The sequence below is a fragment of the Peromyscus californicus genome, unplaced genomic scaffold (assembly GCF_007827085.1).
Source record: "Peromyscus californicus insignis strain IS unplaced genomic scaffold, ASM782708v3 Scaffold_22__1_contigs__length_63687245, whole genome shotgun sequence".
NCBI classification, from domain to species: Eukaryota; Metazoa; Chordata; class Mammalia; order Rodentia; family Cricetidae; genus Peromyscus; species Peromyscus californicus.
The window spans coordinates 24,062,944-24,207,122 of NW_026294525.1; the positions used below are offsets into that span (position 1 = coordinate 24,062,944).

Consider the following 144,179-nt stretch of genomic DNA (forward strand, 5'->3'; position numbering starts at 1 on the left):
GTGATAGATTTTGTCAGTGTATATGGTCATCATCTACTCGATTCATGGACAGCCTTGAAGAAATATGCAGAAGACATGCAAACACGCTCCACATTTTTAACTGGACCACTTCTGCACTTGACCTAAGTATTCAAGGATCGGGAGTCTCAAACATAGATTTATGGCATTGTTCTACTCCAATGACCAGTGATGATACCCAGAGCTGAAGATTTGAACTAACATTTACACTATGGGCTCCTGTTATTCTCATGTTCTTTGAGTAAGACCAAATTATAACACTAACCTTGGTAGTTTTGCAATGTGTAGGTCAGCAGTTCTCAACCTGTGAGTTGCAACCCCTTTGGGGATTCAATGACTATTTCACAGGGGTCCCATATTGATATTCTGCTTATCACATTTATATTATGATTTAAAATAGTAGCACAATTATGGTTGTGAAATAGCAACAAAATAATTTTATTGTTGGGAGTCAATACGACATAAAGAACTGTATTAAAAGGTCACGGCATTAAGAAAGTTGAGAACAACTGGTGTAGGTGAATGATTATGTGATCCAATTCCTAATAAACCTACACAAATATATGTGTGTGTGCATATATACACTTACATCTCTCCATTAATGTATATATGTGTGTGTGTTTACAATACATATTCATCTCTTCATTAACACATTAGTGTATGTGTAAATATATACATATATATGTCCTACTATTTGTTCCTCCAGAGAGCACTGGCTAATACATGTGTGTAATAATTGATGTTAATAACTATGAAGTATATTTACAATATTGAAAACAAATGATTAGTGTGTAAATTAGGCAGGTGTCTCTCTGGTTCCACACCAATTATATTTTATTATGTATTGAAAAGTATTTATGATATAAATTTATAATCAGACTAGAAAAAAATTCCTTCTTAAATTGGATCACTTTAACAAGTCCAAGAATCAGATATTTTGCCTTTCATTATAGTCAGGAAGATATAATAAATGTCTAGCTAATCTCTTTTCACTTAGTATTGCCACATAATAGGGTTTTAATGCTGGGTCTAAGTAACTTAGCATCTATGATTTCTAATGATGTGAACTCTTCTTTTGAGAACTTCTGGTTTTCACATTATTTGTGAATAATCACTAAATTTAAAAAATGAAGCCATGTACATTTTTATTGCATAGACATTTTGTATCCTTGAATAAATTTCTTAATCTCCTTAACTATGTTTAATTTTTGACATAACACAGTGCACTAGGATTCATTTTGCACATTAATACTAAACTAGACACTATTTTTCTCCCATTCCATATTTCATTCTTTCATTCCTTGTAATTTTGACTCTATTGTTATAGATGTAGGCATCTCTTTTCTTGAGTAAAATTTAACTGAGACACAAAAGTCAAAAAAAAACAATCAGGTTCTCTTTGTAGTCTCTCACATGGAAAGCACACAAAACCTAGAGAAGGTCTCAGATCTTGCTTCACAAATAGATTACTGGGAGTTCTTTCTATCCAGGTATAAATCATAGCTAGAAAAGTGACAGTCTCCTTAATATTGATGGCTCTGAGTCCTTCATGGGCTGAAGCTCCCTAATCCAGAGGCTTTCAGACCTAAGACTCAAGAATCAGAGGCTTAGGGCTCCAAGCTCGTAAAGCCACATACTTGTTGCTTCAGATGCTCAGGGAAGAAGTTGATCGCTCATGATCAGAGCGCCAATGACCAGTGGCCAGAGTTAGGATTCCAGAGCGTTGAGTGTTGGGACTGTTAGGCTTATATTTCTAAAAGTCTCAGCTGCTACCTTCTGTTCTTCATTCTCTTTCTGTGTTCCATATTCTCAGCCTCTCTGTTTTCTTCCATCTTATTTACTCTCCCAATATCCTTAGTGGCTTCTTGTAGGTTCCATGCTTGTTCGTCTGGACTCCTCTGCCATCTCTTTGTAGTAGTACTTCATGTTTTCTGGTATTAGGACTCCTAGCCGATGATAACTTCTTTAACTCTTCTACTGAGTCCCTTTTGTTGCCAGCCTTACTTGCTTTTTGTGAAACTGGCATCGAGTGCTGTACCCGTGAGAAAGACTACAAGTAAGAAACTGGCCATTTTATAGAAGAAGCCTTTACTGATACCTGATGATATAACACAGGTGTGTGTGTGTGTGTGTGTGTGTGTGTGTGTGTGTGTGTGTGTGTGTGTGTGCAACTAGACAGAAAGGCAGTTTGCTTATGAACAAGGAAAAAGAGTATGGCATGTTTGTGTTCAGACTGTAATTCCATGTATCACCGCATAGATTCCAAATTTACACGTTGCAAGACTTGTATAAGGACCAATCTGAAGATTGATAGTGTCAATCACTGGCTTTTTACTGAGTCCCTGGGACTGAGTGATTCCTCTACCAATCCTGAATTAAGAGAGCTACAGGGCAAGCATGGCATATAAAGTCCACTAGTCCTTGTCTTGCCAGCAGTAGAGTCTTCCTAATCTGGTAAAATGTCCTGGAGCCATTTTGAATGAAGAAAGGCTCTCTGAAGCAGAACTTGGTGGTTTCAGCAACACTGTGGTTGCAGGGTTGCTTCAACCTGGCATGTTCTTCCTGAAAAACATCCCTGAAAGACTCAAAGTAGCAAGGTTGCCACATTTTCAGTCTGCTGGTTGCCAATCGAAAAATCTTAGGTTGACAGTACCCTGCCAAAGCAATAGGATACAAGGAGGTATCTGGCATCTGTCAATAAAAAGATCAAATTGACCAGATCCCCAACAGCTGTGCTTAATTAAAAGAAAACATAGTTTTAAAGTGAACTTGCAATAAAGACCTATAATTAGCATTAACATTCTCAACACAATTTAAAAGTTCTTAACTCACAGTCAAATATGCTTAAGGAGAGTTGGGTCCTCCTTATTTATTTTATTCACAGAATTTTTGCTCTAGTATTAGATGATCATTTGGAGCTTTTTTGATATTTACTACTTCTTTAATTTTAGTATGTATCATCTAGGTGTTCTACAGTTTAACATAAATCTGCAACTAATCACTGAAAGTTAGAACAGACCCCACAGCTTAACATCTCTATCTTATCAGATTGTCCAATAACTCCTTCAGGTACCAGTTATTTATTGGGCCTCCAGATGATTCACAAATTATGTCTAATTTAGCTGTGAAGCAGAGGCTTCCTACATCAAAACCTAGGGAAATGGTTGGTTCCTATTCTGGATACTTACTGTGGAACTTTTAAATATACAGATGAACAGCCACATATGGTCGTATTCTTAGTCACAAGTACGTGGATTTTTCTTCCTGTGCATATGGGTAAGTTACTTCATTCATTGTTCCTGTGTCTCTGGGACAGAATCCTTAATTAAAGCAGTACAGTGAGGGTAGGGTGTCCTTTGGCTTAAGTTAGAAGGAAAGGCCATGATGGCAGGAACCCATCACAGTAGGAGTATATGGCTTTAGGATGAGTTTTCTGACCTCACATACTCCAATCAAGACAATCATTAATACCCAGAAGCTAGTCTGATAGGTGATCTGAGGTTGAAGACTCAAGTCAATCACTGTACTGTGAGTTCCTACAAAAACAAACAAAAAACAAAAAAGTCACACCTTCCAATATACAATAGCACAGCGTAAACTTTCTCAACCAAAAGTAAAAATTGAGACATAAGAAGGAATACTTGTGTCAAAGAAAGAATGAAACTGAGCAGGGAAAACAAAATTCCATAGCATTATGACCAGCCTCTGGGACCCATTTTGGAATTGTCTGGGGTTCAAAGGACCTGGGTAGTTTCACCCTTGCAGCTCAGAGACCAGCAGTATACCTCACTTCTCTTTGGGAAGCTATATTCCATTCTTTAGCTTTCCTTGGTAGATGGATAGCCTATATTTTGGGCATCTCCAAAATCCCAGATATTCCCTTGCAACCTAAATTTCTCCCTCAGAGCTTCATGAAACAACCTCTCAAAGGCCTCTTTTCGGGAACTCTGACCCTGCTTCACATTGCCTGAACTCAGAACCTCTCTGAAACTACCAATGAAGATGCCAGGACTTTTAAATATTTTCTTTCTTTCATGTCTGTAAGCCTAATACCATGTACATGACAATGTGTAGTGATACATTGTGTCCCCCAATATATTGTGTACCCTAGTAAAACTTACCTGGGGTCAGAGAACAGAACATCCACTAGATTAGACATAGAGGCCAGACAGTGATGGCACACACCATAATCCTATCACTTGGGAGGCAGAGATCCATCAGGATCTCTGTGAGTTCAAGGCCACACTGGAAACAACCAGGCAGGGATGGCGCACACCTTTAATCTCAGCACTTAAGATCTCATGTCTTTGCTTGGGAAGGACAGATGCCTTTTATCCCAGGAAGTGATGGCAGGAAGTAGAAAGGTATACAAGGACCAGGAACTAGAGGCTTTTAAGTTTTTAGCAGCAGTTCAGCTGAGTTCCACTCGGGTGAGGACTCAGAAGCTTTCAGTCTGAAGATTCATGGAAACAGGATCAGATGAGGAGATGTCGAGGTGAGGTTGGCTGTGGCTTATTCTGCTTCTTGGATCTTCCAGCATTCACCTCAATACGTGGCTCCCAGGTTTATATTAATAAGACCATTTAGCAGTTCATCTTACAACTATGTCAAAGCCTGATGGCAGTTCCAGATACAGCCTTACTCTCTCAGACCAGGTTACATTAGCTTGTTTGTGTCTGTAATGACAGCCATGGAGAAACCCTTTCTGAGGTGGTTGTTTTAAATTAGGATACTTCTTAGTTCATGCTCTCCCCTTTCAAACCAACCTGCATTTTCACAAGTCGGAGCCTTTAAGGGACAGAGTCTTGCCATCAGGACACCTTTCCTACTGTTCCACTGCAGAGTGAGGGGTTTCTCACTAAGAATTCCAGCCATCCATCAGCACAAACCTTGGGTGCAACTTTAAACTTACATTTGCTCTTTTCCTCATTAAACTGCATTTTTTCAAAATTTGCTGTCTGTCCCAACCTTTGCTCATATTCACTGTATACCTGGATCTGTGCAGAAAGCAGTAGCTAGCTGTAGCCTGAATATTCTCCTCTCTTGAAATTTTTTTCATCAAACAAATTCATCCACTACCTGTGAATTTAATTTTACTCCACCTATCAGTACATGGGCAGAATGCAGCCATATTCTGAGCCAGAATATTACATAAAAGGGCCCCTCGTCCAGTTCTTGACAGAATCCTTATCCCCCTGTGAAAATTCTTGAACCAAGCCTTTGTTATCTTGGTGTCTCTCAGCTTTCTGTATGCCTGTCTTCTACCAAGGTGGCCAGTTAAACAGGCTTACACTATTAGAGGGTGTTTTTACGCCGAACTTGCAAATTCTTTCATATTCCTCCTTCAAATCAGCTCCTAAATCCTAAGAATAATATTGTCAGATTCATCATTTCTTGATACCATTTTTCCATATTAGTTATAGGATGCACTGCTAGGACAAACTGATCTGAACGGGGCAATTAAGAGAAGGAAGGCTTTGTCTGGGCTTACAGTTTGAAAGGAAGCTCTTCATAAAAGCAGGAATGAGAGTTTTCTGGTCAACTACATCTGCAATCATAAAGTAGGAGGACAGAAGCGCTAGTATTCATCTCATCTTCTCCTTAATGCAGACTAAGATACCAGCTGAGGGAAAGCTGCTGTTCATTTTTGCCACCATCCATTTTTTAGGGGCTGTCCTCCCATCTCTATTAACCTTTTCTAGATAATCCCTCATGGACATGTACCCAGGCTGATCTAATCTACAAAATACTTCATTAATATTTCAAGAAGCTTGCCTTCTACATGGTTCCATAATATACTGTCAGATTAGCAACCAATATTACCAATCACAGCTACCTCCCAGCATTCTTACCAACCCACCCAGAAGCTCCTCTCTAAAGCCAACTGTTTTGTATTTCCATGGAAGTTCACTTAATAGGCATTGTTGATTGACCAATTTGTGTTTGTGACTTTCAATTACATCTCTTCTCTTTTGAGGATCAGGATATTTGGATCAATATTTTGATCTTGTAATTGGGGCAACCAGCTCTCTTGGCTTTATCAAAGTCACCTTATTAATATTGCCTTTTGTAGTTGAAAAGGTATTGTTAAAACTAAAGACATTTGTTTGCTTCAATATTCCTAAGCTCATTCAGAAGCTTGGTGGGAAGACAATACCATTAAAAATTACATATTTGAAGGTTGAAGCCAGTCACAAGCCTGCCCAGTGCCCCACGGTTTGGGTGGGCAGGCACCACTGCTATGATCAGGTATGTGGTGGAAAAAATGGGAGATAAGAAGAGGAGTGGTTCCTTTCCTGCGGAGAGAAGTGGATCTGAAGATGCAGTGGTGGTGAGGAACAGGCTGTTATGGGTGGCATACTCTGTCACCTGGGGCCATGTGATGTCCAGGCCTGTGCTGCCGCTGAGGGCCATGTGTGGGTCCGTTTTGCAGCTAGGGTCTCCACTAATGTCCATGGCCCATGCTACTGCCTAAGGCCATACAGATGCCAGTGGTCTGTGTCACCACCTGGGGCCGCTTTGATGTCTTAAGGCCACACTGTCACTGGAGCCATACCAATCTGACTGTTCTGTGCTGCCACCCAGGGCCATGGTGATGTCTAAGTAAGGCTGAGGCCAAGGGCATTGTCTGGGTCTGTGGTCCACTGCAGGCAGGGTCTACATTGATGTCTGTGGCCCACTTCACCATCAGGGGCCATGGGAGGGCTGGCACTAGTGGTCTGGGCACCAGAAAGCTGGTCCTACCCCTTGCAGGCAGCCTCAGCAAGAGAACTGACTCCTAGACCAGGCAGAAGAACTGGCCCCAGTGGTGTATGCACAGAAGAGCTCCCCCATTCCTTGTTGGCCCAGGGAGAACTGGCCTTTCTCTGCTACGGGCCACTGCAGTGGGAGAGCTGATCCCACCCTCACCATGTGTTTAAGGGTGCCGGCCCTGACCCTCTCTTGAGGTCCCTGTGGAGGCCCAGACTGACCAACTCAACTACCACTCAGTCCCACATTTAGGGCTTTGAGTTGGCCCACCCCAACATCTACCCTATGTTAAACATACTGAAGCAGGTAAAGGGACTAGTCCTGGGGAACCATAGCCCCAGGATCTCCATAACTATGAGTCTCAGTGAGGGTCCAATATTGATGTTGTACCAGAAACCAGAGGCCTTGAACCAGACCAACAACTCATGACAATGAACATTTTCAAGTAAAGCTGTTTGAGCTAAAGGGTATACTGCGTGACACACTGCAGCTACCAAGGCCACTACACCAAACGAATATGTGATGGAGAGACGGGAAAGATGGAGGGGGTGAAGTGCTTTAAAAAATATTTTATTTTTATTCTTGTTTTATTTTGAGTGGGAGAGGCTACAAGTGTGGAATGAAAAGACAGAGAAGTGAGTGGGATCAGGGAGCATGATGTGAAATTCCCAAAGAATCAATAAAAATTACCTTAATAAAAATCCCATTCTCACCACCTCTGTCATTTAGGAAGCTGTACAGGTTTGGAAGGGGCTCTATCAAGCACTGGTGAAGATCAAATATAGATTTATTTTTTAGCCCTGAGGCTGAAAACTTTGTCCACTTCTGGTGGCACTACTAGGAAGTGGTGGAACCTTGAAGAACTGGGATGGAGTTGGAGAAAGTCACTGCAAGATAGTACTTTTGAAGGGTTATTTTGTTATTCTCTCTCTCTCTCTCTCTCTCTCTCTCTCTCTCTCTCTCTCTCTCTCTCTTCTCTCTTTCTTTCTTATTTTAGTAGTTTTTGAGTATTCCTTGGAAGGGATTTTCAAGATTTTACTTACAAAGCAAGTATTCAACACTCAACTAAGTGTCAGATAATATTTGCATTATAACACATTTCTTAAAAGGTTACCTGATTCAGCCAGAGAATGATTCCAAAATTAATCATAACACCTTAGAGTGTTATATAGGTAATGTGCACTCTTGTTCATAGGAATTGAGATAAATTGTAAGCCGTTTAGTTTGCAACAGTTTTACATTGAGGGACTGATAGTTAAAGAAAGCAATATATTCAAACTGAGAAGTCACAAATTCCTTACAATAATGTATTCAATCTACTTTTAGTCCTTTGATTCCATACAACTTACTTGTTCTGCAATAGTCTGGTTGGGAGAAGTCATGCATGGGTTTCATTAACTATGGAGTCCTCATAATGATCAAAGACTGATCAGTGGAAAATGTGAAAGACAGAAGACATTGGGTATTTGAGGAAGATGTGGCCTTAACCAGATACAAGAGAAACAGCTGTAATCTGAAGGAATTCCTCTGTGGTTCATAGGGACTAATAAGGGACATAGAAACTACTGCCAATTGTTGGTAAAAAATTTTCCAATAATTTGATAATGATTTTCTCACATACTTGGTAGAAAGATTGAAGGCAGAGAATAAAACCTGAGAGATAGTCCCTGGACAGTGAGATACAAAAAATTCTACTCACCTCCAATATCTTTTTAAATTGTTATTCAACTGTGGGGCTAGAGATGTAGCTGAGTTGCCATGAAGCTTCCCTCTTGTGAATGAAAGTCTGGGTTGGGTTCATTGGGATTATGAAAAATGGGCAGGATAGCACATGTCTATAATCCTATGGGGATACAGGAAAATCAGAAATATAAGGTCATCCTGAGACAGAGAGCAGAGAAAGGGAGAGAGACAGAGACAGAGACAGACAGGAATACAGAAAAACAGACATAAAGTGAGAGTGGGTGATTGGAGGGAAGAATGAGAACAGTAAGATACAGAGTGGAGATCAAGGAACAACCTGTCCCAAAACCCAGGCTTTGCAGCTTAGGGAAAGGTAAAAGAAACATTTTTGAAATGTTTTACATTTTAAAGATTTTAAAAATTATTTTAATTATCTATGTGTGGGTTTTTTACAAGAGTGCAGGGGCCCCTGGACCCAGGAGGCATTGGGTCATCAGAATCTGTTCTTATAGGCTTTTGAGGTAGATACTGAGAAATGAACTCGGGTTTTCTGCAAGAGCAGTATGCATTCTGAACCACTTAACCATCTTTCCAGACCCAAGAAGTTTTGAAAACGACAAAGGGAAAAGTGGACTGGCTGTGAGCCAAGATGTTATAATGAGACTAAGATATTGTCTTCTATGGCATTGGTAAACTGGTAATTTGTCTCATAACCATCAAAACTACAAGCATCAAACTGTTTGAAGAGTTTGAACAGAGTTTCCCTGAGTGAGTGGATAATGATGCTCCCAGGAGCCATGGGTTATTAGATGAAAATCTCAATGCTAAGTGTAGGATACCTCCCTATGAGTTTGTTGCTATGGAAGCGTAAGAGTGCCCCCCCCCCCCCCCCGGCCCCCGCATCTCCAATCATAGACATGACTACTATTGCGCTTGTTTGTCCACCAGAACTGCAAGGTAAGGTCTTATTTTTTTAAGTCATCACACACCAGCACCAGACATAGGTTATGCCTTTTCAAATTGTTAGTCAGTGGGGTCCCCCAGAATCACTTATCCTGGAACAATTCAAGCTGTTGTTATTGCTCATGGTTATCCTCCAGAATTTGATAGTAGGGTTCTACTGCTGAAAACACCAAATTCTTGAAGTAAAAGATATGGAAAACTCAAGCTGGTTCTAACCTGTAGTCTTCATCCTTATGGGATAGCTTTTACAGTGCCAGAAGGTTCTGTGTATACTACTAGGGGAGAATAGTCATCAAAGTTTTACTCAGTTGCATGTACTATGAGTTGCAATAATGAGTGCTCTGGAAAGTTATACACAAAAATACAATGGTTTTAGGAACTTAAGCAAATTGTTAAATATTCTCTGATTGCATTTAAACCCACTCTATAGTCTAGCATCAGTAACTGGTCAAGTAATAGAGGAGAACCTAGTATGCTGCTAAGTAGACATAGTAATAAACCATTCCCTAATACCTTATCTTTATACACATGGGTTAGTATGTCTCCCAATCCTCATGAGAGAAGCTTGTTTTAACAGTTGTTGGAAGTTTATACATAAACTCACAACTGGTTAGTATATAGAGAATTAAACACTAGAGTGTTCAGCTCTAAAGGGGATATCTATATAACACCTTTTCCAAGGCTCAGTGGTTATTGCAAAAGAAGAAAAACATATTGTAAGCACAGGTAGTGGAAGTCTGCAGCAAAATATTATTTGCAGAACATAACAGGGCCATTGAACACATGAATTCATAGCGGCTGTGACTGTATAGACAACACCTCCACTGAGTGAGATAAAATAAGCTAAAATTTCAGCATGAACTGAGGCTAATAATGCCCCATGCATAGCTGATGAGATATTGGCAACTGATTCCTACTCTCAAAGCCAAAGTCTATTTTCAGCAGGGATGTGAATCAGGAGAGGCTACACATGCTCCCGTAGAGGATCCTATAATCATGCACATACAGGCAGTGGACTCAGTGGGTTTAAGAACAAAACAAATTAATTTGGTAGGGAAAGGTACTCAGAGGCTAAGGAGGAATCAGAGAGGAGTGGCTGAGTGGGTCAGCTTTGATTAAAATTCATTCTATCCATGTACAAAATACCAAAACAATAAAAATGTAATAAAACACCTAGTTCAGAATATGAATATTATGTTGACCATTTAAGTTTCAGTATTCCCTGATGTGGATATCACTCTGTATAAATAAAATGCTAATTGGCCAGTAGCCAGACAGGAAGTATAGGCAGGACAAGCAGAGAGAGAATTCTGGGAACAGGAAGGCTGAGTCAGAAGAAGCTGCCAGCTGCTGCCATGAGAAGATGTTAAGATACCGGTAAGCCACGAGCCATGTGGCAACTTATAGATGAATAGAAATGGGTTAATTTAAGATATAAGAACAGCTAGCAAGAAGCCTGAGCCATTAGGCCAAACAGTTTAACTAATATAAGTGTGTTTACTTGGTTGGGTCTGAGCAGCTGAGGGACTGGCGGGTGAGAGAGATTTGTCCTGACAGTGGGCCACGCAGAACTGGAAAACTCTAGCAACAATTCTCTAGACACACCAGATAATTACTGAAACTGAATGATAATGAGTTTAGATAAACTGAGTGAGACATCTTAATAATTAACTCAATGTATTTATCCAATGAAATATGAGTATAGAAAACGGGTTTGCAATAAATAAATAAATAAATAAACTAGTCTTTAGTTTGCATAATATGTATTTAAGCTATTAGTAGGAGGAATAAAATGGAAACAATGTACAAGTTCACATTAGTACTTAGTTACTTGAAAATAAGCAATTCTCATATTATTGTGCATGGTAACTTAAATACTCCCGCTTTCAAATTCTAACTCAAGATTTGCACTATGTAAAACACTGAATAAAATTTATCTCAGGTGCTACATTTTTAGAGAAAGGTAGAAGACTTCGTACAGTATAACTATGAAAATGTGATAATTGGTATAAACAAAATAACCATTCAGATAGAAAGCCATATTTGAGTTGTAGATGAATTGGACATTTCCATTTCCCACATAATCTCCCATTATATCTCCATAATGTCATGGATGTTCTTACCCACAATTACTTAATTGACTCTTCATAATAACAGCTTGTAATGTAGTTCTATTATTAAAAGACTTTTTCTGCTTGAAATATTTAATCCAAAATGTTATGTGAAAACCTGTTTGGTTTCTACTCTAATGGACATTTTGTCTGCAACCAGCATTTCTATATAGTAAGTCCTGACACCTTCTCTCATTTGAATGATGTTCTTAGCTGTTTTAAATGAAGTAAATGTTCTTCAAAGCATTATAAATTACACTTAAGTATCTGGTGATGTGTTTAAATGGGCAACATACCAACAATGTCTTGGGGAATCAATAATGAAGCTTAATTCAATCTACTCCAGCTCTGCTTGCTGGTACAGCTTTAAAAATTTAAGAGTATTGAAACTGTTGAGAAATTCCCTGGCATTTTTAATAGGTGCTTTTACAGCTATCCTTTCGCTTCAGATGTAAGCATTTCAAAGGTCATCATGCTTTTCACTCTTTGTTTTGTTTTTCTCTTTGAGAACACCTACCTTAGCCCATCATTTATTACTGAAGGTCCAGGCAGAAGAGAATTAGGTTCACTCATCAGAGATAACTTCAGGGAACACTTTAGGTAGAATCGGGGCTCAGTCTTTATGATTCGAGAAATCAATCATATAAAAGAAGAGAAAACATTGTGTTCCAGGGTGTAAATAAATGACTGGAAACCACACAGTCAAGTAGTGAGGATATTGGTCTTGACTTCTTTCCTACTGACTGACAGACGGTTTCAGTTGACATTCTTTTCACTTTTGCCACTACATCAAATTAGAGCTGAAACAGCTAATTAGACTCCTAAAGTTCTATCAATTTACACTCATCCCTGCCATCGAGTTAACCACCAATTATACAAATGACAGCGTATAGGTTTTGTGAAAAATTGTAATAAAATAGGGTGCGCTGATGTTTTCAAGTGCTCAGACCATTTGAATTTCAGAATTAAATTTAGGTAGTGATTTTTGAGGGAAAAGGACATTTCTGCTGTGGGATGGTCTGTATGTCAAATGTGTTGCTGATTGGTCAATGAATAAATCACTGATTGTCCCGTGGCCAGGCAGGAAGTATAGGCGGGACAAGGAGGAGAAAAAGCTGGGAAGTGGAAGGCTGAGTCAGAGAGACACTGCCAGCCGCCATGATGACAAGCCGCATGTGAAGATGCTGGTAAGCCACGAGCCATGTGGCAAGGTATAGATTTATAGAAATGGATTAATTTAAGCTGTAAGAACAGTTAGCAAGAAGTCTGCCACGGCCATACAGTTTGTAACCAATATAAGTCTCTGTGTTTACTTGGTCGGGTCTGAGTGGCTGTGGGACTGGCGGGTGAGAGAGATTTGTCCTGACTGTGGGCCAGACAGGAAAACATTAGCTACACATTTCCATATTGAAAAATCTTTTCATACATACATGATATCCATGTTTTTGTCTGCCAACCTCTATCACCTATCAACTGTCTATTGCTGCCTATCAACTGCTTTTCATCTATCCTTCTTTCTAAAGTCTGTGGAGTTTCTTTTGTTTTTTTTTATTAATAATGTATTTTTAATAGATTCTCAACTTCCCCACCTACCCAAATCCATACCCTTTGTCTCTCTGTCTCTCTCTATCTCTGTATCTCTCTCTCTCACATTAGAATATGAACAGATATCTGAAATAATAATAAGATAAAATAAAAATGAATATCTATGTATTATTTAAATAAATCTAAATAGTACTATACTTACTGATAATTCCTGGAATGTTATTTTACTATCTTTCAAGTGTAAGTTTTGAGGTTGTCAATTTATCAGAAAATTCTCTGTGTAGAATTTACAGCAGCTACTTTCTTGCTGATTGTCACTAACAGAGGGAGGCCAGATTTCTGTCAACTCAAGCATGTTTGACAGCATGAAGTTTGTGATTTTTTATTTTTGTTATTTTTCTTATATATGAAAATCCAGGAAGTGATTTGAAATAAGTTAAAATAAAAAATATAACTGTTCATGTTCAATATATTGGGTATTTTACAATAAATTTTAGGAAGACTTGTAATTCAGTGAGAGAGAGAGTCAGAATGTAGCCTAAAAATACATAATTATTAATTGGTAAATAAAAACTTAAAACACTATCACTACAACCACCTTCTTCTAAGAGAAGATGTGTCAATCAGAAGAAATTACTACACAACATATAAAAATGTGTAATTTCATGAATAGTACAGATATGGAGTAACAGTGACATTACTTCTTTATTTATACTCCTATCTTAGTTATTATTTTATTACTGTGACAAAGTATCTTGAGCAAGGCAATACATGGAAGAAGGAAGATAGAGTTTATTGGGGCCTATAGTTCTAAAGAGTGATTTTATGCCCTCAGGACAGGAAGCATGGCAGCAGGCATGATGCTAAAGCAATAGCTGAGAGCTTAAATCTTGATCCACAAGCAGAAGGCAGAGAGGGAACTAAGGGAGAATGGCCTGGGCTTTTGAAACCTCTAAGTCCACCCTCAGTGACACACCTACTCCAACAAGGACACACCTCCCAATCCTTCCTAAACTGTTCCACCAACTGCAGACCAAGCATTCAAACATATGAACCTATGTGGGCCATTCTCATTCAAATCACCACATCTTGTGTTTTCACTCCCAATTACTAATATGCTATCAATTATATAATTCCTGGTTTCCTGGGTATTATAAACATATTGAATTCAGTGGACAAAGACGCACATACATGGTTATATGCATAGACAAATACATATGTGAAAGCAATAGTAAAATTACAGCATATAATAATTTCTTATTGCTTTGACTTTCCAGCTTAATAATATATTTTGTGGTCTGTTCACATTTTTACATTAGTCTTTTTTTAGCCATTTAAAAAGCTGTACAAGATGGTGCTATATGGATTGAGTATAGTTTGTTAAATATTTATTATCCAGCATGTTTACTTTATATATATATAATTTTATTTAAATTTTTTTCATTTTACATATCTACCACAATTCCCCTTCCCTCCCCTCCTCCTGCTCCCTCCACCTCCTCCCCCATTCACTCTTACAAAGGGTAAAGCCTCCCATGGGGAGTCAACAAGGTATGGCACATTAAGTTGAAACAGACCTAAACCCCTGTTCCTCTGCATCAAGGCTGAGCACAGAGAGTGGACTCCAAAAATCCAGTTCATGCACCAGGGATAAATCCAAATCCCACTGTCAGGAGCACCAGCAGACCAAGCCACACCATGCAACTCTACATTCTGAGGGCCTGGTTCTGCCCCCTGCAGATTCTCCAGCTGTTCATTCAGAGTCCGTGAGCTCCTCCCACTAGTTTGGGTCAGCTGTCTCTGTTGGTTTCCCCATCAAGATCTTGACCCTGTTGCTCTTATGATTCCTCCTCTCTCTCTTCAACTGGACTCCAGGAGTTCAGTTCAGTGCTTGGCTGTAGGTCTCTGCATCTGCTTCCATCAGTTACTGGATGTAGGTTCTATGATGACAATTAGGGTAGTCAACAATCTAATTAGAGGGAGAGGTCAGTTCAGGCACTCCCCTCTCCACTATTGCTAGGAGTCTTAGCTGGAGTCATCCTTGTGGATTTCTGGGAATTTCCCTAGCACCATGTTTCTCCCAAACCCCATAATGGCTCCTTCTATCAATCTATCTCTTTTATTGCCCTCCCTCTCTGTCCCTCCCCAACTATATCATCCCCATTCCCTTATGTTCTCATCCCCTATCCCCTTCTCACTTCCCCTCCCCCTCCCAGCTGACCCAGGGTATCTTATCTATTTCCCCCTCCCAGGGTGTGTTTCATGCTTGTCCTTCTTAGGGTCCTCCTTGTTACCTAGCTGCCCTGGGGTTGTGGAGTGTAGCCTGGTTATCCATTGATCACATCTAGTATCCACTTGTGAGTGAGTACATACCATGTTTGTCTTTCTGGGTCTGGGTTACCTCACTCAGAATGATTTTTTTTCTAGGTCCACCCATTTGAAATTACCTATGTTATTCCCAGGTATAATGGAAGAAAAATCTTGAGCTTGATTGATAATATTCATTTGTCTTTCAAAAGACAAACTGTAGAAAGAATCATTAGTCACTACACTTCCACATTAGAAACCACTGTCCACTCTTAAAATTTGGCATATAATTTCAATATCTCACCAAATTTTTTACATCATGTATTTATGCCCCCAATACATTTAACTGGAAAACTTCTGTACATGAATAACACCCTTTGTAAAAACAGGAATATAATAATCAGCAATGTATGTCAGATATTTTCATTCTAATAAAAGAAATGCTTAAACTATGTCCAAAAAATATACTTCTCAAACTTTTAGTAATTATTCCATAACTGCTTACTGTGATTTATAGATTCATGTATCATACACACTTTTCTGATGTAACTTCCTTACCAACACCTTAAATACATCTATTCTTTTGTGAAAACTTCATTAACATTTGCTTATTGTCAAACCAGAAGCTTAATAGCGCTATACCCCTTCTAATAAAGAGTATCTCCTATAAATGTTCTAAATTTCATTTATTAACTTAGATTTTATTTTTAAAATATTTTTAGTTGAAATAGAATTATATCACTTGATCCTTGGTGTCTCTCCCTTGTACTTTCAACTCAACCCTTCTATATCTTCCCAACTCTCAAGTTGACAGCCTGTTTTTCTTTGCTTACTATTCTTACACACACACACACACACACACACATACACACACACTAATATATATATATGTATGTGTATATATATATATATATATATATATATATATATATATGTGTGTGTGTGTGTGTGTGTGTGTGTGTGTGTGTGTGTGTGTGTGTGTGTGTGTTTGTGTGTATGTATGGGTATGCCCAAACATATTACTAAACACTGAACTGCTGAGTCCATTTTTGTTGTTGGTTTATATATGATTTTAGGCATGACCCCTCTAAATTGGATAACCAGTAAAGGGGCTCATCCCTTGGAGAGATTAATTAACCTTCTCCCAGCAATCATTAGTTGCCTGTAGTTCTTTGTCTAGGAGGGGGGTCCCATTAAATTTTCACCCATTTCATATCCATTTCCTGCCATTGTTCCAGTCTTGTTTAAATAGCCATTTCTAGGAGAATTAGTATTATTCTAGAATAATTCCTAGTATTCTATCCCTTAGAATCTCTCTACCTACCTCTTCTGAGATGTTCCCTGAGCCATAGATGCAGTAACAGTAAGGGAGATGTTCCAGTTTTAGCTGAGTGGCCCAAGGTCTCAACATTGTGTCTCCTGTGATTTCTGGGACAGTCTGCATTTGTTGTAAAGAGAAGCTTCCTTCATGAGAGGTAGTAGGTACACTTATCTGGGGTATAAAAATAAATCTTAGGATATAGATAATCAGGATATACAGATAACTCAATAAACAAAGAATCAAGAGAACAACCCAATTAAAAATGGGCTAGGAGACAATTGTTGTGGAGAAAGATGAGCCCTCATTTACTGTTGATGAGAATTCAAATTGATGGATCCATGATGGATATCATTATGGAGAAACCTAAAAATAAATATACATATGGCTCAGCTATACAGCTCCTTGGCATAAGCCCAAAGGACTTAACATTCTACTTCACAGATACCTGCTCAGCAGTGTTAATAGCTGGCCTATTCACTGTTGCCAGAAAATGAAAACAACCTAAGCATCCTTCAACAGATAAATTATGAGTGTATTTTACATATTCACAATGGAATACTATTCATATTTTGTTATTCATTTAAATACAAATGAAATCATGAACTTTACAGGTAAGTGGAAGGACCAAGAAAAGAATATATTGAGTGAGGTAACAATTGCCACATTTTTCTATTACCTGTTTTTATTTGAAAGTGAGTATACAACATGGAGTTACCACAGAAATCAGAAAGTATAAAGGTTCCATAGGCAGGAGGTAGGGGTGGGATTTAAGAAGGTCATAAGAGTATACAGAATATCAAGCAGATATTGGAAAAAGGGAAAAGATGTGCCGACTCTGGTGAAGGGAGAGACATCAGTACAGACTGATTAGGAGGGTCAAGGGACCCATAACACCAAGATTGTTTGATAAAGTCTCAAGGGATCACGTTATTTTATATTTACCCAAAGTTATACATAATAGATGTGAGCATGTTCCTGCATGGGTTGAGTATGTTGGCATGTAACTTAAAGGTAATTAAATCACTTGGACAACCCATATTCCCCACCAAAAACAATCTAGCAAAAAACCCAGAACAAGACAAGAGCAACCTCCTTCCAAATGGTTGATAAGAGTAGTTCAGGTGACTCCCCGAACAAATTATTGATGTAGCCTTTGTTTGTATCTCAGGGGTTGAGGCTTGGCTATATTGCTCAAAACACTACTCATTTAGAACATAAATCTCAGATGATTAAACATGGATGTGACCTATAAACCTCTTTCCTGTGGTTTAGCTTTCATAATGAGAGAAAGGAAGAACATTCAATATGCCAAAAGAAGGAAGAAGGTAGACAGTCCTAACCAGATGCAACACTTACAAACCATGGCAATTATTAACATGGCAAGATATGCATGAAAAGGTGCAATAAGTGGAACTCCCATGTCAGTGGCAGCTGTGTAATTAAACTTAAATCCCACCCAACAGGAGAGAAATCATACCTGGTACTGGAAACCTAACCAGCATTCTGGGACTAGTGAGTGCATGGATATTAGAAAAGAGTCTACCACCATTACTTTGCAAGATCAGAACAATTCATATCAATGTTTTTAGTGCATGGGACTCATATCTTTACTGATTTATAATATTTTTAGTCCTAGAAATTTAATTCCTTATAGTAAGCAAATGGTAAGGTTATGGCCAGCTTCCCAGCAGGGTTTATTGAGGAAAAAATAGGCTTTTTTTTTTTAACAGAATGTGATTGGCAATTTGTGCTAGTCAGATTTCCATAACTGTAAAAAATTACTCAAGAGAAATTAGTTGTGGAGAAAAGACTAATTTTGGTTTGTATTTCAGAGGCATTCGACCATAAATGACTGAATCCACTCTATTTAATATCTGTGACAAGGTAGAAATATCATCCTGAAGGATGTGGTAGAGGAGAACTATGCAACTCAGAACAACTAGGTAAGAGAGGGAGTTTAGGAAAAGATAATCCAGGTAAAAATGATACCCTTCATTACATAGCCACATTGACCCACATTCTCCAACTAGGCTCGACATCCCATTCAGCTCAAAACCATCAATGGACTAATCTGCAGATGAAGTGCACTCCTTCATTACCCTGTAGCCTGTCACTATTACCACAGATGAAAACCAGGTCTTCAACACCTGCATCTTCTTAGGAGACAGCTCAGATCTAAACTTGCTTCCCATGATCTGGTTGCTTTATGTCTCTATATTAATACTACCTTCTACCGTTTTGATATTTAAAGGAATATGATTAGACTCTTAGTCTTTTCAAAAATACTCACAGCTGTCTCTCTCTCTAAATACATATAAGTACATGTACATATATATTGCATTAAAACATAATTATACCATCCCACTTCCTTTTCCTCCCTCTAACCTTTCCCGTGGATACCCCCTTCTCTTTTACAGTTTTTTTTTTTAAATTTTTCTCATTGTAGTTCCCTTTATTACACCTTGTAACAGGAGAGATTTTCAACAGTATAACACATGTCATAGTTGTATTGAAGAAATTTGATATTTCATATAATTGGCTTTTTATTAAACTCATGGAATAGGTACTTTCTCTATATTCATTAAATTTTCTCTTAATTACCATATGCATTGGGTGTGGAGGATTTTTGTTTGTTTGTCTTTGGTATTTCCTCCTTTTCTTTTTACAATGTAACTCTAATTACCTTTATTTTGAGAATTTTGTATATTGTACTTTGACTATTTATTTAGTACTCCATCTAAATTTGCTGGTAATTTCAAACCATTTTCTTGTAAAATGCCTACTTAAATAAGCATTATACATATTAAGTTTAAAATTTCTCTCTTTGTCTAGAATATCTAGAGCATTGCTGAAATCATTAACTTAGTGACGTCAAATTCTCCATTTTTTTGTCCAAATGGAAATTTACTGTGAATTTTATTGTTTCATAAAATAATTACCTTTTAATATATTTTCTTTCTTTATTCTTAGTGTTTTCTCAATATATTTCTAATTCCTTACTGCTTTGGGAGTACCATGTTGCAGAGATACACAACTTAAGATTTGCTGATTTTTTTCCAAACTCAGAAATTTTTCTGTTTCTATCCTTCTGTAGATGTAACCAACCTTCTTATTAAATAAGAAACACAGAACCAATGCAAAGAAGAAAGCCAAGAGGTCAGAGCTAAGAGCTAAAACCTTACCCTTCCTCCTGAGGTGGTCCTACCTCTCCGAACCAGAGCTACCCCTGTGTTAAAGTCTTTATATAGAGTTCCTGTTCTGCCTTCTCATTGGTTGTAAACCCAACCACATGACTGCCTCCTCACGGCCTGTCTGTATAGGCCTCCAGGTTTTCCATGATTGGTATTGATTAAAGGCATGTGTATCCAATAATGGCTGTATCCCTGAACACACAGAGACTTACCCAGCTCTGCCTACCAAGTGCTGGGATTACAAGAGTACGCCACCACTGCCCTGCTTTCCTATGGCTTGCTAATAGCTCTGACCCCCAGGCAACTTTATTTATTAACCTACAAATAACATTTTAATACAAATAAAATATCACCATATCCTTCCTTATGAAAATTGTATTTATATATTTTTTTAAAAAGTAACAATTTAAACAATGCATATTATTTACTAGAAACACAAGACTGTTTTTCTGAATTGTTGTTTTAGCCTCTAACTGGAATTTTTTTTTTAATCAGAACAACCAGAAAATATGAATTTAGTTGACAAAACACATTTTTTTAAATATTAGAACAATTTTAAAGTAAATAAAACTTTGGGCACAGACATTTCCAAATGAAAGCAATCTGTAGCTGGCTCTATCCAAAAGGCACCCTCTCCCCTGCCTCATATACCCTAAACCCTAATCAAGAGCCAAGAGATAGTTTCAGTTAACAGGGAAAAATAATCTATAAGGTTTTTGTTTTTGTTTTTCACAATTTCACAAGGCTAAACACACAGACACACAGACACAGACACAGACACACACACACACACACACACACACACACACACACACACACACACACGAAGGAAAGAAAGAAAAAAAGAAAGGAAGGAAGGAAGGAATGAGGGAGGGAGTGAAGGAAGGAGAGAGGGAGGGAGGGAAAGATGGAGGGAAGGAAAGTGAAACATGATGTAATTATGGTGCCATAGCAGCCAGGAATTGGAGGGAGTCAATGTGCTACTGAGAAAAAAGTACAGAAAATCCATGAAAACAATGTCTGGTTTCCCCTGAGACACAGAATGAATACTTGGATCCCAAAGACAAGGATACTATGAACCTAGGCAGTCAGCTACTGAAGGGTGGAGCTAGTCTTCCCACAGAGTCAATGCTAAGGAGAACCCAACACTGGAGTACTAGACTTGGCAAGAAGGTACAGTCTTCGTTAGCATCTCAGGATTCTAGAGGGGATCTTTGAAGGGTTACACCGAAAGGCAGAATACGAAAAGGTAGACTGAGTCTCATCAAACTCTGATAAAGATTCAGGTCCTTAGCTCAGTACCTGTTGGAAACTATAGAGTTTTCAGGGATGGATGGATTCTTCAGGTAATAACAATATCATCCAAAGGCTTTTAGGTTGATTTTGTTATAATGTCAACTAAAAATAAGTGCATCCCAGAACTGATCTGTGAATTAGAAAAAAAGTTTAGTTATAAACCTTACAGTAACTGCAAAAATCAATAGCACCAATGCAACCATTAGAAAAGCAAGCAAATCCCATCTGAGAGATAAAATGTAAAATATCTGGCAAAGACTATTCAAGTATGCAAGTACATCAATAACAAAGATTTATGAGAAGTCATAAGGAAAAAGAACTTAAGGAAAGAGACATGGCAATCAAATAAGATATAAATGGGACACTGGGACTGAAAAAAAATAATCCTAAGAAAATCTCAAAAAAACCTAAAGGAGCCAGGCGGTGGTGGTGCACGCCTTTAACCCCAGCACTCGGGAGTCAGGCAGGCAGATGTCTGTGAGTTCAAGGCCAGCCTGGTCTCCAAAGGAGTTCCAGGAAAGGCACAAAGCTACACAGAAAAACCCTGTTTCAAAAACAAACAAACAAACAAACAAACAAAAAACAAAACAAAACAAACAAACAAAAAAATTACAGGTTTATCATCAGGAAATACAGCATATTACAATTTTATATGTATCTCACTAAGAGGTCTTTATTAGAGAGAACATTTCCCACCTAAGTGTTAAAGAACATTTCTACCAATCAATAGTTAAAGTGGTGGAGTTGGGCTGAATCCAAAACCAGAGTTCATGTTCGAAAGAACAGATGCTTCTCTGAAAAGTCTGGAAGGTTTTGCAGAAACCAAAGAAAATTGTAGACAGTATTTTAAGCTGTTGGAAGTCAGCCTTGCAAACTGAGTATGAACTTTTGCATTATGAAACAGTTTGCTGATAAAGAAAAATCACATATGTTTTATATTAGTGTTCATGAAGTAGAAGAGAGGGATACGACATAGTGAAAAAGAAGAAAAAAATCAATAAAAGGAATAGTTGGAAGCATTTAATGCAAGAATTAGAGGGGACCCAGCAAGTCCCCACAGAGGCCAAAGAAGATCCTCCTACGGTTAAGACATTTTTTTGTAACCTGAGTTTTCCTGGTGGTTGGGTCTTCAATATGTCTGTTTGAGATGGTAGAACATTCAGAGGTCTAGGCTAGTGAGAGGAACTTGGGTCATGGAGGATACTTCCCTCAATGGAGAACCTTGATTGTGTTAGACTTCATTAGATCAATATTGTAAACTAGACAACCCTTGACTCCTCCCCAACTTTCTGCCTTATGATAGACCTCTTCCTTTCACACATTTTCCCATAAGTTTGATGCTGCCATGAGACATTGATCAGAGTCAAACTGAGACGAGTGCCATGCTCTTGAACTTTAGAACATTGAGATAAATAATCTATTTTTGATATATTATTTTCATAAATACTTTCAGAATTCCATGCATGTGTATCTTGTATTTTGATAATATCCACCCCTCATTCCTCCCCTAACTCCTTCCAGATATACTCTCACACCCAATCCACTCCTATTTTTAATATCAATAAATAAAAGATAATTCATCTCTGCCTGATAGTTACTAAAATAAACACAAGTGAGTTCTTCAGGAAGAAGGATGTTTTCATTGGCTAAAATCAGAAATGTATAAGGAATGAAAAACTCACAAATGGTGACTAAGATCTGGAGAGCTGGAGAACATAAGAAAATGCGTTCATGTTTAAGGGGTCAGACATCAAGGCAGGACGTGACTGAGAATCAATTCAAGGTGAAACGATGTTGTCCATTGGATTTAAGTTGAAGAATGCTATCATTGTCAGTTTTCTTTTATTTTCGTTTTTCTTTATTAAGAAATTTTCTACTCACTCCACATACCACCCACAGATCCCACCTCCTCCCTCCTCTGACCCCCCAGCCCTCCCTCCCAAGCCACCCTGCTTCCCCACATCCTCCAAATCGAGGTTTCCCATGGGGAGTCAGCAGAGCCCAGCACACGGAGCCTAGGCAGGTCCAAGCCCCTTTCCACTTCAACCAAGGCTGTGCAAGGTGTCACACCACAGGCACCAGATTCCCAGAATCCCGCCCATGCACCAGGGACCGGTCCTGATCCCCTTGCCTGGGTGGCCCCCAAACAGTTCCAGCCAAACAACCATCTTCCGTATCCAGAGGGCCTAGTCCAGTCCCATGGGGGCTCCACAGCTACCAGTCCACAGTTCACGGGCTTCCACTAGTGTGGCCGGTCATCTCTGCACATCCTCCCATCATGATCTCGGCACATCCTCCCATCATGATCTCGACGTCCCCCGCCTGCAGAATCCCTCCTCTCTCTCATCAGTTGGATTTCTGGAGCTCAGTCTGGTGCCTAGCCTTGGATCTCTGCATCTGCCTCCATCAGTCACTGGACAAAGGCTCTATGATGACAGCTAGGTTATTTGCTAGACCAGTCACCGGAGTAGACCAATCCAGGCACCCTCTGGACCACTGCCAGCAGACCAAGGTAAGGTTATCCTTGTGGATTCCTGAGAACCTCCCCAGTACCCAGCCTTTTCCTACTCCCATGATGTCCTCATCTATCATGGTATCTCCCTCCTTGCCCTCCCACTCTGTCCCTGTTCCAGCTGGACCCTCCCATTTCCCTGTGTTCTCATCCCCGACTACTCCTTGACACCTTGACCATAGCAACTCTTATAAAATAAGGCATTTACTTGAGATTACTTACAGTTTCAGAGTATTAATCCATTTTCATTATGGTGGGAAATATGGCAGCATTAGGCAGACATGGTGCTGGAGAAATGACTGAGAGACGACAACCAGATCGACAGGCAGCAGGAAGAGACAGAGCCCCTGTGCCTGTCTTGGGTTTCTGAAACCCTCAAGCTCACCTTCAGTGACACACTCCCCCCAACAAGTTCACAGCTATTCTAAAAAGGCCTTCCCTCCTAATCCCTCTCCAGTAGTGCCACACCCTGATGAAAAATTATTCAAGACTATGAGCCTGTAGGGGCCATTCTTATTAAACTACCACAAAAGCTTACGAGTTTATTAACAACATGTGCCTTTCACATATACATTACCAAGTCTGAACATATGCAGTAATGTGTTACAGTCTTTTGACTTGTTCTATTAGTAACTTTTCTTATTCTAATAAACAAACACCAAACAAAACAAGTTCAGGAAGGAAGGGCTCCTTTTGGCTCCCAGTTTGAGGCTGCACTCTGTCGTGGCGATAAGGAAGGTAGTTGAAGAGCAAGTAGAGGACAGTTAACTTTGTCTTCCTTCTGAAGCCCAGGACTCCATCCCATGAATGGTGTCATCCAGTTACAGTCTTTTCACCTCAGTTAACTTAGTCTAGGTGCTTCCTCACAGTTTTGCTCAGAGGCTTGTCTTCTGGTGTCTAGAACCCGTCAAGTGGAAAATCAGTGTTAACACCCACACTCTAGGATGTTAAATTTCCTTAGTAACTGCTGTGTGTCTTCTTCTTTCCTACTGTCATTTCATTGTTACTCAGTGATGTAGCACAGTTTTGTAATTATATCTTGCACATGTAACTCTATAGGTTTTTACATTTGGAACATTTATAAAATATTAGTAGAATTTGTTAAGACTTTCAGAACCATCTACAACATTTTTTGAGGAATAATTAATGTCTGTCCCATGCTTTGAGATAAATAGATCAGATAAACCAGGAACATAATTTAAAAATATATTGTAAGTCAGTTATGGACTGTCAAAGAGAGAATGCTTGGTGACATTCAAGAGTAAGAAGTACTAGATTAGCACTTGTTCTTCTGTAATCCCTAGAATAAAGAATTCAACAATATTATCAGTGATCAGTGTTAACTAGAAAAAGGAATCCACAGAGATATACCACTCAGATGATTGGAGGTGATACGATTAATATCAGTACCAACCAGTTCATATTCCTGACATTGCTTTCTCTTATATCTTCCTTCTTCAGGTTCCTTAGAGACTGAATGTGATCCATGTTTATCTCTGACTCTCATCTCATCATCCTTGTCAAATAGAATTTTCTTTATATAAAGTTATTTCCTTTTTTTTGGGTTAGTTTTAAAGTATGGTCCAGGTGCCTTGTAATCAGTTGCCTTTTAATATTATAGTGATAATACAATGATATCTGAAATTAAACTAAAGACCAAGTATTTACTTATTCTGGAGATTCAGAAGATAGGAAGCTAAACAAGGAGGATGCAGGCTTCCAGGGATCACTAAACTTCTACAGTTATATGCTTTCCTAGTGGCATCAGGTACTGTTCCTGGCTTTTCAGCGTCCCTGTGCTATTCCTTAGTCACAGGAGAAAAAGGAGAGACATAAGTTTTCAGACCAGAGAGCTTCACATGAGAATATCAGAACTGTCACCAGTCTGGAAACTGCTACAAAGACAATGCAAGATTCAAGTTTTCAGATTTTTGGCAAATATGGGGATGGAACTCAGGGCCTCATCCATGCTAGGAAAATGCTACCAACAGAGTTACATCCCTATCTCTCAAATGTCCAGATGGAAATGATAAGAATAAGTCAGGAGCATTATATATGTAAAGCATGCACTCTATCATCCCTCCCACCCACTGTGAAGTACAAAAAAATGTAATGAGTAGTTTTGCAAATTTCTACAGTGAAGTTATATTTCTGTAAATTGTAGAGTTAACCATGGAAGTGTATGCTATATAAAATGTTCTATTTCTATTCTACTTTTGGCCCATTTTCTGAGTTCCTTATTTTGAAGTTACTATTCTTATTCTTTTTTCTTATTCAAATTTAGTGTTCTAACTTTTTAGTAATAACCTTAATTTAGATAGTTGACGAAAAGCTAAGGGTGCTGTGTGAGAGACTAGTAATTCAAAATGAATTCCACCTGGTAAAACATCAAACAGATGCTAGATACGTAACTATGCCATGATGAATGTTCTTGTTTCTGTCTTTCCCAATAGTTCTTTAAGAGTTTTACATTTTGTGCAACATGCTTTGACCATATAAACTCCCCAACTCTTACCAAATCCATCCCAACTTCTTTATCGACCCTACTTTGTGAAAGCAAACAAATAAATACCCCAAACCTGAAGACCAATTTGTGCTGCCTTAAATACTCTTGATATGTGGTCTTCCATTGGAGTGTGGTCCATTCCCTAGGGGCTACACTGTAGAAAACTGACCCTTCCTTTCTGAGCAACCATTGTCAATTACTTCATGGCTAGAGGTAGGATTCTGTGTCTGGTCTGGCTTGTGCTTGTATAGGTATTGTACATGCTGTCCCGACTACTGTGAATTTATATATGTAGCTGCCCTACTGTGATCAAAGTATGATTTTTTTTTTTATAGTCATCCTCTGGCTTGCTGAACCCTTATTGTGCAATGATTATTGAGCTTTTTAGGATGGTAGTTTACATCCCTTAGGGCTAAGAATTCTTCAGTCTTTTATTCTCTGCAACTAGTGATGGATCTCTGTCTTAAACACTATATACCACAATTAAAAGCATCTCAAATGAGAGTTAAGAGACATTGATTTACAGGTATAGTGATTAGTCATTAAGAGTTGATTTAAGATTATGCCTATTTAGCCACATAATAATGTTAAATTCTCACTAAGGCCTATAACTTGTCTAGTCATAGGTTCTTGGCCTGATAATGGTGACATTTATGGGTTTAATCTTGAGGAACAACAATCACAAAGTGGTTGGTTACTTGCTTTGATGTTCTTGCCATTATTGGACTGGTGGGCATCTTCCCTATATCTCATAAGAGTTCATAGCTGTATGAGTGATTACTTTTCTGCTCTGGTAGCATGCATAGCACCATCCAGCACTATAAAAAGTAGCAAGTATGGAAGAAGTTAGCATTCCATGTTCTAAATAACATACAGGAACTATATATGAGATTAACAATACATTTTTCTCTTAACTTATGTTCATAAATATTAAAGCATTGTAATTATTGTACATGTAAGTTGTGGTTTGTGATTAGTTTTTTGTTTGACACAGGGTCTCCTTATGTAACTTAAAGTAACCACGAACTCAAGATTGTCTTGTCTTAGATGCCAGAGGCTTGAATTACAGGTCATTTCTGCGGAAGGTTATGGTTTTATTTTGGTGCAGCATTCTATAATAAACCATAACAAAGTTTGTGCATTTATTTAATAAGCAATCTTAATTCAAATTTATCCTTATATGATATGATATATCCTTATGTGTGTGTGTGTGTGTGTGTGTGTGTGTGTGTGTGTGTGTGTGTGTGTTTAGATATGTGTGTAGAGAGGGGTGGAGAAGGAAGAGAGAGAGAGAGAGAGAGAGAGAGAGAGAGAGAGAGAGAGAGAGAGAGAGAGAGAGAATCACTTTGTAATCTAGGATAGCCTGGAAGTCACCTCCCAACTTTCTAACCTAATCCTCTATAGCACAAAAGAGGGTTAGGCTATAAACTCTTTAGTCCATCCTCTAGTAAAATACTTGCGCCAGGTCAGTTGCACCTCTTGCAGATTTCATAACCTCCACAAACAGCATCACCAACTGGGGACGAAGTATCCAAGCACGTGAACCTAAGGGGTAGGATGTCTAATGCAAACTAACACAGTATTTTTCACACTTTCTCTGTAAACACAGAAAGCAGTGTCTTTCTTTGGCCTTTGATGATCACCTCATAACTCTTAGGCTGTCTGTTCAGTTTCACATATTACATGTTACTGTTTTATAAGGAATGACACCCGTAGACTAGCTCACAATTACTTAACCATCCCAATGCTCAATTCCTGGTTTTGTTGATATACTGTTATTTTACGACTATTTCATTTTGTTTTATTTCGCTTTATTTATGGTGCAGTGAACTGAACTCATGACCTTGCACTTATTAGGCCAACATTCACTACTGAACTCGATTCCCAACCCCCTTTCAAGCTAATTTTGGACATTATTCTGCCTTTCCACTTTTAATTGAAGTTATCATAATATATATTTACTATATCATAAAAATTATTCATCACTTTTATTTAGATAAAATTATATTTAATTAGACTTTATGTTAAATATATTCAATAATCATTTTATATGAGCTGTGCTTTGATATTAAGGATCATCATGGCATAATAACCCTACAGGTGTGGTAGTGGCACACATACATTGATGGCTACCAAAATCCTTTTAGTTGGAGAGATTTTTATCAAGTATTTTGTGTACCATATACATACACCATGTATTCCATGAACTGCAATTTGATATATTGAAGAATTTGCTTATTTTTCACAAACTGTGGTTTTGGGCATGTCATATTTTAACAGAGATACTTCAGGCCCATTATCATTTCTCTTCAGTTGCATTGGAATTTCAAGTAGCATTGCAGAAATCTATAATAAAATTTCAGAGACAGGGAATTGTAGTCATACGAAAGTTTTTAAAAAGCCTTGTATAAGCTTTGCCTATGCCTAATCGAGTACGTAAATAGAAACAAATCCTGTCATAAACCACTGTTTTCTTCTATTTCTTGTGTTCCTGTTCTCTCCCTGTATCTCTAAAGCTGATCCATTCTCTATCTCTGCACCCTGCTCTTCTCTGCATTCCAAATGCAGAAATGTACTCAAATAGATAACTGTTTTTATGTGAAAGAAAGAGATTAAAATGATATCTACTCCTCCTTAAATATTGAGCATATGCCGTATATTTCAAACATAATTCTGAAAAAAAATAAATTTATTTTATTCATTGCGCAAGTATATTGTACAAAAATCAAATATCTAATAACTAATATTTTGTGCTTATTATTGCATATAACTTCCAGGAAAACTGTATTATGTGATATCATCCTTGCGAGATAAAATAAGTAACCCAAAGCACACTATTTCAAAATGAAAATAATAATAGAACAATCCAGAATTACTTTAATTTCCGGCTTATATGAATACAAGGATTTTGATAATGATATCTGAGCTGTTTTTCTCTACATTTGGCTCAGTTTTGTCTTTTCTGGGCTGTGATTTGGCTCAATTCTCAGAACACTTTTTATTTATGTGGCAAGATGACTTGCAGCCAATGAATCTCGAATGCCCTGAGGTTAAAGAGTAAAGTTAGAGAGTAACTCAATCATCACAGAAGTAATGCTCATACTGGTTATTTGGGGCTTGATCTCATGTCCATCTATTCACTTCCATGGAGATCAAGTAACAGAGTCTTCTAATGAAGTCTACTGTAGGCTAAGGCTTCACCCCTGAGGCTGGTACAAGCAGTTCTACCTAAATTACATTGAATAAGTATGTAAGCTTGTTTCTCTTCAAAAATTGACTTGGTAACTGAAACCAGGAAAAAAAAAATGATGACTCCATTGAAACAGCAGGACCTGGTGGATAATTCCTGTGATTCCAAGTGCCTAGGTGTCTGAAGCAAGAGGATAACAGATATAGGGTCAGTTTATGGAAGATCCTGTCCCAAAATAAAACAAAAAGAACTGGATAAGTAGTTCAATGACAGCATACTGGCCTAGTACGCAGAGAGTAATGGGTCCAATACTCCACACTACAGATAAAGATTCTTTTAGGGGGCATTTGTAGAAACGTGCTACATTTAAAGAATTACATATTTTTCACACAGAGGTTAAACACAAATGTCGTGTGATAATTATAACTATTATTGTCAGGTCATCAATGTTTTTTTTACCAACGCCAAAGAACTTACAGAGATGCTCTTCCCTTTTCAGTTCCACTGATATTTCCTTTGAGCTTGAAGATGATGTCTGCATGAACAGTTACCACAGTTGCTCATTTCTACATTCAGAAAACAGTATGAGCTTATCAGAGTATGTTTGTTCAATTAATGAAAGAGCTCAAATATATAATGAACAGTCCATCAATGTGTGAACTTTTGCAAATACCTCTCCATTCCTATTAGTGTATTTTCTATGGTCTCTGTTGAACCTAGTCAAATTTAGAAGTGGGTGAATGTAAAGCACTGATGGCCTTTGAAATCCAGTCACACTCCATTTAAAAAAAATTATAGTAAGTTATTGGTGCAAAGTAAACAGGTGAATCAAGAGAAAGTAGCAAGTGTTCTTCATACAAATATCTCATTCTCTTTACTGTGAAAGATGACCCAGAATGGTAGAAATGTATTCAGAAGGTCTATGCCTCTAAGGTCTGCTGAAATACCTGTAGAAGTCGGAACTATTGCTTTTGAAGCCTTTATCATGGTTCTTCACAGTATTTGTTAAATAGCAGACTGGATGTTGGCTTTCCACTCAGAATTCGCAGTGTTTTCTGGCATCCTTTGCTTTTTTGCTAGAATTGGCATATGTCCAAGATAATAATACATAGCTTCATAAGTCACTGCTAAGTTTGCTGATAGCACAAACAAAGATAAAAATAAGATTAAAAAATTGGTCTTCTTCGGCCTTAATGTCAATGAAATGCATGTTTGTGTATAATTTCAAATTTACATATATGCAATTTAATGTAATTTTAGGATTGGGAAAAACACTTTAGAGAAAGATACACATTAAAGTTCTATAGTGAAATTATAGCTTTTCATTCTTCAAGGGTGTAGATTAAAAACATTTTCCTAAATATCCACTAATGGTATAACTGAAGTAAATTTTAGAAAGATAGATGTCAATTCAAATCTTTAAGGCTTAACTTCAATCTGTTTCAGATTTTCCTTAAAAATTTTGTTCACGTCATTTGCCCAAACCACTGCTAGGGGTTTTGAAAAAGTGCTGAAGACAGAGTGTTAGTTGGGAACAAAAGAGCCATCAAGTATAAATAATGAGAAAAAAGAATGCTCAGGTAGGGAGACGCCAGAGTAAGTATGGTGTGTCATAGGTTTGTTTATTTGCTCGGGAAGAAGTTGATTCAAATATTCACATGAGGGGGATAAGCAGGCAAGAAGTGAAACTGAGGGTTTCACCTTGTCAATCTTTCTCTGGAAGTAAAAGGACTGGATAAAGGATTTCTGAGGGCCACTCTACAGTCACATAGGAACTTCTGGAGTTAGCATGGCAGTGGAGAATTGGCCTGAAACAAGGCAAATAGTGTGGACATAGAGTATTGTGTTATTACCCCTCCAAAAACATATTTTATTATATAAAGGTCTTATGAGTTTAGTTGAAGTGACTTCCTTTAACTGAGCACCAACCTTCAAATAGAGGACTGAGATATAAAGATCTGCTTGCCAATATCCCCAGCACTTGGAGAAATGATCATTTTTTCTCTCAGCAATTGTGTTGGTGGTAAGGGAATAGAACCCCAGGGCTGTTGTAAAAAAAAAAAAAAACCAGACAAACAAACAACCTCTTCAGTGCTGGATTTAATCAGATTCAAACTTATTTACTATAGCAAACACTGATTATTTTTATAGCAGTGACAATTAAGAAATTAAAAATATTGTCTTGTATTTTTTCTTGTTTGTTTTACATGTGTATGTGTGTTTGAGTACATATCAGTGCATATGTGTTTGTTTGAGTTCCTGTACATGTGTGTTCATGTATGTGGAGGCCGGAGATTGATGTCAGATTTCTTCCTTGTTCTTTGACAAATCTCTCACCTGAAATTAGTTAGTGATTCTACTAGTTTATCTGATAGTTTTCCATGGGACCTCTGTCTCCACTACCTGAACACTGGGATTAAAGGTGGAGGCCACACTCATTTGCATTTAATTGTGTGTTTTGTTCAGATCCACTTTTCACACTTGCATGGTAAGCTCTTTACCAAGAAATCCATCTCTCCATACACTAAATTAATAAGAATAAACAAGCCAAACACATTTCATACCACTAAATTTAACATTTTAAGCCACAGAAAATTCATTTACGATATTTGAGAAAAAATAAAGAAAATCAATTTATTCTCCATTTGAGTTCCAGCAGAAGGAAGATGATGTTTCTGCACCTATTTTTATGATCAGCAAAATGTGGAGTCTTCTACTTCTCCAGCAAAAGCTGCTCAAGGCATACTTCTGTTAGCATGTTTGTTATGTGCTAATGGCCACAACAGAGAAGGGATGACAACCTATGAATATATATATTCATACACACATGCGTGTGCATGCACATTTTAGCTAAAAATATTCAAGACTTCCAGTAATCTAAAACAAATAACACAAAACTACACAAGGGATCATTTAAAGGTCAAGTTTCAGTAGCATGTGCCGTTAAACCCAGAAATGTAAATATAATGTTCTTATACTTATTAAGCTAGAACAGTTTAAACATGAGGCATGAACCAATTAGATTGGCCTGTAGTGCATTATCATTAAAAACAGCCATTTTCTTTACTGCTGAGTGAATTAGTAAATTGCTGCTGACCCACTTTCCCATCTAATCGTAAGGCAAACCAGACTGCTATTGTTTTTCTAAGGATTATATCCAGTTTGTTGGCCTGGGTTTAGTAAACCTGAACTCTGACTGAAATTATCCCAATCACTCATGAGACCGTCTTCATGGAGACTTGTCTTTGATGAGAGGATGTGTCCATTTTTAGAGTGTATAGATAGAATTTACACTGTCTGAGCAAATTTCCATAAAAAGCAATTTTACCTGAAAGCGAAAGACACATGAGGTTATTTTCGATTAAATAACATTTCCTAGATTCTCCTTGCCTGCCAAATTCCTAACATGACTTTAAATTATTTGAAATTAACTTAAGTGATGCTTCTTGTTGAGGTGAAATTTCACTGCTGATATTCCCATGGCCGAAGGAGACGGTAACAGTAAAAGCTGGAGTGCACTGGTTTGCAATATTTATTTTCATTTTAATAGCAATGATTGAGAAATGGTCGAGATGCCGATTAAAAAGAATGCACAGCCTGCAGGACAATGGGGGGTAAAGGCTCTGCAAGTAGAAAGCTCCTTTGAGCAGCTGCAGAGGAAAACAACTCAGTGGGGTTGGAAGGAGGAAGATTGGAGGCTGGAGGATGACATAAGACTTCCTCCACGTGCCCATGTGCTCTCTTGTGGGGTGAGGTATGATTTTTAAGTTCACTCATATGGACACGATCCAGTAGTAAGATGCTAGTCATGTGTGGAGAGTGTTTATATTTTGAACTCTATTATTATTAACACAATCATAATTTCGTGATCTATTTTAGTCTCATGAACCTGTAATCTTTTCCATTCAAAGAACTAAAATTCCTAAATCACTATTTTAGAAAATTGAACTGTAGTGGGCATTATCTGTCCACGAGATCCAAACTGAGAAGTGTATTTGACAATTACATTAGTTTTATTTCTTCATTTTCTCCCTCTATTTACCCCTCTTCCTCTTCTCTCATTTTAGTAGGGTGAATATCACTTGATGAATTTCATAATTATTTAGATTTCTTTAAATAAGTGTGCATATATAATATATTTGTATATTTTATCATTTACTTGCCCATTAGATGTTGATTTGTAATTCTTTATGTATTCTATATAAAGTATGTCATCAGACACACATACTGTATGTAATTTCTTCCTATCTTTAGCTTATTTCCTAATGGTATTATACATATGAATTTTTATTATAATCTATTATTATTTTCCTCTTTATTTTTCTGATAGTTCTCCTCATACAGCACAGGCAGGCCTTGATCTTGCTTTATAAGTAAGGATGTCCTTCAATATCAGAACACATTCCAAGAATGGAGTCATATGAGAATTCTGAGTGCTTGTGAGAAAACTCCAAGAAAACAAGACAAGAATTTTGTGACCTCTCTTTCTTCAAAAACACAAAATTGTTCTTGGAATATGTTTTCATGGTCTTCCCCGGTATAACAGATAGGAGTGTGTTTGCTTCAGATTATTCATTACAACTGGCTATTGTTATTTGTTTGTATGCTTTTATGGAAAAACCTGTTTTTGCTACGTGCTGCTTGTCTGACAACCATGTCTTACCATTGTGATTGGACCCTTTACTCATGTGACTTCTCTTAGCCTTCGTAGTATAAATTGTCTGATACTCTGAATAAAATTGGCTATTGAATCAGACTTTAGTCTGCCTCATTATTGGCTGCACTCTCCCAAGTCCCATGATCTCTTGAGCAATAATCACTTAAACTCCTCTGCCTCCATGTCGGGAGGAGGGAACATTTGACTACAGACAGATCTCCCCACATCTTGTTTATGGAGCACCAATGACTGAAAATTAGGCTTCTTGTATGAAAGGCAAGCATCCATCAACTGATCTGCATCCCTAGCTCTATATTATCTTATTAAGACTTACACTTAATTATCTCATATCGAAAACACATCATGGTGTTTACTTACAGAATCTGTAGGTAGATTTATAATCTATATATTTTTGTACTTGTTTTGAGTTAAGAATGGAGACTGATGCTTTTCCATTCATTGTTTCAAAATCATTTGCTGTATAACCTTTCTTTCTGATTTCATTCAGGTGGCTACAATGTGGATACTTTCCCACAGACTTCTTTTTCATCACTTATTCCCCTGACACCAATACCATGCTCTCTCACCATGATTGTTTAAGGGATTGGGTCACATGGTCTAATATCCCAAAATTACTCTTTTTTTCCCCTAGATGTAAATGCTCTAAAGCAGTGGTTCTCATCCTGTGGGTCAGGAACCTTTTGTGAGACTGAAGGACATTTTCACAGTGGTCACATATCAGATATCTTGCATATCATATATTCACATTATGTTCATAACAGTAGCAAAATTACAGTTATGAAGTAGCAACAAAATAATTTGATGGTTGGGGGTCACCACAACATGAGGAACTGCTTTAAAGGACCACTATTGGTCAAATTATTAAGGCCACTCCATGTAGTTAAAAGGGAAGTTTATTTAGTGGTGTAACTTACAAGTGAAGGGATAGGTAGGTTGGAACTTCCAGATCAAGGTTGGAATGGCTACCCACTACAGGCCACAGCATTAGGAAGGTGGAGAACTGCTGCTCTAATGCATTAGGCTTTCATATAAACTTTGATCCATATTTAATTTCTATACAAAATCTATAGAAATTGTAATTAATGTGTTTCGCAACTCATGAATGTGTCAGTTGTTCATATCTCATCAATGTTGACTCGTCTAGTTCACAGTAGTGCTATTCTATTAAAAACTTTTGGTCTTTTTTTCTTGTAGCGTTGATTTTAGTTTACAGTATAAGAGTGTTGTGTGCATTTTTCTTATAATTATCCCAAGACATTTAATATTTATAATACCATAATAAATGTAATTATTTCCTTAATTGTAAATTTGTTTTCCTACTGTAAGTCTATAGGAAGATAATTGAATTTTGAAAACTTGATTTTGTATCCTTTGAACTCATTAACTTCCTTTATTAGTTCCAGTAATTTGTTCTGAGGCTTTCTACAAAAACGTTTCATTTGGGAATAGTCTTACTTTGTACATGCCAGTGTCCGGGCCTACCACTTGTTTTTCTTGTCTCACAGCACATGATGTTGGGATTTCAGTACAAATGTCTTTTCCTGACCCTTATCACACCATTTGTACTATTGCTGATGGAAGTAATTAATGTCTTTTCTGTATTAATTTAAAGATTTTTTTTTAGTTTATGTTGATTTTTTAAAAATCAATGTGGAGATAATGTCAAATACATTTTCTAAATACTATGTGTTAATCACAGGGTGTTTTTCTTATACTTAATATGATAAATAAAATCCACAGGATTTTGAGCTGGGTAATCTTACTTGGCTAGAGTAAAACCCATTTAGTTATAAGGCATTACCTTTTCCATGTTCAAGCACATTTGTTTTGCTAATATCTAACCCATGCATACTGTATCAATATTTATCAGAAAATCACTTGCATTTTTCTCAAAGAAAGATAAAGTCTTTCTTAAGTTTTACCATCAAATTCATTGCTGATTCATAAGATTGGCTGCAGATTTTAATCTTTCTCGGTTTTCTAGAGACTTTTATTATAGTTTTGTGGTTTCATTGATGTGTAGGTTTTGGCAGTGTTTAATGTGGCACTAGTATTCTCCTTACACAAACACTCTATGGGAATTATTAAGTTAATTTTAGTCAAAGAGATATTTGAATTTTCTATGGTTTGTCTAGTGAGTTTGGCAGAGTTTTTCGAAGTAACTAAATTTGTGGCTGTAAAAAAATAAGGATTTATGTTTATTTTGTATGGGTTTGCTATAATACTCCTCAAATTTTTGATATTTTTATTTCAAGCTTTCTTTTTCTCATTTTCCTCTAAAAGACTCTTGTAAAGCCTTCTCACATTGGTAATTCTTTTAAAAAAATCAACTTTTAACTTTGATATCAGGTTGGTGTGAAAGGAATTACAGTGTGGGACTATGAAATTTAAGTCATTATAAATGGGCCCAACTCATCATTTTTAATGAAAATAGGAACCAATTTCAAGCAATACTTTTTTTTTCTAAAGAGAGATAAGTTTGTTTATTCTTGTCACATGAAAGTATTGGTTTTCTGATTTAGTGAATTTTGAGTAAGCATTCTTGGCATCTGCTAGCTGTGGAAGCATTTTTTTTTTTTGAACACAGTTGTTGAGAAGCTTGAGGAATTGGGATCAGTTGGTGAGAGGATGGGTAATAAGGTGAGTGAGGCAAACTCTTTATAGCCCAATCAGCTCAACTCTTTAAGCCTTGGTTGTGCCAAGAAAGCTCTGGTATTGGCAAGAAGAATTGTTTCCTTCCCTTGCATCAGATGTCTCAGTTTCCTGGGTATCTGATGCCTTTGCTAACAATACTTCTCCTATGGTTTTTCAGCATTCAGAAACCTATATTATGCCAGAGTAGCAGCAGAACCCAAACAGGAACCATGATTTCTTTTAGGTCCAAGTTGGGAATGGGGAAGTGCAATGGAGCTTTTCTGTTCAATCACTGAGCTGGGATGATCATTGATGACTGCTGCATACAATACACCTATCATTACACTTGATAGTCTAATATAGAAATGATTTGTTTTTGTTTGCTTGTTTGTTTGTTCAGCCCATGAGGCACCCTCCACACTGATCAAACTTTTTCTATTTTCCAACTCTCCTTTGGTGTAAATGAACATTCAGAGTTCAATGATGAGGGCTTTGGTTTGTTCATTTTATTTTATTTTATTTTATTTTACAGTTTTTTGTGTCCTGAAGAGGATATGCTTCAACCATTGCTTCAAGTTGGTCATTGTCAACTTCTGATGGCCATTGTCTTTGGTTCTCAGCTCCAAGGTCTTTTTCCTTTTGGAAAACATGGATCAATACTATCCTGTATATTGATTATCAGTTATTGGGCCAAATGTGTTGTTGATGCTGTGTATTTTGTCTCTATTACTTTTCAAACTATTTTGAATTGGAATAAGAAAATTGTTTGACTTTTCTTTTTAATACTATTTCCATAGTATAAAATAAATATATAAAGAGAAGAAACTAGTAAGGCATCAGCAAAACAAAAGAACATAAAGGGTAATGTACATTTAAAACTGTTTAGAGAAGAGCCTTTGATGATTCAATTAGTATAGACACTTGGTGATAATCTTGGTATCTTATAATTGAATTTATTACCAAGACCTACATGATAGTGAAGGGAAGTGACTCCTGTGGGTAGTTCAATGACATACATATATGTGACTTGATATGCAGGCATGTACACCCATACATGTGCAGTAAGTTTATAAATGTAATTAATAAATTAAATAATCTATCATAAGCACAGTTATTAAAAATGTATTACACTATCAAACAACAAATTTTAACAATGCAAAACAGTGATTACTTTTGCAATGATCTATTAAGTTAATTCCATGCTTGATTTTTTTCTTTGACTTTGTCATTTTATTGTTTTCTTCCTTTTATTTACTTTGAATTTAATGTCCTCATATTTTTCTAGAATTTCATAGAAACCTAAATAGTTAACAGATTTTCACTTTTCTTTTTAATAAAATTGTTCAATCTACTCATTTCTCTATCATTTAGCACTTTGTGGCCATCAACAAACCAGGGCATGTTCTATTCTCATTGTCAATCTAATCAAATAATGTTACACTTTCCCCAGTCTTACATCTTGGCCCATAAGTTATTTAATAATCTAATAATGACTTTTCAAATGTTGAAATGTTCCATGTAGGTTCTTCTTTGTAAGAGAATTTGCTATTGAAATATTTTAATCTTTTGAAATTCAGCTTTGATTTATCTTATGATCCAGTATGTGATCCATCTGGGTCATTTTCTACATTGGTGAGAAATTTATTTGTGTTGTTATTTTTCAGATCTTCTGGATTCTTCCTGTTTTTCCTAGTTTATTATCTACAAAGAGCAGACTGTTAAAATACCCAGCCACAGTATGTGCGTTTGCCTGTCTTTCTATTTCTGCCAGCTTTTTCTTCACATATTTAGACATCCTGTCATTAAGTACAAAAATATTATTATGTCTTGCTGATGAATTGACCCTCTCATCATTATAAAATGTCCTCATTTCTCTCTGGTAATAGTCCCAGTCTCAAAGACTGTATCCCAGGGAATTGAATAGCTATGCAAGCTTCCCTTTACTTAAAGTTTTGATACTGTGTCATTTTCCACTTCCTGCTCTTGACATCTTTGTGCTTAGCATTTCCATGGCTTGTAGAAAGCACATAGTAATATGGTGCTGTATTGTGTTTAACCTGTCTTACAATCTCTGCCTTTGGATTGCAGTTTTTAGTTTATTTACATAAAATGTAACTATTAATATTACTGTGTCTAGTTCTATAATCTTTGTTCTCTAACTTTACTCCTGGCTTCCCCACCCTTACTTCCACCTGCCTCTGTTTCTCTTTTCCTACTTCTTTCAGGTTTTTTAAACTTTTTCTAATGCTTGATTTAACCTTTTTGTATTTTCATTTTTAACTTTATTTATTTCAATCACAGAAAGAGTTTTAATTTATTTTTTTCTTTATTTATGTGTGTTTGAGTTTCTATGTGTGCCTACATGGAGATGAAGTTTAAGTTGCTTGTCACCCACCCAGTATGAGTGCTGGGAACCAAACTCAGGTCCCCTACAAGAGCAGCAAGTGATGCTGAACCACCCCCAGCACTTACATTTGATATTAATGCATCCCGAATTATTTATCAATTACAGAGTGTTAATTCTTGTAAAGTGTAAAATATTGAATAGTAAAATAGCATTGATTTTCACTTTGTTCTTTGCCATCAATGATGAAAAATAATTCACACACACACACATGTATATATATATATAAAACAACTACTATAAAATATTACTTAGGGAACCTACATGTTTTTAGTGTCATGCTCATATTTATTTCAAGGTACCTACTTGAATATTTTAGTGTTTACTCAGGATGATGGCCTTTAAATTTTAACTTTATTCTAAAATACATTCATTTGCCATTTTCATTATTTAAAATTTTACATATTTACACAATGTGTATTGATCATATTCATCCATTACCAACTACCTCTAAATTTTCTTAGCACTTCTTACTTCATCTCTATTACAACTTCATGTCCTATTTTTTTTATTTTATCCTTTGTTATTAATTACCTCCTAAGGACTTAGTGCTACATGCATAGGGGTGGAATCAATCTCATGATTCAAGAGAAGTTCTTTGTCAATCACAAATCTTAAGTTTTCTCCTAAGCCAATATTTGCCATACTTTTTCATTCATCAAACTTCTGGATAATGAAATAAAACCCCAATACACTTATTCTTTTTCTGTAATAAAAAGTAATAAGCACTAAAAAATAAGGAATGACACAAATGACAATACGGAAAATATACTGAAAAGTGAATATATGCAAATTCTATTTTCCCCATTCTTTTTCTAGGAACAATATGTGGATAATTGAGAATATAAATTTGATGTTAAAATATAATTTGTTTCCTTTCTTGTGTTTTCTTTTCAAATATGAGATCCAAAGTAAACATACATTCAATATGTTGCTAGTTATCTAACACCCTTCATCTCTTTTCTTCAATTATTTACATAATCATATTTAGATATTTTAAATAATTTTATGCATAATTTACAATTAATGATTTTTAACAAGTCATATTTTAAATGCAGAGTTTCCCAAGTGAGTTATAATGTGTTAAATCTTTCAAGGTTTTCTAAAAATAAGAAATTAAACTAGCAAGAAATCTTATTACTGAAAATGAGCAATTCTACAAATAGGCCAATTTTTATTTAAGGTATCTCGCTCATTCATGAAATCTTTAGTGACATTATCAAATCTGTAAGTTCATGTTGAATAAGTACAAGAATATATACAGAGGGTAGCTGGCTAATTAGTTTTTCATGTTTACAACTGTCTTTTTCTCAGTGAAGCTATAGAGCAAATCCCTTATCTCCATTCAATACACTAGTTGAGCAAGCAGAGCATTAAGAATGCAAAAGTCTCTCTAGAGATGGTGAAACATTTTAATAATTGACATTTTACAAACTACTAAGGAAGCAAAATCAGATTAATAGCAATGATAAATGATGAAAAGGAGCAAGAGATTTAAATAAAACCATATATGTGTAGAAGAAAATACAACTGAGGTAAGTGAGGTAAGTCATTCAGTAAATAAAAGAAAAACATATAAATATAATAAGTATATATATATATAAATATATTACAGTGGATGAAATATTTGCTTATTATTGCTTCATAAGTAATTAATTTTGAAATGTGTCATTATAGATGTTTACTTTTATGAGACTGCAAATGTACATTAGTGTTGTTTCTTGTCTAGAATCTTTCACTCAACATACTCAGGCCTTATCTGTATTATTACCTACAGCTCACTTTTTTAAGTATTAGAATAGTCTACATTACAAACATTAACATTTGTTAATTTCTGTTCTGGTGGCATGCAGCTTATTTCATATTAATGTCATATGAATTTTATTTAAAAATGTGCATATTCCTTGGTTCACATTGCATACATCTCACCTCTGCTTTGAAGTTAAGAAAGATGAGCAGATTTGAAGGTTCGTTCCACTGTCCAAATCTGTTGCCTATTTTATTTATTTATTTATTTGCTTGTTTGTTGTTTATTTATTTTAATGTATTATTTATTTTTATTACTTAAAACAAATTTTAATTTTAAATATATTTTGATGAGATTATTTACCTCCCCCAAGTCCATTCAGATTGTCTTCTCCTCCCTGCCAACCTACCTTTAAGTTCTTTCCCCAAAACCAAATGCAACAACAAAATTTCACCAAACCAAGAAAACAAAAATAAAATCATACTCAAAAATAAATTAAGAAAGGAGGAAGAAAAGAAAAACCAAGCTCTAACCAAATAAAAAACACACATTATATTAAAAAAAAAAAAAACAAAAACAAACAAACAAAAAAAAAAAACTGTGGGGTCCAATTACATGGTGGTCAAATACTTGAATACTCGGCCTGTCCTGATATACCCAGTGTCACTCTACTGGAGAAAACTATTATTTCCTCTCCCAGGAGATAACTGTCATTTCCTTTCCCAATAGATATATGTGACAGTTACATTGTTAACTTTTATGCTAGTTGCTAGGTTTTCATTCATTTTACATTCATTTATTCATTTATTAAAAGCCACCACATTAATATAATAAGACAAAGCAAAAACTATCATATTGAATTTGCCCAAGACAAACCACCATAAGGAAAAAGCCTAAGAGAAGGTACAAGAGTCAGAGACCCACTGCTTCGCACTCTCAGGAATCCCATTAAAACACTAAACTAGAAGCCATAATATATACTCAAAGGACCTGGTGCAGACCTGTGCAGGCCCTTATGTGTGCTACTTCAGTCTCTGTGAGTTCATATGAGCATTGCTCATGTTGATTTAGAAGGACTTATTTTCTTGATGTCCTCCATTCCCTTTGGTTCTTACGCTTTTTCAGCCTCCTCTTCCATGGGGTTCCCTGAGCTTTCAGGGGAGGAATGTGATGGTGATATCCCATTTAGGGTTGACTATTCCCAGGTCTCTCACTCTCTTGCTGTGGGTCTCTATATTTGTTCCCATCTGCTGCAGGAGGAAGCTTCTCTGATTATGGCTAAACAAGGTCCTGATCTATGAGTTAAGCAGAATATTATTAGGAATCCTTTTATCACTATATTTCTTTTTTTCTTTTCATTCTTTTCTTTTCTTTTTTCTTTGTTTTTATTTTTTATTTTTTTTTATCAGTAGTATTTGCTTTTGCCCTAGGTCCCTGAGCTATCTTCTTGGCCACCCAAGCAGAGTCAGGCATGGGTTTCCTCTTGTAGAGTGAACTTTAAGACAAATCAGTTATTGGTTGGTTTCTCCCAAAAACTTGGGGCCACCATTGCATAGCATATCTTGCAGGCAATACACCATTATAGATAAAGGGGTTTGTGGCTTTCTTGGTGTTTATGTTTCTCTTTTGAATGCTGCCCATTTTAAATGCTTGACTGTCACAATCTAATTGACTTTAAGAATCTCTATAGGCTCTTATGACAGGACATTTGGCAGATGAATGTGAATATCTTCTCCAACTTCCAAACTGTTTTGGTGTCTTTGACAGTCATACATCCCTTAATCACATGGTGATTAAACTGTCTATCATATCACTAATACACTCCTGCAAAATTCAGTTTTCAATATTTTCTACAGTTTTCTTAGTTGTTCCCATCAGAGTTAGTCTAAAATATCTGTCTGAGTACTACAACTTTATGTATTATTAAGTATAATTCCATAGTCCACATGTATTCTGTGTCATCCTAATATTTATTTTATTTCGTAGCATTATATTTCTAGATTTTTCAACATGATTTCTGATTCATATTGGCCGTCAGATGAGGGATTGCAACCTTTATGGAGAAAGGAGACTTAAAAAGGGAAGCTGCATCTGTGAGATTAAGAGAAAGATTAATTAAATGAACAACAAAACATGAGGTCATTTTAGCTCAGCCTTTTAATCATATGTTGCAGCATCATTTATTAACAAAAGGGTAATTTTAAAATCTAACACTGAAGCACCTACAGCTCACTGTACCATGAAATGCATCATAAATTGTTCTATGTATTTTATGGTTGTGTACACTTGACAAATCCATCTTCTTTCTTATATTGGGACTGCCTTTTTCTTTAAAGACATGTAGTTTTATGTGCTGCAATCTCTTTGCTGACTGTTTCCTTTTTTTTTCCGACTCCTTCATAGGTGGGAAGAATCACTACTTGAAAGTTCTGATAAATTCCTCTACTGTAAAGATCTCATGGCTAATGTTTCAGAAAAACCTCAATATTGGTTAAACAGTTTAAAAGACAACAGTTACAAAGCACAAGATGAAAGCTAACAAGGACTTAACTGAAGTGGACTTTGCTGCATCATCCTAATTGCTGGGATAGGTCAATAGAAGAAAAGAAGAGGATATTTGAAAGGAAGTCTGAGTGCAATTCAGACAAAACCTGAAATCATTTCATGAGTTAAGACTCTGCTGCTTGGAGACTAAGATCAACATGAAAAAACAAAGATCAACATGGATTTTAGAAAACTAAATCTTATCAAGATTTTGGCACATAGTTTCAAAGGAGTATTAAATTGTTGAGGACTCATAATTTATAAGTGATGGAAGCATCTCACAAGGTCATTCCTCAAGACAGCATGGTCACATCATCATCATCATCATCATCATCATCATCATCATCATTAATCATCACCATCATCATCACCATCATCCAATTATTCTTGAAATTGTTATGAATATTGTTTATCAAAGGAAAGACTGTGAGTACTCATAGATTCCTCCACAAATCAAGACTGACTAGAGGGAGTCAAGTCCTACTGGGTGTTGAGCAGGCCGTTAAGCATTGTTAAATTCACTCTTAGTTTAAATGAGTTTTTAATCAGATCACTCAACACCCCTGATGATGTTTCTTATCCTACAAATAAGCAAAGATGTTGAGAGATGAGATGATTTGACTCCCAAACTGGAAATTTTTGAACTAACTCTTCGTGGATCTGGAAACCTTCAGCAAGACAACTGTCAGTCAGAGGGCTTGGCAAACTGCAGTTGAAAGAAATAATATGTGCTGTTTTGAACCACTTATTGACATGGGGGAAGCTACATAATGATGATATGTTAGGAGAGCAAAAACTAAAAATACTACATCAAGATTAACACTTGGAATAAAATAGTATTCAGATGAAGACTGGAACCCTTTCTTACCCTGGCATCAACTAAGGAAAGGGCATACATGAAATAAAGCCAAAAAACCATGAAAGGGATTGTGGATAGTAGTGAAAGACCATGTACTAACCCACTTTTATTCGTGAGAGTTTTCTTCTTTAGTAATAATCTGTTTATTTCTATGCCATGCCATAGTAAAAATCCATGACTTATTCTCCTTCTATACTCTTGGTGGCCTCCAGGATTACTCATAATCTGAATGGTATTTTCTCTTAAATACTAATAAAATGGTCATTGAGCTTCCTTTAGAATCAATTTCTAAATTGTTTTATTGAATGTTAGAAGCCACAAAGGTAATCCCATATTTTGAGATAACAATTGCAACTGCTTGCTCTGCCTCCTGAGGATTTTGTCACAGGCAAGACTGAAGGGTCTTGTGCAGGACTCTTTCTGTAAACTATTTAAATGGGGCCAGAGTAGGGACATTTCCCTGTAAAAGGAATCATTCTGTAATTGGTGCAAGATGACAATAAACAGAGGAGGGAAGGAACTTACCTGCAATCCTTACACTCAAGGGGCTGAGGCAGGAAGATAGGGAGTTTATGGCTGGCCATTTGAGTTCCAATTATGTCAAGGTTACGTAGTTAAGCTTTGTCTCAAAAGGCAGGCAAGAAAACAAACAAAACCCACAGAAACCTGCTTTTATGAACATAATAAACCTATATTAATGAATTAATGAGTTTGCTGTGATTGTGGACAAATGCCTCTCTGCTGACTAGAAAATAGAATACTAGGATATAAAACAGATACTACACTGAATGTGTGTGTGTGTGTGTGTGTGTGTGTGTGTGTGTGTGTGTGTGTGTGTAGCCAGCTGAGAGACACCCTATTGAGAGACACACCTATTTCATCAGTAGACCCAATTACTGGCTTCTCCCTTGTGGGGTTTATTTTCAGCCCTACTGTTAGTAGAACAGGTGACATTGGGCTCCCAAGCACTGGCAGCTATTACAGTAGCTACAGTATCAAAGGATAACTACATGGTTTACAGACCTACCAGGATGGAAATAAGCAGGACTTGAAAGTAGAAGATGAGAGAGCACAGAAAGATGAGGTTGAAGAAATCCGGAAAGCCTTAAAGAGTTAGAGAAGGTGTTCAGGTCCTTCTTTGGGGTCGAGGTTTGCAGACACTTTATTCTCAAGAGGAATAATATTAGCTACAGATGAGGACTGAAGGATTCCACTTCCTCAACATACAAATGAGCTCTGATATTTACACATCTAAGGTACTAAGGATACTACTACCTCAAGTCTGCAGGAGAGCTGCCACACTACATGGTGGCATCTGCTGCTGCCTCCACCTGTCTGTCTGCTTGGATCTTTGGTATCAAACACCAAAGGAGGCAAAACCCACCAATGACCATCACTTGTAGAGGTTATCCTTGCCTAGCCATGATTTCCATCTGGGCAGAGCCAAAGGAACTCATTCTGCAAACAGATAACATAATTATTATAGACAATAATTATCATTAAATATTGTAATAACATTATTGGTCAAATGTCTCATTTAATTTAACTTCACTGAAAAGTGTGTTTCATATGACACTTTCTGGACTGACCCTATCAGCCTTCCATCACACACATATACACAAAGACACAAGTTCAGTAACTCAGTTACTTAACATATATCTTAACAAATTCACAGGTTGAAGAGCCCCAAAACATAAATAAACAGTTGCTTATAGAATGTCACAGAAAGAACTGCCCAAAGGTTTTGTTTGAGTTCAGGTATGATTTATGTACTCTCAGTGTGGAAATGTAGACCCTGAAAAGTGGTGAGCAGTCTAACTTTGGTTTTCATTACAGAGAAGATTCCATTTAAATGTTATGACATTTTTATGATGTTATATTTTCAAGTACTTCTATTTTTAGATGTTTTCCTAACATAAAAGTTGATTTTGAAAGTAGAATCTAGCTGGAGACTAAGTTAAGAAAATGTTAAAGATCCAAAGTGCCATCAAGTCTAAAATACTTAGTTGTTCACTAGTTGTTTTGACCTAGCTTTTTGTGCTCTAATAGAATATTAAGGCTAAGTATGAGAAAAACAGTGGATTTAGCCCACATTTCCATGTATCCAGGTTCATGAACCTGACACTGTCTTCTGTCTAGACCCTCATAGTGGACATCATTACCCAGCAGAATGCAAGATACCCAACAGGATCCAGGATCATTCTTTAATAACCCTCTGTTGTTGATAGCATTATTGTGGTTCTCATGTGACCTAACACACTTCTTAGAGAACCATGTGTCCGTTAATGAAGGTGGAACCCCATGTTCTAACATTTAGCCCATCTTTTTTTTCTTCTCTCTCAATACAGCACAAGGATCAGGGCTCTTAGGCCTAATTATTTAGAGACAAAATAGAATCCACAATAAAGATGTTAGAAACTCATTTTTCCCTTTAAAAAATAGATTCTTTTTTCATACCACATATTTTGATTACAGTTTCCCCTCTCTCTGTACTTCTCCCAGCTCTTCCTCTCTTCCTGACCCATCCAGGTCCTTTCCCTTTCTGTTTCTCCTTAGAAAATAACAGACTTCAAATATATCAAAACAAACCATAACAAAATGAAACATAGTAAGATTAAATAAAAAGCATCACACCAAAGTTGGACAAGGAAAACTAGCAGAAGGTAAAGAGTCTAAGGGGAGACCTAAGAGTCAAGAGGCCCAGCATTCACAAACTTGGGAGTTTCATAATATATACAGAGGACCTGATGCAGGTCAGCGTAGGCTCTGTGCCTGCTGTTCCAGTTTCTGTGAGTTCATATGAGCTTAAACAAGTTGATTTAGAAAACCTTGATTTCCTGTTGTCCTTTATGCCCTCTGGCTCTCACACTGTTCCTGTCCTCCTCTTGTGCAGGGTTCCCTAAGCTCTGATAGGAGAGAGTTGATGGAGACACCCCATTTAGAGATGTGTGCCCCACATTCTCGCTCACTAAGTAATGTCTGACTGTAGTTGTTCTCATCTGCTGCAGGAAAAAGCTTCTCTGATGATAAATAAAGCACTGATGTATAAGAATAGCAGAATATCATTAGAAGTCATTTCATGGCTACATTTTTTAATGACCAATATTATTTGGTTTTGTCTTAGGTCTCTGGGTTATTTAGTTTCTGGTTCTGCTCACCCAAGCAGTGCTGGGTTTGAGTCCCATCTACTGGAGTGGGCCTTAAGTAAAGTCAGGCATTTATTGGATGCTCCCACAAGCTGTGTAGAAACTGATTTAATTTCAGCAATTTATGATACCATCCATTTCTTTTAGTGAGCATTAATAGTATATTCAAAATCATTATTAAGTAGAACTGTGAAAATTAGGCACTTTTGACAAAAAATGATTGATTGAAGAGACATTATAAAAATTTCTTTCTAAAGTCACATTGAAGGAATAAAAGCAGCCCATTAAAATCCAAATACAATAAAATAAAGCTTGTGAAGAATAAATAAAATATTAAGAAGAAGAGGAAGGGAGAATGCAGAAAACAAGGATGTCGATGGTGATGATGAACAGGAGATGAAGGATAAAAAGGAGAGGGGAGGAGCAATGGTAAAATTACAGAAGTCAAAAGAGGAGAATAATAACCTTCCAAATGTATTATTTTTCATGTTTAAAAGTTTGAATCTGTTGCTTTTTTAAATGTTAGAGCATAGGCAAGTTGGTACTGGAAAATGCACTAATTATTTTAACATGTTTTAAATAAGTCACCAGGATAAAGACCTAGGTAAACCTTTTGTTAGTATTTCAGTAAGAAAACACAGTGCCAAGCTTTTTTGGAAGTGTGGGTTTGGGGTGGGATGTTTAGCTTCACCAGCTTGACAGGGCACAAATCACCCGGGAAGAGATTCTCCTTGAAAGTTTGTGTGACTATGATTGGCCAGTGGTCATGTCTGTGAGGAGCTGTTCTTATTAGATTAATTGATATTAGAAACCCAGCACATTATGAACAGCATAATTCCCCATGCAAGAGGTCCTGTGAGTATGAGTGGAGAAATCACTTGCACAGGCAAATGAGAGAGTCAACATGTGTGTGTGTGTTTTCGTTTTTATCTTCTTCTAACTGTGGACCTAACTTGAGCAGTTGCTTGATGACCCTGATTCCTAGAGTTTCCTTTATGATAGATTATAACCTGGAATTGTGAGCAGAGATAAACCTTTTATTCCCCAAACTAGAATAATAGTACTTAATTATCACTTGCAATTTTCTGAATATTTCTTTCTGTTCTGCCATTTATTGAATGAGGATTTGAATATATATATTCAAGTTCAATATTGAAGTAGAAGAGTGATTATGACCATCCCTAGAAAACTATGAATGGTGGTACATACTTATAATCTCAGGGGGGCAGGGAGATTCCAAGTTGGAGGCCTTTATAAGCTACCCCAGTGAGGTTAAGGCAAGCCTGTGCTGTTAGCAAGACCCTGAATTAAAATAAATATAAGAGTGGGTGCAGGAGTCAGTCAATCACATAGCATTCATCCAGCATAGGAAAGGCCATGGATTTAGTCACAGTGCTGCATGTAAACACACACACACACACACACACACACACACACACACACACACACACACACGGACATGAGAGCATGAGAAAGAGAGGGAGCAGGGGGAGAGGGAGAGAGAGAAAGAAGAGAAAGAGAAAGAAGAGAAAGAAAAAAGAATTAACTTGTGTATTTTAAGAAAAAGTCATATGGATGTAGGTCAGAGGTCAATATCAGGCATATACACTAATTCCTTAGCCATATTACTTTTTGAAACATGGTCTCACACTGGACCCTGGAGTTCACTAATTACAAAGATCAGATGGCCATTGAGTCCAGACATCTTCCTATCTTTGCCTTGTCATCACCAGCATGACAGAGCTGAATGGAGGTCTTTATGCTTGAGCAGCAAGACTTTTAGAGACTGGACCATCTTCTCAGCCCTGTTTGTTTTGTGAGATGTGGTCTTACTCTGCAGATCAACTGGCCCTGAATTCCCTGTAGGCTAGGCTGACCTCCAGCTTGTGAGGATTCTCCTGCCTCAGCCTTCCTGGACACTATGCTAGGCTTAGATATTTCTAAAATCAATTTCATCTACTTATTCTTTCTTTCTTATAGTTCAGGCTGCACTCCAACTTCCATACTTCTCTGCTTCTATCTCTCAAGTGTTGGGATTACAGGCATGCACAACCACACCCTTTTAATTCATTGGTAGGATGAACATTCAGACTTAACCTCTTCTAGGAAAACCCTCAGAAACAAAGAACAACAACAAAATGATCTAGTGAGCCGATGAGAATTAGGAGTGTGATGGAATGAACTGGTCCTGAATCCACAAGGGTAGCACAATATTCACTAATGTGATGAGATATGGGAGGGAAGAAAATGAAAGTGAAGACTGAGGCTATAGACTGTTTAGAGGCTAGGGTGTGTGAGTAACCTTCACAAGGCCATGGGTTCAAATCCAAGTACCCAAAGAACATCTTTAAGGCAGATACAGAAATTTGTTGGTTTGTTTGGTATATATTAAGAAGAAAAACTAATGAATGCTTATATAATAAGAGGAAAACAATCATAGTTCACCATAGGATGGAATTTGAATAGATAATATAGAAAGTGATAGTTATTTTTAAAGTGAAAATACAATGTATTAGAATTGGCAAGAATATAACAAAAGTTAATGGAATTATCATCAAATGATGATCTGTAACTAGAAGTGTATTAGTAAAGTACATGAAAGTATTCGTTGTGTTTTTTAGGCAGGTGGTAATGGAAGCTTCTTTTTACTTCAGATGTTTTCAAATCAATTGTGCTACAATGCAATTATTTATGCAGCAGAGGCTAATTAAACCTTATACTAGGCATGAGAAAAATCTGGAGACACAGCAGGAAGTAAATAGATGAAATTGACAATGATGTTTGTAGCATTTGGATTAATTTTGTTAAATTCCAACAAGCCTAGGAAAATAAAAGGAAGGAAAAGGAGGGATGTTTTTATGAGATAGATTTGCTTTTGTTGGACAGAGACAGATTTGACTAGTAAAACTCCCAACAACTTAATGATAAAAGGTAGTCTTTTAAAATTAACTACACTGCTTAGATGAGACAAATATACAGTAGATTTTTTTCCTTTTTACAAAATTGTCCCTCACAAAAATATATTACTACATTATTGTTTTGTTTTCATTGGTTGCTGCTCACTCTGTCAACAGGCTCGATGATAACTTGCTACCTGTCTACTCGTAGCACAATCCTAGCAATGACTGGAGTTTCTCAGGATTTATTCTCAGTTTATCAGAAGCACTTCTCTGTTCATACTTGTTGGTATTTGCTATGAGTCATCATGTTTATTTTTATTGGCAATCAATTCACCATCTCAAAGATTTAAAGTGCCGGAACTTAATGTACATTTTGAGGGAACACGATCTCTCTATGGCCTTAAATTTTAAAGTCCCAGTAGTACTAGAAAAGGAAAGGAATATATTTATAATTATTCTTTTGAATTCTATGTCCAGAAGTTCTTCCAGGTTGTTCTCATGGGGGCTATTTAATAGCATTATTAAGTTTTGGAGGAACTGTATTGTCTAGGATTTTGCAGTTCCTAGTACTGTGTGGGGATTTGTATATTTGTTATTAGTTGGTTGAGTGGACGTGTGTGCCGGGGGCTGATGGTCTGGGGATTGCTAACCTGTCAGTGGCAGGAGCTAGGGAATCTGTAGAAGGATATTCATGGAAGCTGGGTGGGTGTGAAGTTTAAATTCATTGATTGGTGCCTGGGAAGCCCTTACTTGTCTTTGCTATGTGCTAGGTAAAACAGGGAAATAGCCATCCCTAGATTAATAGATAAGAAAAACGTGATAATTTAACTCAGTTGTAACAAAAAAATGAAATCTGTAGGTAGGATGACAATTGTGGACAATTGTGATTGTGCTAAGGTGACTCAGGCCCAGAAAGAGAAAAGTCATGTATTCTACCTAAGATTGAGATCGTTTTGGGGATTCAGCTTCAGGCTCAGATGGAAACCAGAGAGGAACAGTGTCTTGTGGGTGGGCAAAGTGAAGGAAACAGGACAGTTGATGGAAAGTAAAATGAAAGTAGTGAAGTATAATGCTATAGGTTGAAAATCTTAACCAGGGTGTGGGAATATGGAGGAAATCAGGGGGTAAACAGGGATGCCAATGAAAGGGAAGAGTTCAGAAAGCCATATGAAAGTCTACTTTCCTAGAACCGAAATGAAGGAAAATTAAGATGATAGATGAATGCATAGGAAAAGAGAGAAGAGGGAGGCTACTATAGGTTAAAAAATTATGCGATGATGGAAGTGGGGGGTTGAGGTGGAGGAGAATACTGGGTAGTGAAAAGATTAACCATGACTCACCATAACTTCATGGTAAGAACTTATTGTTGAAGATGTGGCACACTTTGGCTGCAGGGCATAGAGACATCTATCTCAAAGGAACTCAGAAATTTCTACCCTATGTTCTAATTTTCATAGTATGAGAAAATACTGTACAGGACATGGGATAGGGAAGATATTAATGATCTTACACATCACTGGAGCCTGCATGCTGCATGCTAACCTTCCAGTCAAGATATGCCTATTTATACAATAATGGCATGGCTGTTACAGGAATTTCATATCTATTTCTATAAGTCCAGCCAAAAGCCCATGGCTGGAAGGTCATTGGCCCTAGAGTAAAACCTGATACTGTATTTGCTTGCTTGTTTTTTTTTCTAAATAAGCATGCTGTTTAATTGCCTCATAAATATTTGTTTTTATACCATGGATCTGTCAGGTATTCAGCCTTGGCTAGAAATGATACTGTTTGCAGCGGACAGTGGCAAATGGAAAGATATGGGTGGAATTGGAAGAAGAAATGGAGAAATGAAATGATAACATTTTATGGGGTACATGTATGAAATTCTCAGAAATAAAAATTAAAGATATTGAAAACAGAAAGAAAAAGGGAGAGGAAACTGAATGACTCTTTAAAACTATGTTTTCTTCATTTTCATGTCTGATAAATAAAATTTTAGAAGTATATTATAATACAATACTATAAAATATCTGCTCTGTTACTATTATTATGGGTTTCTGTCAATAGTGTGATCTTTTTTGGATGGTTTATTGTGATTATTCAATAGATTATAATAAACTGTTTTTCCTTGGAGTATTATTTTTATTTCTTTCATCCAATGCTTTAGTAATTTTCTAAGCATGATGCTAGTCATACTTGCAATAGAAATGACTACCTTGTCAAAGGACACACATACTGTGAATATCAACTGACACAGTGATCCGTTTTTCATGATGAAATGCCCATTAACTTGTTATAGACATGTATGTATTCAATTTACAGGAACATATTTTCAGTCAAATGGATTCATGAAGGAAGTTGCACTTCACTAAGATAGTATTCGTTATATTGCTGAGCATTTCCTAAAGAAGAAAAAAAAGCCAAATTTTAGTGTTGCCTTAGAGAAAGCAAGGGGGCTAAGCCAGGGCTGAATTAATGTCCAAATGAGAACACTCATAGTCTCTATTTTCTACTTTTGTATGCAATGTCAGCAATAGATCTTACATCAAGACATAAAATCAAGACATCATTGTATTTTCTGGAATAATTTTCCATGTCACTCAGGTACCTATAGTTAGTTGACCTTGGAGCTATGAAACACGGTGAAGAACAAGAGGATGTTCTCAGAGCAAACAAAAAAAATGACAAGGGGTCAGAAAAAAAGTTACTTTGAAAGGTTCAACTCTAAAGGGAACATATATATTGTACCTGTTACTCCATACATTTTGGGACTGGTGTGTAAAGAGAAGAAAGAGTGTAAAACCAGCAAGGGGTGGAAAATTAGAATGAAACAGTGCCTTCTGGACACAGCAGGCAGCTACAAATATGAACTCTAGACTTTTGATAGCATGAACAAGTCTCATGTGAGATAAACCATACAAAATCCAAGTATGGAGTGGAGAGTTGAGTACATAGTTCCACCCCTAGCTGAGGAACTATTGGTAAGTTTCTGTTGTTGGGGAGTAGTGCCAATTTTCTCTAAAAGCTCAGCATCTGACAACAATACCATACTCCTGTGAAAGGCCACACACATCAAGAGTATTTAGGGATCAAAAACTGACCTTGATATGGACAAGAAGAACATAAATTTGGGTGGGAAAGAGGGTGTCCCTAAGAAAAGTGGGGAGAAACAGAGTAAATATGATAAAAACTTATTGTACAGAATTTTCAAAGAGCTAAAAAATTAAAAAGTGTAAGAATAGAAATAAACTGAAAAACAGAAAATACATAGTCGTCTCATTAGTTGCAGAAATGGCTTTTGAGAAAATTCCACACCTCTCCAAGATACATGGACATACCTTAGGGATACGAGGTACATACCTCAACCTAATAAAGGCAGTTTTAAAGAATCCCATAGCCAATATTATCTTAATAAATGACAGTTCATGAAACTTAGAATCCTCTGCACAGCAAAGGATACAGTCGCTCAGAGAAAGCAGCAGCCTACAGAACAGGAAAAGAATTTTACTAACTACACATCCAACAGAGGGATGATATCTAAAATACTTAATAACTCAATAAACTAGGTATCTAGAAAACAAATAACCCAACTGAAAATAAGGCATAGATCTAAATAGAAAATTCTCAGTAGAAGAAATTCAAATGTCTGAGAAGCACATAAAGAAATGTTCAGTGTCCTTAGTCACCAGGGAAATGCAAATCAAAACTACTTTGAGATTTCGATTTATATCCATCAGAATGGCTAAGATTCATTATAGAAATTATGGTTCATGCTGGAGAGGATATGGGTTAAAGGGAACACGCATTCATTGCTAGTGGGACTGCAAACTTGCACAGCCACTATGAAAATTAGTGTGGTATTTTCTCAAGAAGAAGGAAATTGATCTACTTCAAGATCCTGCTATATCATTCTTGGGTGTATATCCAAAGGACAATTCATGCAACAACAGAGACACTTGTTCAGCCATGCTCATTGCTGCTGTATTCATAATTGCCAGAAATCAGAATCAACCCAGATGTCCTTTGACAAAAGAATGGGTAAAGAAAATATGATACATTTACACAATGGGATATCATTCAGCCATCAAAAAATGAAATTCACAGGTAAATTGGCAGAAATAAAAAACAAACAAACAAACAAACAAAAAACTTCCTTAGTAAGAAACACTCAGAAAGACAAATAGGTTTTTATTTGCTCATATGTAAATGTCAGCTGTTTAGAACATGATAACCAAGCTACATTCCCTAGACTCAGAGAGGATAGGTATAGAGTCAGAAGCTGGGTGGTGGTAGTAGAGGAATCTGCCAAGGAATGGGACATTGAATAGGTAGCTGTGGGAGTGAGGGACTGGAATGGGAGGATCAAGAGGAGAGGGGGAGGAAAAAAGGGGGAGAAAGATGAGAATTTTGGGAGAGACAACTAAAATTAGGGCCATTTGAAGGGTAGTATAGAGATCTAATACAGTAGAAGCTTCCTATAATATATACATGTATGAAGGTAAAGTAAATTATGTTGCCAAATAATGAAGGAGACAAAGTCCTGAAAATTCTCTTTGTCCCCAAACAGAGCATCTGGTACTGGGATTGGGTTGTATTTAATTAAGTTGTTGTCCAAAGGGGTCCCATAGGAATTCCCAAACAACCCAAGTTGTTGCAAAGACAATAGATTGTTCTCCACAAACTGACAGAAAGAGCCTTTTGCTAAGGACAGCACCTATACAAGTCAGTGAACATGGAGAAGTCTAGCTGGTGCCTATACTGAGCCTTTACCTCTGCATACTACTGTCTTTGGTAAAGGAAGGTACTTTACATGCTACCAATGGAGAAAAGTGTCACAAACCCAGCTACAAACCCTTTGATCTATAATTGTGTCTTGTCTGCAAGGTGTGACAATACAATGGTGGCATAAAGCATGTGTGAATAACCAACCAATATCTGATTTGACTTGAAGCCTTGAGATGGAACCCATAACTGACACTGCTTGGTTGGCCTGTAATCGGAGACTAGATCGTCCAGGGACTTGAATAAGATCAAATATTACTGTTATAGAACAAAACAAAACAACATGTAGAAATAAAATCACTCCTAATGACATTCTGCTATTCGCATGGATCAGGATCTTGCTCAGCCATCATCAGAGAAGCATCCTTCTGCAGAAGATGTGAACAAATACAAAACCAACAACCAGACATTATGCGGAGAGTAAGATACCTCAGAAAATTTAGCTGTAAATGTTTTTTTTTTTTTCTATCAAATACCTCCTGTAAGGTCTCAGGCAACCCCATTTCAAAGATTATAACACTCAGAGGGAATGGAGGACACCAAGGAAATAAAGGCCTTTAAATTAACATGATTAACAAACATATGAACTCACAGAGACAGCAGAAGCATGCACAGGGCCTGAATGAGTCTGTACCAGATGAGACCCTAGAGTTGAAAGAAATGGACACTTGCCTCCTTCCCTAATCCAGAGGCTACCTCCTCTTGCAAATGAAAATTTTATTTCATTCAAGGGAGTTCCTCTGGGGGAAACAAACTACTCTTAAGGGTAGGCTGCATGCCCAGCAGTACATAGCAAACAGAAGGCAAATTCAATGGTATCTTTGGAGGTTCCTTGTCCCATAATAATCTGTCAGTGCTTTATTTTGTTGTTGTTGTTGCTTTTGTTTTAATTTTATCTTATTCACTTTCTATTTTTTCTTTTATTTTAAAATATTTTGTATTGTTTTTCTATCTTTTTAGCCTATAAGTTACATATATACATATATATGTATGTATGTATATATATATATGTGTATATATATATATATATATATATATATATATATATATATATATATATATATATATATATATATGCTTCCAGTTTAGTGTTTGTGATTCTGAGGATACAAACAAGTTGATCCCTGAGTGTCTATTTGTTTCTTATGCTTTTTCTTGGGCTCTTTTCTGACTGTTTGTGTTCTATTTTGATGTGTTAGCTTTTGATTTATCTTATAATGTATTTTATTGTTATCCCTTAGGAGCTTATTTGTTTTCTAACAAAAGACAGAAAGATCTGGATGAATCTGGATAGAAGAGGAATTGAGGAGGAACTGGTAGGCATAAAGGAAAGGGAAACTGCAATTAGGATATATTATATGAGAAGAACTATTTTTAATAAGAGGAAAAAATAAAATAAAATATAGTGAATATTCTATCTCTGACATAGCTTCACTGGCAACATTTCTAATTCCTTAACCAGAAATAAAAGTATTCCAATGTGCACATGTATCATGTAAAATGTTGTCACTCTCTTTGATAAAATTCTATTCATAATGCTTGTATTTGGGAGGTTTGTAGTTCAATATCCTAAGCAAAAGCTAAATTAATAGAAATACACTCAATATTTATTTATTTCAAAGTGACTTATGTGGATATTTTATAATTCTGAGAACAAAACAAAACATGTACATATCACTCAAACCCGGAACAATCACAAATAAATGCAATTCAACTATATAATACAACAAATACATGATCCAAAGAAACAATTAAGAGTCCTTCTTCAAAGTGAACATCATGAAAAAAAATAGAAGTTCAAAATAACTCGTGGATGGTTTTCAAAACATGTCCCATGTTTACATTTCCTTTGAAAGATGGAACTGAGTACTTTCTATCATAAGCATCAACTGAAGTCACTGTTTCACTTCCCAAAAAGGGAAAGAGAGATAGATGTGGCCCTGAGATGAGCAAATGAACGATTTGTGGATTAGATTTGTTGTTAGTAGTCTGCCATAATTACATGTTATATTATGAAGAACAAAAGCAGCTGAGGTCTTCTGCTTCTTCTGTTCCTAATATCCTTCTTGAAACTGGACCACCCTGTTGGAGGCACACCTTCATATCAAGATTGGCACAGAAAGCAGCTGATGGCAATCTCACATGAAAACCTAAGCCAGAACAAGCCAGCTAAACAATGTCATCCTCCAGATACTGAAAGATAATAATTGGATTATTAGTAGTTCTCTTTTTTTTTACTTAATTGGATTTAACAGCGTTTGTTAGAGTAACTGATATTGATAAAGGCAGTATCAATATCATTAGAAAGAAGTAGGTATAAGACGTGCTACATCTTGTGAGTGTTAACATGGTAAGTACTTAGATATTTTAAGATGAAAGAAAAGACAATTCCAACATTTAGAATAGCATAAGGAAAAACACATATGAGGGAATCAATGCACATTGGTAAGGAATTGCACAGTACTATGAATAAGAAAAGTGCATCAGAACAGAATACAGAAGAAAATTGGTTTACTGTTTTTTGGTTTTGTTTTTTTTTTTAAACATGAACCCTAAATTAGGTGACAACTATCCCTTCTGGGGTAATTTGGAATCAGTGCTTATTTTTTTTCATTGCCAGTAGGTGAGTTAGAGAAACAAAACATCAGATTAATAGTGCAGTTAATAAATTTGAATCAACAGGTAGGAAGATGCTAGGATGTCAGCTGGATGGATATTTCAGTACTCCGCCACCAAGGTGACCAAAAGCAGGAACACTGAGCTTAGAAATGGCATGGATAGGAAAATGATGTTAAACTTGATCAGATTTTAAAACTAGGCTTGAAATTATACTATTGGCCAATTGATAATAGCTGCCAATGTGAAGGGCAGAGAGATTATGGATCAAAGTATTATCACGATAGATGCTGTAGAAATGTTCGTAAGGAAGATGTGAAAGCAAAGTAGAGAATCTGGAACACCAAATACCTACTAACCATCATAAAAGATAAATTTAGGAAAAGATAGCTAAGAAAAATTGCTATACATTTATTTTGGGAGTCACAAAGAAGAGGAGACTAATGTAAGTGCTTGTTTAAAAGCATGGCTCCATTCATGTGCATAAATTATCCTTAGTAAGGAAAATACTTTTTGAAAGAAAACATAAAAGAAAGAAGTTGTCATTGTATCACTAAGGAAAAGTCTCACGATTCCTTCCCACATCTCTCCTGAAACTTTGCCTCTGTCTCCGTCTGTCTGTCTCTCTGTCGCTTTCTTATCTATATAATAAACTAACTGAAAGTGATATAGTAAAATTGTGGCAAACTTTTTTCTTTTTGATGACAGTTTACAGTACAATAAGGCACTCATTTGCAGCTTAGATTTCTGCATGCTGTGGCGAATATTCATTCCATTTGTACAGTCCAGTAGCCAAAGATTAAAGTTTGAATATCCTTATTTTTACATTTAGTTTCATAAAGAAATGTTGTTAGCCATTTAACAGAAACAAAGATGGCACATGTGGAGGTCTGGATGAGAATACCTCCAACTGCTCGTGTATTTGAGTGCTGAATCCTCAGTTAGCTGTTCTTTGGGAAGAAACAAAAGGTATAGCATTCTTGGAGAAAGCATGTCACTTGGGTCAAGATTGAGGTTTCAAAAGGTCCCACCCACTGATCCTCTGCATCCCAGAGAGATCTCTGTGCCTCTTGCTTGAATTCTAGTTGTGAGTTCTCAGTTATTCCTGTAGTCATGCTGTACTCTAGTATCATACACCCCAATTCTCTGGAACCATAAATCCAATCTGATCATGGTGTTTCATAATGGCAATAGATAAGGGATTAACACATCACACTGCTCAGATAAAATGGACTCTTAGGGGGAAAATTGCATAAAATAGACAAACTACTAAGTATTTTATAATAATTACTTTTCTGAGAAATGTAAATCTGTATCTTCAATCTTGATTCACATCTGCATTTCATACAGTTTCTGCCATGTCTGGCAGACAAGTATTTTAAATACATATGCACACATATTTACATATGTATATGCAAAGTTTATATATATAATATTTTTGTTCATATCAATTTCATCTTCTGATTATGATGCCTTAGAGCCTGAGTTCACTCATTTTTCTTGGCTTAGAAAAGCCCTATGTGTGTTCAAGATTTTTCTCTGATTCATTCAGTTAATATTTATTGGCACACGTTCGACCTTAGACAGGATCATAATTATGCACTGTTTTGACACAATCTTGAATTGTTTTCTTTTGTTTTCATTTTCTCCCGCCACATAGGGCATATATTAAAAATATAATTTATTTTTTTATATCAGCTGCATAAGGTAAAAAGAGTTATTTTTATGACACTGGAACTGTATTCAAAATATAGAGAGCTATGGACAAATGCTTACATTTTCAAAGAGTTTTTGTATAGAAGCATGCATAGGATGCAAGCTCATTCTATATATTTCATTTACCTAAAGAAATGAAGGAGAAAAAAGTATCGGAGAAGAGTCATTTTGCAAACACAGTTGTAAGATGTGTTTGACAAAGCCAGGAATTACAGATGGATAGCTCTAATATTTCTGGCTTGGGTGACAAAAGAATTGCAGAGAAACACAAGAAAAGTGGAAATAGATTTCAAGCCGTCATAAAACATTTTCATCAGTGGAATTCTGGGATTTGCTTTGGGTGTAGCTGTAACAAGCAAAGACTTTTGAAGATGCTCACTAACTGGGGAATCAAAGTGTAAGCCAAGGCTGTGAAAGCCAGCTCTGACTTGAGGCAGGTTTTCTAACACACGGTTATATTATGAGTCAGGAGAAGAATATAAGCCATGGCTTTATTCCTCTGGTATTTCAGGGCTGTAGCCATGGTAGAATTATAAAATTATGCAAAGAAGAAAAATCAATAAAGGACAAACAAGTGCACCTCCTTTCCAAATAAATCCTCCAACTTAGTTGTCAGGATAAATTAACTCTAGATTCTGGTCATCGCTCTAATTAAGGAATACCAAAGAAGAACACATGCACTCAGGTGCACACACACACACACACACACACACACACACACACACACACACAGAGAGAGAGAGAGAGTGTTATTTTTTATTCAGAAAATCTTAAAGGATTGTTGTCATTTATGGCAAAATAAAACTTTCTTTTAGATGACTTGTATCTTTAAAATTAAATCACATGATAAGTCAAATGACTAAAGATCTATAAAAGTTCATTTTGTTCTAGAGGCTTGATGTGTTAGCCATAAAAGAACTATGATTTTATTACTACATAAGGAGGTGAGATAATGAATTTGCTCTTAGAAAACAGTGCATCAAATAAAGATTAATGTAGTATGTTGAATTCATGATTTAAAATATATGTAAGGAACATGGTCATTATTTTTAAAAGAGTATGTGTATCTATGTGAACTTAAAACAAACTATTATGAAAGTTGTCGCAATATGAAATTCTAACTATTTTAAATAATTCCTGCTAGGTTTCTTTTCACTATAAATCATTTTTAAAACCCAATAGTTTACACGCATGTTCAGTTTGTTTATTGGTATTTCAAGGTGGAAAAGGGCAGTTGGATGACTTCACTTGTAAATCTCTTACAAAATTGTGGGAGTTGGGTTTAGTGGCCAGTATCTCAGTGACTCAGGCAAATAGGACAGGTAGATGGTCTTACTTTTAAACTCCTGTTTTATTTTCTGTCATATTGAAAGTCTTCAAGTGTGTAAGACCCAATTGAGTTCTTTGCTTTGCCAACTTCTTCTGTTAAGATTTTTCAAGTTTTCCTTTTTATGAGAAGTAATAGGCCATGATTCACCTGGATGGTTTTTGATAGTGTATTACTAAAGTCAATATTAAATCTTATTTGAGCCCCATGGATGGTTGGTTCTATTTATCCACAAGTGCCACTTCAGAGTGGTTTGGATGCTAAATGAGTGGGTCATTTCTGCCTGCTCAACTTTCACAAGTCAGGGAACGCTCCATTAACTTCTTGGAACATATTACTCACTTTTCCTAGAACCTAAACTGAAGTAGTACAGAGTTGCTTTTCATTTGCTTTACAATATTCATTCTGTTATGATTGTTGTGGTGCTTAATTGTTGGGAAAAAAATCTATTCATTTTTCTTTATCAAACACTATTATTGTTCATCCAATCTATTTCAGTCACCCATTTGTCCATTCTTTCTACTTTTGCCATAAATAAATTATAGTGTTGACTAATGTGAATTTTGAGATGAGTAAGACACATCAAATTTAATGCAATATACTAAATAATGTTCTTTGAATTTTTGTATAACTCTTATGTTTGACACATATATTTTCTCTATATAGAAAGATTTTAAAATCATTCTGTATAGATAGAAATCTATAAAGTAGATGGATAAATTGTAACTTCCATTTAATGAAAGGAAAGGTTTACAAATTATAATCTCCCCATATCAGCTAAGTGAAGATAAGAATTTAGAATTTTCAATTAAGACCAATCTTCTCAAATTTATTTTTATACATCAATCTTTGAAGAAGAAGCCTGTGCTATGGCCTATGGATATTTTTCTGGAAACTGTTATCTCATTCAATTATATTTGCCACATCTATAAATCATGCCATTGTTTATGGAGAGATTATAGCTTTGGAATTGAAAGTCCTCCAAGACTAAAGATATAACCCGGTTTTCTCATCGTAACAGAGAATGTTTTTTCTCCTCTTATTTTTGGTACAGTATAAACATGAAGTTAGAATAAAGATCATGTTTAAGTTAAGCATAGTGTTTCTAGAAAAAGCAACAACACACTTATATTTTTATCATACAAGGATTTTCAATACATGTTTCCATTGCAATGTTTACAAGTTGTGTGATTCAGCTCATCTTAATCAATAAGGAGTTGTGGTACTTAAAAGGAAACTCTGAGGTTATTAATACTGAAACTAATACTGACACTAATGAGGTAATGAAAGATTCAGCTCTTTCTCTGTTTTCCCTCTTGCATCTTCATGTTTTTTATCTCAATCTTAAAAGATGGGTTCTGCAATACACATGGTTTCTTGAACAACATAAACTTCCATTTTTATTTCTCTATAAAAGAAAGAAAATATTTTCCATAACTGCCTTGCAAAATTTGCCTTAAGACTTGTTTGCTAGAAGATCAAGTGATGTAACCATTGAGAACTTCCCAATGTAAGGAAAAAATAAGCTTAAAAGTATACCGGATTTACACATAAGCAGAAGAAAGGAAGAACAGAAAAAATAAAATTAGAGTCCAAATCTAAGAAAAAGGATTAGTGGTTAGCATATGAATAATGTTCTTTTAACCTTTATAGTTTCAATAAAGTTTTCACTCATCTATTTTTCTAGTATTCGTGTTTAATTGTGAATTGCCTTTTAAACATTGACTAGGTTCTGTTACTGCTAGCTTTTTTTCCTACTTCTTCTTGTTGGTTTTTAGAGACAGGGTTTCTCTGTGTAGCTTTTGGAGCCTATCCTAGCACTTGCTCTGTGGTACACACCTTTCATCACAGCACTTGGGATGCAGAGGCAAGTAGATCTCTGTGAGACTGAGGGTAGCCCTTGTTTCTTTCTTTCTTTTTTTTTTAATTAAGACATTTTCTATTCATTTTACATATTAACCACAGATTCCCCTGTCCTCCCTCCTCCTACCTCCCAGTCTCCCCCCCAACCCACCCCCTACTCCCACCTCCTCCAAGACAAGTTCTCCCATGGGGAGTCAGCAGAGTCCGGTACATTCAGTTGAGGCAGGTCCAAGCCCCTCCTCCTTGCACCTAGACAACATAAAAGTGTCTCACCATAGGCACTAGTTTCCAAAAAGCCGGCTCATGCACTAGGGACAGGTTCTGGTCCCACTGACTGGGGGCCCCCTAAACAGTTCAAGCTAAACAACTGTCTCACTTATCCACAGGGCATAATCCAGTACCATGGGGGCTCCTCAGCTATTGGTCCACAGTTCATATGTTTCCACTAGTTTGGCTAGTTGTCTCTTTACTTTTTCCAATCATAGTTTTGATATCTCTTGCTCATAGAATCCCTCCTCTCTCATCGATTGGACTCCTAGAGCTCAAACTGGGACCTGGCAGTTACATACACACAATGGAGTACCACTCAGCAAAGAAAAACAATGACATCATGAGGTTTGCAGGCAAATGGATGGTTCTAGAAAATATCATCCTGAGTGAGGCAACCCAGACTCAGAAAGACAAACATGTTACGTACTCACTCATAAGTGGATACTAGATGTAAAGCAAAGGATAACCAGACTGTAAACCTCAGCTCCAGGCTACCTAGTAAAGAGGACCCTAAGAAAGACATAGGTATCGCCAAGCAACAGAGAAATGGATGAGATCTACATGAGCAAACTGAACATGAAGTGGGGTAATGGAGGGCAAGGGATGGGGAAATGTGAGCTCAGAAGAGGGGGAGGTTTGAGCTGGATCAGGAACAGAGTGGGAGAACAAAGAAAGAGACACCATGATAAATGAATGCACCATGGGGGTAGGGAGAAGCAGAGTGCTAGGGAGATCTCCAGGAATCCACAAAGGTGACTCCGCCATAGACTACTGGCAATGGTTGAGAGAGTGCCTGAGCTAACCTACTCTGGTGATCGGATGGCTGAATACCCTAACTGTCATCATAGAACCCTCATCCAGTGACTGATGGAAGCAGATGCAGAGATCCACAGCTAGCCCTTGTTTCTATATGATGTATCTCCCTAGAGTGACCTGTGTTTAGCCTTCTTTTGAGAAGTCTACGAATCTCCCTCTTCTGGTTTCTGAGTCAGACTGCCAACATACACCAATCACAAGTTGACAGATGTTGGCAAATGAATTACATCTTCATTTTTGTTGTTCTAATCCATGAAATTGAAAAAGAAAAAGTAATGAAATAGCTCATGGGATTCCATTTTAGTCTGTTTGTGCTGTTACAATGAAGTACAATAATCCAAACAACATAAATAAAGCAAGTGGTTTTTATTTTTGTTGTTGTTTTTTGTGTTGCATTTTTTGAGGTTAGGAATCTGGCACACAGTGTCTAGTGAGAGTCAATTTGTTGGATTTCAGGTATCCATCTTGTTTTGTATCTTTACACAAGAGAAAAGCAAAGAGAATCTGGACTAATCCCTTTTATAGTCAGTCACACTTCACCATAGGCCTCTGTTTATATGATTTCATTACCTTGTAATGGACCAGCATCCTAAAATCATCCTGGGAGTTAAGATTTCAACATACATATCAGGGAGGGAACAAAACTTTGACTTTGTGGTACTCTATTCCTATTCCAATAAAATTCATGTCCATCTTGCCTTTACAATACATTTATTGCATCTCAACAACTTATAAAGATTTGACTTATTGGAATATCATCTAAGCCCAATATGTCTTTTAAATATTTAAACCACACATGGGTAAGAAATCATTTATGATTCATTCTAAAGCAAATTTCTTTCCAAATTTGTATTATGAATTCCAGAAATCTATGTGGTCTTAAAATAGAGTGATGGCACAGGCATAGGACAGGCATTACCATTGTGAAGGTGAGGTTATAATATAATATAAAAGAGTGACAATGCCCAGGTAAATGAGCAACCAACAAGTTAATAACATCAAAACTTGAGGCTTAAGTGCTGTCTTCCTTGGTTTGATCTGCAGACACACTGAGCTGTTGTAATATTTTCTATGAAAGATGAAGCATTTAGTATTTCTCTGCCTGATAGCTATGGTTCGGTTTATTGGGGAGGTATCAGTATTATAAAAATTAAATAAGGTATTATCTATAAATAAACTCCATACCATAGTTTCTGACACATGAATGTACAAATAAGAGTTATTATTTACTGAGGACAGGTCCCGTCCCACAGTAAATAATAACTCTTTTTTTTATATTTTTTTTATTGTATAATTCAATTCAATTCTACGTATCAGCCACGGATTCCCCTGCCCCCCCCCCCCCCGCCTTCCACCCAGCGCCCCCCACTCCCATTTCCTCCAGGGCAAAGACTCCCCTGGGGATTGAGTTCAACCTGGTAGATTCAGTCCAGGCAGGTCCAGTCCCCTCCTCCCAGGCTGAGCAAAGTGTCCCTGCATAAGCCCCAGATTCCAAACAGACAGCTCATGCACTGAGGACAGGTCCTGGTCCCACTGCCTGGATTCCTCCCAAACAGTTCAAGCCAATCAACTGTCTCACTCATCCAGAGGGCCTGATCCAGTTGGGGACCCCCCAGCCACTGGTTCATAGTTCATGTGTTTCCATTCGTTTGGCTATTTGTCCCTGTGCTTTTTCCAACCTTGGTCTGAACAGTTCTTGCTTATACAAACCCTCCTCTCTCTTGCCAATTGGACTCCTGGAGCTCCACCTGGGGCCTGGCCGTGGATCTCTGCATCCATTTCCCACAGTCATTGGATGAGATTTCTAGCACGACAATTAGGGTGTTTGGGCATCCTATCACCAGAGTAGGTCAGTTTGGGCTTTCTCTCAACCATTGCCAGCAGTCTATTGTGGAGGTATCTTTGTGGATATCTGTGGACCTCTCTAACACTTTGCTTCTTCCTATTCTCATGTGGTCTTCATTTACCATGGTCTCTTATTCCTTGTTCTCCCTCTCTGTTCTTGATCCAGCTGGGATCTCCCACTCCCCTAAGCTCTCTTTCCCTCGAAACTTGCCCTTCATTACCCCCACTCACGTCCAGGTGGTTCAAGTAGATCTCATCCATCTCTCTGTCATTGGGCAATCCCTGTGTCCCTCTTAGGGTCCCATTTTTCAGGTAGCCTCCCTGGATTTATGAGTAGCAGTCCAGTCATCCCTGCTTTACATCTAGAATCCTCCTATGAGTGAGTACATACCATGTTTGTCTTTCTGAGTCTGGGTTACCTCACTCAGGATGATTTTTTTCTAGCAAACCTGATAGAAGAGAAAGTAGGAAGTAGTCTTGAACACATTGGCATAGGAGATCACTTCGAAATATAACACCAGTAGCACAGACACTGAGAGAAACAATCATTGGGACCTCTTGAAACTGAGAAGGTTTTATAGAGCAAAGCATACGGTCAACAAGGCAAAGTGACAGCCTACAGAGAGGGAAAAGGTTTCACCAACCCCACATCTGACAGAGGGCTGATATCCAGAATTTATAAAGAACTCAAGAAATTAGACATCAAAACGCCCAACAATCCAATTAAGAAATGGGCTATAGATCTAAACAGAATTCTCAACACAGGAAGCTCAAATGGCTGAAAGACATTTGAGGAATTGTTCAACATCCCTAATCATCAGGGAAACGCAAATCAAAATGACTCTGAGATACCACCTTACACCAATCAGAATGGCTAAGATCAAAACACTGAAGACACCTTATGCTGGAAAGGATGTGGAGCTAGGGGAACTCTCCTCCACTGCTGGTGGGAATGCAAGCTTGTACAGCCACTTTGGAAATCAATTTGGCGCTTTCTTAGAAAATTGGGAATCAATCTCCCCCAAGACCCAGCTATACCACTCTTGGGCATATACCCAAGGAATGTTCAATCATACCACAAGGGCACTTGCTCACCTATGTTCATATCAGCATTGTTTGTAATAGCCAGAACCTGGAAACAATCTATATGCCCTTCAACTGAAGAATGGATAAATAAAATGTGGTACGTATACACAATGGAATGCTACTCAGCAGAGAAAAACAATGACATCATGAGGTTTGCAGGCAATTAATTGTTCCTATTTGTACATTCAAGTACATTCAAGTGTAATAGTTCCTATTTGTACATTCAAGTGTCCTATTTGTACATTCAAGTACATTCAAGTGTAATAGTTCCTATTTGTACATTCAAGTGTTCCTATTTGTACATTCAAGTACATTCAAGTGTAATAGTTCCTATTTGTACATTCAAGTGTCATAAACTATGGCATGGAGTAGCTGGCTGTTTGGAACCTGGGGCTTATTCAGGGACACTTTGCTCAGCTTGGGAGGAGTGAACTGGACCTGCCTGGACTGAATCTACCAGGTTGAACTCAATCCCCAGGGGAGTCTTTGCCCTGGAGGAGATGGGAATGGGGTGTGGGCTGGGGGGAAGGCGGGGGAGTTGGGGTGAGGTGCGGGAGGTGGGAGTACAAGGGAATCCATGGCTGATATGTAAAATTAAATTAAATTATAAAATAAAAATATTAAAAATGAGTTATTATTTCAATCTCTGTTATTAATATTTATATTATTAATAAAGACATTCTAAGATCATAATTATGAGATCCAAACTTATTTCTTCTCTGCCATTTTTTTCTGATTTATTTTTGTCATAATGTATTATTTGCGTTTTTGCTAATTAATCTCAAGAGAAGATACTCATAGTTTGTGATATTCAAATGTTTTATTATAAAATTCCAATCTAACTAAAATATTGATGGTAAATAAGCAAAGAATAAATGAGAGAGTTTGTATGTAAACAAAAATGATAGTTTGTATGTAAACAAAAATGATAGACTTAAAGTATGTAAGAACAGATTATTTGTATAAATATATCTGTGTGCAATTTAGTATTTTTAAATCTTTTCTTCAAATTCATTTTACAGTTTTGTTTGAAATAAACACACATTTAGCAATAATAAGCAATCAATCATTTGCTAATGATGCAATTAAATAAATGTCTCTCTGGAAATACCTAATCATGAAGGCCTTTGGTTTTCTCAAAATGTCCTAATTTTTCTTTAAGAATTTTTCATACAATATATTTTGCCCATATTTTCCTCTTCCCCAGCTCCTCAAAGATCCTTCCAATCTTCCTACTCATACAACTTCATACTCTTTCTTCTCCATTTTTTAAAATGTCTTGGTGCTATGTTGTTGTTCAATTGATAACAAACAGTTGAATATGATATTTATGTATTTTGTAATGACTTATGTGCATGCTGTACTTCTCACTTTAAAAATTTTAAAGAAGTATATTTTTTAAGTATAAGATTAAAAAACATGATATTATAGCAGAGAAAAATATAAGTAACTGAAAACATAAAGATGTTTATAGAATAATGTGTCCCAAATGAGATTGCTTTGGGCACAAAAAGTAGTGTAAAATGAGATGTCATGTATTTCTTCAATTTTGTAGTTTGAGAAATGTGTACAAGTTGAGTTTTATAATCTAGTATTGGAATTAAAATTTTATTAGACATTCTCAGAAATTTAAATAATATGAAACATCAAATTTATGACAAATTCATATAAATTCACAGAAAAATAAATGATTTATTTCATGTTAGTTTATTAATATAAGTGGGGAAACTTGATTACCTCTGAAAGTAGAATATCATGAGTTTCTTGTGTGTAAGTTTCCTATGTGAAATATGGCAATAACCTAGTGATGAGGGTACAGATTATAGACTCCACCCTCTGACAAAGTAAAATTTTCCCAAAACACAAGAAGAATAGAATTCATGAGGGTAAATCTGAGGGAAATGATTTAACTTATTGGAATGAATTAAGATAGTTGAAACAATAATTTTAAAGCCTGACCTTGGGAAATCAAACATTTGTTGATATAAAAATGAATAATGTATCTCATAACAAATAATATATCATTAAGCATTGTGTTTTTTAACCTAAATATTTATTAGGTATACATGATCATGAAGATTTAATAAAATATTCATTCTGCTTGAATAATCCTTTAAAAAGGTAGATTACAATACAATACAATACAATTAGGATTCTGGACATGGCAGGACTGCTGTATACATTAATTTACAGCAGCTGTGGTTTCCTGCACAAGACCAAACCAGTCAAAATTCCAGCATGGATTAGGAAGGGTTTCACAAGCCCTGCTCCTAACTGAGGAGATACTTCTCATTGATGTCTTCCAGGAGAGAGAGTCCGTTTCCGTTAAGGGCGTCAACCCTGAATGGTCAACCATGGTTCAATGAAAGCGCTCTTACTTATTAGCATATGGGATGTCAATGGACAAATGGAAACAGTGAATATCAAATTACATTGTATGAAATTCTTAAAGAATTAATAAAAATATTATATCAAAAAAGAAATAAATTATATATGCTTGGTGTGATAGTTGTATATTCATGCTATAGCATAAAAATGATACTTTATTTGAATCTCTAAAACTCAACAGTAAACTTTGTCCCATTAAATGACACAAAAACTCTTAATATATTTCTTTCATGAAGTGTTTTTGACCTTATACATGAACACTGAAGTGAAATGGGTGCAAATAACATTTAAACAGAATTATTATCATAAATAATTCTCTGTGGTTCAAAAAATGAATTCAAACAGGCTATTTAAGAAATAATGGCCATAGAATAATTTTGTATCAAAACTAATCAAATAGAATTGAAAGTCTTTCTCAGGCAAGCTTTCAAAGCCCTAATTAATGTCTATTATTCAAAGAGAAAGAAGAGAAGTAAATGAATTAAATATTCATATGAAGACACCAAAAATTCTGTAATTAAATTATTCTAAAGAAGCAAGTGGAAAGAATTAATAAGATAAAGTACTTTGAAATGACTAATACCATGATAAGCTTCACATTATGAAGCAAGAACAAAAATAGATAAAAGAAAATGTATTAGAGATGTATAGAAAGATTAAACAAGATCAAACATTGGTAAATATTACATTACAAAGTACATGGATTGGTTACAGTGCTTTTTATTGGAAATGACAGGATGTGGAAACTTCCTTAAAAGCATTTATTGGCACACAAACTGTAACTACTGAACTGAGTAGAGTTCCGACAGTTTAGGCTGATAGTATCTGTATGGGCTTGGTCCTGTTGCTCCTCATTTTCTCATTTTGGCATCTGTATAATTTCTTCTCACCAGGGTTCTCTACTCACAGAATCAAATAAACTGCAGAAATCCAGCCTAATGCTTTCCCAGGTTTAAATTTTATTGAAAAACTTTTGCCCCTCTTCTCTGTGTGCTCCAAGAAAGAATCTCCTGATTTCTCACTGGGTGTAATTGAGAGAGGTGCATATCAAAGGGTACACGTTCTGAATGTTTCCACTTCAGTCAGATGTGACAGTAGTGCAGCAGGGTTGGAAACAACCCTAAATTCAGTTGAGCCCAAAGGGCAAGGCACCACCTTAAAGACCAATCAAGGAGATGGTAGTTGCCACTAGTAATAAGGAAAATGAGTTTAGAGTTGCAAAACCAAGTGAGTATTATAACCATATATTTTATTTATTCAAAATATTGACTAAGTAGTTAAGATATTTTATACCAGTTATTGACTAGCTTTCAATAGTAAATAAAGAATAATAATCATGAGACTTACCTTCATAGACTGTCCTTTGCACTATACTTAATGGTATTTTGACTTTTTTCTTAATAGAAATCGTGTGAACTGAAAAAAAAAAAAAAAAAAAAACATAAATGTCCCATATGTGTTGTGGGATATTTGATCACTCTGTGTGAAGATGTGTCTCTGTTTTACCTCAGCTGCTTAAGGCACCGTCTGATTGGCTTAATAAAGAGCTGAATGGTCAATAGCTAGGCAGAAGGGGATAGATGGGAAGAATCTGAGAGGTGGAGAATCTTCAGTGAGTTGTGGAGGAAGTCAAACATACAGTATGGAGGAGAAGTAACGAGCCAATTATAAATGGGTTGATGTAAGTTTTAGGAGCTTGGTGGGAACAGTCCAAAGTTAAGGCTAAACTTTCATACTTAATAAGAAGTATGAAAGTTTATTTGGGAGCTGGAAGTTCAAAGAAAGTCTGACCACAATGTTGTCTTATCAGTAGTTTCCAATACTTTGAATATCTAAAAAGGAACACACTTTTTGGTTTGACAATTACATATCTCTGAAGATACATTCACTCATCAGTGGTAAACATAACATAGATAATTAGATAGATAAATAGATAGATAGATAGATAGATAGATAGATAGATAGTATTTTATTGCTTCTGTGTTTGAGATAAGAAAAGAAGAAAGTATGAATACTGTTCATCAACAGGGTCCATAAATTATATCTATATGTCACCATAAAAATAAGAGAATACTATCTTAATCATTGTTACAAGAATTTTCTGAGATATATTAAATTAGACATATAGTTTGCTAAAGATAATAGAAATTGTATGTTACTGTGTTTTGAAAAATATGTGGTGTGATGTCTGGGGACACTATTCAGAGTATAAAACCTTAATGTGCAAGCTTGAAGATCTGAGTTCTAATCCTCAGAACCTATGAAAAGCCAAGGGTAGTATCACTCCTCTCATTCTGTCTACAGAGAGGTAGTAAGCAGGAGAGGGAAAAATCTCTGGAAGCTCAGAGGCCAATTAGCCTGGCATAGGCAACAAGTAATGATAGAATACCATGAAAGAGCTAATAGAACATAAGAACCTTCACCTAAGGTTGTCTTGCGACCTAGACAGGAATGCCACAGCACACTCACATCTATTCTCATACACACAGGAACATGCACGTGTGTGTGTGTGTGTGTGTGTGTGTGTGTGTGTGTGTGTACATGTGTGCATGCTCAGGCACACATGTATTTGTGTATGTGTGTACCTGTATGTATATAGAGTAAATATCAGTTGGAAATGCATAATTAACAGGTAATTTTGTCTGCCTTAGAGTCGTGTCCTAGATGCATTAAGACCAGATCTCAGAAAGTTTTCATGTTTTTGGTCTTTAAAGATAACTTCTTGATTTTTGAATAATGTAAACATAATCATCACACCATAGGATGTTGAGAAAACACAAGAAGACTTTACCTCACAAAAACCTCAATAAAGAGCAAAATGGGGCACAATTTCATGGAAAGACTATTCTCCTAGAATGGAGAAATAAAAACTAAAGAGTGTGACAATCAATCCAGGAAACATGCTGGTACATTTGCAAGTTGTGATATCAGCTAATAAGAAGCTTTGGAAAATGGTAGAGAATAATGAATTGAAATGAGTGTTCAAGAAAAAATGTGAATGACAATATGCTCAAATTGAACAAAAAGCAACTCTTCAAATGTCAAATTCACATGAAATATTGAAGAAATAATATGCAAAAATCCTACTGTAACCAAATTCCAGAATTTTCAAGAAAACACCACATTATAAAATTAAAGAAATAAAATAACCCAAATCCTATAAAAAGTACGCATCAATACTATATGATCAGCATTATAAACATTAAATATGTTAAGGTGTGGATCTTTAACACTCCAACAAACAAACTTTAAAATAAATGGAGCATGATTATTTTTTTTCAGTATTAGAAAACAGAATTATTTGGTGGATTTCAATGGACAAATTAATTATAAAATTTACAGGAAATGGATGTATGTTTCTTCTCTATTGTGATGTTCTATACTTCTATTTATATGTCTGCATTAGTTTCCTTTCTCTTCAGTGAGACAAAATTTGTGGTATGTGTTGAATGGAGGAAAGTCTTACCTTGCATATGGTTTTCCAGAGTTCAGTCCACCATGGCATGGGACATGAGGTGGAACAATGTAGTTTGTTTTATGGCAACCAGGAGGCAGAGCAGGAAGGCATAACTAGGGGCAGATCTTTTTTCCTTTGTTTGTTTGTTTTTTCAAGACAGGGTTTCTCTGTGTAGTTTTGGTGCCTGTCCTGGATCTCACTCTGTAGACCAGGCTGGCCTCGAACTCACAGAGATCCATATGGCTCTGCCTCTCTCATGCTGGGATTAAGGGATTGTGCCACCACCGCCCAGGCAGATATAATCTTAAAAGACATGTCAACTGTTAATACACTTCCTTCATTTAGAGACAACATCCTAATGTTTCATTATCATCATCAGCTGAGACCCGAGCGTTCCATGCATGAGTCTATTAGGGTTATCTCATATAAACAATAAGATGCTGTTGGCCCTTAACCATGACCCTCCAGTGGTCTTTAAACTCTTAAAAAGGTTGGTATTATTTAAAAGTTGAAGCCCCCAATTTTTAAGGAATTTTTTATTAATTTTACATACCCATCACAGATCCCCCTCTCCTCCCTTCCTGCTTCCCCCCACACCAACTCACCCCCCATTCTTTCCTCCAATAAGGCAAGGTCTCCCGTGGTGGATTCAATGTAATGTCTTAGCTGGAAGCTACCATATAATCAAAGAGAAAATTATATATTTCAATATACAGTTTTAAATGGGAGAAATGCAACAGAGAAAGTAGTAAATAGGACCAAACTGTATCTAAAGTCCAGGGGGCCAGGCTTTAAATCTGAAGAGTACTTATGTAAATGAAACCTTATGTTATTCAAACAAGTGTTACCAAGCTATCAATGACCTCACTGCAATCCTAATTACAACTAGAGAATGTTTTCATCACCCACACTGATCACACTGATTCTCACCTTTTGTGGAAGAAAGGAAAGCATCTCATAGCTGACAAAGACAAAAATAACGATGGTAGGAGAGACTGCCAGAGAATAGACAATTGTATGTTATGGCATGGTAAACTTAAAGAATTAACTTCTATATGCAAATGAGAGCTAATGTAAACTAGAAAGGGGTTTTGTTATTGTTGTTTTGTTTCATTTTGTTTTTAATCAAATACCTGAGGAAGTATAAGCTATTCAAAAATTGTTTGTTGAATGATTTATTTATTTACTCATTAATTTACTTCAAATTTGAGCTCAGAATTTCACTGTGTTGTGTAGAATGGCCTTGAAAGCATTGTGTAAGATAGTCTGACCTTGAACTTACAAAGATCTTTTTTCTTCAGTCTCAGAAGTTCTGAGACTTCAGGTGTGTCCCGTTATATGTGACTAAAAATTACTATTAACCAAATGTTGAAATTCTTCTTCATTTTAAAGTTGTGACTGAATAAACATACTTTGAATACAGTAGAAAAATATATATCCAAGCAGCCAAGGACAAATTCAGGGTGAGAGGTTCTATCAAAACCAGAAAGGTTTTCTCTATGAATATATGTATTTTTCATTTCCTTTCTAAATTTTATTTAGAATAATACATATATATATATATATATATATATTCTCAAACAGGATTTTGTTGTGACATTCCCATGTGCGTACATAATTTATTCAATCATATTCACCATCTTCGTTTTCTTGTGTTCCTACCACCTCCCACGGGATTTCCCCCCTCGAATGGTCCTTCTAGCCCATGTCTTTTTTGACCCTAGAATTCACATTTGCAGAGACAACTTTATGATTGTCTTTATCTTTCTTTATGATTCTAGAAGGGTGTTCCTAATAGGAGTAAGGGTATTTTCAATTCTACACAAAGTAGCAACAACAAAATACTTGTAAGCAAAAGAGTTGTTGGAAACCCAATTTTGTGGAAAGCATTACAGACACAATTGCATTTAGTCTGAGATTTGTATTTACATCCCATTACCATGGGCAAGTAAGAATTAAAATTTCACTTCACATCCCCGTTGACTGGGTAGATGGAAAAGTAGCAATGCTAAGTGCAACATGGCTTAATATTTCAGTGTGTCCCTTTATAATCTTTAATTGCTGAGTTTACATAGTAGTCTATTTTTTTAAATATAAACTCTGTGAGACCACAGAAAATAAAATGCTATTTTTAGATTCAAGAATATATATTTTATACAACTAATGAAGTATACCATTATTTTGTAATAATGACAATCAACCCATAAAACAATTATTCCTGGCTAAACTGACATGTATCTTTGAAAAATGGGAAAATTAGTATATGGGTTAGTAATATATACTACTGGACCATAGTAACAACATATATAATTAAAGTTTTATTCCCTCTCTTGGCTAATATGATTCTACTCCAACATTTATTCATATATAATATATATAACTAAACATAAATATATAAAATTATAACATAAATACTTATGTAATAAAAATATAATATTCTATATTTTGACACAAATTCTGATATTTGGACATGTTCTCAAGGTAATGTACTATATTTAGATAACTCAATGTAAGTACCTAAGGAGTAAATCACTAGCAATTAATACTATATTTTACTGATCTGATATGGATTAGTGGATGCAGATTGCCCAGATTTAACCTGCATATATTACACTGATAAATATTTAACTAACTAGAATTCAAGTCATTTGTCAGCTAAAAGACATTTGAACTATGTCATCACTCTCTTGTTCTCATATTTATTGAAAATGGAGAAATGGAACATTACATAAGTCATATAGAAAGAAATAAGTGATTAATACTTTTTATACAAAGACTAATTTTAGTGACTAACAGGCCTCTCAAAATTGCTTTCTTCAGAAAAGACAGATGCTTGCAGGTGACAGGCAGTGATTAAGATGGAAAATGAAGTGTGATTTCTGTATGCTGGAAAACTAAAATGTTATTTGAAACACTAATGAAATACTAAGCTGATTATTTTTATGATGACACTTATTCCTAGTTTTGTTTGTTCAAAATTATGCATTTCATATTTTAATATGTTGCTACTTAAATATATGTCTCTGTTGAACCCCCTATGGTTATGTAGCAAAACATAAGAATCCTATTTTCTTTTAAAGATTGTGTGATGCATTTAAAGAATAAGTATATGCATACATTTTTAACGTGTAGACAATTTGCATTCATTTGCACTTTGAAATCCTCTTATCTATTCACATTCTCTCTACTTTTGTTACTTTCAGTATAATTTACATAAAGCATGAAAGTTACCCAGCTGTTCAGTGGAATATATTATTTTCTGCTTTCAAAGACAGTGCAAGTGACATTTTCTGTCCTCAATTTAATACTTGTTTTATTAAATTTCAAGTTAAAGAAACATAAATACCACACAGACCTATGTATGGTGATAATGAGGAAAGATAAGAAATCAGACTCCACAGAGAGTTTGCAACATGAAGAATTTCTCCCACATAATTGCACGGTAAATGCATTCCTCTAATAGTATCACGCTGTCCCAAATATGTCATAAAAGTCATTAAATGTGATAGGAAAAAGGTTTGCAAACAAATGAAAATGATCAGAGTACAGTAGCTATGCATTTCAACAGATTTTTTTTCCTTACAAGTAGATATGAAAAGTCTTCTCACTAGCAGATAACGTGAAATAGGAGGCAAATAAACTAAATGTGGTTAATCAAATGAGACAAATTACAGTCCCTTTTATTAGCAGCAAGTAACTGTATAGACACCTGTCATGTTGCTCTTGACTAGTGAAATACCCGCATGCTTTCACCCTTATCTTACTGGTATGGTGTCAGCATCAGAAGAAAAAAAAACTATTGCCATGTAATTACCCCTATATTCTACTAAGCAGAAATGTTTCTAGAGAAGAAGTATACTTTCAGGTCGCTTCCTTCTGAATTGTTTTTGTAAATCAATTTTTGTTCTATAATATTTTGTGGAAAAGTCTCTGGTTCATGGAACCTGAAATTCTTGCCAGCTAAGTAGTATTCATTTTTTTTTTTTTTTTGCCAGAAAGTTTGTGTGTTTTTGGTTACTCCCTACAGCCATAGTGAATGGAAACACTACAACTGTGATTGACAGATGTTCGCATAAAGATTTTCCTATATGAACTAGGAAAAATGGTTTCAGGAGTAGATATCCATTAGTCTTCTGGAAGCAGAGCACAGAAAGAAAATGACTTGAATTCAAGAGCTTGAAAGGATACTTCCTCCATGATGAATAATTTAAGATTTTTTTTTTTTTTTTTTTTTTTTTTTGGTTTTTCGAGACAGGTTTCTCTGTGTAGCTTTGCGCCTTTCCTGGAACTCACCCTGTAGCCCAAGCTGGCCTCGAACTCACAGAGATCCGCCTGCCTCTGCCTTCCAAGTTTTTAAATGACAGACAAGAATAAAAATCATAAGGAGAGCCCACCAGTGCCGATTAAACATAGCATGTACTCACTCATAAATGGATACTAGATGTAAAGAAAAGGTTAACCAGACTACAATCCACAGCTCCAGAGAAGCTAGCTAACACAGAGGACCCTAAGAGGGACGCATAGATCACCCAGAGAAGAAATAGATGAGATCTACATGAGCAAACTGGGAGGGGGGGCAAGGGAGGGCAAGGAATGAAGGATGAGAACATAAGGAAATGGGAGGTTCGAGCTGGAACAGGGACAGAGTGGGAGAGCAAAGAAAAAGATACCATGATAAATGAAGACATCATGGCAATAGGAAGAAACAGGGTGCTAGGGAAGTTCCCAGGAATCACAAGGATGACCCCACCTTATACTAGTTGCAATAGTCCAGAGGGTGCCTGAACTGGTCTATACCCTAACTGTCATCATAGAGTCTTCATCTAATTACTGATGGAAGCAGATACAGAGATCCACACCTGGGTGCCAGACCCAGCTCCAGGAATCCAATTGACGAGAGAGAGGAGGAATTCTATAAGCAAGGGACATCGAGATCATGATGGGAAAACATACAAAGATGACCTGCCACACTAGTGGAAACCCATGAATTGTGGACTAATAGCTGTGGAGCCCCCACGAGACTGCACTAGGCCCTGTGGATATGCAAGACAGTTGTTTAGCTTGAACTGTTTGTGGGGCCTCCAGGCAGGGGGATCAAGATCTGTCCCTTATGAATGAGTGTGCTTTTTGGAGCCCAGTGCCTATGGTGGGATACCTTGAGCAGCCTTGGTGCAGGGGGAGGGGCTTAGACTTGACCTCAACTGAATGTACTAGGCTCTGCTGACTCCCCATGGAAGACCTTGCTTGGAGCAGGTAGGAATGGGCGTGAGTTAGGGGGAAAGGCTAGGGGGCGGGCAGAGGGAGGAGGGGCGATCTGGGGTTGGTATATAAAATGAATAGAAAATTTCCTAATAATAATAATAATAAAATAAATAAATAAATAGATAAATAAATAAATAACAAAACACAATAAGCCTGGCTGAGCAGAGCAGCAGCAATGGACACAATAAAAACTGTGAATGTCACGAACTCTGTTCACAGGGTATAAAAATAAGCTTTCATATTTAGTTTGGAAATCCTGTCCCATATACTCACTTCAGAGAGGCATTTCCTTTTTTAATGGAAACTGATGGATTGACTTATTCACTAATAAGCCGATTCAGTAAGAAAAAAATCAGAAAATGATTAACCCTTAAGGGTCCCCATGGCAGTAGGATCAGGATCCATCCCTGGTGCATGAACTGGCTTTTTGGAGCCCACTACCTATGGTGGAACAGCTTGCACAGCCTTGATGCAGGGGGAGGAGCTTGGACCTGCCTCTAATGGATGTACCAGGCTCTGCTGACTCCCCATGGGAGGCCTTACCTTGTTGGAGGGGGAATGGGGAGTGGGTTGGTGGGGAAAAACTGAAGGGGTGGGAGGAAGGAAGTGAGGGGAGATCTGTGGTTGGTATATAAAGTGAATAAAGAATTCCTTAATAAAAAAGAAGCAAATAAATCAAAACTAGAAACAAAAAAGAGGAAAAATGACAGATTTATGACAGTCTTATACTTCCCTTTTTTCTCCAACAATCTAAATAATCTAGCAAATATTTCTAATATATCTGAAATACTAATATATTAAACTCATTAATCTTATTTAAAAGTTATAAAATATGTCCAATATAAAGTTCAATAGTGCATTACAATAGAGATGGCAATGTGAGAATTCATGCTTTGTTGATACATTGCATTATTTTATAATCTTTCCATTGGAGTAATTACAAAATGCCTTGAATAGCTTTTGATAAACCAAGTAAAGTTCTCTAAGAAAATGACATTGTGTATGTTTAAAATTTATGAAATATTGTCATAGATATCTAAGTATTAAATATAATATCAACCTAATATTTGAGCTAACATTTCAGAAATCATATAACTATAATGACAATGCGACTATAATAAGCAAGACTTAAAAGAGTTAGACATCGAAGGCTTGATATATAAAAACCAAGTATCTACATTCATATCACACATATTATATAATAATCTAAATTTAAAATATAACCCATGTATATAAGTAAATATCAAATATATCTAACTATTCATTTGTTGATAGACATACAGTGAAAAAGAAATGAAGTTGTTGGTCCATGATAACCTTTAGTTATCTATTTTTGATAGGAGTGTGACAGGGGTAAAGATTTCTCTATTGCCATCATGGAACACATTAAGCCAATGTGTCATAGTACCATTTATTTCAGACTAAATTACTTGGGTCACAGATTTATCACTGCAAAATAAAATTAAAATATTCTTATTTTCAATTGAATGTGAATTAATAAACATAGAGCAAAGTTAGAGTTTAAAATCATCAATGGATGCAATAAAATAGAAATTGAAAGTGTTGAAGAATGTAATCTCAAAGCATAGTCACATAAAGTATTAATGACATTGCCCAAAGCAATGAATTCTGTTCAATAGTTAGGAATAAAGACAGATATGATGAAACACACCTTAATCCTAGGACTTGGGAGGCACAGGCAGGCAGGCAGATCTTTGAGTTGGAGGCCAGGGTACACAACATAGTTCCAGGACAGCCATGATTACCTAGAGAGACCCTGTCTGGAAGGAGGAGGAGAAGGAGGACAAGGAAAATAATCTCTTCTCATCAATTAAAATTATTCAAAAAATTCTAGCCATTGAAATAAGGCAATGAATAAATAGACAATTCTTGAATTCTTGATGAGTAAGTTTGCCATGTAAGTAGAAGATTGAATTCAGATCCCCAGAAACCATGGAAAAGACAGTCAGTATGTGTTCATAATCTCAATGATTTTATGACAATATGGGAGGTGGAGGCAGGAGGATCCTTGGAAACTGATTTGCAGTATTCAAAAGGAGACCTTGTAAACACAAGGTAGAGTGCATAGGACTGACACCCAAGGTTAATCTCCGAGGTTGATCTCCAAACTCTACATTTGCCATAGCATTTGCACATCTATATACAAACACATTCGTGCGTGCACATGCACGCGAGCATACACACACACACACACACACACACACACACACACACAAATTTAAATTTGTAATAGTCATAAAAGATAAAAATAAGTCAATTTCCAACATTAAAAACTATTTGGAGGCAGGCAGTGGTGCTGTACCCCTTTAACCCAAGCACTCAGGAGGCAGGAGGTAGAAGCAAGCAAATCTCTGTGAATTTGAGGTCACCCTGGTCTGCAAAGCCAGTTCCCAGACAGCTAGGGCTGTTACACAGAGAAACCCTGTCTCAGAAAACACACACACAAACAAACAAAAGTAAATAAAACAAAAGCAAAACAAAAACTATAGAAACTATTAGGAAAAATCTTTAAAAAAATTAATAAAATTTATTTAGAACCTGTTCTTTGAGAAGTTTAAAGCAGAAGTTCTCAACTTCATGAATTATATATTCATCTATTGATTTTATATATCATGTTTTGATCACTTCCTAAAAGATATTTACTTACAACTCACTCAAGATAAAAAAGAAATAACAATAATTAATTTTTAATTAAAAATTTAAAAATCTATACAGAATAACCACTGAATATAGTAATGCTAACATCTCTGAGGCCTTTGCAAAAAACCTTTATTTGCAGAGAGGAAGCAGAAGCCACATGAAATATGAACATTTGATAACAAAGGGAGGAGAAGGGTTATAAGGACACCATACATAGATTTCCTTTTAACTGGTTTGTAATTAAACAGATACATTATCTAATAGATAGAAGATCATGAGAGCCATTTGCCGTGACAGGAAAGTGTTATACATCCATTTCATAAGAATAGAACATTCTGTCCTACAAATGAGAGAGAAGCTCTTGTAGTTCATCCATGTCAAGGAGCTCAGAAAATGACAAGATTCATGGGGCATTTTACAGTGCCACATAGACATTGACAGTTATTAAAGATAGGAGACGCTCCCTCCTCCCAAGTTGCCTGAAATCGTATGGGGATTTTCAGGGAAGCTGCTTCCACATCAAAAGTCTGGCACTGTTCTTTACAGACTTTTAAAGAAAAAAATCTCAGCTTCATATGGAAAACACACACACACACACACACACACACACACACACACACACACATATGATAGCTAAAACAATCCTGAACAATAAAAGAACTGTTGGAGTTATTGTTATTCCCAATTTCAAGTTGTACTACAGAGCTGCAGTACTAAAAATTGCATGGCACTGGCAATAAAATAGATACATTGTTCAATGGAATTGAAGACCCACACATAAATCTACACTGATATGGAAATCTAATTTTTTATAAAGAAGACAGAAATAAACACTGGAGAAAAGACGGCATCTAATACAAGTTGTGCTTGTCAAACTGGATGGCTGCATGTAGAAGAATGCAATTAGATATATACTCATCACCACACAAAACTCAGGTCCAAGTAGAGCAAAGACCTCAACCTAACACCAGATACACTGAACCTGATAGAAGAGAAAGTGGGGAACAGCCTTGAATGCATTGGCACAGGACACAACTTCCTGAACTGAGAGCCAATAGTGTAAGCACTTAGATCAACAACAAATAAATGGGACCTCATGAAACTTCAAAGTTTCTCTAAGGCAAAGGACACAATTAATAGGACAAAACACTAGCCTACAGAATGGGAAAAGAATTTTTACCAGTTCCATGTCTCACAAAGGGCTAATACCCAAAACATACAAAGAACACAAGAAACTAGACATCACAAAACCAAATAATCCAGTTAAAAAGTGGGGTACAGATCTAGAGTTCTCAACAGAGGAATCTCAAATGGCCAATAACACTTAAAGAAGCGTTCTTCATCTTTAGCCATTGGAGAAATGCAGATCAAAACTACTTTGAAATTTCATCTTGTACCTGTCAGAATGGCTAAGAACAATAACACTAGGGACAGCTCATATTGGAGAGGATGTGGAGAAAGGGGGCACTCCTCTGTTTCTGGTGGGCATGAAAACTTGTACAGACATTATGGAAAACAGTATGGTTGTTCCTCAGAAGACTGGGAATTGATCTACCTCAAGACACAGCTATATCACTCTTGGACATATACCCAAAGGATTCTTCATCCTACCACAAGGACACTTGTGCAACCATATTAATTGCAGCCTTTATTAATAATAGAAACCAGAAACGGTTTTGATGTCTCTCAGCAGAAAATGGATAAAGTCTGGTGCATTTAAACAATGGAGTATTACTCAAATGTTAAAAAAAATGCAATCATAATATTTGCAGGCAAATGGATGAAACTAGAAAAAAAATCATCCTGAGTGAGGTAACCCAAAAAGTGAATATTAGCTATTAAGTAAATGATAACCAAGCTACAATCCATAGACCCAGAGAGCTTAAGGAAAGAGGAGGGGTCTGGGGAAGATGAATGGATTTCACTGGAAGAGGAAAATAGAATTAGTTTTTGTGGGTGGGCTGGGGCATTTGCAGATTGGAGTGGAGTGATGAGATGTTGATGAAGTGGAAGGATTGAAAGCAGAAATAGATGGCTGGAATTAGGGCCCTTTGGGAGTATGTGTGTAAACCTAGTATGGAGGAAATTTTCTGGAGTCTATGAAGGTGATCCTGATAAGGACTTTTAGTAATGGGTGATACAGAGAATTAACATGCCATCTATCATAACAAGGCTAAGCTTCCAGTGGCTGGACTGTGTTGCATTCAGTTGAGTTTTTGGCTAAGGGTGGGGAGGAGCTCTCATGAAAATCTCCAAACAACCCAGGCTTTTGAGACAAATGATTGCTCTCTGAAACATGATAGCGTGGCCCCATTTCCAAAGACAACATCCACACCACTCATTGAACATGGAGAAGTCGAGTTGGTGCCTACATGGAGCCTTTACCCCTATGTTCTAGTCTTTTCTGTATGGGATGGTATTCTGCAGGGTACTGAAAAAGAAACATAGACACCAAACCAGCCACAAAACCTTTGACCTACAATCTGTCCTGTCTACAAAATATACTAGGTCAATGGCAGCACAGAACTAGTGGGCATAGCTAACCAATGTCTGATTTGACTGAAGATCCAGTTCACAAGTAGGGACTCATACATGATACTGCTTTGGTAACCAAGAACCAAGGATTAGATAGCCCAGAGATCTAGTGTAAAATCAAATACTATTTTTTTTAAATGTATCAATTCAATGATATTAGGAAATTATATTCTGCTATACTCATAGATCAGTACCTTATTCAGTAATCATCAGAAAGGTTTTCTCTTGCAGCAGATAGAAACAGATGCAGAGACTCACAGCCAGATACTACATGGAGAGAGAGTCTAAATGGGATGTCTCCATCAAATTCCTGCACTCAGACCTTAGCAAATCCTGTGGAAGAGAAGGCTAAAGATTGTAATAGCCAGAGAGGATGGAGAACACCATGAGAACAAGGTACTCTGAAACAGTTACGCAAGGTGCATATGAGCTCACAGAGACTGAAGCAGCAAGCACAGGGCCTACATTGATTTGCATCATGTATATATTATATCTTCTGGGTATACAGTATAGCATTTAGCTTAGTATTTTTTGGGACTCATGACTGTGAGAATGAGTGGTCCTCTGACTCTGCGTCTGCTCTTAGGACACTTTTTCTCCTTTTGGATTGCTGTGTCTAACCTAGATATGATAGTTTTTGCTTCATCTTATATTTTATTTTGTCATGTTTGGTTGTCTGTTGGAAGCCTTTTCTTTTCCAATGAGAGACAGAAAATGAGTGGATGCAGAGAGGAAAAGAGTTGGGTAGGAAGTTGGAGGAATGGAGTGAGGGAAAACTATAATCAGGATATACTATATAAGAAAAGAATTTACTTTCAATAAGAGAAAAAACTTATGCAGGAAAATAAATACTGAAAATATAACTTCTTGCTTGCTTTTAAATAATTTATTTTCACATTGCATTTAATGGTGCTAAAATTTGAACTGAAATGGCAAAATAGATGGCTATTGTTATTCTGTAGCTAGTTTTTTCCACATTGGGATATGTGATTTTAGGTAATATATTATATATATCCTGTATCAGATTGATAATGTTTCAGTCTGTTCTTAGTTCACTGAAAGTGTCAACTTGAATGACAGTTGAATTTGCCATGGATAGTGAACTACAATGAAACTAGAAGAATGTAAGTAGAAAACTGACTTAATGTATTAGTTAATTAGTTTTGGGGAAATCATTTCATTGATGAAACTTTTTGGTTACTGCTTGAATGAGCCATTGGTTGCAATAAGAGGTTAGAAACCCTGTACAAATGACAAGATAATAATTTAGGATTACATAAAAATTTCACTGCATACTCTTCTTGCCTTTTTAAATCTTTGCTTGCTAGCTTCTATTTGTGCAAATCATTAAAATATAAAGTATAAAAGAGCTCATATTTCTTAGGACTTCTGGAACCAAACTCAGGCCTGACACCTCGAAGCTTGAGTTTGGTGCACTATGCTCTTGAGATAGACAATTAAAATCCTCTTTGAGGCTATTAATTATCAATGGGATGCATAGTATAGAAGCCAGAGGGTCTCAACAGAAACATATTCCTGTTAATACTGTGGTGTTACAAATTTCTGGAAAACTTAGCATTCCATGCCAAACACTCTGTTATGCCAGATGCTCTTGGGTGTTCAGTCCAGAAAAGTTATGTCCAGAATGGCTTTGATCTCATCCAAAATATCTGTGCAACTTAAACCACTTGGAGAAATACAGTGCTTAGGTCCAGCTTCACATGCATGTGTCTTCACTAATGTCTCTTACCTGAGAATAGTTGAAATAAAAGTGGCTTATTTTGAAACACTGAGTAGCTGTAAGAGACAGGAACAGTTCCTGTTGATTGGGATTCCTCACTATGTTGTGCTCTGACAGTAATCACATTTCTCAAACTGTGTCTTGGGATGCCAAAAGAGTTTTTTCAGCTTATGCAACAGAAGCTGCAATTTGTTATATAGCCTGAATTCCAAACAACACATTCAATTTCATCATAATTTACTGGCTGGAGTTAGTACAAGATCATTCAGCTTCAAAGATACATGATAAAGATCCTACCTGTATGAAACTGCAAAGAAGCTGCAAACATTTTGTTTCAATTATCAGAATCAAAATCTTGCCTAGCAAATCATTTTTTCCATCCATATGCAGAAAGCACATTGCCTTCAGAAATCTCCAGGGTCATATTTCATTTTGACTTTAGGTTCATCCTGACAGGGTAAGTTATTACCAATGCACTAGTTCTATAAACAGATAAGGCACATTTAATACAGTGTAAAGTTGTGACAAAATCTATCTGAAAATCTGTGCACTGGAGTGACAAGGGTCCCCCAGGTGCACCTGTATGCTATGTTAGAACAGTCCAGCCATGACTGCAACTATGTTACCTACTTGGGCAATGTAAAGATGAGAGGTCAGAATCATCTCTAGTCCATGGCAGCTGTGAAAGTAAATAAGGCACTTATTGCTGCTGGTACTTTTTTTTCTTCAGGAATCAGTTGTTTTCTCTAAAATAAATTTTGTTTCAGAGCTGTTGGTTTTGCTGTTTGAGATTTTGGTTATTTCATTTTAATAATCCTTTGCATTTTAAGTACAATTCCTTTGATAATAATGCAAATGCATATAATTCATGGCATCTGGAAACCTACTTTCTTTTAAAAAATAAACTTTATTATAAAAATTGCAAACAAACAAAATAAAATCACACACCAAAATTAACCAGACCCAAGTCTATACAATTCAATGAACTTCTATAGAGTAGAAATAGACACTCAGAATAGGAGCCATGGAGCTTCATATTAAATTTTACACTCAAGTATAAATACATTTTATGTAATTATCCACCACCAAAGTTAAAAAAAATCCATTAAAAAATTAGAACTAGGAAAAATCATTAGCTTTATACCTCTTTCATAACTCCCCTACTATTCTTTTTTTATTTGAGGTCAGTCTCTTTCAGTACAGTCAGATATTCAGTCATGAGACACACAGTAGCACGTTGGTCATCAGTGGTATATATATATAAAATGATGATGCCATGGGAGAATATTCCCTGGTTTCTGGTGCTGGCAGGGCACTGTGTGGTATTTCCATAGTGTTTAAATCATCTCCTGACACTTTTCTCAGAATGCACCCTCATCATTAAGTGATGCGTGGCTGCAGTGCTTTTGTGAGCTCTTTTGGTTTCCTATAATCAATTTATAATCTACTCCATTAGACAAAAGCCACAAGGACTAACCTCCTCAGGATGAGCTCTTGTCTATTTTTGGCTCCTGTAATGATGCTGAGTGACAACATCCTTAGCACTCTCAAGAGTTCCATTGTAATAGAGTTTTAATAGACATGCCAGTTGGAGCACTGTCAGTATACGTTTGTATTTTTCTGTGTCATAAAACGTGTCTAAGTCTATTACCTTTTATTTTTCTGAGAATCCTGAAGTCTCATTTTCATCCTTGCTCTCTCTCTCTTTTTTGTCTAACTGTATTTCTTCATTTGGAAATTTTGTTATTAGTGCTGAGTAGAATGTTGGGAATATATGCTCATTTTAAATTTTATTTTCAAACACAATAGAGTTTTGTTTTTAGCCCACATTATTATAACTACTTCTTATCATATGTTGCAAACTTCTTATCATATGTTGCAAAACCAAAACTGTTGTCACTTCCAACATTTTATCTAGAAATACTCTCTTTGACATCCATGGATACCAGTCACACACATGGTTAACAGATGTAAAACATCCAAATGTAAAATATTTTTTTTTATCTAAAAGCACTTAAGGAAGTATTCCACAATCTTAGTCATCAGGGAAATTCAAATAGAAACTACATTGAGATTTCATCTGACATGAGTCAGAATGGCCAAGATCAATAAACCAAATGACAGCTCATGTTAGTGAGGATGTGAAGTAAGGGGGAACTCATCCATGGCTGGTGGGAGTGAAAAATTGTATAACTACTATGGAAATCAGAGTGATGGTTCCTCAGAAAACTGGAAATAGATCTACCTCAAGACTCAGCTGTATCAATCTTGGGCATATACCTAAAGGATGCTACAGAGACACTTGCTCAAAGATGTTTTTGCTGCTTTATTCATAATAGCCAGAAATTATAAACAATTTAGATGTCTATCATTGGATAAGTGGATAAAGAAAATGTACATTTACACAATAGAATATCATTCAGCCATTAAAAAATGAAATCACTGAATTCACAGATAAATGAATTAAGCTAGACAATACCCTCAGTGAGGTAACCCACACAGAAAGACTGTGGTTGGTTGTTTTTGCTTTTTGGGGGGCCTGCCACCCAACTCCCAAATACATCACACATGGAGGGTTATTTTTAATTATACATGTCTGGCCTTAGCTTGGCTTGTTTCTTGTCATATTTTATTAAATTGTCCCATGTACCTTTTGCCTTTGGGCTTTCTCCTTTTTTTTTACTTCTGTATATTTTACTTTCCCTCTTATTCCATGGTTGGTTGGGTGGCTGGGTAGCTGGCCCCTGGCACCTGCCTCTCCTTGTTTTCTTGCTCTTTCTTGTCTTTTCTCCCGGATATCTCCTTCTATTTATTCTCTCTGCCTGCCAACCCTGCCTATCCTGTCTCCTGCCTCACTGTTGGCCATTCAGCTCTTTATTAGACCATCAGGTGTTTTAGACAGGCAAAGTCAGACAGCTTCACAGAGTTAAACAAATGCAGCATGAAAGAATGCAACACATCTTCGCATCATTAAATGAATGTTCCACAGCATAAACAAATATAACACGTCTTAAAATAATATTCCATAGCATAAAGACAAATTTGGTAGTTACTTATAATGTAGATGTTAGCTGTTAAGTCATTGATAAGAAAGCTATGATATGTCTAACCACAGAGGTTAGGTATATGGTAGGGAACTGGGGGGTGGATTTAATCACCCTAGGAAGAGGAAGTAGGTAGTTATGAATGGAAGAAGAGAAGCTGATTGAAATAGAAGGATCAAACAAGGAGGGGAGGTGAAGAGGAAGGGGAAGGAGGGAATACAGCTAACACTAACAGCTATTTGAAGAGGTGTATGAGCATCTAATACAGTAGAGACTTCCTAAAATATATGCATATGTGAAGATGATCTAAATGAAATTTCCAAACAACAGGGGAGACAGAACCCCACTGAACATCTCTCATTTAAAGTTTAATAAAGAAGAAAATTTAAAAAAAAATAGAGAGGACATGATGTTGGGAAGAAAACATGGTATGGGATAAGGAGGAATTAAAACAGAGTATGACAGTCAATTTTGTGTCTGTCTATATGTATGAATTCATGTATTCATGCATGTATGAAATTTTCAAACAATGAAATAAAACACCTGGTCAAAAAATCATGAATTTGATCACATAGTTAATTTATAAGAATGATAAGATTGGCATGTAACTATTCAAATTCTGAATATGGAATATATTACAGAGTTAATTGCTCAATTAACTATGTGTGAAACATCTATACTCACTGAAAATACACAAAAGACTTCTTATGGGATATTTTGGTATAATAATAAATGCAGCATATTGTTATGGGGGTTCCATGATTTGACCAAACCAGCTTTAAGTATAACCTTTGATATGGAGAATTTTTAATATTCATTTTATATTAGATGATATTAATGAATTATCATCAATTTATTTTAGTGTGGTAATGATACATTTTTATTTCAAAATAAATGTCTGCAATTATTGGAAAATATAAGACCAGCTTATTTTATGTACTTTCAACAAAACAAGTGTAGCTAAATGACTAAAAGGTGTGCATCAGTGAAGTATTTCTTTTAAGCAAGTATCCATGTAGTCCTTTGGTAATATGCTTGTCTTTCTCCACATGTATGTGTTTAACAACCTCTGCTGGGTATGATTGCCCGAGTCTGTAATCCCATTGATAAGAAGGAGGAGGTAAGAAGATCAGAAGAACTTCAATATTACTCTTACTACTGACTGTGTAGCATATGAGGTCAAGACAAACTATAATCATGAAATCTGTCTAAGCAAAAACAAAGCAAAATAGAAAGACAAAGCCAACAAAATATATCAACTCAAAAACTGGAAAAAAATAACAGGACTTGTCGAATTTGTAGACTGACATATAATGTATTTTCTGTCTGTAAAGTGTGTGTGTGTGTGTGTGTGTGTGTGTGTGTGTGTGTGTGTGTGTGTTAATAAAGTCAGAGGACAACTTTGAGGACTCTGCCCTCTCATTCCACTATTGGGGTTTTGGGAATCTGATTCATGTCTTTATGCTGGTGCAGTGAATGCTTTTACACTCAGAGTCATCTTACTGTCTCAGATTAATTTGTTAATAAACTTTTGAAGATATTAGAACAGGCTATATGTTGTATATACAGGGCACTGAAAATTTGCTATTTGTTGACATTAAGAAATAGTTAAGTGTCTAACTCAAAAATGTACAGAAAAAATCACAAAATATCTGCCTCAAAACTGCACATAAATATGCATATATAATAAGATATGAATATATATATATATATATATATATATATATATATATATATATTCTTGAAGTTGCTGTCTAATGACAAAGAATATATTAGCATTACTATCTTCTCAAATGGAAAACCTCCTTTACAGTATTCATACACATGAGTTTTGAATTGCATGACTCTTTAGTCTCCTATCTAAGTGTCCCTCAGTTCAATCTTTCACTCACCTTTAAGGTTTAGGTTTTTACAGAAATTAACTAGATGGTCTATCTGCCTTGCTATCTACTCTCTTCACTTTCACCCTGAGTTTTCACATATCCGTGTCTCCTTACCCTCCATCAGCAAATCCTATAAATAAGTGTCAGCAGAAGCTGCAGGAGTCGTTTCTCAACATCCCTGCTGATTAGGCAGAAATCAGCCTGATTTTTAAATTGTTCTTATCAAAAAGAGACAGGTCATGAAAATCACACTCTGTTTAAATCTCAAGTCAGAAACTGGAAATGTAGGGCATGCTTGTGGGAATGTGCAAAGTCAATTCCTAATAGTTCTGTAGATTTAAATTGTGTTGGGGTTATTTCCAACAAACTACTCAATGATATTTGAAAATTTTGCTCTTCTTTACAACTACACTGCTCCAAATATTCTGAAGACTTGAAGGCTGACCCCGTGCCTCTCCAAAAGTGGTCCCCCTCAGTCTTTAACTGAGGCACACAGAAAATCAAATTTCTAAGTTTTTCCATCTGTTTGTTCAGCCAATGATTTAAGGGTGCTGGAGCTCAGCACACACTTTTAAAAATGCCTTTTCCAGTGTTTTGCCTGTTTTCTTTTGCATGCTCCAATAGAATTTACTTTTGCCATGAAACTGAATTATAGTATGTAAGTGACAGCATTGCTTAAGCCTGCTCATTCACTATCATTCCCATGTCCTGGCTATCCCAATATTCCTCTCAGGCAAAGGAAAGTGCACAGATGTGTACTAATGAAAAGGCAGAGTACTCTGTCAGGTTTGCTTAAGGGATGATTATTGCTTTGATACATGACTCCTTTGTTTTATTTGGATAAACAAAACAAAATTAGTGTTGGGTATAAAGTATGTTTTGATTGAAGTGGACCTTACTTGTCATAGTTATTGAGGGTAAAGGGAAAAACAAAATGTATGTAGAACCTTGGTTAATGCAAGGCAATCTGAAGAGTGTCCGTAGGAAATGAGTGGTGAGAAAATGTAGTTCTTTATCTTATTTAAGTCTTTAAATATCTATAACCCGGGAAAAGAAGACCATATTGCCAGAGTGCAAAGCATATTTTAGGTCTCTCAGAATAACTGAGTATATCTCCTGTGTCTTCAAGTATTACTTTTCTTTTTCTTTGTAATGTCAGGTTAATTCTACCAAAAGAATTTCAACTTAGAAGAATATTATGGGATCAGAAAAAAACACTTTTCAATTAACACTGAATATCATGTGAGAATACAGACTACAAAATGGTAGAGTTGAATTTATAAATCTTCAGAATACATATGCATGAAATCGTGAATGGACAGTCATGGCTAGAGTATGGAATTATATGATAAGGTTACATTATGATGATGTAAAAACAATAACTAGAGAGAAGAGGAGACTGGAAAAAATCTAACATGTCACATTAACTTCTGAGGGATAATTTGTCTGCACTATTAAGTACCAATAGAGGTAAATTCCAGGGACAGTGAATGTTCAATTAATTTTCTTCATAATGTCTTTGCAAAGCCTCTGGGCTTATTCAGATCATTAGAATTGCTTTCCCAGCCTGGAACAAGAAACATAATTTGCATTTAGCCTCATAGAAAGCTTGTAGTTGGGAATCTATAATGAAATATTGCAGCAAAAATTGGAGGAAATTGATGATTTTTCTCCAAATTAGGAAACACCTCAAACATACAAGAAAATATATCTGACAGATTTGTTTTTTACTTTCTTTTTCTTCAAATGTGCCAACAAAATCTAACCTCTTTGTTTAATAACACCATTATTTTCACTTCAACTTTTTAAATATCAGAGAGAAAAGCTGGACTGATTGAGACATGTATTGATTATTAAGAATAATACATATTATAAATATAGAGTGAAATAGTAAAAAAGCTACCAGCTAAGACCATCAGATAGAATACTGAGGAAGTTTGTTTTCAAATTCTTACTCTCACAGAAACTTCATACCCCAACCTCCCTTTCTTTTCTTTTACTGTGTTGTCTCTGAACCACAATTTCATTGACAAGGCTGAAGATCCCCTCAGAATCGCTCAATTATCATCAGTATGATTCTTTCTGCATTTTGAGATGTTATTATTGTTTCATTAATTGATTACTTGATCACTTTTAAAAATAATATTAATCGATTAAAAGAAATTATGTGTGCATATGTGAGTGTCTCTGTGTATATATGTTCACGTATGAGCAGATGGCAAGCAGGCCTGAGTCACCAAATTCCCCTGGTGCAGAAGTTATATTTAGTTGTGAGGATTCTGGTGTGGGTGCTGGGAACTGAATCCAGATCTTTTGTAAGAGTGATACTTGTTCCTAACTGTGGAGCCAAGATCCCCATAGCAGGCTTTTTTTTTTTTTAATATTTCTCTGCTCTTAATATCTCCATATTCCATGAAACTTGCTTATGTCTCATCTTCACAATGAATACTTCCAACAGGAGCCTCGATTTTGTCTCAGATTCAGCACCACATTCTACTCTTCAGTGCTCTGAAACCTGGTCATGTACTTGACAGTGCTGATCACCACAATGAAATATTTATATTTTGCCCTTGGATTTATATCAAGGTATTACTAAAATAAGGAGATTCCCATGTATTATTTTATTTGAAAACACGATTCTGTGGAAGTTACTTGAGTATTGATAATACCTCCCTGTGACTTTTTTTTTCCCAAATCCATGTTCATCCATGACGATTTTTTGGTTATGATTTATTTGTAATTTTATCTTGAGGTTTCTATTAAGTATAGCCTTGGCTGAGAGATCCATTCTCTTGGAGAACCATTTTCTAAAACAATGTGTTACATCTTGTCAATCAGCTACCTGTGAAGTCAATTTATACATCTGTACCTAAAAAACAGAGAATCAAATAATATATGGTGAAAGTCATAAGAGAGTCATACAGAAAAATTCCAAATGGTTTCTATAGTTTCCCTTTACTTAACTAGGAAATGGAGCTAAATTTTTCCCAACTCAACTGTGGCTGTTCATAGTGACTTTCCTCTGAAGAATACTTAGAAAGGAGGAAGATAAGAGTCGTTCAGCAAAAGTCTTAAGAATTATCTCAACCAGGTGATAAAAGTTAGCTACAACAGTGATAGGTCTGTTGATCGTATATTCAACTATCTCAAAAGAATGATGCGAATAGAATATGTCTTTATCTCCAGATCTTTCTCTCAGTACACAATACTCCAGGCTAATCTTTTCCAACAGAACATCATTGCTTCTATCAGTATTGTTCAAGCAACTATCATTTTGTACAAAGTGTAATTTTATAGCTGATCTTAACCAAGTGGATGTATACACATTTCTGGAAGACAGACAAACCTCTTTAACTTCAATACCCTCTTTCCACAACATAACATCCTTTACATAGAAATTACCTTCAAACAGCTTGGATTTCACACCTGTCTCAAAGGAGAGGTATCTTGTTTTATTTGTCAGTCTACTTCCGTTCCTGTCAATGACAAACAGCTTTCTGGAAGTGTGATGACCCTTGCACACAGGCCAGAAAGGGAAAAAAATACTCATTGACTTTGGCTTCCTTCATTTGACCCTCATGTGTAAGCCTGGCTAATATTATCTCCTCCAGCAACACTTATTTTACAGTCTGGTCCCATATTTTCGTTTTCTCAGTCAATAAAGGCATTGACTCTGTTTTGTTCAAATAGATATAGTATATTGTTTGCCTATTTCCTCTCATATATATTAATGTTGTAAATACTACTAATAAGCTTTGGTATATTAGTCTAGAATTAGGTAACATAGTATTTTGTTCTTCTCCAAATTTCAATAATAAACAAATATGAGGACCTCTAAAAGAGGTCAGTATCTTTAAGCCCAGTGAGAAATTTGTAATACTATTTTACTAATTTTGCTGGAAAAAGTAAGTTTTACTGAAATAATATAAAGTGTTCATAGTTTCAATAAGCTACTGAGGTTTGTCAGGGTCTTAAACATTATCACTTTTATTTGTTAGCACTGTAGGTAAAATTCAAGACTTGATATAATTTATATTCAAGATTATGTGCATACATTTCCATTGCATCAGAAATATATAGGAGGTTCAATTTTATAGGAAAAAAACTAAAATAAGTATGCTTAGAGGCAGACTAACATCTCAATTTCATTTTGGGGTCCAACTTAAGAAAATATTAAAATCATATGTGTAAATTTTAACACATATAAAAATAAGCTTTTATAAATATGATTCATTTGTGGAAAATATGTATAAAAAATCACACTGAGACATATGATTTTTCTGGAAATCCAAATGAAAAATATTTCTATAGTTTCCATATTTTGGAATTTGTGAACTATAAAGAGAATTATATTAAAATATGTTATGCAATATTAAATCACCAAAACTGGAAAATTGAGTTTATGGAGACAAAATACTGAAGAATTGGTCCTGTATCAGGCCTTATGTAACTAGAAAGATTCTGGTGTTTGTCTCTGAGATGAGGGATTCTGAAAGAAGGATAAGTAGAGTGAAAACTGGTAAAGAGAACGAAGTTGGATAAGAGGTGTGTCGTGTCTGTGAAACATGAATCTGGAAGATATTAAGAAGATGAAAGGACCCAAACCAAGTAGTATGAAAATGTATAAACAAAAAATACAATTATCATCATAATGAATAATGACAAGAAAAATTCAACTGAAATATCGTCATTGGTGGTCTGTTATAACAACTTTGTGATACATTAAAATCGATAGAGACAAAACTGGACTGCTCACTCAACAATCTTGTCACAGAGCCAGAATTAGATCCCAGATCATCTGACACTCAGCCCATTTATATTTTTTAACAGGAAGAACATAAGCAATTTACATAAATAACTCAGGCATATCCAGACAGCTTGCGATACCGGAGGAGCAAGGTCCAGAGTGGAACCTACTGATTTCATTGTGGAAAAGAAGAGCCATCATCAAAGATAAGAAATGATGAAGGGGAATTGGAAGCTTAGAGGACAGTTGAAGCCATTTTAAAGTTGCATTGCAGCTGAAAGTTTTCCTGGGTCCCAGCCGGTCCATCCTGCAGCTGCTCAAACCCAATTAAACACACAGAGGCTTATATTACTTGCAAACTGTATGGTCTATGGCAGGCCTCTTGCTAGCTAGCTCTTATATCTTAAATTAACCCATTTCTATAAATCTATACTTTGCCACATGGCTTGTGGCTTAACCAATACCTTTATATCTTGCTTCTCCTGGTGGCAGCTTACAGCATCTGTCTTGCCTCTCCTTTCTCTTTTTGTCTGTCTGTTTGGATTCCCACTTACCTCTAAGCTGCCTTGCCATAGGCCAAATGGCTTTATTTATCAACCAATTGGAGTAACACATATTCACAGCATACAGAAAGACATCCACAGCATCACATTCTTTAAGAGATTACAGTAGATTAAAAGGATTGAGAGATAATTGGGTTGATGAAGAGGGAGATGTTGAATTTATGGTGATTGACATGTGCATTTGCACACTTCTTTGAGCCATGCCTGGAAGTTCAGAAGCATGGGCATATGAACATATTATGACAATGAAGTCTCCACTAGGCAAAGATTGAATAGGTAATACATTTTAAAATCATATTAATTAACTCCACTGACACTTCATCTTCAAATGGAACAAGTAAAATGCATTATATACCAACACTAGAATTTGTTGTTTTAATTTTTTTTAAAAAAAATAATAACTCTTTATGGACATACCTCCATTTCAACAATTTTATGGCACCAAATTGAAAAAAGTTATCTTTTGTGCTCATAGAGGTTCACAGAGACTGAATTGCCAACCATAGAGCTTACATGGAACTGGCCTAGGACCTTTGCGCATTTGTTACAGTTGTGTGGCTTGGTCTTCTTGTGGGACTCCAAACAGCAAGAACAGGGGCTGTCTCTGATTCTGTTGCCTGCCTTTGGAATCCTTTCCTCATGCTGTGTAGCCTCATCCAGCCTTGGTAGGAGAGAAGGTGCCTTGTCTCACTGCAGCTACGTGCTATTTCTGGCTAGTATACATGGGGTCCTGCCCATTTCTGGTGGGAGGTGAGGAGGAGTGGATTGGGGGAGGGGGTCGGGGAAAGGGACTGGTGGAAGAGAATGGAGGGAGGGAAAACTATGATCTGTGACTGGCCTGGATAAAGTTAAATAATTAATTAATAAAAAAGCATTGAGGGTATAAACAATACAGATATAATTAGATTTCCCTAAGGTAATTCATTTGTATTGAAAAAAGAAGAATCATGCATTCAAAAATCTAACTTAAAACATTATTTTACACAGAAAAACTTACTGTGATTATTCCTGTTTGGTAAGATTTTTTTGTAATTTTCCTAAATTTTGAATATAATAAACACTTATCAGAAATGTATAATGAGTGTTGTAGTAACAATGAAATTTCTTTCTGTTCTATGATATTTAATTCAATTATCTTAAATTTAGCATTAATAATTAGATACCTTCTTTTCTTCTTATGCAGTGATTAACAAATAAAATAACATCACATACTGAACTTTCCAAAAAAAAGATAAATTAGTTCTGGAGCTAAATGTCTTGGTGGTAAAGAACACATACTTCTCTTTTAGGGAACCCAAGTTCAGTTTCTAGCACCCACTTCAAGTGGCTCACAGCATCCTCGAACTCCAACTGGAGGTGATCCGATGCCCCTTTTGAATTCCACAGATGGCTGCGGTCAAGCTTGTATAAACACATTCAGAGACACATGAATATGCACAGAATCTAAAAAAAAAAATCTTAAAAGAAAATAGTCTGAATTCTAGGAACATACATTTCACAAGTAGCAAGTTTACAAAATGTTGGCCGCTACTTTGATCTGTGGACTATTATATCCAATTCATAGTTAAGTTTCACAGCTTCACAACAGAAGAAAGTTAAAATACTGTCAGATACATGCTAGAGTTTTGGCCAAGGGAGAGCAAGATTATAACAATTTGGCTGACTGATAGTCTGAAATTAAAAATAAAATGGAAAGGAAATGAAATGAAATAAATGAGATCAGAGACGTCATGGATTAAATGAGATTTGCTTTGAGGTGCTGACTCACATAGCCAAAGCTTTATATGAAATCTTAGAATAAAATAGACCATAATTTTACTGATGAAGAAAAAGTCTTATTTTCATTTCTAATGCCACTTAGATAATTGTGAAAAGGACTGAGTAATGTTTCTTTGAATTATAAGACTTTGATACTGAAAAAAAAGGTTTGATTTTAGAGATAAATCATACATTCTGAATTTTTTATTGTATAGTGGAAGAAAAGGCAATGGATAAAAGAGAAAATCAGATACATACAATAAAGAAGTTGATTTATAATCTCTTACATATATCAAGTACTACACACTCCTTTTTGCTGAATAAGAATGTTTAATTTTAACTAGTTTGTTCTTTCAGGAGAAAGTAGACGACCCAACTTCAATGGAGGTCCTGATGCCACCGAGACTCCTTTCTCAAAGAAAGTGAAGGAGTTCTTCATTTTATCTTACCTCATTCTTTTTATCATTTTCTCCGAACTCTCAACATGCACATATCTATACTTTTGGAGGTGTGTGTAAACAGAATGTACACAGGCTCCTAAGGGAAGGCCATTACAAGCAAAGAGGTAAATGAACGCTCCTGGCTTCCTTTGTAGAAGGTAGTTGGAATGCTGAGTTTGCTCTTAGAAGCTCATGCTTCCCTTATCCAAATCTCTGGCTAAGGGACCTGCTTGCTACATAAATATTAGATTCCTCGTTCATGTAATATACACAGTTTGCTTGAAACCACTTACCCAACGATTAGAAAAACTAATTTGCTAATGAAATACTGTCTTAGTCAGGGGTTCTATTGTTGCAATGAAACACTATGACCAAAAGCAAGCTGGAAAGGAAAGGGTTTATCTGGCTTATACTTGCACATTATAGTCCATCATGGAAGGAAGCCAGAACCGGAAATCACACAGGGCTATAACCTGGAAGCAGGAGTTGATGCAGAGACCATGGGAGGATGCTGAGGATTTGGTACAAAATCATGTAGACTGTGCTTGCTGTTTCAGTCTCTATGAGATCATAGGCATCAGGGCATTGTTCTGGTGTCCGCCATGCCCTTTGGCTCTGACAATCTTTCAGCATCCTCTTCCATGAGATTTTCTGATCTCTGAGGGGAGAGATTTAATGGAGATATTCCATTTAGATACTCTGTCCACATAATGTCTGGGTCTCTGCATCTGTTCCATCTACTGCCTGAGGAAGTCTCTCTGATGATGACTGGATAAAGTCTCTGGGATGTCTAGTCTCTGGTTCTTAGTTACTCCACCAGTGTTGGGTCTTGGTTCCTTCTCATGGAGTTGGCATTAAGTCAAATCAGACATTTCTTTGCCACTCCCACAAGTTCTGTGTCAACATTGCCACAGCATATTTTCTAGGCATGACAGATTGTAGGTCAAAAGTCTATGGCTCAGTTGGTGTCCAGACTTTTCATTTCTGTAGACTGCAGAGTACCTTCCTGCAACAAAGAGACTAGAACAAAGGGGTGAAGGCACCAGCTCAAATTCTCTGCATTCAATGAGATGCGTGGGTGTTGTCTTCCTCAGGGCCCAACTGGAAGTTTGCAAAGAGCAACCTTTTTTAGTTTTTTTTTTTTTTTTAGCAACAGCCTACATTGTTTGGTGATTTCTGTAGAAGCCTCTTGGCCGCCAACAACTCAATTGAATACAATCCAGTCCAGACACTGGAAGCCTCATCTGGTGACAAGAAATGGCTAGCTGAGACTCTCTATTCCCAGCACTAGAAGTCCTCATAAGGATCACCTACATGCATTCGTGGAAGTTTCCACTGAACTAGGTTTCCCCACAACCTCCAAGTACCTCCCAATTCTAACCATCTTTTCCCATACTCTCTCTCTCTCTCTCTCTCTCTCTCTCTCTCTCTCTCTCTCTCTCTCTCTCTCTCTCTCTCTGACCCAATAACCCCATATAGCTTTTCCCCCTGCTCCCACTTCCATCTCTACCTTCCTCTAGTCTGCCCATATATCTATTTTATTTTCCCCTTCCAGGTAGATTCATTCATTTCCCCTACATCCCTCCTCTTTACCTAACCTCTCTGGATCTATGAATTGTGGCTTGATTATCATTTACTTAACAGCTAATATACACTTATAAGCAAATGAATAACATATTTATTTTTCTGTGTCTGGGTTACTTCACTCGGGATGTTTTTTTTTCTTGTATTAGCCATTTGCTTGCAATTTTTATGATGTATTTTTTTTTTAGTTCAGTAATACTCTGTAGTGTAAATGTAGCACACTTTCTTTATCCATTCTTCTGTTGGGGGACATTTACATTGCTTCCAGTTTCTATCTATTATGAATAAAAGTTAGAATGAACATGGTTGAGCAAGTGTCCCTTTGGTAGAATGGAGCTTCCTTTGGGTATATGCCCAAGAGTGGTATTGCTGTGTCTTGAAGTAGAATGACTCCCCACATTCTGAGGACCCATCATATTGATTTCCATAATGTCTGTACAAGTTTGCACTCTCAACAGCAATGGAAAAGTGTTCCCCTTGCTCTACATCTTTACCAGCATGAGCTGTAATTTGTGTGTTTGAGCTTAGTCATTCTGATAGGTGTAAGATGGAATCTCAAAATAGTTTTGATTTTCATTCAACTAATGGTTAAGGCTGTTGAAGATTTCTTTAAGTGTTTCTCAGCCATTTGAGTTTTCTCTATTGAGAATTCTCTGTTTAGATCTGTACCCTAGTTTTTAATTGGGTTATCTGGGTTTTTTGTATCTATTTTCTTGAGTTCTTTATATGTTTTAGATGTTAGTCCTCTATTGGATGTGGAGTTGGTAAAACTCTTTTTTCATTCTGTAGGCTGCCACTGCATCTGATTGATGGTTGCTTTTGCCTCACAGAAACATTTCAGTTCCATGAGGTTCCCCTTATTAACTTTTGATCTTAATGTCTGTACTCACAGTGTTCTGTTCAGAAACTCATCTCTTATGCCAATTAATTCAGGGCTATTCTTCAACTTCTCTTCTACCAGGTTCTATCCGGTTTTAGTGAGATCTTGAGTTTTGTATATGGTGATAAGTATGAATATATTTGCATTCTTCAGTAAGAACTATGCAGGAATCAGAATCAGGCTTATGCACACAATCACTTAGAAAATAGGATCAAGATAAATCATTGAAGAAAAATGGGCTTCAAAGTGCATTCAGTTTCTAGAAAGATAGGAAAACTAAAGGAAAGAAGAGCCATACCTTATTCCAAACTATGGTCGCATTGAGAAAACACATTTTAATTATTTTGAGATCTTTGTATGTTCTGAACACTGACATTATGTCAAATGTACATCTCGTAAAGGTTTTTCCCACTATATAGGTCCTTTCCTCTGTCAATGGGTTCACATATATTCCTTCCTTTATCCTCAGTCATATCAGGGTATCTAGTATTATGCTAAGGCCTTTGATCCATTTGGAGTTGAGTGTCGTGAAAAGTGAGAGATAGGGATTGACTCTCATTCTTCTACATGTAGCAATACAGCTTTACCAGAAGGAAATGTTGAAGATAATGTGTTTTCTCCATTGTGCATTGTTGGCCTTTTTGTCAAAAATCAAAAGGCTATAGATCAATAAGGTTGTATGTAGATACTAATTATATTCCTTGACTATTGAGCCTGTTTTTGCATTCACACCATGTTGTTCTTAGTACTAAAGCTTTATAATATAACTTTAAATTGGGATAGTTATACTTCCAGCAGTATTTTTATCTTGGGGATTATTTGAGCTATCCTGGGTCTTTTGTATTTTTATATGAATTTTGATTTTTTTCAGTTTCTGTGAAGAATTGCATTAGAATTTTAATAGTGATTGTGTTGAATCTGTAGATTTCTTTTGGTAGGATAAAGATGTCCATTTTCACAACATTAATCCCACCAATCTATGAGCATGGTAGGGATTTCCATGTTTCTTCTTCAATTTCTTTCTTCAGTCTTTTAAAATTATCATAGTACAAGTCTTTCAGTTCCTATGTTGGATTTATTACAAGATATTATTCTATGATATGTTTAGGCTATTGTGAATTATGTTGCTCCATTGATCTCTTTATCTATATGGTTGTCATTTGTTTATGAGAAAGCTACTATGTTTTTATAGAAAAAAAAAAACCTGAACACACTAAATATAAATGTCCTAACTAAAAAAATGAGGATTGTAACTAAACATAGAATTCTCAAAAGATGAAATAATTTTTTCAGTATTGAGAAACATTTTTATTAAAAATTTCCACATCTTAGTGATTAGGCTAATGAAAATTAAAACTATCCCAGTCAGAATGGCCATGATTAATAAAAAAATGACAGCAAATGTTGGTGAGAATTTGGGGGAAAGGAAGCACATTTTTGCTGTTGGTATAAGGGCAAACTGGTACAGACATTATGGGAATCAGTGTGAAGATTCCTCCAAAAGCTGAAAGCCAATCTACCATAACATCCAACCATACCACTCTTGGAAATACATAAAAGGACTCTAACAGTGAGGACATGGAAATGGCTTAGATGTCCACCAACTGATGAATGGATAAGGAAGAGGTGACAGACTTACACATTGGAATATTTTTCAGTTATTAAGAAAAATAATTATAAAAATTTTAGTCAAATAGGTAGAATTGAAAACAGTTATTCTGAGAGACATAAACCAAATGTCATCATTATCTCTCATTTGCAGATGGTAGCAAATTTAAGTTTAAATTAAATTAAAATTCACATCATCATATGTGTTACTTCCATTTGGAATACCCATAAAGTACTCATAAAGATCAGGAAATCAAAAAGGGGGTTTGGGGAGGCACCAAAGGAGGGGAGATAGGGGGATAGAATGTAGGGATAAAGAGGGTTAAAACAGAATAATGTACCAGAAAGGGCTAAATTGAGGTGGGGGAAGGCAAAGCAGATGGAGGAAAGAATAAGGTGAGGGATAACCTAATTATATAATAAAATGGAATTACTCTACTGAACACCACAGAAAAACAAATAAAAACCCTATTCCAGGAATGGATCTTTGGAGCTCTTGGTCCACTGAAGTTTCATAGATTGCAAAATTCTATAGGCTATTGCCCATAACTCTGGTTACCCTCCAGAACTTGATGTTAAGAGTCTATTACTGAGGACACCACATACTTAATCAGAGGACATGAAGAAATCAAACTGGTACCAACTTAGAAGCTTCATGACTACCAGATAGCTTAAATACAGCCAGAGCTGCTGTTCACCATACCATAGAAGAAAAAGAATCACCGGTCTTATCCAAGGTTGAGCCTATGAACTATAATAATGGCTGACCTGAAAAGACATACCCACTGTTTCAATAGTGGCAAGAACATCATGGGAAAAAAATCTACTTTATGGTTGGAATTAAGTCCTGTTCCATAAGAGAACACCCATACCTGGCATCATTACTGGGCAAAGGATTGTAGCTAGACAGGTCACAAGCTCAAGGTACTGAATGGGGATACTTTGAAATTAATAACTAATGACTTACCATGATATCTATTACTAATGCTTCTCTCAATACCTACAAAAAAAGCTTTTGTTTGCAGTAGATGGTGATTAACACTGAGAACCACAACTGGATAAGATGCAGAGAATAAAGGATTGGGTAATTCCTCATTAAATGGAATTTAATGTTCCTAAATGGAACATCTGTATCATATTCCCTCCTCCCAAGGCTCAGGGACCATTGGAGAAGAGACATGGAAAAAGTGTAAGGACCAGAGGTAGTGGATGACTCTAAGTAAACTGAATCTTTTCAGCATAACAAGGCAGCTGTGTGTATGAACTCAGAGCAGTTATGACAGCATGCACAAGATCTGTGCAATCTCAAGCCAGTCCAAACCCAACCATGGGGAGAGAAGTGGGCATGAATTCCTTCTACCTCTAGCTAAAGATCTACTTGCAATTGGTAGTTTCTGGGAGAGAAAGAGACCATTTTGTTTAAAAGTTTGCCACTTGTGGGTGGACCACACTCCAGTGGAAGTCCCTGCATCCAACAATACATTTGCAGCATATTTAAACTTGATGCATTTAAAATCAAACACACAGAGAAAGAGGTGTAAGCCAAAGAGTTTGCGGAGGAGCTGAATATGACAAGAACACATTGTACAAAATTCTCAAAGAACTGACTTTCAAAAAGAAAACCATTTGTCTACAGTGGAGGTATCTGAGGATACCAGGCTGGGCTGACTCCCCAGGGGAGACCTTGCTTTGGAGGTGGTGGGAATGGGGGCGTGAATTGGGGGGAGGGCTGGGGGTGGGAGCAGGAAGGACGGGGGAATTCGTGGTTGATATGTGAAATCTAGTTAAATAAAAAAAATATATATATATTAAAAAATAATACACATGAATGTGGGAAGGAAATTGCAGGGAAAAGGAGGAGGGTACAGAAGAGGGAAGAGTACTAGAGAGGATAATATAATATTGTAGACATAAAACTGTCAAAGAAAAAATTCAGTTATAAAGTTATATATGCTGTTTTTGGGAAATTGTGATGAGAAATTGGCTATGAATGAAAATTTAAAAGCAACCCTACTTCAAAAGAAAAAAAAGGAAACAATTTGTATATACTGCTAAAGTAAAAAGAAAAATCACTAAGAAAAGATAAAGAAGAAATGTCTTTGATTTCAAGGCAGCCAACAAAATATTAAAATGGTTAGTGAAAAGGAATAAATTAGAGTATTAAAACCAAGAACAACAGGACAAAAGTAAAACAAACATTTATTTGTTAAATTAAAATAAAAACAAATCAAAGATTACATGAAAGAATACTGCTAGCAAAAAATTTTATGATGTATTTGTCCTGAATACATGAATGCATTTCACAATAATACAGATGATGTTTTATAGCACAATGTAGCAGGTCATAAGCATTAATGTAGAGCTCACATGTAAATGACTATACATGAATATTATCTTTTTTTGCTAGGGAAGTGAATACAATTATTCTAATCAGATACTAATACTCAATCCTAGAATTGAAAAATTAAAAGGTCAATATTATGGCCAGTTGAGGCAGGCAGAATTGCTGCACATTTCAGATAAGCTAGAGCCTGTGCTATACTGCTCCTGAAAAGGCAGGGGGTGGGTGGGGTGGGCTTGAGGCCAGCAATGGTCAGCAGATTCCAGAGCCCATCAGAAAGCACCAACTTAGCAATAAGCACCAAGGCAGACCTATCCTCAGGATGAGGTGGAGGGTATATAAGACTTAACCTTTCCTAAAAATAAAGGACAGCTAGCTTGTAACCTCTGAGTCTGTGTCTTGCCTCTGCATCTCCTCACCCCCGGCCCCCAGGGCCTAAAGACTTCACCAGGCTAACAGCCAGTGTGTGCATCAACAGTGGCAACTGTTTTACTGAATGTGATATAACAAAACCTAGGACTGGCTTTACAAAATGTAGTCTGTGCAGTTATATAGGGCTCTCTAGAAAAAGCAATCTGTTTGGTTCATAACTGCTTCCTCCACTTTGAAATTATGAGAAACATAAGGGCAAGAAATTCCCAGTATTTATTGTATACAGGCTCTCAATATTATGGAACGCTTTTAGCATTTTATTAAACTACTTGACTTACTTTTTTGTCTGTTGCTCAAATACAACACTATAATGAGATATTTTTTGCTGCATAGGATTTTTCCAAAAGAAATAAAATATATGTGTTCATAAATGTTTGTTTATAAATATTCAAAATCACCTTTTCATAATAATTTAAGACAGAAGTAATGTGGTGTATTCCAAATGTTTGGATATTATTTAATCAAAAGATAGTATTGATCTTGTAGCAAGGAAAGACCTTACAGAAAATTATAGTCACTATACCCTTCTTTCATCTTTAGGTAGGTTGAGAATCTAAAAAGAAAATTTTCAGTAGTATGCAATAATAGCATGAGAAATGTTATCAGTTACATGTAATGAATATTTTAGATACATTATTACAAAACTACATGTACTGTATACAAGTAATTATTGAAAAATATATATTCCATAAACCAAATATCTACTCTAATAACAATAAATTAGATCTAAGTGACAGAACGTATCAATGAAATGTCTGCATTATAAGGAAAATAAAACCCACAAGCACATGCAATTTTATTTCAAAGGAGATGGAGTTATATAATGAATAACTCAATTTTATGATAGCTAAGCATAAATATTACATTCAGTGGAGAGTGGTTTTTCTAAATCACTACAATTAAAAGTATAGCAAGTGATTTTAAAAGAAGCATATAAATCAAAAAAGGAAAACAGAATAATAAAGGAAGCTAGAAAGAAAGCATTCGTTATAACAACAGCAAAAATAGCTTGTGGTAGTTAATATGAGTGCATTATACTTCTCTGTTGAATTTATATGTCTTTCAATCAATCAGTCAGTCATCTATCTTTATACAATTCTATGATAAAATAAATCATGCAGAGCCTTTAACTGAAATAAAAAAAGACGAGAATATAGCAGAATGTTCACAAAGGGGAATGGCGACTAGCAGTGACAGGTGGAGCCAATATTGCTTCTCTTCCACTTTTCTGAAGAGAATGTTTGAGTAGTTTAGCACTCTAGAATGAAATAAAAAAAGTACAATTTCTTGAAAGCAGCTTGAATGTTATATCAAGTATGTTTTCAAGAGGTTTAAAAATTGTATAACTTTTCATCAAGAAATTGCTCTTTTCAAAGTACAATAAAAAGAAATAACATGTTCTATGCAATGTAGGAACTATTTATCGCAGAAACACTAAAAAGAAAATAAGAAGATATGGTACTTGTCTCATAATGTGAGTTTAAATGGTTCAAGAGAGAATGAAGTGTCTTACAAATTAATATGAACTAGTTTTAACTTATTAAGGAACAAATTCCTACATAATGGGTAGCCCCATATGTCAACAGTTCTCATCTCTGACACACTAAGAGCTCTAGAAGGTTATGTGTACATATTTTACTGAATGTATACATTATAAAATATTCCATATAGAGGTGCATGTAAAATAGTAAAATATTCAAGACTTGTGCTTCACAATTTATGTGTGATGCTCATTGTTTTCTTTTCATTTTTGTATCCTATCTCTTCTCTGTTAGAGTGAAACGTTAATGTTAAAAGTTGAAAGTGAGAAGTAGATTATCTACAACAACATACGGGAGGGGCTGGAGGCATGGCTCAGTAATTAGTAGACCCTGCTGTTCATTTATGAAAATCTGAGCTTAGATTCCAAGACTCCCATCAGGCAGCTCAAAAATATCTGTATCCCCAGCTCTAGGTGATCCCAAACCCTCTTCTGCCCTTTGCAGGTACGAATACACATGTAACTGTACACACATACACACAGGCACACACACACACACACACACACACACACACACACACACACACACGACGACAAACATGAACATAAAAATAAACAAAATAAAACCTAAAAGGGAGAGAAAGGAACACAAATTAGTATACTAAGAAAGTTGATATGATATGATATGAATTACTTTTATACACAGTAAGTTTCCCACAAACTATAAACAAATGACAGTGATTGATATAATATTCAGTTTGTAAGGTTTAGCTATATAAAGGATCCATTCTTAATATCTGAATCCATAGGAAAAATAGGGGGAAAATCGTGTCAAATTCTATAGATTTTGCTAAACCTCCAAGTTTGTCTATATATTTAAAAAGTTAATTGAGATTTTAGGAAAATAAGAGGAGAAATTTGTCTCCATTGTTGGATTTACAGGTACTCACTCACTGCCCTTAGTGGATTTTCATATATTTCCTGGAAATCTCAACTCAGGTCCTCATTGTATACCAAATGCTTTAATTACAGTCTTCTCCAAAGTCCAATTTTTTTTCTAACTTTGGCAAAGACTTTTGCAAAAGAAATTATATATATATATATATATATATATATATATATATATATATATATATATATATGACAGTCATTGGTATCCTGCCAAGCTTCAAGTCTTCATTATAAATGGGAAATACGTAACTCAAATGGTCATCATTGTGGAGCCTTAGCTCAACATGCGGACCAGCGGTAGTTGGCAACAGGGCCCTAGGCTTTGGATTATGTCCAATCAGACTTCAAGTGGTGATTCACACTCCTCAGAGCAGTGTAAACTGAAGAATAACTTTCTGTGTCTTGTGTGAAATGAGCCTGATTCTCCCAGGACCCTGGCCATGGTGGTCAAAGCTGGATCTAAAATACTTAGCTATTCTTACCACAATACCACTCTTGGTGCTTTTGACCTGCAGGCTGCACAATTCTGATGTCTGTTGTGATGGGAAATGATCATCAATGGCAGCCTAAGAAGAGAAATTCGTTGAGCAGTGAGATATGGCAGAAAATTTACTCTCAACTGTCTCAAACTTGTTCGAATGGAATTCAGTTCTGTTTAGTTTCCCGCAGTCCAAAAGAGGCTTGCTCTGCCCTATTCTGTTGCTGTTCCTGCTCCTATTACGGTGGAATTTGATCCTCCAAAGTAATTCAGAGTCTTTCTGAGAAGAAAGAGACAATGAGGAGTTACCAGGTCAAAAGAAAACATCAGAGCCTTGATGATGGATGTAAGCAGAAACAAACTGAAGTGTGACCAACAGACATGTTCTTTTAAGAGCAGTGTGACAACATAGACTTGAGAAAAGACTCCTGAGAGTGGAATCATGTGAACGTGCATGAGGGAACCTATGCTGACCTCAGGGACTTAATAATTCCTTTCTCTTGCTAAAGCAAGTTGACTTTCATAAAGGGTTTTTGATATATGATAAATGCCCTATTTAGGGTTCCTATTGCTGTGATGAAACACCATGACCAAAAGCTACTTGAGAAGAAAGGGTTTCATCTTACACTTCCAGGTAATCGTCCATCATCTAGGAAGACAGGGCAGCAATTCAAGGCAGCATCTTGAAGGAGGCACTGATGCAAGTGTCGTGGAGGAGTGCAGTTTACTGGGCTTACTGGCTCATGCAAGTGGTTTGCTCGGCTTGTTTTCAAGAGCACCCAGGACTACCAGCCCAGATGTGGTGATACTCACAGTGAGCTGGGTCCACTCATATTAATAATCCATCTTGAAAATGCACCCCAGGCTTACCTACAATCCAGTCCTGTGTGGTGGCTTTATCGGTTGTGTTTCCCTCTATCCAGATGACTACCTGGAGTCAAGCTGACCTAAGAGTAGCCAGCACACTAAGGAAAACATGATTTTTCCTTCAAGATTGGATTCTGACCTCCAAGAAGAAAGCAGCCTCTAAATATGGTGACAACTTTTTAATCACTTTTTATTTTGACAACAACTACTATATTTTTCAAATATTTGTGACCTTCAGTTTCTTTAGTTATTTTTTGCTTTGTTTCATGAGGTTTTTTTTTTTTTCTTTTATCATTTTCCCAACTGATAGTGAAATACAAAATGCTGGATTTTTTTTCAAATGGTATTGAAATTTTTTCTTTGATGTTTTTAGTAGAGATTTCAGAAAAGAACACAAAATAGATAATTAATTGAAGAGAATTTCTCACTTTGTTTTATGCTGAAAAATCCATGTTTATCTCAATTTATTCATTTAAAAAACATGTATTTCTTTATCTCTCACTGTCTGATTTTATCTAATTTTTCAATACTCTTCTTTACTTTGGAATTCAACTTACCTCATATCCCCCTCTTATATTTATGGAAATATACTGACATTATTCCCTTTGGGTTATACTAGTTCACTTTTTATCATGAAACTGATGAGTGTTTCATCATCAGTGATGGGACAAAATCAGAAATAATGCTATAAAGTAAAATAGTGAAGATGCATATGAAAGACTAAAAGATGTCCATTTTTGAGATATTTATTTTTAAGTCTTCCTCTTAGTAACACAATTTAATTTCCCTAATATTTCAAAGTTTAATTATATTTCATTATTTGGTCAAGCATGTTTAATAAAAAGTTTGTTTAATAAAATACTCTTTAAGATACCAAATGTGTTAAGTAATGCACCTGACCATATAAACATCTGAAATAACAGGTGCATTAAAGTGTACTGTCCTCACGTACCTTACAGCATTATCCATTATTGGAAGCCCCTCCAGCACTCATAATTACAATATGCAATCAAGCTTTCTATTTCCTTATTGCAGCTAAAAGATAATGTATAACATAGCATATCGATATCTTAGGAGAATTTTTTTGTTAATACTTTAAGTAGTATTAATGCTGTAATTTATTCAGGAGATCATTATGATCTCACTACAATAATCAAATAAAAATCAGATATGCTGTTTCTAAGAAATATTAATAAGTATCATCTTCCCTGTATGCCCCTTCCTTGATTCCATGAAAAAAATGGGATTTTTCTCCTATGATGACAAGATGTGAGTCATAATCACAATGATCACCAAGGGCTTTGAAGAAATGAGATAGTTTCACCTTCATTTGCCTGACTTCCCTTTCATTTCATACAAATTCTTTCCTTCTTCTTTTTCTTCTTTTCACACCCTTCTCTTTCTCTGAGATCTGGAGTCTGCCAGGAGAATCTGTAATATTTTCAACCTAAAGCATCATGATGACTTGGAATTGCTAAAGTACTGGATTATTTTTTAAGGTACTCAGAATAGTCCAGCATTTGACATACCATAGTACACTTTCCTACAAATACAGCCTCTAACAAAACTAGGCTGTCTTGAACCCCTGGCTACAGAATTGTTTACCTAAATCCTCATGTCATGTGTGTCCAGGCAGACTTTGAAGGGTTCTTGTTGTGAGATCTAAAGTCCTTATGAGATTCTCTAAGACAAAGAACAGCATCAGAAGGGCATATGTTGATTCCATGTGTGCCAAGTGTGTCTGTGACAGGATGATGTGGGTGTTCCTTATAGAGAGACAGAAAATTGTTGTGAAAGTGTTGAAGGCACAAGCACCCAGTCAGATAGCAAAATAAATACACAGTTTTTTTTTTTTAATAATACAAGTCAAGGCTTGGTCAAAAAAAATTTAAATAGGATTACCAGAACTAATACTTTTCTTGTTCTATCCTTCAGGTAGGTCTTCTGCAGCATGTAATGTTTATTTATAGTATACTGAAGTGCAAAATAACTGTGATTTATGGTGATCTTTACTTGCTAGGAGACCCTGTTATCTGTCCTTCATATGCTGGTCTACTCACAGAAATATGAAAATCTTCATATCGATGCTAGTAATTTTAAGTTTTACTAGTCTGTATTTATAAATCAATTGCAGAGACAATGTTTTCTGCTCCCAACAACTATGGGCACAATATAAATCATTTTGTAAAACTCTTTTAGCTTACTGCCTTCATTTATTTAATCAAACACTTGCAGTATGAAAGCTAAAAATCAGAAGGCAATTATTCTAAATCAGAGTCCCATTTACTATTTGACCTCTCCTCCAATTTTTCTTTTGATGTGTTTTATTTTGTACCTCAATTACTTATAAGAGTATTATTTTTAAGTTTCAATATACTTCCTATTTTATAATGGTTTACAAACTTTTAAAGATTAAGAACATCCTAACTTTCTGGGTGCTTTATGTAAACCAAACATAGAGAATAAATTATCGAGGCAACTGTGTATGTACACTATTTTTATATAAAGATAAGAGCTAAGGAAGTATAAAATAGACCAGGATAATGTTTTCTTCAATGATATCAGGAATGTAAGTGAGGTTTGCGTAAAAAGTTAAAACAAAAACATGGTAAGATAAATTCCTACATATAATATGAAAATTTATTGAAGTTTTAAAGTGAAGATAAGGTGTGGTAATATTCTTTTGGTTAGATAGTTTTGGGGTATTGAATAAAGATTTAATAAGTGTTGCTTTCATATTTGATATAATTGGTTCATATATATTTGCTGTCTTTACCACAAAACATCAGAACTGCCAATACTGAATTTGGTAAGGAGCTAAAAATCTGTATCTGAGATTTTCAGCACCTACTCAAACCTGAGAGCATGATTGTGGGTGTGAAGTGTGATATGAGAAGTGTGGCTCTGCTTTGCTACTTAGGGGATGAGTTCCTGAGATATGACAGTGTTCTGTTCCGAATGAAGAAATGAGGAGCAGAGAAGTTGAAACACCATAAAAAATAACTTTGTAATTACTTTAAAGTTGTGTTCCTTTGAAATTTTGCTAAATGTATTTAAAGGGACGGTCAAAATGAATTTTATATAACATTCTGGTGTACATTTTTAATAAATACAACTACCAGAGGTTAACACTGTTAGAATTTCTAGTACCCACATCATTATTTCATAAAATCCTAGAAATACTAAAATTCGGGACCATTACTTTTTTATTAAGATTTATTTCATTTTTGAGATTATATTAAAATTAAATCATTTGCCTTGTTCACTGTTCTTTTTTCAACCCCCCTCACATGTAACCCCTTGCTCTGTCTCAAATTCATGGCCTCTTTTATTCTTTAATTGTTGCTACATATCTGTGTGTATGCGCATACATTGTTCAATCTACATTGTTACTTGCATGCTTATGTTTTCATGGGTAATCAGTCAGTATTGGATAACCATTTTTTGTTCTTCGTCCCCAGGGAAAACCAATTTTTCCACTTTCAGCATTTTTTAGTTGCCTATGTTTCCTTGGGTAGGACTGAAGACTCATGAGCTTTTCCCCTTTCTATCTTAGTATGTCATTGGTGTCATCCTTGCTCAGGTCTTGGTGAGACTTCATGGATATAGCCTCTCTGAGATTATTGGAGACACAATCAAACAGGAAGCTTCCTGTTCCTCTGGCTCTTACAATCTTACTATTATACTACTTAAGTACAAGGGTTATGTTGTAGATATGTATGTTGGGACTGGGATTTAAAACTATGCATGCTGATTGGTTGTGGTTTTCTGTAATGGCCCATAAGCTGCAATGAGAAGTTTCCTTGATTAGGGCTGAGTTCACCATTTATCAATATATATAGGGATAACTAAACATAATTAGAGATTATGCTGGGAAGTTCTTCTCCAAGATCCATGACTTCACTAGCTCTAGGTATTTGGTTGGTTTACCAAGTCACCATGGTTTTCCTCTTGCTGAGCAATTCTTAAGTCTAATTATAGAGCTTTTGGTTGCCACCAAACTATGTGGGCCGATATTTCATCCTTAGGCTTGTGTTGTGATGGTCCTTGTTGTGGTTCATAGACTCAAGCTGGATAGAAATATCTGTTGCTTCCCTCATTTGCAAGTGTTTGGAGCCTTTTGATAGCTTTGTTTTCTCCTCTCTTTTTCTTCTTTCATGTCCAAGTCTGTTAATTTGTGTCCTCTCTTTCTTTTGGTGGTTGGACCAAGGGTCTATCAATCATTTTTATCCCCTCCAAGAACAGTATGTTAAATTTTTGATTCTTTGTATTGTTTTCTTTTTTTCTATTTTACTAATTTTGCTTTGATTTTTTTTGTTATTTCTTGACATCTGATGTGTTTGAGTTTAGTTTTCTTCTTATTTTTCCAGATTTGGCAATTGAATCATTCTGTCATTTATTTAAGCACTATTAGACATTTCAATGTAAACACTTAGAGCAAATATTTCCATCATAGGAAGGCTTTTAATGTGTACCAAAGGTTGTGCTGCTCCCTGTTTTCATTTTCAACTAGTTTCAGGAAATTTTCATTCTTTCTTTATTTCTTCTTTAACTCATTCATCACTGACAAATTGGTTAATATCCATGAGCATCATTGCTGAGATGTTTAATCTCCATGATTTTGTATATTTATTAGAAATACTTTTGCTATTGAGTTCAAGTTTTATTGCATCATGGTCAGAAAGGACACACAGTATCATTTCAATGTTTCTGAACTACTAAAGATTTGTTTTGGATCCAAGGATGTGCTCTGTTTTAGGGAAGCTTCAATTTTCTGCTGACTTTCAATGCACCTTTTTTTTTTTTTTTTCTGGATGCTTCTTAGTATTTTAAGTAGTGTATCTTGTGGAGACTTTTTTTCATCTTATCTATTGGGGTTTCTGTGTGCTTCTTATATCTGTATAAGTTAGGAAAATTAAGTTACCACTTGGTAAAATACAATTTTAAAAATTTTGTAAAGATTGTGCGAGCCAGTGGAACAGAAAATCTGATTTGAGATTATGCCTCCTAGAAATGATGGGGAAACCTCACCCCTGGTTTCTCAGCAATATGACTGTCTAAGCCCTAAAGAAATACAACACCAAAGAACACTTGCATGGAAGGAGGAATATCACAGGGTATGACAAATAGACAAAAAACTACAGGGAATTAAGGAATGCTGAAGCCTTCCTCAGAAATGAAGCTCCTAATTGGTTATCCAATAGTAGATGGTTAGCTCTGAAATAATATGCATACACGTAATACTAAGAGGATTTAGAACGTGGTGTTTATATATTAAAGGTCACAATAACAATTAAGGAAAAAGACAGGATTATTTTAAGAGTGAATAAAGTATAGATGGCAGGTGTATGAATGAGAGAAATCAGAAAGAAGAAAGTGAAGAGAGGAAAAGATCTAATCACTTATTTTGTTAACTGCAATAAGTTAATTATTTGATTTGGTATAAACTAATCATTTATTTATGACTTATTAAAACAAATAAAATAAGCATTCTTTATGTAGTGTCTCCATCTTATACTTTTATCAATATTATGATATTAATAAAATGTTAATGTTTTGAAACTAATGTCAAATACATAGGAGACTAACACAATATTACCTATTATGTAATTTATTGTAAAGTCTATAAAGGAATGATTTCTCTCAATTTCCTATCTTACTTCTGTTCACATCCTACCTTGGTGGTGAGGCTAAAAAAAAAACAATCATCTCAGAAATTGAGAGATTGATTCAGTTTCAAGCGCAAAGTGATGAAAGGACTAAAATAAAACAAAGAGAATGACAAGTGGAGTCCCATTAAAAGAAAATCAGGGTCCAGAAACCATGAGTTGTTTCAAGGGGAGCTACTGTAAATGAGACTAGCTTGTAACAATGTGCAAAGGCATAAAGTGGTTTATTACAATTGGCTAGAGCGTTTAAATCAATTGCTAGGGGGAAAGGAAAACAAATTGGGCTGGACAGAGAATAAGTAGACTGAGATTGCCAATGGGCATTTTACAGGGCTAGTTCTGACAAGACATTTAGACTCTATATGTTAGCAAGATAATTACATTGCCAGGCGGTGGAAAAAAAAATGAGTCTCTAAATGTCAAGAATGTCAATCTGCAATTCGAAGCATCTCTAGAATTCATGAACTTTTTTGACTCCCTTTATAGAGGAAAAACTCATTTGTTTCATTATTTTTGAATAATACCCAATACATTCAATCAATTAAAAAGTCGATTTGCTAGATATTGATATGGTATACCCCAGAATGCATATAATATTCCAACTTTTTCCAAATATTTTAAAGTAAAATATTTATTTTATTCAATGTTAAAATATATTTTATTGTATTTGAAATACATAAAATAATTTTGATTTTCCTTGCTGAAATTGTTTTAAAGACTTCACTATTGTTCCACAAGGAAAACATAATTAAGGGAAAAATTGATGACATCGATATTATTAGATACTATTATTAACCTAGTGACAGGAAAATAACCTAATTTGCAAAACACTGATAAGTATCACTTTTCTCCTCAAGTGCCTAATTCCACTCACAGTTATATCCAATGCTATAGAGAAAATGAAAGGATTTTATATACAAATGCCTACATGTTTATTTACTTAGAAGTGTAGCTAAAGTTTTCCTGCCTGGCCCACGGTCAGGACAAATCTCTATCACCCGCCAGTCCCACAGCCACTCAGACACGACCAAGTAAACACAGAGACTTATATTGGTTACAAACTGTATGGCCGTGGCAGGCTTCTTGCTAACTGTTCTTACAGCTTAAATTAATCCATTTCCATTAATCTATACCTTGCCACATGGCTCGTGGCTTACCGGCATCTTCACATGCTGTTTGTCATCGTGGTGGCTGGCAGTGTCTCTCTCTGACTCAGCCTTTCACTTCCCCGTTTTATTCTTGTCCTTGTCCCGCCTATACTTCCTGCCTAGCCAATGGCCAATCAGTGTTTTATTTACCAATCAGAGCAACACATTTGCCATACAGAACATCCCACAGCATAGAAGACTTTGGACTTTCTTTTACTTTTTTTATGATTTCATAAAGTTTATTTTATAAATAATAGATTCCATTGAGTATTTGACAATAATGTTTTTACATCTGTAACTCTCAAATACTAATTATATCTCTTCCATGGTTTGTGACAGAAATTTTGGCTTTTCTCTGACAAACAGTTGTTATGATAGTCTCCAATCTTAGGATTTCATAACAGATTTGAAAAGTGCTCCTTTAGTTGATGGAAGAATATTAGAAAAACACTAAGTACTTTCAAGGTGATTTGTTCTATCTAAATGTTTTTTATGGAATAAAGTTCATTGCTGGTTGTATATAGATATAAGAGGTGAAATACAGTGGTTGATGTTTCCTTGTGAATTGTTTTCTTTTCTTTCTTTTTTGTTTTATGGGAAGGAAATGGTTTATTTAGGTTACAAATCCTGAACCACAATCCACCAAGGGAAGCAAAAGCAGGAATGTGGTGCAGAGGCCATGGAGGAGAGCTGCTTACTGGATTGCTCCCGTTGTTGGTGTCTTGGTGTCTTGGTCAGCTTGCTTGGCTTGCTCAGTATTTTTGCTTTCTTTCTTTTTTTATTTAAATAATTTTTTTTTCATTTATTTTACATACCAACCACAGTTCCCCTACTCCCAGTCCCTACCACTTCCCATCTACCCCCCTTCCCTACCACTCCTCCTCTGTCTTCATTCAGAAAGGGGCAGGTTTACCATGGGCTTGAACAAAGCATGGCACATCAAGTTGAGGTAGGGCCATACTCCTTCCCTTGAGCCAAGGCTGGGCAATATAATCCAGCAGGGGAACAGGTTCTCAAAATCCAGCTAAGTGCCAGGGGCGGGTCCTGATCTCACTGCTGGGAGCCTTACAGATAGACTAAGCTATGCAACTGTCATACACATGCAGAGGGCCCATGTCGGTCTCACGGAGGCTACTTAACTGTTGTCGCTGTGGATTCCCCATCATGAATACCCTGACTCATATAATCTCCCCTCCTTTTCTTCAGCAAGACTCCTGGAGCTCATCCCAGTGGTTGGCTGAGGACCTCTGCACCTGCTTTCATAAGTTACTGAATAGAGTATTTCTAATGACAATTAGAGTAGTCACCAATCCGATTACAGAGATGGCCAGTTCAGGCACCCTCTCCACTACCACTATTACTAGGAGTCTTAGCTGGGGTTATCCTTGTGGATTCCTGGGAATTTCCCTGATGCCAGGTTTCTCCCTAACCCCAACATGTCCCCCCCCACACAAAGACATCTCTTTCCTTACTTTCCCCCTTTGTCTTTCCTCCAACTTGCCTCCTGCACCCAGGCTGCCCAACCTGATCCCTCAAGTTCCCATCCCTCCATCCCTCTTTCCCATCCCCAGTTCATCTGGGAAATCTCTTCTATTTCCCCTTCCCCGAGAAATCCACGCATCCCTCTTTGGGTCCTCCTTGTTATCGAGCCTTTTTGGGGCTGTGGATTGTAAGTTAGTTGTCCTATACTTTACTTCTAATATCTACTTATGAGTGAGTACATACCATGTTTGTCTTTCTGAATTCAGGTTTATCTCACTCAGAATGATTTTTTTCTGGTTTCATCCATTTGCCTGCAAATTTCATGATGCCATTATTTTTTATAGCTGAGTAATACTCCATTGTGTAAATGTACTACATTTTCCTCATCTATTCTTAGTTTGAGTGGCATCTAGGTTGCTTCCAGGTTCTGGCTGTTATGAATAATGCTGCTATGAACATAGTTGAATACGTGTCCTTGTTGTATAATTGAACATCCTTTGGGTACATGCTCAAGATTTGTATAGCTGGGTCCTGAGGTAGATTGATTCCCAATTTTCTGAGAACTGTCATATATATTTCCAAAGTGGCTGTAAAAATTTGCACTCCCACCAGCAGTGGAGGAGTGTTCCCCTTACTCAACATCCTCTCCAACGTAAGCTGTCAGCAGTGTTTTTGATCTTAATCTTTCTGAAAGGTATAAGATGGTATCTCAGAGTCATTTTGATTTGCATTTCCCTGATGACTAACCATGTTGAGCAATTCCTCAAATGTCTTTTGGCTATTTGAGATTCTCTGTTTAGATCTGTACCACATTTTAAATTGGATTATTTTGGTGTCTAGTTTTTTCAGTTCTTTATATGTTTTGGAGATCAACCCTCTCTGTCAGATGTCAGGTTGGTGAAAATCTTTTCTCCTTCTACAGGCTGCCCTTTGTCATATTGTCTGTGTCCTTTGCTTACAGAAGATTTCAGTTTCAGGAGGTCCCATTTATTAATTGTTGATTTCAGTGTCCGTGCTACTGATGTTATATTCAGGAAGTAGTCTCCTGTGACAGTGTTTATTTGATCTTGATTTAAATTTGGTATGCAGTACCTATCCAAAAAAAATTGTTCATTTCTTTTAGATTTTCTAATTTTGTGGAGTACAGGTTTTTGAAGTATAACCTAATGATTCTTTGGATTTCCTCACTGTCTGTTGTTATGTCCCCCTCTTCATTTCTGACTGTTAATTTGGATATTCTTTCTCTGCCTTTTGGTTAGTTTGGATAAGGGTTTGTCTATCTTGTTGATTTACTCAAAGAACCAACTCTGTTTCATTGATTCTTTGTATTATCCTCTTTGTTTCTGTTTTACTGATTTCAGCTCTGAGTTTGATTATTTTCTGATGTCTACTTTTGCTGGGTGAGTTTGCTTCTTTTTATTCTAGAGCTTTCAGGTGTGCTGTTAAGTCACTAGTGTGAGATTTCTCCAATTTCTTTATGCAGACACTTAGTGATATGAATTTCCCTCTTATCACTGCTTTCATTGTGTCCCATAAGTTTGGGTATGCTGTGCATTCATTTTCTTTGATTTCTAAGAAGTCTTTAACTTCTTTCTTTATTATACCATGGTGATCTGATAGGATACATGAGGTTATTCAGATTTTTTTTGTATCTGTTGAGATTTGCTTTGTGCACAAGTATGTGGTCAATTTTAAAGAAGGTTCCATGAGGTGCTGAGAAGAAGATATATTCTGTTTTGTTTAGGTGTATGTTCTGTTGATATCTGTTAAGTCCATTATAGTCATAACATCTGTTAGTTCCCTTCTTTCTCTGTTAAGTTCCTGTCTGGCAGACCTATTCATTGGTGAGAGTTGGGTGTTGAAATCTCCCACTATTAATGTGTGGGTTTTGATGTGTGATTTAAGCTTTAGTAATGTTTCTTTTACAATTGTAGATACCCTTGTATTTGGAGAATAAATGTTCAGAATTGAGACTTCATCTTGATGGATTTTTCCTGTAATGAATATGAAATATACTTCTTTATCTCTTTGATTAATTTTAGTTTGAAGATTATTTGTTAGATAATAGGATAGCTACACCAGCTTACTTCTCAGGTCCATTTGATTGGGAAATCTTTCCCCAACACTTTACCGAGGTAATGTCTATATTTGAAGTTGAGGTGTGTTTTTTGTATGCAGCAGAAGGATGGATTCTGTTTTTGAATCCATTCTGTTAGCCTGTGTCTTTGTATGGGCAATTTTTAAGAGATGTTAATGCTATTTTTTGGTTTTGGTGGTGGTGGTGGTGGTGTTACTGTGTATGTTCTTTTATGAACTTTTTATGAATAGTCTATACAAAGCTTTACAAATGATGCTGTTGGTAGTTCTCCCAACACAAAAAGGTATGCTTTCATGTAGAGAAACAGACATCGAATACAAAATCACAAGACTGAACTACAGAGTCTACAAAAAATACTATGAGAAATAAAAGAAGTGCTATAGTGAACAGAAATATTACCAAAGTGCTTTTCTTGTTACTTCTACAACATAAATTGATATTTAGTAGGCAAGTTTGCTTAAAGGAGCAGAAATGAACATTAAGTTATTTTGAACTGGGTTTTCTTTTATGACAAACTAGAGTGAAGGTAGATATTAAAATATGATCGTAGTGTGATGGTATAAATGTCTTCTTCATTGCTGCTGTTATTGTTGTTAATCTGATGTGATCTATGGCTTATTACATATTGGATTATTCTGCTATTCAGCCATGTGTACATGTATATTCATTTACCAATGCATAGCAATATTGTGCAGGAGGTAAAATGTATGGGTGTTATGTAAACATATGTGGATACCTGAGGACAACCTTAAGGTTTCATTCTTTATATGCTGTTTACTTGTTTTGTTTTTTTTTAAATTTTATTTTACAATACAATTCAGTTCTACATATCAGCCACGGATTCCCTTGTTCTCCCCACTCCCGCCCCCCTCACCTTCCCCCCAGCCCACCCCCCATTCCCATCTCCTCCAGGCAAAGCCTCCCCCACGGACTGAAATCAAATGGTAGACTCAGTCCAGGTAGGTCCAGTCCCCTCCTCCCAGGCCGAGACAAGCGACCCTGCATAAGCCCCAGGTTTCAAACAGCCAACTCATGCAATGAGCAGAGGACCCGGTCCCTCTGCCTGGATGCCTCCCAAACAGATCAAGCCAATCAACTGTCTCACCCATTCAGAGGGCCTGATCCAGTTGTGGGCCCCTCAGCCATTGGTTCATAGTTCATGTGTTTCCATTCGTCTATTTGTCCGTGTGCTTTATCCAACCTTGGATTCAACAATTCTCGCTCATATAAACCCTCCTCTTTCTCGCTAATTAGACTCCCGGACATGAGTGGGGGTAATGAAGGGTGAGGGTCAAGGGAAAGAGAGCTTGGGGGAGCGGGAGATCCCAGCTGGATCAAGAACAGAGAGGGATCATACATAGTTCATGTGTTTCCATTCGTTTGGCTATTTGTCCCTGTGCTTTATCCAACCTTGGTCTCAACAATTCCCGCTCATATAAACCCTCCTCATTCTCACTAATTGGACTCACGGAGCTCCACCCGGGGCCTAGCCATGGATCTCTGCATCCAGATCCCTCAGTAGAACTATGAACCAATGGCTGAGGGGTCACCAACTTGATCAGGCCCTCTGAATGGGTGAGACAGTTGATTGGCTTGATCTGTTTGGGAGGCATCCAGGCAATGGGACCGGGTCCTCTGCTCATTGCATGAGTTGGCTGTTTGAAACCTGGGGCCTATCCAGGATCGCTTGTCTCGGCCTGGGAGGAGGAGACTGGACCTACCTGGACTGAGTCTACCATTTGATCTCAGTCCGCGCGGGGGAGGCTTTACCCTGGAGGAGGTGGGAATGGGGCGTGGGCTGGGGGGAAGGTGAGGGGGACGGGAGTGGGGGAACAAGGGAATCCGTGGCTGATATGTAGAACTGAATTGTATTGCAAAATAAAAATTAAAAATTAAAAAAAAAAAAAAAACAGAGATGGAGAACAAGGAATAGACCATGGTAAATGAAGACCACATGAGAACAGGAAGAAGCAAAGTGCTAGAGAGGCCCACAGAAATCCACAAAGATACCCACACAACAGACTGCTGGCAATGGTCGAGAGACAGCCCGAACTGACCTACTCTGGTGATGGGATTGCCAAACACCCTAATTGTCTACGCAGGCTTTATTGCCTTGCTGTTCTGCCCTCTCATTGGCTCTTAGCCCAGCTACCTTACTTCCTTGTCACTGCCTGTCTGTACAGACCGCCAGGTCTCTATGGTTGGTACTGGGATTAAAGGTGTGTGCCACCACCCTTGGCTCTGTTCCCTGTGTGACCTTGAACACACAGAGATGCTGCCTGCCAAGTGATTGGATTAAGGACATGTGCTTTTACTACTGCCTGACTTCTATGTTTACTTAAAAATGGCTGGCCTTTTCCCCCTTGAACTCCAGGCATGCTTTATTTATTAATATACAAATAAAATATCATCACATTTCAGCACAAATAAAATATCACCACATCTTAGCATATAGTACATCTACAGTCTTCTAAAAATCAGAAATGTTACTAGATATTTGTAACCAAGATAATTGTTTTTATTCTGATGATATGTGGTCTCTTGAATGGTGAAACCTAGATTGTACAAGCCATAGTTCAAAATGGAAATGCCAAAATAAAAAAAAAAGATAGGTTTTTGTGCCATTGATGAAAATATAGTCTCTCTGGGTATTAAGAATTTTATTCACAAGGGAACCCAGAGAAACAATCTGGGTTCATAGGAGTTCACAGAGTCTAGACTGGCAGCTAGGAAGCCTGCATGGGACCAGCCTAGGCCCTCTGCGTCAGAATGATAGTTGTGTAGCTTGGTCTACTTTGGGACTCCTAGCAGAGGGAGCAGGGGATATCCCTAATACTTTGGCTGTCTCTTGGAAACCTATTCCACATAGGGGTTGCCTTGCCTAACTTTAAAAATGGAAGGAGCTTAGTCCTTCCTCAACTTCCTATACCATGCTTTATCGATATACATGGAGGGCCTGCTGCTTTCTGAAGAGAAACAGAGGAGAAGTGGATTGGGAAGGGCCATAGGAGAGGTGGGGGAAGAGAATGGGAGGAAAGGAGGGAGGGGAAACTGCAGTTGGGATGTAAAAATAAATAAATAAATTTAACCAATAGAAATAATTTTAATTATACAACAAAATTGATGTCTGAGGCAAGTAAAAGTTTCATAAGGCTAATGCTTTGCAATGTTAATTTTTGGATGTTTGTCTGAAGAGACAAGAAAAATATCAGTGCCTTTTATTTTCATTAATATGATTGATAAGGATATTGTTCATCACTATAAATATTCCCACCTGTTGGCATTTTTCCTATGCTTCCATTGGGTTCTCAAGACAGTAGTTGGATATGTTTACTCCTTATGAATAGCTAATTGGATTATTTGGGGATAGGGAGGTTTCACAAACTTATCTTAATTTACTTTAATAGTTTACTTCATATATCAAAGAAATTTGAAGGTCATACAATTGTCAAATGTGTCCATTTAATTTTAAATCCTATAACCAGAGTGGCAGTGACTGATTGACTCTGGGCTTTGGATCTTTGATCTGGATCTTACCCAAAACTTCACTTTTTGCTGAATCCAAGATGGACCTAATTCAAAAGAGAGGCATAATGAAGTTCCTTGTCTCTAACTATAAATGTTAATATATACCTTGTGATATGAAGTCACTTAACTGTGGGGATGTTTTGCTTCTTTGATTATACAATTACGTGAATACTTGTTGAGGAAGTCTCCAGAGAAGGACTAAAGACAAGTATTTTTAATTTTTTTTTGTTGTTGTTTTTTCGAGACAGGGTTTCTCTGTGTAGTTTTGGTTCCTGCTTTGGATCTTGCTCTGTAGACCAGGCTGGTCTTGAACTCACAGAGATTCACCTGGCTCTGCCTCCCAAGTGCTGGGATTAAAGGTGTGTACCACCACTGCCCGGTTATTTTTAATTTTCTATTTATTCTTCTCTCATACAATACATCCTGATGGCAAGAAGAACATATGTCAGGATGTTGCTGGTTTTTCCATCTGCAGACAACACTTAATGAGATTAACAGGCTACAATTACAAAACTATGCATGGGGAAACAGATTTAGTCTTTTGTAATTAGATAACTATCACTGACTATTAGGAGCAATAATCTACCTGAAATGTTTTCTCTTGGTACATGTTGAGTAGTGTGCTTGTTCAGGACACACTTAATTTACCTGTAGGGATTTTCTGTTTAGTTCAGCAGTCTCGATGTACCCCACTTTAATTACTCTTCCCAGTGACTCCAAAGAGTAAAGTATTGCTACCTTGAAAGTCTTATTGTAGAGAGAATAATCTTTGTTCTACAAATTGAGCCTAAATCTCTAACTGTCTCTCTTACCATCAGCATTGACCCATAGGAAAAGGATTACTACATAAATTCCATAAATTCTTAGACATAATGCTGCCCTTCAGCAGATAATTTTATAGGAAATTACATATGCACGTCAGTAGGTCTGGACACCAATATCGGATTTCTTACATTTAGTGTAGACTGGTCCTCTCCGATAAAAACTTTTTACGTTTTCAAATCCCTTCTTCCAGCATGTAGTGGGTCAGTTTAAACCATAATGGCTTCAATAAGGAAAAAAATCATATTTACTAGCTATCTTAGTAATGCCATTCTGAATTATATGATTAATACAGAGTCTGTAGAGAATGTACTGACTAGCACACACACTCACATGAATGTGAGTTTCATGCTCTAACTTTGCAAGTACTGTTAGAAATCTGCCCATGAATCCAGCTGTCATAGTCATGGTTTCTCTTGCTCTGACCAAAAATAAATAAATACATAAATAAATAAATAAATAAATAAATAAACAAACAAACAAATGTTTGAAAAAATCACATGACTCAAAAACAAGTTGGGCAGAGAAGAGTTTATTTGGCTTACACTTTAACATTGCTGTTCATCATCAAAGGAAGTCAGGGCAAGAACTCAAACAGGTCAGGAACCTAGGGGTGGGAGCTGCTATAGGGACCATGGAGGGAGGAGTGCTTCTTACTGACTTGTTCCTCATGGCAATGTTCATAGCAACATTGTTTGTAATAGCCAGAACCTGGAAACCACCTAGATGCCCTTCAACTGAAGAATGGATAAATAAATGTGGTGCATATACACAATGGGGTACTGCTCAGCAGAGAAAAACCATAACATCATGAGGTTTGCAGGCAAATGGATGGATCTAGAAAAAATCATCCTGAGTGAGGTAACCCGGACTCAGAAAGACAAACATGGTATGTACTCAGTCATAGGTGGATACTAGATGAAAAACAAAGGATGACTAGACTGCTACTCACAATTCTAGGGAGGCTACCTACTAAAGAGGACCCTAAGAAAGAAACAGGGATCACCCAACAACAGAGAAATGCATGAGATCTACATGCGCAAACTGGACGTGAGTGGGGGTAATGAAGGGCAAGGGTCGAGGGAAAGAGAGCTTAGGGGAGCAGGAGATCCCAGCTGGATCAAGAACAGAGAGGGAGAACAAGGAAAGAGAGACCATGATAAAATAAGACCCCATGGGAATAGGAAAAACAAAGTGCTAGAGAGGTCCCCAGAAATCCACAAAGATACCTCCACAATAGACTACTGGCAATGGTCAAGAGAAAGCCCGAACTGACCTACTCTGGTGATCAGATGGCCAAACACCCTAACTGTTGTGGTAGAACAGTCATCCAATGTCTGATGGAAGCAGATTCAGAGATCCATGGCCAGGCCCCGGTAGTCCAATCGGTGAGAAAGAGGAGGAATTGTATGAGCGAGAAATGTTGAGACCATGACTGGAAAAAGCACAGGGACAAATAGCCAAACTACTGGAAACACATGAACCAATAGCTGAGGAGCCCCAATGGATCAGGACCTCTGGATAAGTGAGACAATCTATTAGCTTGAAATGTTTGGGAGGCCCCCAGGCCGTGGGACTGGGACCTGTCTTTAGTGTATGAGCTGGCTTTTTGGAGCCTGGGGCCTATGCTGGGACACTTTGCTCAGCCTGGGTGAAGGGAGAAGGGGACTGGACCTGCTTTGACTGAATCTACTAGGCTGAGCTGAATCCCCAGGGGAGTCCTTGCACTGGAGGAGATGGGAATTGGGGGTAGATTGAGGGGAGGGTGGGGGCAGGAGGAGGGAGAACAGGGGAATCTGTGACTGATATGTAAAAATAAATTAAATTATAAAATTCACAAAAAGAGTAGCCAGCACACTGCCTCAACTGGTACTAAGACATACTTTGCATGAATTAACTTCCTCAAGCTCCACTCACTCTCCTATTTCTAAGCCAAGACAGTGTTAATACAATTCAAGTATTTTTACATCTAGTAACCAAGGTGGGTTGAAAAACATCCTGAGATATATAGGTACGTAGGTAGATAGAAAGCTAGATAGCCAAGTAAATAATTAGGTAGATAAGTGGATAGGTGGATGGATGGTCAGATGGATGGTCGGATGGATGGATGGATGGATGGATGGATGGATGGATGGATGGATGGATGGACAGATAAAGAATGGATGGATGAGTAGATGGATAGATAGACAGATAGATAGATAGATATAGGTAGATAGATTTAAATATAGAAAGAAAATAGATATATCTCTATATACATATGACTTTGTATATGTTCATATCTAGAGAGCCCATTTAAACTTGTAAACTACACCCACAAAGAAAAAAGAATAATTATATAATTTACAATAAACATATCAAAGCAAAATTAACATTAAGGAGAGTTTTGAATGACAGCTTGCATAAAGTTATAACTTGCTGGGCTTTTAGCTCTGGAGATACACATTTTGTTCAGATATAAAATAGAAGTGATTTTACTTAACATGGAATTTAAACATTATGAAGGATATTTGATCTGAAACTTCAGCTCATGTGCATGTTTTATTTTCTACAGACCCTTCCCTAACTCCTCAATACAAATGACACATAAACACAGAAGGTAAAGATTACTTTATTATTATATACACTTTCTGCCAGTTCTGTTATAGCTCACTACTGATTTTGCTCAAATTGCTACTGTGACATCGTGGACACCATCATTGAAACAGAAGCTACTCTCCCGCACCAGGCATCTTTAAAACAAGATCATTCATTCTAGTCACTTAAATATCGCACTGATAAGCTCAAAACAATACCAGAATCCTAGCACTGTTGGAAGAAGATCTGGTATCTTAAACTGAAATTTTTTTTGTCCCTTCTAATTCCCATGTTGAAATCCTAATTCTCAAAATAATCTGATAGTGAGGACTTTGGTAGGAGATTTAGCATTGAGAATAAAATGCTCACTAAAGCAACTATTCCAATTATGAAAATATTTACAGAGATCTTTCTTACACATTTTTCTGCCTCGTGAGAATATAACAAAAGATAGTAATCTAGAAGACAGTCTTAACCAAAACTTAAATACTCTGAATTCTGACTGTCAGTTTTCACGGTCCTGACAAATCAATATCAACTCTTTAAAAAGTGCTCAGCCAAAAAAGACCCAGGCATAAGCCTGGAGCAGGTCACTCCAGGCTCCAAGGAAGATGCTTGGTCCTGCCCAGCACCCTCACAGACTGAGTGGGTCAAAAAGACTCACACACTTTTCCCAGAGCGATGTGCCCTGGGCTCTGAGGAGAAAACACAGGCACACCAGACTCCTTGCAGCGCCAGGCAGAAGGGCACTATTATGCTGAGCAAATGTATAGTGTGGTATGGAAGAGAGAGAGAGAGAGAGAGAGAGAGAGAGAGAGAGAGAGAGAGAGAGAGAGAGAGAGAGAGAGAGAGAGAGAGAGAGAGATTCATTTCTTGTGGACAAAGACATATCTGAAGAGGTGAAAGCAAGAGGAGAGGAGTGGGCTGAGGTGGGTAGCTTGATTGCCACCTGGGGGCATGGTGATGTTTGGGCTGTACAGAGCTCACCCCAGCCCTCACTGGCTGAAACACTAGGGAGAACTGGTCCTGCCCGTGAGCACCTGCTGAAGCACTCAGAAGAGAGGGTCCTATACATCACCTGGGCAGCACAATAGAGTTGACCCAATAAACAGGGGTGCAGGTGAGCCAGCCCTGAGGTCATGAGGTGGGCATAGCTGGTACTGCCTCCCTCATCTGTGGTGTGTTGGTGAGGGTGACAGAAAGAAGCTCTCCCCCTTGTCCCTATTGCCTCCAGTTGGCAAGGGAGCTGACCCTCCGCTTTACCAACCCCGACACTCAGGAAAATGGACCCTATACCTTGTCTGGGCAGCTCAGCAGAGCTAACACTGTTGACAGGGTCACAGATGAGCAGTCCCCTAGAACGTGAGCTGTTTGATGTGTGGGACATAGATTTTAAACATAGACTTCTTACAGATAGAGGCTAGAAGAAAAGACAACCACTTAAGTCACAATTGCCAAGAATATAAACATACCGAGAAAGACCAAGTAGGAATTGCTTGAATATGCACAAATATTGCCTATGAAATTATTCCTTCCTGCAATCTAGGTCATCCATATTTGGATATGCACAAAGGGAAATTGTAGTAGTAAATATGATAGCTATGATTCAGGACCTATCTATGTCCTGGGTTTCTTTTCAAAACTGTTTAAAACAGTGCATGATAACGTGCTAAACCCAAAGAAATAGATGACTGACCATAGAAAATTCATGTTACAACATGAATAAATGAGGTACTGCAATAATTTCCCTGACCATAAAACAATTTTCAAATGCTCTCCTTATCTACCCACAAACCTTAGGCTATCGATTATTATGAACACCGCCACCTACACGCATGTAGTTACCCTAGAAAAACAAGTCTGCTTTAGATTGCCACAAGGAAATGACATTATTTAAAAGTTAGGACTGTTTTAATGAAATGTTTACTATTTCTACAGTATAGTGAATTTACTTACATTATCCATCCCAGAATATCCAGACCAGATCATTTTCAAGGAGGACTTGGCTAACAAAATTTCATTTGCTTATTGATTAACGTTCAAATTGAATTCATATGAGATCACTCTGTAGACATACAGGAATGTCTGAGAATTCTGGGAACATACTCCCATAGTCTGTAAATATCTGTACTCTTCCTTTTTTGACTGCTTAAGAAACTCTTCCAAAGAAGATGGAAAAATTGAAATAACATCTCTCTCATTATTCTATCCACATGGTTGGCAAAATGTAATTGTTAGAAAACAGAGCTGTTCTCTCCCACTGGCCAAGAAAACACTTTTTGATCCTGGAACACACTAATAATTATTAGTGCTTTTGTTATGTTTTATGGCAGTAGATTTTGGATGGAGACATGGGGAAGAACATTTTGGTATGTACTCATATGCTAGCAAAATTGAAAATATTTTTCAGTATTTACATAAGATAGAAACAATCCTACTATTTCTAAAGAAAAACAGTTCATTTTACTTTTAACTTTTAACATGATAATGTAATTTTCTTTTTCTTTTTTTTTGAGGCCTTTTAAAGTGATGGAAATCATTACATGTTAACATTGTTTTTTTTTTGTTTGTTTGTTTGTTTTTTGTTTTTTTTTTTTTTGGTTTTTCGAGACAGGGTTTCTCTGTGTAGCTTTGCGCCTTTCCTGGAACTCACTTGGTAGTCCAGGCTGGCCTCGAACTCACAGAGTTCCGCCTGGCTCTGCCTCCCGAGTGCTGGGATTAAAGGCGTGCGCCACCACCGCCTGGCAATGTTAACATTGTTTTAGTCTCCACACAGGAAGTTATTTCCATTTTTTTGCTTCTGTAATAACTTTTTAAGTGTATTTAAGTCAATTCATTTTTTCTATGTTAAATGTACATATTATGAATGTAGAATAAACTTTCCTAAGTGAATGTGTAATCAGATGACTTCCTATGGAAAAATGCATTTTTTGAGAAAAGAAATATGCTATAACAAAAAAAGCAGAACCACAGTAGAAAAAAAATTGTTTAAAAATAATTTGCTAAAAGAATAAAAGAAAGGAAGAGAGAGAGAGAGAGAGAGAGGAGGGTAGAAGCGAGGGAGGAAGGGAGGGAGGGATGGAGGGAGGGAAGAAGGAAAGGAGGAAAATGAAAAATTAAATTTATTTGAAATTCCAGGATCACTACTAATGATAGATAACAACTGAGAATAATGCCCTATTTTGGGGGTTAACCACTGTAACTATATGATTAATTTATTTGAATTTTTTAAATAAATCTCATTCTTAAACCTCTGCTGGCTTTGAACTCATGCCAATCCTCCTGCCTCAGCCCCTAAGTTCAGAATTACAGTTGTGAGCCATCATGCCATCTAGACACAAAAGCTTAATACTAAAATATTTTGAGTATCCAGGTGGTAGTAGTGGTGTACAGCTTTAATTCCATATGTTTGAGGCTAGCTTGGTCTACAGAGTTAGTTCCAGGATATCCAGGACTACACAGAGAAACCCTATCTCAAAGGGGAAAAAAAACAAAAAACAATAATAATAATAATAATAATAATAATAATAATAATAATAAAAATATTTTGAGAATTATCAACTAGTTTAACTTTATGCAGTACTGGAAGGAGTCATAAATAAACCCAAAAGAAATTTAAGAACTGTAAGGGAAAACAAATACTGAGAATGTATATGCGAATTTGTCTTTACAATTTTCTAAGAACCATGATTCACCAAAATTTATCACATATTCATCAAGGTCTTTGTCTTTTTGCACCTGTCTTTGGAAACAAAAATTATCATTAAAAGGTCAAAATAAATGCTGGGCGGTGGTGGCGCACGCCTTTAATCCCAGCACTCGGGAGGCAGAGCCAGGCGGATCTCTATGAGTTCCAGGCCAGCCTGGGCTACCAAGTGAGTTCCAGGAAAGGTGCAAAGCTACACAGAGAAACCCTGTCTCGAAAAACCAAAAAAAAAAAAAAAAAAAAAAAAAAAAAAAAAAAAAAAAAAAAAAAGGTCAAAATATTGAAAATTAAGAATGAAATTGGACAGCCCTCTATGTACAGATTTTAAAATGTTGTAAATAACTGAAATAATCCAAATAGCTTAATAAACTCATAAACTGGACATATAGTTCTATGGAAAAGAACTTCCAGTTCTGGTATAAATCCTTATATTTATTGTCTATTGATTTTCAAAAGGTATGCCAGTGGATTTGTTGGTTAAAAACAATGTTTTCACAAAATAGTATTAGAACAATTGTATAATCATCTGTAAAATAGGGAATTTAGACCAATAGTTAACGTCTTACGTAAAAATTAACTCAAAATGTATCACAAATATATATGGCTAAAGCTATAAATCATTCTTTGATAAAGCTTAAGGAAACATTTATGGTTTTTAGAAAATATGATATTTGCACCCTAAATGGTATTATCCATAAAAGCCAATCTTGATGCCTGTGAAGAAGGCTCAGCACTTCAGTACTTGTCATATAAACAAGTAGATCACTTTGGATCTCTATAACCCATGTAAATGCTGATGGCATGTGTCAGCCTGTAATTATAGCCCCAGGAGGTATGTGTGTAATTGCTGGAGCAAGCTGGCTAGCAAGAACAGCTCTATTGGCAAGGTATGGATTTGAGAGAGAGTCTCTAATTTAAAAAGGATGTGGTAGAAGTGCAGTGAAAATTGTTTCTGATATGAGCCTTGGGTTTACACACACACACACACACACACACACACACACACACACACACACGCACACGCACACAAATACACACACACACGACGCACACTTGAGGATGACACAAATAAATAAAAGAAGTGTCTATAAGAACCACTTCATACAATTAAAATTTTCTAGGTTATAGAGATGACTCAGTGGGTAAGAGTGCTTGTTGCTCTTTCAGAAGATCAAGGTTTGGTTGCCAGGACCTACATGGTGTCTAAGAACCTCCTAGTAATTTAGTCCCAAAGAATCCAATTCTGATGTCTGACCTTTGTGGGCTCAGCATGTACATGATACATAATCTTCATACACCTGAAACAAAAGTATATAAATCTTTATAGAATGTTCTTCAAAATACATTACTAGAAAACAAAAGCACAAGCTACATGATGCGAGTAAATATTGCCAAGTTACCTTCTGAAGTGTTTGTGTGTAAAATACCCAAAGGATAATTACAGCCCAATGATGGGAAGAAAACTAAACATAAGAAAAAATTCAAGAAAAGCTTCATAAAAGATATAATAACCTATGAAAAGATGCTAACATAATAGCAAGTAATAGAAATGAAAACTAAAGTAAGTATTTTCTATTCAGTTTAAAAACTAAAATAAAAAAGACTGAGCACATTAAGTGATCAGGAGGATGTAGTAGGTTTCACTGAACATTGGAATATTAAGTAGTACAAATAACTTAGAACACAATTTAACAAATTATTAAACATAGTTATCATTTCTCTCTACTGCGTACCCACAAAAAATATAATATCAAGTGCCCAACATGGACTTCTACAGAAAGCTCATGGCACTTTTGTACATATTACCCCAAATCAGAGATTGCAAATGTCCATCTGCTGAATGAATGGATGAACAGATGAACAAAGGAACATTGTTTTTGCAATGAACTACTAATACATACTCCAGCATTGAAATAGTGCAATAGCATGTCAACCAAAAGAAACCAGATACACCCAACAATATTGTGTAATTCCTTTTTAAAAATATTCCATAAAGAAGTAAAAGTAAAATCCTTTCAGATTTTGACAGGAGAACATAAGCTGTTTTTGTCACAGAAGGTGTGGTGACTCAAATAGCAATTGTGGCCACTTGATCACCCTTATGTCACTCTTTGTGTCGCTAAGTATAAATCTTACAATAGCTTTGTCTTCTCTCCTTCAAGTCAAGCAAATGTCTTGAAATCCACCTTCAAAATACTAGAATCCACCCAAGTTTCATTACTCTATTTTACAACTTTTTTCTTGTCCTGAGCGAACGTGTTCCTGTAGATATCTTCAATGAACTTATCCTGACCTTGTTTATTTGATATTTGGATTTTCTACCTTTTATTCTCAACACAGTAGCCAGAGTAATGCTTTGGAAATATGTGATAGTTCATGTCAGAATGAAATTTAGACCCTGCAGTCACTCACTGCCTCTCCCTTTTTCTCTTTCTTCCTGTTCTCCTCCCTCCTCCAGCTGTTGGACATCTTTTTTCAGTCACAAGTATTACCAAGAGCTACTCGTTGTGCCTAAGCATGCTCTTTTGACTGTTGCAAAGAAAATCACTTTTTCAAATAAACATTTGCAGCACTAAGTCCTTTATCCATTCCTTTTCTCAGATAGTCCCACTATCATTGAATTTTCTGCAAATTACCTCATTAAGCCTTGTTCTTCTTATCCTGCTCTACTTTTTCCTGATTTAAAGAGCATTTATCACTTTCTAGGTTGTTGTTTCAAAACCAGTTGTTACTCAGTGAATCACACACTCTTATTTGCTGGGCATAAGAAAGGGGTAAATAAGTAGGCTGAGTTTCCAAACAAGAAATACTAGTATAAGAATGTTCTAGTTTAACCTTGGAGTTGCAGTCCCATTTTTGCTTTCTCTTTCTAGCATGGCGGTTGGATGACATCTGGCAAATTAGAATTTTTCCACTGAATATAGATAACCACAGTGTAACCAGACAGATAGTATTGTTCTACCCACCACTTTGCAATACATATCGTAGTATAAACAATGCTTAAAACTTTTGTTTTGTTATCACGTGATTTTATGTAAGGAAACAGGTCGTATCAAATATCACTTTCCTTTAATAATGTAGTAAGCTCACCTATGTTCACTGTGACGGTAAATTATTTGCATATTTAATTTTTGTAATTTATCTTCTGAATTATGGGTCATATTTTTGTTACAGTGATTGACATATGATATACACATATTTCCCATTTTTTAACTATTTGACATCTTCATCTATTTACATAATACGTTTCAGTCATTTTCCTTTCCCATTCCTCTTCTCATTTCTCTCCTTCCTGTGCTAAAATCTTCTTCTTCTCAATAAGTTTCACATTTTCATGACTTCTTGTGGGGTAAGATCGACTGAATTTAGAGTTTCTAGAATAAGCACGGCTGAGCACTAAAGTATAGAAAGCTTATCAGTGGGTACGCCATGGAAGAAAATGACACTCTCTCCCACAGCAACTGTTGATTTCAATAATCCCTCAAGGATGGGTGAGGGGCCTCTATCCTCCACAACTGAATCTTCATGGACCCACTCTACAGATATCTTGTGCAGAAAACAACAGCTAGAATGAGCATATCAGTGCAACAGTTATGCCACACCCGGAAAATATCCTTTGCTGAATATCTTCACATCCTCTGGCTCTTATATTCTTTCCAGACCTTTTTTTGTGATGTTGCGACATCTTGGAAGCATGCTACAGACATACCATTTAAAACTATTCACCCCACCATCACTTGTTTTCTGCAGTTTGGCCACTTACCGGCTTCTGCATTAGCCACTGCCAGCAACAACAACAACAAAAAAATCCAGCTTGATTTATTATTAGTCTGTGGCCAAAGCATGTGGTATTTTCAGCCAAAGCATCTTACTATCAAGTTGTGGTAGGAACCATGATTCATGTATTGGAGCTATAAGGAGACATCCCACACTTGGCAGTCAGATGTTTGTTTAATAGTCCATGGATTCTGGGAGAAGCATTACCCACTCAAACACAGTATCTCCACTAAAACCCTCTTAAAAAATAACATGTGTGTCATTCTTTCAAGATCTGTGAAGAACTGTGTTGGGATTTTGATGGGGATTGCATTGAAACTATAGATTGCTTTGGGTAAGATTGCCATTTTTACTATGTTAATCTTACCTATCCAAGAGCATGGGAGATCTTTCCATTTTCTGAAATATTCTTCAATTTCTTTCTTCAAAGGCTTAAAGTTCTTGTCATACAGATCATTCGCTTGCTTGGTTAGAGCTACCCCAAGGTATTTTATATTATTTGTGACTACTGTAAAGGGTGATGTTTCTCTGATTTCTTTCTCAGCCCAATTGTCATTTGTATATAGTAGGGCTACTGATTTTTTTTGAGTCAATCATATATCCCACCACATTACTAAAGGTGTTTATCAGCTGTAGGAGTTCCTTTGTAGAATTTTTGGGATCATGTATAGGATCATATCATCTGCAAGTAGCGAGAGTTTGACTTCTTCCTTTCTAATTCGTATCCCTTTGATCTCCTTTTGTTGTCTTATTGCTCCAGTTAGAACTTCAAGTACTATATTTAGTAGATATGGAGAGAGTGGACAACCTTGTCTTGTTCCTGATTTTAGTGGAATCACATTAATTTCTCTTCATTTAGTTTGATGTTTGCTGTTGGCCTACTGTATATTGCCTTTAATGGCTAAGATCAAAAACACTGATGACAGCTTATGTTGGAGAGGATGTGGAGAAAGGGGAATGTTCCTCCACTGTTGGTGGGAGTACAATTTTGTACAGCCACTCTGGAAATCAGTGTTGCAGTTTCTCAGAAAATTGGCAATCAACCTACATCAAGACCCAATAATACCACTCTTGGACATATACCCAAAAGATGCCTAACCATACCACAAGGACACTTGTTCAACTATGTTCACAGCAGCATTATTCATAATAGCCAGAACCTGGAAACAGCCTACATGCCCATCACCTGAAGAATGGATAAAAAAAATGTGGCACATTTACACAATGGAGTATTACTCAGAGGTTAAAAAAATGACATTATGAAATTTGTAGGCAAATAGATGGAAATAGAAATAAAAATTATCCTGAGTGAGGTATCCCAGACTTAGAAAGACAAAAATGTATGTATTCACTCAAAGTGGATATTAGACACAAAGCAAAGGATAACCAGACTACAAGCCACAACTCCAAAGAAGCTAGTTAACAAGGGGTACTCTAAGAGGGATGCATGCCCTGGGAAAGGGAACTAGATGAGATCTCTGGGGTAAACTATGGTAGAGGGGGGAAATAGAGGGGAGATGATGGGAGATGAGAACATGAGGGAACAGGATGGTTGAGCTAGGGGAGGGATGGAGTAGGAGAGCAATGAAAGAGATATCTTGACAGAGGGAGGCATTGGGGGTTATGGAGAAACCTGGTGCTAGGGAAATTCCCAGGAATCCAAAATGATGACCCCAGCCAAGACTCCTAGCAATGGTGGAGAGGGTACCTAACCTAACCTTCTCCTGTAGTCAGATTGGGGACTAGCCTAATTATCATCATATAATCCACTGACTGATGGAAGCAGATGCAAAGACCCACAGCCAAGCACTTGGCAAAGCTCCCGGAGTTCAGTTGAAGAGAGGGAGGAGAGATTATAGGAGCAAGGGATATCAAGATCACGATAAGGAAGACTACAGAGACAGATGACCCAAGCTAGTGGGAACTCGTGAACTCTGGACTGACAGACAGGAAGCCTGCATGGGACTGAACACGGCCCTCAATGTAGGTGACAGTTATGTGGCTTGATCTGTTTGTGGAGCCCCTGGCAGAGGGACCAGGACTTATCCTGAGTACATGAACTAGCTTTTTTAGAGCCCATTCCTTATGGTGGGATGCCTTGCTCAGCCATGATCTAGTATGCCAGCCTGTGTTGACTATCAAGAGAGGACTTACTCCCTATGAGGAGTGGAGGAGTCATGGGGTTGGGGGGGGGGATAGAGGAGAAGAGAAGGAGAAGGGGCGGGAGGAAGAACTGTGGTTAGTACGTAAAATGAAAAGAATTTTTAAATAAAATAAAATGTAAATATGTAGCTACAGTAAAAATAGCATGTGTGTTTAGCAATTAAATTTTTCATATATATATATATATATAGTTTATGTTTTATGCATATATGCTCACTAGTGGATACATATCTGCAACTAATGACTATGGAGTCTAGAAACCATCAGTAGGCATGTCAGCAGGCGAGCAAGGTTAGAGCTCCATGTGCTCCTCATCTATTCCATGATTAGCTATCAAGAGTTCCAGTTTCAGGTAAGATTTTCAATGGCTCTAGTTTAGCCAGAAAATATCATTTCATAGTTCATAGCCCTTCTCTATCTTTTGCTCTTACATTATTTTTTTCTCTTACATTCTTACTGCTCTACATAAAACAGTAGTTTTTCATAACCTTGCTATACATTCTTGGTTTATGTTACCATTTCTTCCTTGCCATTCCTCTCTTCCACCTTCCCCTTCCCTTTCTTGCTTAGAGCTTTTTACCTCCAGGATTTCCCCATCAACTTCCCTTTCCAATATGTTCTATTATCGTACCACTAAATCACACTTTGTCTTCCTTCAATGGCTCCTTTCTATCTTTCTGTACTTAGTGCACTGGAAGTTAAACACACTACTGTAAAAGACCATAGCTAGAATCCACATAAAGGGAAAACTCATGTTTGTGGTTTAGTGCCTGGGTTACATCAGTCAGCATAATAATTTCAGTTCTAACCACTTTTTTCAAGTGCTGTATTTTCACATTTTGAGCTAAATAAAATCCTTTTGTGGTTCTATATCACATTTGATTATGCAAAAGAACATGGATATAAATTTCCTAACGTGCACAAGACTCTGGGTTATGTTCAGTACCATGATATCAGGATATTGACTCATATCTGTAATCTCAGCATTTGAAAGATGAAAGGAAGAAAATCAGGAGCTTACAGATATCCTCAGTCACAAAGGGAGTTTTAACTGCCTGGACTAAATAACGAATACTTTATTTGAGCAGCATCATAGCATGTGTATTTTAAATTCTGTATTCCAATTTTCCACTGCAAGATTAAATGCAGTGTAGTCATTAATTGCACAAGGCTCCTAACATTACAGTCAAATCCTTGTTCCATGTTTACTCTGGGTAAGTACAGTGACGTAGGAATAATTCTGTAAATATATAAAATAATTGAAAGCATACTAATTCATATAACTGTTATCAAGTTATTATCAAACACTTAAAGTAACACCTACTATATACTACTCAGTAGAATTATGTCTAGGGACTTGCAAATGGTACAGGCCCTACATCACCTGCTTCTCCATACTTAGTTCTTCCAGTAGAGGCTCCAACAAAAGGCTGCACAGCTGGGTAATGAAGAAGCCATGTCTTCCTTCCTAGTTGTCACCGAGTTCTTCTACCTGTCAGTATTACTCTGCACCAGCTCTGCTATCCTCGTCATTAGATATTTGTTCTAATGACAAGGAGTGAATTGGTCTTATAGAACTATTCAAATTATATCCCACATGATCTCTTCCTATACAACATGGAGGTCATGGTTTTAGGATGCTAGAAAACCTTCTCCAAACTAAGATCCCTGTATCAACTGGTACCCCTTCAGAAATTTGGAAAACTGCTGCACATTTGAAATTATGCTGCCTGCGCTAAGAGCTCTAATAAAGGCCTATAATGTTACCCTGAGGTGGTGTGGGTTGAATAAAGAGGAAAAAAGAAAGCAGTTTCAAATGTACTGACATCCTTGCTAATTGTGTTGATTTTAAAACAGCTTTATTTAGGTATAACCAGGTCACAGTATAATCATATATTGTTGGGTCAGTTTGACATGTTGCAAACCATTTCTCATCAGACCAGCCAGTGTTTGCTGGTTTCTCACTTCTTTTGGAATGGTATGGTTCTATTGTTAGTGTTTTGACTTCCAGGATACAACATTCTACTGAGTTATGGTAGTGGTTACTTGAGTGTATGTAGCATTGATCTTTACTTAATCGTGGTCATTTTTTTAATCTTCTAACTCACAATTTAAATCCTTCTCTCTCTTCCCAGTTCTTGCATCAGTCTTTTGCATTTTGCTTTATAAAATGTAATAAAACACACTATATTGCTTAGACTTTCATTTAAATATCCAATTATCTTTATTTCAATAATTTCATGTGAATATATTCATTATACACAGTGATAGATTTCATGTAGAAATTTGGAGTATCCAATCATCCCTTAGCGATACCTGGAAACAAGACAGAGAGCGAGCGCTATGATTTCATCATTGGACCTACCATCCTTGTTCTTTTCCTTGCTATTTTTGAACTCAAGCTTTCCTGCTGTTTTTCTAACTGATTAGAGTTTATCATTTTACCTGCATTTTGGAAGATACCATCACCGAGTGATAAAAATCACAGAAGGAAGAATTCTGGGATGACTTGGAATTTTCCTTACTGAACTTGATAGATGTTGGGTGCCGGCCATCACACATGTGCTGTTTCTGACAAGAATCAGCTGTTTCTTGAACCACGTCTCTTTGTGCTTCTTTGCTTTGTTTCTTTGGAGATTCGTTCTTGGTGTTGATTAGCTTTAAGCAATTACTTTTGAGGATAAATGATATTTTGTCTATTCTTCATTTTTTTATTATATCAGATTTCTTTTTCTTTGGAGTGTCCTTTTGTAATTTGATTAAATCTGGAACATTCTTTTTTTATTAGTTCTTCAAATATTTAGTATTTCTCTTCTTTGTGAACTTCAGTTATGAGTATATTAAACTTTTGCAGTTACTTCACATTTCATTGCCTCTTTGGTAATATTTTAGTCCATTTTCACCTTTTCCTTTTGGACAATATTTATTTCAGTGTTTCAAGATTTACTACTCCCTATTTAGCACTGACTGATTTTTGTTACACAATCTGTTTATTTTAAACTTTTAGACAAATTTGTCTGGGTCTTGAGAATTCTTTTCTCTCTGCTCTCTCTCTCTCTCTCTCTCTCTCTCTCTCTCTCTCTCTCTCTCTCTCTGTGTGTGTGCATGTGTATGTGTGTGTGTGTGCATGTGTATGTGTGTGTCTGTGTGTGTGTGTATGTGTGCATGTGTATGTGTGTGTCTGTGTGTGTGTATATGTGTATGCATTTTTCCCAGGGAAAAGCAGATGCTCAGTGTAGATTGACAGTTCAGCACCTAGTTGCACGTTAAAGTGGGGGCCTCTCAGATCTGCCATTGGCCCTTCTAGATAGGTAGATCTTTGTGTTTATCCCAGGCAACATCAGGGCATGAATGTAATTCTCACACCACTTTAACTGGACATGTGATGAATGTCCACCCTTTACTTTCTTTCACCCAATGAGCAGTAGTTTTTTGATACCAATAGACAAATTGTTTTGTAACTTTTTTTCTTTCTTTTTTTTTTCATTTTTCTTCATTAAGAAATTTTCTACTCACTCCACATACTATCCACAGATCCCCCTCCTCCCTCCTCCCACCCCCCAGCCGTCTTTCCCAAGCCACCCCATATCCCCACATCCCCAAAATCGAGGTCTCCCATGGGGAGTCAGCAGAGCCCAGCACACGGAGCCTAGGCAGGGCGAAGCCCCTTCCCACTGCACCAAGGATGTGCAAGGTGTCATACCACAGGCACCGGGTTGCAGAAGCCTGCCCATAGACCAGGGACAGATCCCGATCCCCCTGCCTGGGTGCCCCCTGAACAGTTCGAGCCAAACAACCATTTTCTGTATCCAGAGTGCCTAGTCCAGTCCCATGGGGGCTCCACAGCCACTATTCCACAGATCATGGGCTTCCACTAGTGTGGCCGGTCATCTCTGCATGTCCTCCCATCATGATCTGGACGTCCCTTGCCTGCAGTATCTCTTACTGGAGAAGGGGGCTATTGTAGCTTCAACTTCAAAGTTGGCATATGACTTCACTTCTGTTTTGATACTGTATTATTTGTTATTTTTGTTAGCATAAAGACTTGTATGGAGAATGGTAAATGGCTCAGCAAACTAAAGTTCATTTTATAAAGATACTAATATCCATTTATAATCAGTCAATAAAGATTGATATTCCATAGCATAGACATTTGTTCTCAATATGAAACTTTCCTGCATAGACCCGCATGATAACTGGTCATTAACCTAATTGGACAAGCTGATTAAGTAAACAGAATCTTAAAGAATACAGCCAATCAAGTAAATAAAAATTTCTAGAAATCTACATGCAGTAGCACAAACCTTTATTTCCAGACTAGGAAGACTAAATCATAAGGATTGCAAGGCCAGTCTGGGATATATAGAATCTATACAACAAAATCTATGCAAGTGTAGTGTGCATTTTCATTAGAGAAAGACAATGCAGAACACAAAGTCCAGGTTATGATACTAAGGCAGAGTGTCCATCTTCAAGTTTAATACTGGTGTGGCTGGTACTGGTAACCATAAGGATTCCAAAGTTAAAGATCTGTAAGATACATGTGTTGATCATTGAGACTACTTCTCTAATACTTACTTGTAGTCCTCTGTTACCCCTGTTCATTTATGACATTCCTATATAAGTGTGTGTGTTGATATTAATATCTACAATGTGTCTACTTGGACAAAAACCTAGAAACAAAAACAAAAACAAAACTGTTATACCATTAGCTTCAAAAGTGCCATGTCATCCGAACTTTATTCTCTTCTTGATTCATTGGTTTTAATAAAACCTCAGTGTATTTAAATTTGTCTCAAACTATCTGTAGCACAGTGCCATGCTTATATAGCTACAGTATTTTAAGGAAATAAGTCCAAGAGAATGTCAAGAAAAGGAGTTAGAGGAGGAAGCGGCAGAGAAGAAGGAAGCAAAGTGACTGAATTCACTTGTTGGTAATCTGATCTATTGCAATAACAGTGCACTACTCAAAACTTATACATTGAAATTAAATAGCTCATGTGATGTTGTTGAGAAGTTGAGAGTTTAGGAGAATATTAAGCCAAGAGGCTGCAGACCTCACAGATAGAAATAGTTATCTTATAAAATAAGATTTAAAGGCTGCCATTGTCCCTTATTCTCTTTTGTTTTTGATGACGAAGGAAACAGCAATCAGCTTAAAATGAGAGTCTGAGACTTCAACAGGCAGGTATCTACTACCCTCCTGCTCTTAGACATCCAGATCTCCAGAGCTTTATGATATGAAGTATATCTATTATTTACAAATCCACCTATCTGAGATATATTGCTATTATAGCAGTAATTGACTATGGCAGTCATGTTTAAATTACTAAATTCAACATGCCTAGATCTATTATTCTAATATGAAAACTGATAAATGCAATGTCAGCTCAGGTTACTGTGAAAGAGAATGTGCAAATATGCACAAGAAACCAACTACTAAGGCACGTGTTGAGTGAAGGTGTACTTCATTTTTTTCTATCGGGTACCCACACCACTTGATGATAGTGAAATGTGGACAAGCCTATAAGATTAACTACAAAACCAGTTTATAGCATGCAGAAGAAAAGAATAATTTCATTGGTAAGTGCATTGTGAAAGCATCTTCTTTTCCAAGTAAAGTGCTAATGAAACTAAAATTCACAAGTCTGTAGGTGCCAATGTTGTTTTCAACTCACTGTAGCTGCTCTTTTATTAAAAAGAATTTTCTCCAGAATAATGGGGAATTTTCTGGTACACATTTGTCATTGTTCAGGTGTTGTTGACATTAGAAATAAGCACGTCTAAGAAGATGATGTGGGTGCATTCATTCAATATCTGGCCCTTAATATAATCCCACACAGAAAGTCATCTTGTTTTACTTATTGTGTTCATATCACAACAGATTAAAAACTTCTTTAAAGTGCTTTGGAATTATTCATGTCATCTGATAAAGTGTTTGATGTACAAAGGTGACAATGGCCTTTCTCTGCCAGTATTCTATCTTTCCTGTTTTATTCAAACCTTGCTGCACTAATCAAAAAGAGTATAAGAGTCCACATATATTGTTATTTTACTAGAGTTTAATGTGATTGATATATTGTGCACCCCAATAAACTTTTCTGAGGTCAGAGAACAGAACAGCTACTAGATAGACATAGAAGCCAGGCATGATGACACACACCTTTAATCCCAGCAGTTGAGATCTCATGTCTTGCTTGGGAAAGACACATACCTTTAATCCCAGGAAGTGATGGCAGGAAGCAGAAAGGTATATAAGGCATGAGGACCAGGAACTAAAGGTCATTTTAAGCTTTTAGCCTTTTAGTAGCAGTACAGCTGAGATCCATTCGGATGAGGACTCAGAGGCTTCAGGTTTGGGGAAACAGGATCAGCTGAGAAGTTGGTAAGGTAAGGTTAGCTGTGGGTTGTTCTGCTTCTCTGATCTTTCAGCATTCACCCCAATACTTGGCTCCTGAGTTTTTTATTAATAAGACCTTTTAAGATTAATCTTACAGTTTAATCTCCAAAATAGCAGCAAGTTTTAAGCTATTTTACTCACTTATTACATAATAAAAATTTAGAAATATGCTTGACACGTGTAGGTGCTTAACACACACTTATAAACTAATCATGAACAATTGATTCTAGCTTAAATCATCCTCATGGTATGAAGTCATCAAATTCAGCTATCTAAGTTCTAGGTTTTTCCTAATGTCCCATATTCTTGCCCCACAGTATCTGGACAGCTAGGAACCGGAGCCTGCATAGCTCAGAGTCCTAAGATAGAACCAAACACAACTGCTCCTTTACACACACACACACACACACACACACACACACACACACACACACACACACACACAAAATGAAATGATTCCTAATGGTGTTCAACTATACTTATAGACCAGTTCCTTGTCAAGTCATCATCAGAGAGGCTGACCCACAGTCAGACATTATGTGGAGAGGGCGTCTAAATTGAATGTCTCCAGCAGATCCCTCCCCTTAGAGCACAAGGAACCCAGGAAGAGAGGGGAGTAAAAATTGCAGGAGTCAGAGGGGATGAAGGACACCAGGAGAACATGGCCCACTGAATCAACATCAAAAAAGAACTCATCTAAACTTCCCAACTATCCTGGAATTTTGGAAGAAAAGCAATAAAACTCTTTAAAATATGCTCTAAGGAGCATATTTATGGTTAATCCATCATGTGCAATAGAGAAGGTGAGGGTGGCCAAGGTAAGGGATGCTCTCTACAAGCCTCCTGATATGAAAAAATAAATAATATATAAGGAGAAAAACATTGGTGATGTAGGTATGTTCGTTGTACTCATCTAGAATTATGTGCACACCTTTTGTGTATTTCTCGGAAAGAACCCATAATATATCCCGAGGTTGACTCACACATGGATGACACCCTAAAAATTCTCCATAGCATGAATCTTAAAAGGTCTTATTATTAAGAATGAACCTGAAGCCAGGTATTGGGGTGAACACTGGAAGATCAGAGAAGCAGAACAAGCCACAGCCACCTCACCTTGCCAATTCCTCAGCTGATCCTTTTTCCTCAGACTGGAAGCTTCTGAGTCCTCATCCAAATGAATCTCAGCTGAACTGCTGCTCAAAAGCCTAAAAGCTTAACCCTGCTCTAGTTCCTCATCCTCATGCCTTAAATAGCTTTCTGCTTCCTGCCATCACTTCCTGGGATTAAAGGCTCTTGTGACCATGCCTGACTGTTTCCAGTGTGGCCTTGAACTCACAGAGATCCAGATGGATCTCTGCCTTTGGAATGCTAGGATTAAAGGTGTGAGTGCCACCATTGTCTGGCCTCTATGTCTGTCTAGTCGCTGTTCTGTTCTTTGACCCTAGATAAATTTATTAGGGTGCACAATATTTTGGGGAACATAATATCACCACAATTCTCCAACTATGTATCAATAAACTTTCCCAGTTTGACTGCCCCTCTCTTACACTCCCTCTCTTTCTCTTTGTCTGTCTTTCCCTTGGACCTATGGGTACTATCATTCATCTAAAGTCTTCATTTTAAAAATGAAAATTATTAAATCTCTCCCATGCTGGGGAAGAAAGGTTTAACCTTAATTCTTCTTCAGACATATTCCGTGTTCCCTGTAATTTATATCAAATGAGGCATGTTGGGCTGACTTACTATGCAAATTGATTTTGAATATTGTGTATTTTTTTCCCTTTAAGTAGAATAAGATAATAGGAAAATAACAAGTTAAGATATCAACAGAAAATCTGCTTGGGTGATACAACATATGGACCTCCACGTAAATGGAAAATTTATTAAAGGAGATTTTTTTTTTTAAGTTTCACACAAAAAGACAGATGGGTTGCAAATTTAGTAGAAAATTCTGGGAAAAGGACAATGAGTTGCAGAAATGAACAATAATTATGCAGAAATCACATTATAAAACCCCAAATTCATGTAATGCTACCTAATGTAGGTCAAATTTTATTCAATATGTTAATCAGCTGACTGGGAAGTAGAAAGAAACACACTGATTGCCTTAGCAGGTGAGGAAATGGGGATAAATTGTAAATTCTAGGGTGGATAGAATTGTGATAGCATACTCTTTTTAAATCAAAGCTATGCTTTCATGCACAAAGTGAGATTTTGCTAAAGAAAAACTAAGTACTCAGAAGAAAAGGCAAGCGAAGTGTGGTAATTCATTTCAACAACCGTAATTATGGCTTCTCTCTTCCCATGCATTAGTTGACTGACACATATATATCCTCACTTTTACTCTGCTGAAGCTAAAATGACGTATTGAAATTTAAAAAAATGCTATGTGCAAAAATGATTAACTATTTAGGAAAATACAGGAAAACCGCATCAAAAGGAATTTTTAAAATGTTTTTGAGATCATAATTTAATTGCAAGATTTCTCCTTTCCTTATCATCCCTCCAGACCTTTCATATACCCCTCCCTGCTCTCCTGCAAATTCATGGCCTTAAAAACAACTAATTGTTATGCCATGGATATATGTATAAACATATATTCTCAAATATGCCCTGTCAATCTATATAATGCTAACCATATGTATATTTCTAGGCTGACCATTTGGCATTGGAAAACTAATTGGTATGCCCTGTCCTGGAGAGGGCCATACTCTCCTGTCCCAGCTTTCTTCAGTTGCCTATAGTTCTTTGAGTATGGTTGAGGCCTCATGGACTTTTGTCTGTCCAGTTTGGCATACCCAATGGTGTTGTCCAAGTTCAGCTCACAATTAGGCAATCATGTTGGTGAGACTTCATGAGTATTGCTTCTGATATTACTAGAGACACAACCTCACAGTAAACTGTAAACCTCTGGTCTGTATGTCCACTTACAGTATGTATGACCCCTCTTCAACAATGTTCTTTGAGCCTTAGGTCAGGATTCTTTTGTTTGTTTGTTTGTTTGTTTTTATATATCCATTGGGGCTAGACTACAGAAATCTGTATTTTTGATTACTTGTGGTATTTGGTAATGGTCTGTGTCT

At 36.5% G+C, this 144,179-nt stretch overlaps 1 pseudogene; it reads left to right on the forward strand.

Annotated features, from left to right (window-relative positions):
* Nucleotides 1-55,412: 55,412 nt before the first annotated feature.
* On the forward strand, nucleotides 55,413-109,561 carry LOC128118737 (60S ribosomal protein L34-like; annotated as a pseudogene).
* The last annotated feature ends 34,618 nt before the right edge of the window (nucleotides 109,562-144,179 follow it).